We start from the raw sequence: 138447 nt of genomic DNA, 5'->3' as shown, positions 1-138447 counted from the left end.
TTTATCGATCAGGTTCTTCCTCCCCACACATGTTCCCTTTGTGCCCTCCTAAAATAAAACCCCAACCAAGAAGAGTCACCAGCTGGAGTTTAATTTCAGACTCCAAGGCGTATCTGGAGCCAATTTGCAATGCGCTTATTCCGAAAATCGCCCTCCCCTGTGACGCTTGACAGCTCCAGACCACAGTCCTGCTCTCAGCTCCGAAGGAAAAATGTTTTAATTTGTCACAAACCAATTATAGCGTCTCATCTATCCCTGAATTACTCATCTTGGCTACAGTCTAGGACAAAGGGCCCCTCTGAGAGGAGATTAGACATGGATATTAACAAGAGAAAAAGTGTCCACTGTCTCACCTTGCTGGGGACGTGGCTTCCAACGAGACAGGAAAAGGAAACCCTTCCTGACTGACAGCCGGAGGGAGGGTTCCCATCCCACAGCAAATCCCTTGTTTCACGCGGAAGAATAGTCACGACAAACTCTGTATTCAAATAGTATTCATGCATGGCAGATAACAGAGTCACGGCTGGCAGAGCTGCAACATGAATATAAATAACCTTCGCTCCCTTGGTTGCTGCCACAGACGCTTTGCCACTGTGCCGGAGCATGGGTGAGGGGGCTCTCAGCACGGTGCACGAGGTGGGGAGGGGTGTGGGTGCCCCAACGGGTGCAGCTGCCTCGTCTGAGCTCCACGGGCCACCCCTCTAACGAAGCCCCTTTCCCTCCAGCTCTGCACTAGGCTGAAATGACCTCCCATGGACTCCCAGCAAAGAGGTCCTCTCCAGCCACCTCCTCCCACCCCAGCTGCCAGGCACATTTGCTGCTCTCACAGGGCACACCAGCATCCCTCTGAGTTCTTGCTTTGGACCAAACCTAGCTCCCCAGGCCCCACGTCCCTCCATAGCAGTGCTCCATCCTTCCCTTCCCAACCCCACACCGGCCTCGGGCATTACCCTTCAGCCCAACAACCAAGGACCAGGGTGTCACCTTCATGCTGAGACAAAGCCTTGAGGATGCTCTTGATCTGTCCTATCTCCTGAGCAGCTTGGGTACAGATTCATCCAGCTGGAAACGGGAGGTGAACAGTCAAAAGTGGCACCCAATGCTCTCATAGGCAAGAGGCACTTTGCATTTACAGTCCCAACCGCAATGAGCCCTGGCCATGTGGCTCAGCAGGAGGGACAAAAAGCTGCAGGCAGTGCGGGCCTCTCAGTCAGCTGGATAAACTGGATGGGTTGCTGCTCCGCCTCAAGTCGACTCGAGGCATCCGAGGGCAGCCACGATGCTCGCTTCCTCCCTGTGCCTACTGCGGATCAGTTTCTTCCTTGGATGAAGAGCGAGACGATGAAAGCCAATTTCCCTTTGTGCTCATGGCGAATAATTTGGAGAATTCCCCTTGTTTACTCAGAACTGTTAATGATGCGTCAGAAATTACCTCCGAGATTGTAATTAAAGAAAACAGCAGAAGAGAGAGAGACATAGACACACATGGCCTAATCACAGCTTCATCTGCAAGTCTGGAAGTGCTGGAGCAGACAGCAGCCTGCCCATCACCCCAAGCCTGCAGAAGGACCCCCAAGAGCCTCCCAAATGGCAGAGGCTGAGGGGTGCAGCCCCCAGGCCCTGTACAGTCCCCCGCGCTCCTCTTCAGCTACAAAGAAAGCAGCAGCACTCTGGGTATCCAGGAGCTGGTGAGGCCACGAACCTGACCAGAGGCCATCAGGAAATGAGCAGGAAGCTCACCCCCCCTTAAAACCATTTTGGAAGCGGAGCAGCTGACCTAGAAGAGCTATTAAGCTTTCAGTCATCACCGAAATGCAGACACCCACATGCACACACCAACGTATCAGTCAACCCCCTGCAAGCCTTGACCTCGGGGCTCGGTGTCTGATGGGGCTGGAGCAGAGCACGAACAGTCCCTTCCCGCAGAGAACAGAGAGGAATTTAATTCCTGTTCGGTTACAGGAGGGTGCCTGGATTGCCTAATTACTCAGGGGGTGACTGTTATGGAGAAGCAGCCGAGAGCTGATTTCCCAACACCTCCCTCCCTGCTCAGTCCCAAGGCCAAATCCTCCTGCTTTGCTTCCTGGAGCACTTCCACGGGGCGAGCAAAGCTGCTTGTGCTGGGAGAGCAAACGGGGGTCAGGCAGGGGAATCGGCTCAGCCGAAAGCAGCCAGCTGGAAAAAAGCCGTTCCCTTTCTCCACCTTATCCAACAGCTTAGTTCGTCTAGGGCTCGTTTCAAGCCTTGGATTAGGAGAGTGGTGGAAATGCAAATCCTTTGAGTCCCAAATTCAAGGTAGAGGAAGGAGGAACAAGCTGAGTTGTCCTCATGTTCACAACCAGCGGCTGTCTGGGTGTGCAGGAGCTGTGGGCCTGGGCAGGCTGTATGGGGCTGGGTGCCGGTAGACCCCTGGCCACGACCAGACAGTGCTCCATCAGTACAGAGAAGAGTTTGGGTCTCTGGGCAGGATCTGTTTCGATCACTACTACACTACTTATCTGCTCATCTTTGGTGTACAAATAATTGAGGTCAGCTTGAAGTCAGCCTCACACCAGCCCATAACCTCCCGCTGGCACGGCGAGGAAGGCTGGGGCCCTGTGTCCACTCCTGTTCTCAGTACTTCTCTACCTAGAGACCACTTAAACCTTCTAGATTCACAAGGCATTTCCAAGTGAGCCTCATATCCCCTAGACTACTGTTACCATCTCCAACAGACTCCAGATGGCAGAAGCAGCAGAGTTTTCCCTTCAAAATCTCCTCTTGGAGGCAGGTAAGCACGTAGTGAGCAGGCATGGCAGCAGTTGGCCTTCTCATGAAGCAATCCCTACAGCAGGTCAAACCATGCACTCATTGCCAAGGCAGGGCCCCAGGGGCTGTAGTTGAAGTTGGGCGAAGGTGAAACTGCCCCGTGTCTCCCGCAGAGGGAAGGACTGGATGCATTTGGACGATGCTGCCACCCCCAAATCCCTACAGACTAAACTTCTCAAGGCTGGAGAATCTAAGCCTGAGAAAGCAAAAGCCCAGCAGCAACAACAGCCTGGGACAGCTGTAGGAGGGGGTCCCACTCATTAGGAAGGGTATTTCTCTCCTTCAGCAGAGGTGGTTTCAGCTCCCTCCCTCTCAGCTGGCAGTCCATGCAGGCAGGTTTCATTCTAGGGATTTGGTGCTCATGCCCAGGTCTGGAAGTGGGGCCCTCCTCCCTTCCCTCATCCTTACACACAGCCCCAGGAAAAGAATTGCTTCCCAACAAGGAGATTGGGGATGCAAGGCACAGCACACCAGCACCGGTGGTCAGCACCGCTCCCCGGGCTCTGCGGCTCTCCCAGGACCCGCAGCTGGTTTGCAAGCTCTGGGCAGAGGAGCCTCTCCACCACAGGTACACCAAACTCCTGCTAGCACCCACGGCTCTGGGCACTTTCATCTCCAGAGAGGAACTGTCACGGCTCACAGCAACCAGGACAGCCCACACCCGGTAACCTACATCCAAACTCCTGCTGGGACTTTGGGATTTGCTCCAGCAATTCTTTATTGGACAAAAGCATATGCAGGTACAGGGTGACCCACCACATGTACACACATGGCACACACCGTGGGCACCAGAAGCCCCTCGGGCACTGGGTACCTCCCTGAGCACACCCCTGCGGTGCCCAGGGCGGGCTGCCCGGGACAGAGAGTCCCACTGCCACCTCGTGGGTAAGGGACGCATCGCCTCTGCTTTGCCACCGGGCACAGCGGGCAGCAAACCTGCTCCCTGCAAAATCCCAGGCCCTGCGGGAGAACAGAACCCAGAGAAACCTCGAAGGACCTGGCTTGGAGGGAGCAGGGAAGTCCACACGTACCAGAGCTGGAGGCATCAGGAATTAATCTGATCTTTCCTTGCCTGTCTCCATCCCTGCTCCCCAGGCTGATGGGGAAGACAGTATGCTGCCACACAGGGCAGGTGTCTGGCTGCGGTCACAGGACTGAGGGAAAGACTCACTGCCAACAGCACCCTTGAGGGTGCTGGCTGTCCAGGGACAGAGCCTCAGGAATTGAAATGTTGGTTCCATGCAGAAGCCTCATGGGTGAAGCAAACCCATTAATTCCCTCTGCTCCCAGTTAGCACCAGGTTGTTAAAAGAAAACTGCTCATTTTCAGCAGAATGGGCCACAACGAAAACTCTGCTTCACTGTGCAGTCAGAGACATAAGGAAGGTACAAATCTCCCCCACAGAGGGAATGAAGCAGTGAGCAACCCCTCATGGCTTTGAGAAAACAGCCTACAGCAACTCCCAAAAGGAGGTCTGGAAACAGAGCACTATTGCTGAAACTGCTTTGGGTGTAGGACACCCCACCCCATAGATACAGGGGTGGTTCTGCTCGCTGGCTGTAGAGCCTACAGCTCCAGTTTGCACTGGCACAGTAAGGAGGAGGCCCTGGATTTCCCACGCCCCATAGCAACTCCCTCTCTGTGTCTCAGAGAGCCACAGCAAACACAGGGAGGGAGGGAGAGCTGCCCTTTCGCAGACCAGCACAGTGTCCGTAGCACAGCCCTGGCTGACACGAGTGGGGCACTGTGGCGTGACATGCAGTGCCATGCTCCTGCATTCAGGACTACAATGACCCAAGGAGGAGCAGGTGGGCAAACTGAGCTCTGCCCTCCTGAGCTGCCAACAAGGCTGAAGCCAGCTCTGAGCTAGATCCAAAGAAGGAAAACAGACTTAAAAGTCAATCCTCTGGGAAAGGTGTCCTTGGGTCCCATGACAAGGGCAGAGGGGATTCATACTGTCCCTCTGGTCCACAAACCTGCAGTCTCCATGTGAGGGAGCAGTAGAGTCTCATCACAGTTCTGCACAACCCCAGGAAAGCAGCAGTGAGGAAGGAATATCCCTTTGACACCCCTCTCTGGGCTGCTGGGCAGGGCAACATCACTCCTGAGCTTTACTCTTATTTTTCTGCTTCCATATTTTGGACAAACGGAACTTGTTCTTCTTCTTCTCTGGCTCCTGGCTCTCAAGAGATCCATCTGCAGGAGAGGGAGCAGACACAGAGCAGGTTGAGACCCACAGCCCCAGTGCCACCAGTGCTGCTCTGTAAGAGTAGAAGGGCCCTTACCCAACCTCTGGATCATGTCTGCCAACATCTGGTCCTCCTCTTGCTCTCTGTAATGGAACAGCATGGCATTAGAAAACTTTGCTGTGTTTCATGACAAGGTGGTAGACACCAAAACCAATGCAAATACTACTGTTATTCCCCCAGTCAGAAATGACCAGCCTCCACAGCACACCCTGAGAAGTGTGCAGAAAAGAAAAGAAAAGAAAAGAAAAGAAAAGAAAAGAAAAGAAAAGAAAAGAAAAGAAAAGAAAAGAAAAGAAAAGAAAAGAAAAGAAAAGAAAAAAGAAAAAAAAGAGTTGGAGGAGTGCTAGACATGAGCAAATTGCATCTGGTTCCCTTGAAAGCAAGGGCCTGTGTGGGGATTTCCAAATCATGGCAGCCCAGCACTGCAGGGAGGCCCTTCCCCCAGCTGGCCTATGACTCATCTGAGTTCACATAGTCGTGAGAAACCACCACACCCCAGGAGATGAATAAAGGTTGAGAGACCAGAAGCTTGGGGTGCTACAGAGGTGCTTATCGCAATCAGGGACAAACACTGCTGCTATCTCCTTGGCCCTGGGCAAGGCCAGAGCCAAAAGCCTGGGCATTACTAGAATCCTTGAGCTGGAGTCGGTGCCCTGAGATCGAGAAACGGAGGCCGCTCTCAGCAACAGGAGGCACGAATCCAGCTACTTGACACAACAGTCTTCCTTTGAACTTGGGGAGGATCCAACACTCGGCTACAGTTGTTCTTTCACTTGCTGCAGCAGATGAACACGTTCCTGGTTTCATGTTCCCAGAGTACTCCTGCACCTCCCGTGCTGCCTCCATCCTCTCCATCTCCAGCCTCTCCTTCCCTTCACCCCCCCTTCTACATTTTCACAGCCCTTGTCCTCACAGCAGCATTAGCTTGAGAGAGCCCTGAACATGGCTGCAGTCCTGATCTCAGCTTCTAACAGCTGCCAAGGAAGCAACGGCAGCAGCATTTAGGACAAGATGGCTGGTGACAGGTCACCGCTCACCTCTCATGGAGCAGAAGTCTGGATTACAGCCATTCACCCACCCCTACAGCCTGGGCAGCAGAGGAAGTACAATAGAAATCACCCCTGGTGTTGGCTCTTCTCCTGCCATCTGAGGGCCCTCACCTGAGTCTGTCCTCATCCAGGCACTCCACAATATTATTCCGATCATTGACTGTGTTCAGGTACGACTCCAGCAGCTCCTTCTCTCGCTCCTTCTCCCTGGGTGTCTTCAGCTCCTCTGCAGAAGACAAGGGAAGCCCATCTCACAGCTACAGGCGAGTACCTCGCCGCTGTGGCTCCTGCCTCCACCCTGCTCCAGCAGGTCCCTCTCACAGGCCCAGATTTTATTATCCTCACGCTCAGCGGCACATCTTACATGCCCTCAGAAAGTGCAGGTGGGTCAGATGTTACAATGGCTCCGCACAGCCAGCGGCCAGCAGGACTCAGTGCAGCTGCTCCTTACCTGGCTTGCTCATGAGGTGTCGCAGCTCTGTCTCAATGTTCCACTGCTGCTCCTCCAGCTTCTGCTGTTTCATCCTGGAAGGAACCACAGAAGCGATGAGTTACCGCCATGCCCCAGGGCTGGACCCTTTTCATATCATGCTAAAGCCTCGTCCCTGCATTGCGAACCATCTGGGTAGGGGCTGATGGATTGAGGGAAATCTTCCTCCGTTACATTTGTGAGGTTTCCCTCCCCACAAACTCATCACAGACCTTGGGTGCTCATCAGTGCTAAAAGGCCCATCAGCTAATACCTCAGGATGCTGGCAGTTCTCCCAGAGATGTCTTCAAGCCCACCCCTCATCCTACCAACTGGCACATTATTTTTTGAGTTGCCATGTTCCCTATCTTTCCCTGCTTACTGCTCACAGGTGAAGTGCACAAGCAGACGGATGAATTTCTGGTTGTACTTACTTGTACATCAGCTCCGATTCCTGTCTGAGCAGCAGCTGTTTCTCATGGATCAGTTTGAACCAATCCACCATGAGGGCATCCTCAGATTCATCTGCAAAGAAGACAAAGGGCAAGACTCCTCCAGAAGCTGCACCAGTTCAGTCTCCCTGGCTTTAAACACACAATCACCTGAGGGAGGGCCTAGGATAACTTATATGAGCCATAGGCAACCTCAAGTGAAAACAGCTCATCTTTGGTACTCCTGGGTACAAGGGAAAGGGTGCAGATTGCTCCCTGCAGACTCAATGAAGCTGCTCACAGATACTCTGCCACAGGGCACCCAGCTCATCTTCCATGCGGTCGGCCCAACTCTGCCATTCTGAACAAACTCACTAAGCCCTGTGAAATTGGAGCCAGCCATGACAGCCAGTCTGGTTTAGGATCCAAAAGCCAGATCAACAGCAGCCTTCCACTCTCAAAACTCCCTGATCTTCAGCCAAATGACCACAAGACCTTGCTCAATAAGTTACAATACAGCCAGAGATGGTTCAAAATTCCTAGGGCTTTAGGTACCTTTGACAATCTCGTGTCTCATGTGTAGCATGAGCTCCTGGAAATGGAGCCAGGAACACCCAGGGGTAGGACATGAGCCTTACACCTTCCCACCATAACAGAGCTGGCCCCTGGTTGTCTTTACCTCCCTCGCAGCCACGCAGCTGCTTCTCCAGATCCACTCCTTTCAATTCCAGCTCATCCAGCTGCTTCTCGATGTCACGCACCTTCTCCTGGATTTCCTCCTCGGGGAGGTAGTCTGGGTGTAGCTAGGAAAACAAATGTAGGAATAAATACATCTTAGTACCCTCAGACTGCCTGCTGAGGTCACAGCCCCAACAGAGATGGGAAATGACACAAGGACCCCAACTGTAAAGCCATGTCCTGGAAGGGCCAAGTCAGCAGAGATGCAGAGCTGGCTGCTCACAACAGAGTGATGGCCACTGCAATGTTACAGTGCTGTGATAGGTTCGCTGTGAGTGATAACATCTACCCACACTCATTAATCCACAGACATTCCCCCTCCTTTCTTGGGGAAGGCTACGTCTACAAGAATTTTGTTTGGCTCTGTCTTATTCCAGCCTCTATTGTCCCCCTGCATGGGAGATAACCGGCAGTCTCTCCATCTTGTCTCTGCCCCAGAGCCTTTCACCCTTTCCCTGAGAATTCAGATAAACCCTCCCAGTATGACAAACTGAGATATACCTGGGTAAGCATTCCAGCAGGACACCCAACAACCCCAGCCTGCTCCCCTTACACTTGGTTTCCAGCCATACCTTGGTTGGGGACACCACTGCAGGGCTCTGGGTACTTTCCGGAACAGAGGGTTTAACTAGAAGGGAGAAAAAAACCCACAAAAAACACTACAACAGATGTTAAATAATTTTGTAGTGTGGGACAGTGCCTACACCACCGGCGAGCACAACAGGTCCCTGCCACCCAACAGAGGGCACTGACGACGCGTGCATCGGCACGCTAGGCTAAGGTGAGAGCTGTGTCTGCAGGAAACGGCACAGCCTGATTTACTCCTCCTGGCTGGACGCTCCATACCCCGGTCACAGGGTGCCCCCCGCATCCCCAGGGCACAGACAGTCACCTAACTCAGGTGTGACTTGGGAGCTTGCACCTGAGAATACTGACTTCCATTTTCATTCATTATCTTGTTAAAACTCAAACATATTTACTGTGGCAAAAGCCATCCCTTATTAAGCTTCCAAAGGATAGAACAGAAATAATAGGTTATGACCACAGGAAACACCAAGATATACTTAAAAATGTCCCTCCAGTGCTCTTGTACAAAGAAGTATCAGTAAATACAGATGAAACAAAGATGGTCTAGGGGACCTTAGCATAGGTCTCAGGAAACTGAGGTTCAATTCCTTCCACAAAACACTTCCTAGGTGAGAAGTCCCTTAGGCCCTGCTACACAGCATTATTTAGGCCCTGGACACCTATTAAAATCAATCCTTAAGCAATGTGTATTTGTTCCACTGTGCCTCAGCTTCCTCTGCCCAACTGTGCTGCAAGGATAACTACAGAAGAGTGTGAGGTATTCGGATACCCGAGGGGCCGGGCTGGATAATTACCACAGAGAGAGAACAGAGGCGTACGTGGATGATGTGATAAGGAAGGAAAACTCTCGCATCAAAAGAACAGGGCTGTAAGAAAGGCAGCAGCAGCGCAGGCAGCAGCACACACAAGGAGGAAGACAGGACAGACAGACTAGGGGAGCCTCATGAGAGTCTCTGGCAATTGGTGCTGACTCGAGGAAGAGCTCAAGGACAGCCCTTGCTCTATTGCGTTTTCTAGGAAGAGCACAAAAGGAGAAGATGCTGGACGTGGCCATCAGCTGTGCTGTCCTGGCGTTTCAGGGTACTCTGTCCTCTGGATGCTGCTGGTTTGCTGCCCTGTACACTACCTGCGACTCACACTTCTCTTAAAGGTTCCTCCAAGAGGGACCTGGCCTGTCACGAGCAGTCTGCTGCTACTGCCTGAGCAACACCTCCCTCTCCCTGCTCAGCCTTGCATCTCCAGTATCCTTCTGGGTGACCTCTGCAGCACCTCCAACCAACGCAGAAAGCTGCACTGGTGCTCATGAGAAAACCAAGGTCACTGGAGGGGGACAGCTAGTAAAACGACACTCTCCTGACCAGCTCAGGGTCTGATATCCCCTGATATCCTCAAGTTTTGTCTTGTCAGACATAGGATGGGTTGGCTGCTTGCCTGCAAATTAGGACAGTTGGCAAGAAAACCCTGTAGCCTCCTTTCTCAACAGAAAACACTACCTATGCCAAAAAAACCAAATGATGTACAGAAATGCTCACCATCCACAGCCCCACACAACACACACAGGATTAAGGGCAGGAATGGTAGCTGACTGTTCACAGCATCTCTCCGAGTGCTGAGGTAAAGACCTGTACAGAGGAGCAACAAGTCTGTCCTTAATCCACAGGCTGCCAAGTGACAGCAGCAGGAAAACAGCCTCTCAGATGGCAGACTTGCACACAAACGGGGGGAGACTACTGGGAAAGTTGCCCGTAGCGGGCACTCCCCAACCGCAATCATTAAGCTTTAGAAAGACAGATATAAAACCAGCCTTCCTTATCTTAACAGCTCGCTTCCCGGGAAAGATGTAATGCTGAACCTTGTGGCTGAGTCTGAGAAAAAAGGAAGTGGAAAGTTTTAGGAAAATGATGGTAGTGGAGCATGCTAAACTTTTAAAATAGACAACACAACTGGAGTTTAAATGCTTTGTAGCTGTCAGAGGTGCAGGCTAAGGACAACGCTGGAACCAACTAACAAATACTAAAGCATGAGGCCACCAAGCCATGGGGAGCCATCCTCCTTGCTCCAAGACAAACATCAGAGTCAGGGCTGGGCCCTGCTGCGAGGACCTTCTAGTCCAAACAGATAAGACAGAAACAGACGGGGTAAGGAAAGGGGAGAACAAACAAGCCAAGCAAACAGGACAGTAGCAAACATCAGGTTAGTTCCAGGAAATTTTATTTGCATTGTGGTGGGATATGTAGGAGCAGGGACTACTGGGCAAAGGAGGAGCGGTACACAGTAAAGCTGCGGTTGAGCAGACAGGAGTAAGAAACTGGATTAAGGGTAGGGACAAACTGGTCAGAACTGGTCAGGACATCTTTGAAAGTCCAAGAAGCAGCAGCCTTGGCTGCTGCTACTGTGGGTCCCGCCAGCTGGAGTCTCTGGCTGACAGTTCTCTGCGTTCCTTTCATTTCCCAAAGTCACTCAACTGGAGTGGAACAGAGACATCAACTAGATCCCAGTTTCCCGAATTAGGAGATGGTCCTCTGCATATCTTTGAGACTAAAGAATGACAGGGCAGTGACCTTGGCAAATCACTATTTCACTTCTTCCCCTCCCACTGAATTCTCTGGCCTGGCTGGTTTCTGCTTAGGCCAAGCTGGCTAGTAAAAATTAACAACACAGATTTTTCCCCCATGACACCACCCACAGGCTTAGCCACAGAAAACTCGGGGACACATCTCCCATACTGACTGCTGACAGTGCAGAGGACAGAGTGCCTTTACATAGGCAGAAGAGACCTTACATGTGGTAGTGCTTTTCTTCAACTGGTTGCCCTCTTCCTCCTTCTTGGCAGAGCCCCTAGGGTCTTCCCAGCCTTGCTTTGAATTCTGACAGCTCCTGACAAGATCTGAGCTGGGGATCAACAACTTCTTCATGAATCCACCAGATGAAGCTGGATTAAGAAGCACAGACAGGTTTTGGGTAAGAAATTTCAACACGCATCTCTTAAAAATCTCTTTATTGCCCAGCATCTCTGGCACTCACCACTAGTCACCTTCATTTCTAGTCCTAGTTCTCCTCTCTTGATGATAGCGAGGGGCGCAAGCCCAAAGGAAACAGAGAGAAACCACCAATTACAAAGCCAGAGTATGAGAGAAGGGTGGAGAAGAAGAATAAAAATGGTTGTGAACCACCACCAAGATTTCTCACCATTACACATTTACACAAGAGAGAGTAAGCAAAATCTTGCCAGCTGTCTTGCACAAGGGCATCCTATGGAGACAGAGTCCCTCTCCTTGGGGAAGGATGGCTCTCCAAATAAAGGCACCACAGGGCCAAAGCAGAAGCAGAGAGCAAAAATCCCTGGCAGCAAGGCACAATCTCCATCAACGTGTTCCTTTCACGTGCCTTGCAGCGCTAATGCCTGTCCCCTGCCTGACTAGCAAAATGAAGGCAAAGCTTATATCCTTCATACCAGAGTCCTGCTTTGCTGATGGGACAACTAATGGACTTGGCTTTGTCTCCTTGTGTGCTGGGCTCCCTGTTCCCACCTGGGAGTTATCAGTAGATTTCTTAGAGCCACCTTGGTCTCTGCAAAGAAGAAAGACAAAGGTAGGAAACCATCCCTCTTGCAGAATGGTTCACAGAAGTGTTCTGGACACTTTTCTAATCAGAGTCCAGCAATTTGAAATATGCTTTCCCTCCCCAGAAATGAAAGCCTTTGCCTATTCCATCAAATTGTTGAAAACAGAAGCATTAAAACAGGAGGGCTTCCCTCCTATGTGCACACAGATTTCCAGCAACAAACACAGCTGCAGACATGGACATCCCCATTCACTTGTCACAGGGACCCATCAGCTCCAAGACACTCACTTGCTGGCTACAGGCTTCAACCGAGATCTCCACTCTGCTGGGCTCTCAGACTTGTCTTCACCAACACTCATGCTTCCTGAAGGAAGAGACATAGCAAGATAATATCAGATCCAATAAAAAGAAACAGGCCAGATTTGTGTCTCAGGAGGATCTTGGGAGATAAGCCATGCACTGGGGTAGACACTATGATGTTATTGCAGCAAACCAGCACTAGTTCAACAAGTTTAACATGGACAGATTCACATACAATAGGTAGTAAATTTGCCCCTTTCGGCTCAAATGCTTTAAATCCTACGCAGCTACAGAAACACAGTCACAGTGTAAACGAACAGGCATGTCTGACAGCAATATAACACAAACAGCTCAGATCTCAGAGACCAAAGGATGGGGGAGAAAGGGAGAGGAGACAAAATACCCAGAAGCTCACAGTGAACTGCAGACACATGCTATTTCTGGCTCAAAAAAAAGACAAGCCATCTGGAAGTGGTTGAGGCACCGGGTGCCCCCAGAACATCATCCCTCAGCCCACTGCTTGGTCACCATGGAAGCTTGGTTTAAAACAGACAAGAAGGCTGGGTGAGCCCCAACTGCAATCACAAAATCATCCTGAAGTTCTGGTAAGGTCTCCCATCTGGGAAGGTCCACCCAAGCCTCTGAAATCCACCATGATTCCAACATTTGATGACAGCTAGTACAACTTCAAATACCTGGAGATTCTCAGAGATGAAAAACTCACCATTGCACATGGACAAACGGAGGTGTGTGGAGCCCAAGAACTCAGAAAACCCTTATGTGGTGGTAGACAGAAAGTATAGGAGTAACTGACACATTCATTGTACTGGTCCAAGAGAAAGGCATAAAGCTGTCATGCTGTGTCCAGGCAGAGCTGTACGTGAATCAGTCATCCTCACCTTTGATGCCTTTCGACTCTGGCTTGTGCACGGAGTCAACAGGTTTGCTGGCAGCCTGGCTCTTGGGCAGAGGGTCTGTAATCTTTTCCTGTTTTAGTGCTGTGTACCCTGTTTTGCTGGACTGTGCTTTTGCAGCTGGACTCTGCCACTGAGAACTGGTGGGAGAAAACTTGCCACTGAAAAAAAGAACAACCTAGTGAATCTTTTTAAAAGGACGGACCTTTTCGTTGGCCTCTGTTCCAAAGACTTGGATGAGTCCTTCTACATGTCTTTAAATCTCAGCCACAAAAGCAGTCAGGGAAAAGGGAAGGGACTTCTCCAAGTTATCCCAAGGATCATCTTGGGAGTAAAGAAGGAGAAAGAAATAGTACTTACCTGCTGGACACTGAGGAGCCAGTGGAATTGAGTCCTCCTAGCCTGTTTGGAGAGGTGTTTGATCCAGCCAGAGCCTGTATAATATGGTTACGTGCCTGATCCTTCTCAGCATTCACTGGACTGACCTCAGCAGTGGTTCTGGCAGAGGCAGTCTTACCAGGGCCATGAGAAGAAGGGACTTGTTTTTTAGTGTCAGAGGTTTTATTGCTGGAGGACTCTAATGACCGAAAAAAATTTTCTCGGGCTTGCTGTGTTTTTGTTGTGGAGGTTGTCCAAAGAAGCCCTGATGGAGTACCTTCATGGTGATCTGCTTTATTTCCCAATGGGGTACCTTTGCAGTCATCTGATTTATTTACAGCTGAAGAGGACCATGGAGTATTTACACTTTTGAAGCCAGAGCTTCCAGAAGATGAAACAGATGGCTTGGTTGAACTAGCAAGGCCTTCCTGGCTGGGTTTCTTCAACACCTGTTCTGGTTTCTTGGGTTCTGCTGCTTTCTGGAACGCCCTGGAAGCAGTAGAGGCTGGGGTACTCTCAGGTTTGTTCCCGGTGCTGCGGAGACCAGAGATCTGGACGCCATCTGATTGCTGGTGGCTGGTACAGATGAATGTACCGGGCTCAGGCCCAGCTTTGTAGCTTCCAGGAAGAAGCACGTTCCAACACTGCCTGCACCTGTGGATACAAAAGTCTCAGAAAACATCCTCCAGAGCACTGGGAGGCCATGGACACACAGCTGAGAGCGCAGGCGCAATTCCACCATCAGCACAGGGAGGGTGAAGTAACCACACTGGCAGTGAGTAGACCCTGTGTGCACATTCCTCAGGCACCAAAATCAGGAGCTGCTGATAGCACAGCTTGAAGTAGGAAAGGTGCAGATGAAAACAGACCCATGCAAAGAGTTCCCCCCACGCATAGGTCAAGAGCAGGCCCAGGCTGCCTTCACTCTGACAAAAATGTCCTCCATCACCTTGAGTGCCTCACACCACTCTCCCTCCAGTCCCAAGGGAACCAGGCTCCCCTTTGTGACCCACAAGCCTGTGCCCCCACTTTGAAGAGCTGTACCTGAAGCAGTTCCTGTGATAGAGCTTCCCATCAACCAAGTACCGCTGCACCAGGTGCACATGGTTCCTGCAGATCCCACAGCTGCTGCTAGGGATATTCCCACTCTCCGCCAGGACTCCTTTCTGTGGGGAGAAGCAGTGGGTGAGCAGGCAGCGCCGTGGCCCTGCATACAGCTACGAATCTCCCAGGTGGGCGAATATTTGACACGCACAGCCAGTTGGTTAGCACAGAGAAGTGACACCAGAAAATTCTTGCTCCTGCTAAGTCCTTGCTCGTACGAAGTGGAACAGCCCTTGGGAGGATGGAGTAAGGGGAACCTGTTCCCACAAAGCCAGAGGACCATGTGTTTTTTCTGCCTGTGGGAAACTGAAGTGCAAAGGTGTATGATTTGAATTAGCTGGGAACGGTCCTCACCCTGGTGAGAGAGAAGCTTCCCTTCTTCCACCCTGTTTTAGTCCCTACGCTGCTTTGAAACTGTTTCCAAGAATTTAATCAATGTTTTCTAGCAAAAAGAATGCATTCTGTTAAAAATATCCATCCGTCCACAAGGTCTAGGAACAGCACAGCCATGTCCTAAGACACCCACGTTCTATTCAGCACTGACTGATGGCTTTCTAACGACTCCCACCTGAATCTGTTCAGTAACCGGACCTCTGGATTAAATCCCCCACAGTGAGCAGAAAATGTAGAGATTGAGTCCTTACCACTAGCAACCTTGAACTAGCATAATACTCCCCAGCTCACTGAACAGATTTAAGGGTTAAAGAACACCCCAAAACACATTTCTTACCGTGGTAACTGGGGAGGCTTCTTTTGGCTTAGCTCTGGCTGGCGGGTGGGCAGGAGGCAGTTTTGGTGGCACTGGCTTAGGAGGCTCTGAAACAGCTTTCTTCCCAAGAGGCTGCTCCTGAGGTTCAGAGGAAGGACGCTTGATTCCAGCCATGCCTCCAACTGGAAGAAAGGAAGAAGGGGAGATTTTAAGGGTATCCCATGAGCTCAGGAGTCATTTACAATATAAGAAGATCCAAAGGTGCCTGATGGATAACATGCAAAGCATACAAGGGGACACAGGCTTCCTTCGCAAGCAGTTCTGTAGTGGAGTGAGAGGCAAGAGTTCACAAGTGAATTTTACCAACATACACTAGTATCATCTGGCAGCTGAAACTGCTGACTCTTTTTTTCTTCTCGGGGAATTCCATGGAGGGGAATGAAAAAGTGGAAAAATACAAACCCCACCAGTCAATGGTGTGAACGAGACCTCGGGTTTGTACCTGGCCCACAGTTTGGCTGGAAGAGATCACCACGGAAACAGGCAGTGCAGTTAGGTATTACAGCTAAGGAACAGAAGCACGGAAGGTTTGCTTCATTCAAGTTGCTTTGCTCCAGAATTCCTATATCCCCCTGAACCTTCACTGCTGCAGGCGTCCACCCCACGTCCTGGCTGGGACTCTCATGGAGCAGACAGGCTTGTTGAATACAGAAATGACCACTAAAAATGGATAATTCTACGACAGACACTTGGAGATGCCACGGTGGTGCTGATGCAGAAACCAACAGGACTTGCCATAAGAAGCCTGCAAATGCCCAATCCTCTTTTCTTTCAGATGAAAGAGAAACCCCCTAAATTCACCAGTGGAGAAAAGAGAATCCCCAATACACTTCAAGCAAGCAAAGAATGATGCCCCATGCCCTGGGAAGTACAGGGAGACTTTCCTGGGAAATAAAGCTTCATGCACAATTTTTACAGACAAGACCCCTCATCTGTCTCACAGGGATGTCATTTTTGTGCCACTTCCTATTCTGAATGAGATGTCACGGTGTTTTTTGTGGGATATTTGAGCCACAGATTCACTTTAAGAGCGACCAATTAAATGACCACCCGTCTGAAAAGAGATTATACCCTTTTCAGTAAATACAGAGGGAGTCTGGGCAGAGTGTAGGGAGCAGAGAAGGAGCCCGGTTCCCAGCAGTCTTCTCTCAAGAAAGCTAGTTATCCAAATAAACAGCCAGAGCTCTTTTACCACAGCGACCAGTGGCCTGGTGACAGCCAACTCAGCAAACGGTTTAGGCTCAGGCTGCCCCCTCACTTCCCACTTGGGCCATTTATCGAGTTCCCAAAGGCCAGCACAAAGATGGGTGGCTTCTGCTCTGCTCTTCTGTAAACGCCTGACCTCAATAAAATATCGGCCGCTGGCCCTCTCTGGCCTCCTGCGTCCTGCTTATTTCATGGTCCTGCTGGAGCCCATTTGAAGGGCACGACGATGGTATTAGGAGTTTGCTTGGTGTCAGAGGGCACATTCCTGGCTGGGCTCATTTTCAGACACGCACATTCACCCCAGCAACAGGAATGCAACCAGAGTGTTTTGTGGGACACTAGAGAGTATAAAAATGTGCTGTGCTTGATGATGTGGGAGGCAAGATGCTGGCGGGGGGGAGGGGGTGGAGACCCCAAACTGACCCAGATTCCCACCACTTGGCACAAACACGATGGAATTTGTTTGAATTCAATCAGAATGGTTTTAAAACAAGAAATAAATAAAAAATGAAGAGAGGGGAGGGAAGAGGTTGTAGAGGGAGAGAAAAAGCATGCTTAAATGTGTAAGGAGGTGGAGAAGGGGGAAGAGACATTAAAGCTCTCAGAGTGAATTGTACTTTATTTCTAAGATGTAGGACATTTTCAGTACATATCTGTCTTCTCCATCTAGATTCACCTTAACCAGTTAAGTCATTCATGTCCCACTTTCTAAAGTTTCCTCTGGAGGAACCTGTGAAATTGGTTTATCGTATTATTTCATTTTGTATGAGCTTAAAGCCAAATATAAACCAAGTCTACAATAATGCTCCTGTGAGCCCAGATAAACTCTACAGTACGGGAATATAATGCCTTGGCAGCTCTGTGGCCTGTTTTATGTTTGAAAGAATTGCTATCACAATTATGTCAGTTAAGGGGGTCATTTTCTTCTACTTCCCTATATCAGTACTGCCGTACTGTACAAGCCCTACCACGGATGCTGTTACATTGGCACAGCCTCACAGACAAGCTCAGCCTTGTTAGACTCCATGTTCTCACCAGCCCTCCGGTGTGGCAAGGACAGGAGCAGGGATGGAGGTGCTTGAGAAAGGAAAGCTGAGGTGGGGACCACGGAGGGGGGATCTTCACTGCTCCTGTCTGGCTGAACCGTAAGAAATTTTAGATTGTATATTAAATTTTAAGGCACTCATTTTAAAGACAAGGCACAGCCTTGTGCGCTTCCAAAAGCACTCGTGCTGCTGTAGGCTGGTGTGTAAAGAATTCAGATCCCCCACTGAAATAGTTCTGGTATCAAAAGGCCTCTGTGCAGTTTGTTTTGTTTTTCGAAGCCTGTTAGGAGGCAAGGCAAAGCACAAAATTAAGCCTCAATCCTTCCCACCCCTCCAGCGAATACAGTACTTACTAGGAGACCGTCCATGGAAGTAGTTATAATACTGAGAAACATAGGTGAGGATGCTCAGCCTGTCTGGTACTCTCAGAGCAACCATATCCTCTGCATCCAGCAAGGCTGGGATCCCCAGCTCCTCCTCCGCCACTCGAAATGCCTAGAGAAGGAAGGAAAAAAAAAAAAGGTGTCTTGTCCAGCCCAGGCAGCAGAGCTGCTCCTCATCACAAGCAAGAAACTCCACTGCAAACAGCCTCACTCGAATAATAACTCTACTGGGGAACAGATGCACCAGTTTAACTCCTACATCGTGCGGCCGTTACAGGAACCAACGGAGTCATGGCTTCCAGCCACCACGTTGAGAAATTCAGGCAGGGAGCCAAAAATCTGGCCTGGCAAGCTGGCCGTAGCTCACTGCACAGGAACTCACCTGGGCTTCCCCTGCTCTTCCTCAGCCTGCCTCTATCAGGATATGCACAGCTGCAGAGAGCGAGGCCTGGCAGAAGGGGATGTGTCAGTCCAGGCTGGCAGACTCGCTTCCAGGCTTCCAGCCCAACCTGGAGCGCTCCCCAATTAACGGTGCGCTGGTAGGTGTTTGCAGGCAGCTTTCTATCTCCGAGAGCAGTGCAAATGTTAACGCTTCCTGCCTACTCTTCCCCATTTGAAAAAGGGGAAATCTCAGGCTGCAGGAGGGAGCTCTCTCTCCCAGACTAGAGAGGAGGAAGAGAGGAATAATGCAGAAGACTGCCTGACACCTAGCTCCCATCCGGCTTAACCATTCCCATGCTAACATGTATTTGGGGCAAATATTCCTCTTTTTGGTGCCCTCCACTTTGAAACTTCAGGATCAAAGGAGGTAAAAGCTATTTTATTTTGCCTCTGAACGTGAGCCCTTACTAGAGGACAAAAAAAAAAAGCAACATCCATAAAGCCTTTGCTCAATTCAGTGTGGAGCTTTTTCTAGGGACTTTCTCCAGCCCTCTTCCTTCCTGGCTTATAGGAAAAAATCCTTTCCCTCCCCCTTTGGAGCATCCCCTTTGAAATGTCACCACAGTAAAGGAAAACAGCACTTGCAGGACTGGAGGCACAAGGAAAGCTACTGCTGAAGCCCACAGTGAAAGGGTTAAAGAAATACTTGAACAAATTAAAACCCTCCGCATCTGACCTCTGGCACAGACACACAACAGTGTTGGTGTACAAGCCAACTATTCCTGCTTAGAAGAAACAAACAGCCATTATTTTTTAGCAAGATAATTACCATTTTTTTCCATTGGGTATCCCAGTAAAAATGTAACTGAGCTGACATTAAGCACGCTTTCAGTCAGTTACCTCCGGTGCGTCATCCCGGCTGCCGGCCCAGCCTGGCACTCCCTTGTCTCATAACCTGGTACTTAATATATTCTTTGGAGTGTTCCCCATTGCACTGGCTGCACAACTGGTCTGACCAGTGGGGTTTTACTGGACATTCCCAGTGTGCAGTCTAGCAGGAACGCAGGCCATGCCACCTCCTGCCAGATGGTGCCATAGGTGAGACCAGCGCAACAGGCATAAAGAAAAGCTCGAGGGGCTCCCTGGACCACAAAGAGGAGGATGCTCTATGCGCACAACTGGTTTGGCCAAAAGCAGAGCGCAGCATTAGGATGTAGTGTCCCCTGTGTCTACAGCATCCTCGTGTTCCTGGGAACTGCTCTTGCCTGGAGATCCTACAAAATCACCACCTAACATGGCTCAGTTGCCCTTCTCTACCTGCCTGCCCAGGCTGGCTTTTAAAGAAGAAACATGTTATTTCTGCATAACATTTTTCATCAGTGCAGCTCCAAGTGCTTTATGAAGGAGGTAAGTGCCGCTGCTCCCATTTTGCACAGAGGAGGCAAAGTGATATGCTTGAAGCCATCTGAGCTGGCCAGGCACAGCTCTCACACAGGCTACCGCTGTATCTGCGACACCATGCCACCGTCCCTTAGCACTGAAAGAACTGGATCCAAGGCCTCTAGAAACCTTTATCCTCTTTATCTATTTTTGAAATCTTCAGCAAAAAACCGCCACCAACTGAAATTTTCCTAGGGTTAGGGGTTGGTTTTTTTGGCACTTGAGAAGTGACACATTCTTCCTCAGTAGAAGACCTTATATGGCAAATTGCAGTCCGGACAAGATTTTTTAGTTGAATAATACAGCCCCTGAAAATAAGTTATTGAATAGTGAGGCATCAAGGAGGGTTTGAAGAATAGCTGAAGAATAGTGCTTGGAGAAATCAGACCCACTCGTATCCCAAGGGCAGCCAGAGAAAGAAGGTAGGAGCTAGGATGGAGAGCAGTCTGAGGGGGGAGGCCAGCCCAGGAGTCTAGAGGGAGATGGAGGGGTCAACCCCACTGATGGCAGAGCCAAGGCAGCAGGATACCAGCAGTGAAAGCACAACACAGACAAGTTGTCCTACAGCAGGTGGAACAAGGGAGAGAAAGCAAAATAAAGGACATAAAAGAAACTAAGAAACGGAGGGGGGGCGGAGGGAACACAGGCTGCGACAAAGGAGGGGAGCAACTCTTTTTATGAGAGGCACAAAGAAGCTTTTCATTAATAAAAGCAGCGGAGGCGGCTCATACAATTCATTTCCCAGAGAAAAACAAAGCCGCCAGCAGAGCAGACCCCATCAGCCTGGCTGGGGAAGGAGCAACACTCAGGGCTTCACAGCGCTCTGGCCGGGATGACCGTCCATGGAGAAGAAGAAGCCCTCATGCCTGCCAAATACCAAACCTGAAGGGCAAAACCACTCAGTCTGAATCTCACCTAGAGGAGAGGAACACGTAGGGCTGAACCCCAGAAAGTGAATAACTGCTCACTTACTGCAACCCCAGCTTGGGGAGAGGGGGATCCATCACAGGCACTGTGAACACGGCCAGGGCCAAAGGGGAGCGGAAGCTAAGGAGCGTGGGGAGGCAAGTTTAGCTCTCCCGGAGGCAAGGACCACCTCAGATGGCTCACTGCGTCAGAGGATGTCATTCCTTCAGTCCAGACAAGAGTAAGCTGCCGTGGTTCGTTCACATCCCGAGCTCCTGCCAAGCAGCCACGAAGCTGTGTGGAGCAATGCCAAGGGAATAGAAGCATTTTAATCCACTGCCTCTCTCTTTGCACGGGAGAGAGGGAGGGAAAAAATCCTTCCTTGGAGCACTAAGCCCAGGGTTGAATCCAGTGCAGGAGGGGATTGGCTTGCCCAACTTCTGCTTTCTTTGTGGAGAGAACAAGAGAAACTCAAATCCCATCCTGGAGCGAAGTGTTGAGGCAGGATGAGGCTTTAGGACGTCTCCACCTTCTAGCAGCCTTCATCCCCTGCACTGGGAATGAGCAGAAGTGGGGGGACACTCCCTATACTTCCCTCTTACACAAGCTACCTCCCAGCTCCTGCTCCATCCTCAGGAGCATCATGTACTCAACATGTCCACGCCCAGGTCTTGACGTCCAGCATCTCTGTTCAAGTTTCTGCTGCCACAGACCACATGGGACACAGGTGTCGCTGTGCAGCCAGTGAAGGAGCGTGAGCGGTTTGAGGGTGCTTTCAAGCAGCCAGCAAGCATGGACATTGCCACTCAAATTGGAAGGTTGGACGTATGCAGAATAAGGCAAAGGATTTTAATACAGCACACTCAGCACACTGCATCTGTGTTGTTTCTGTTGTTAAACTACAGAAGCAAAGCATAGACTAGGCCAAAAGTAAAACCTTAAAAGTCACTTACCAACTTGTTATTCTCGTACACATTTTCTTTACTGAGGGAGTTGAAGTTTCTGAAATATAGAAAGAAGAGAAAAATCTCAGGTTAATGATGTAGAGCAAGCTGCTTCACTTCCATCTTCTCAAATCTCTCTGAGCCTCGCTGGTTCAGGGGACAGAGCATCTCCTCCCACTCTGCCTTCTCAGAGACGCTCCAGAGGGAGCAGCGTGGCAGATCCTGTCCGAGACAGCCACAGAAGTGCTGTACCTCCCGGGACAGAGACATGCAGGAGACCCAGCAGGCACAGCCATCTGCCCACAGGCAGTACAACACAATTTTGGCACATCTACCCTTGCAGGGCTGACTCCTGTAGCCTCCCACGGACAGGACATGCTAATGCCAAAACATCCCATGCAGATTCATGAGTTTTGCTGAGACAGCCAGGAGCAACCTCTAACTCATGGGGTATTTTTTTTTTTTCCCCAAAAAAGCCTTGCTCCTCTCCCACCTCCAAAGGACACACCGATGCCTGCCAGCCAGATTTGTGACACTCCCTTCCTGGAAGTGCTTTCCAACAGCCACATCCATGCTTTTCTCCCATCTGGCAAGTTGTCTCCACACAGTGAGACCTCAGCTCCAAGGAGGTGTGGATACCTCAGATGCCGCACAGATTTATTGCGCACTTGCTGCATGTATCGCACGCTTCTCTGACGCGCCCGTATCCTCTGATCTCAGAAGCTGTTGGTTCCACCAGCACACAAGTTCTGGTTACAAATCCTCTTCTCTTCTCTGGCAGAGCTCCACAAAACCAGCACCAGGAATCTGCCTTGGAAACACCTCTGCCCACAACACAATACTGCGGCTGATAATACCGCAGCCGCTTGTTGTCTATAGAAATGTTATTCTCCTTTCCCTAGGGCTGTCACCTTTGATTTGTCATCATAACCAATAACTGAAAAGGAAGAGATAATTACTGTTTGCAGTTACAAGCCAAGTCAACAATCCTTCTTCCGTTCTGCTGTCCCTGGACATCACCTCCCTCTCCCCAGATTTGCTCTCCCCCTCTCTGGTCCAGCCCAGATGCCACCTCTCTTGGCACTGTGCTGGGAACTCAGAAACCAGGACCTGGCAGGACAGGCAGGACACAATTGTGCTATTGGAAGTAGAGCCGCAACACAGTGTGCCTTCTCACCCATAGCAGAGCATGTCCCTTGCTTAGGAAACATTCGCCTTCAGCTTTGTTTTAAACTCACTTTGTTTTAAACTCACTGTCACCAGCTAAACTGGGAATACAAACCCAACTGTTGGCTGGCAGCCCTGCTGCCATTGCTTCCTTCTGCCAGGCAAGCGGGCAGGGTCAATTCCTTTCTGATAACCCAGTTTCACTTTACAATCCTTGTACCTGCCGGCACAGAGCTAAGCAAAAGGCTCATATCAGAGAGCAAATTCTCGCTGCTAAACAGAAAAGGCTACAAGCCAACTTTGTATTTTTGTACGTAGCACCTTTATAACCAATGTGGACCTACCCTTGTTAGGTTAGCCAGTCCCTCCCCTCTGAAAGGAGCCACGATAACTGTGTGAAAGCCAAGGCAAAGCTGACTTGCAGCAACCTATTCATGAGACAAACACATGATCCGTATCGCAGCAGGGGAACTTTTTCCATGACTTGTAATAGCAAGGAGCAAGCCAGGTCCTTTATCTACTTAGTATAGAAAGTGGAGCATTACATTATAAATAAGAGAGGTGCCTTCAAACAGGTTTGTCCACCATGCCGCAGCCTATGCCTCCTCCTCACTTCCTGCATCTGGTGTTGCTATGTGGGATAAGGAGAGAAAGAACGAACAACAGATAAGACCCAAAGGTCAAACTCCCCCAAGAAGCATGTAAAGACAAGGCACATCCCACCTTATATATAAATCCCACATCCCACCAGTATATATAAATCATATACTTTTTCCTGTGCAAAACCAAAGGGACTTGCAGAGGTTTTTCTTCAAGCAGTGTTCCTGCCCAGAGATTTCCCTTCCCTGAGACAATAGATTAAAAAGAGCAACAAAAATAATCACAAGCAAAAATAGTTTCAGTGGAACAATAGCTACAATCATCCTGTTTTGTGTCAGGCAAGAAAATCAGCTTTTTTAAGAGCCAGCTGATAGAGATGATTGCAACTCTCTGCCTCACTCCTGGTTCTGCTCCCAAATAAAGTCTCTGTAGCAGTAACATCCTGAATGCAGGAAAACACCCGCAAAAGCAAAGGGGAGCTCCAGCTTCCTTGTCATTCTGACACATAAGACATAACATACTGGAGCTACCTATTTATTGCCGGTGAGTGCCTTTTGCTCCCATGCTGAATGCTGTTTGCTGTGGTAGTGTACAGCTTCACATCGCGTGGCATGTAACAGAGACCTAAAAATCTGAATCTCTGATGGTGAATGTCTGAAATCTCCTTCCATTCCCTGAAGGAGAGTGCAACCAACCAGGTTACTTGGTGATTTCAAGAGCCTCCTGCCCTCTCAGCATCACTCCTTCCCTGGCCAGTCAGGTGAACTGCTTACATATTATATTTCTTTTAGAAATTGATCTTACTGGTGCATCTCCTATCTTGGAATATCAAAGCTCTCTGGACCAATGTAATCCTAAGAAAGCAAAGCTAATACAAATGGAGAAGTAAGAGTTCTCCGCTGAGAAAACACAGGCAACCGAATTAATTGGAAGAGGTGAGAAATATAGATCTGACCCAAGAGAGGGCATCCAGTGTTGGAAACAAATCAGAGTTCACAAGCACAGGAAGAGGAGGCAAGTTTTTAGCTCCCCCAAAAAAATCCTTCTCTTAGCAAAAAGTGGCTGAGCATTTCTCATGCCCACAAATCACCGTGACCACCCACTGCTCCAGCTGCACAGATCCAGCACTCGCAAAGCACGCAACAGTCCTTTGCAAGCACATGTGTCTCCCTAGGAGGAATATCTGTTGCTGCTGCTGGAAGCACTAACTCGGTTGGAAACTTTACCTCAGAGCAGACTGAGCACAAAAAGTCCCAGAGCTGTGGTGGCCTCAAAAAGCTTCTGCCTCTCAGCACTGTCGCGCTATTTTTCTCTAGAGACAATAAGATATGTGCAGGCAAAAAGATCAGTGAAAAAGTGAAGCACCCTCTGCCTGCTCGCAGTCCTTGAACAAAGGGTTCAAATCCAGTGTGCTGTGCTGAAAACAGCACCTTTCGGCTGTGCTCTTTCTGGAGGTGCAAACAACCTGGGGAGAGGGGACAGGGCTGGGAATCCCAGGTGGAAGATGTCCCCCATGCGCTCGTTCTCCTCTCAGCAATGCCTGCTCCACACAGCTCTGGGCTCGCTGGCGAGCTGCAGTGTGCTGTGGGGGTGACTAACAACAAATGAGACCCCCTGACCCCAGAACCATCCTCCCCTCGCCTACGCCTGTCACACAAACCACAGTCCCGCAGCAGCCAAGCAGGCAGCAGCTCTGCTTCACCCCAGCCTTCTGCTAAGGAGACGGAGACTGCGGGAAACACGTCCTCAGCACGGCCAGGGCCCTCCCTGTCCGTACCACCAACACTCAGCCTCATCCTGCCCCGCTGAGCTGACAGCAGCCCAGGAAACAGCGCCGGAGGAACCGGTGCCTGCTGCTGCTCAGCCGCCAAGGAGTTTTCACAACCAGTCAGTTCCCAGAACACTGAGCTAAACAGCAGCTCACAGTCTGGGAAAGAACAAGATCCCGGACGAAGAGAAGGCGCTTAATCAAAACCTTTCCTCAACATCTGGCATTAATATCCAAGCAAGCGTGTGCAGCCCCCCTGCTTCTTCCAACTCACTTATCAGGCCAAGGCCACTAAAACCGTGACCAGAGCTTGCACAGCCATCGCCATCACACGCAGCAGCCACAGACCTCAGCCGCCCACCATGCCGCCGTGCGGCTTCACGTCCCTCTGATGAGAGGAGCCTCAGGGCTCCGCAATCACCCCAGAAAATGGGCTGGGACCTGCCTGACACAGCGTATGTGCCTGGCTGGGGCTGGCTGTGAAGCACTCTTCAGCTGGGATAAGAGAGAAATGAATTTCCATGGTAATTCAGTGTACTTCTCCACTCCCTCAGAGCATCCTTGGGTGAGTGGGAAGTGACTGGGAAATGCATTTCTAATTTTACACGGCCTACCCTGTTCACTGATAACATACAAACCGACATCAACTAAGATTGAGAGAAGTTATATTTTCCATATGCTTTCCCGCAAGGAAACAGGAAGGAGGGAGAGACCCGCACCAGCCTGTCCTCCGACCCACGTACCCCACAAGACAAGCCTGTGATTATGACCATGTTTTGTAATTGCTTGAAGTTTTCCCAGGAATTTTTCAGGCTCCTGCAAGGAGAAATCCCCTGCACTCCTCAGCCCAAGAATGTCATTTGTGTAAACCAAGTCGGAAAACACACAGTTGCAAAACTCTGATGCTGTGACTGAATCATGTTCTGCAAGTGATTTACATAGAAGAGCTGCTGCAAACACACTGAGTGCGCCAAATACCAATTATCCTTTTCTAGTTTTATTTTCAGTATAATGCTTTTAATCTTCAACTAGGCTCTTTGCTAGAAGAAAGGGGAGCTCAGGATAAACCATTTCAAGTCCCTGGGAAGAAGGAGTCACAGCCACACGTGCACCCAGCTGCACTTCTCTGCCGGTGGCTCCTGCACCGACAATGCTCAGAGAAGCATTTACAGATTCATGGAGAATTTGCACACGTATTCAGCCCCAGGATCTGACACATGACTCCCGTAAGCCCTGGCCACCAACCACTTGAAAGCATAACTTCCTTCCAGCAGGACTTTGCCCAGTCAAGGATACACCTGGTGCTTTCCTGCATTGCACCATTGACACTGACGAGGGAGGTCACTGATAAAAGCTTCTCTTACTTTAACCTTCAGGCAGTCGTTGCTGAGCTGGTCCAAGTCAGAAGGAGCTTCTGCAAGGTCCTGAATAAAGTCAGGCAGAATTTCCATTGTAAAAGAAAATGAATGGGAACAGACAGATACCACAAGGAACGCCCTCCCTCTTCAGCACAGGAGCATTTATTCAAGGTATGTCTATCCACGACTCTTGACGCAGAGTTCAAGGATTATAAACAACCCACTAGACTAGTCAACAGGATTATTCCAGCTCTCGAGTCGCTGAGCCCCTGTTTACACCCATGCTCCAGATAGCCAGCTGCAGAGTCGGCCAGAAAGCAGCCATGGTCCCTCTATGAGCACCTCCTCATCACATCAGCCTTTCTGCCCTGGTATTTTGTATCTTTGGGACTGTGAACCAAAGGAAGGAAAGGAAATATCTGGAGTCATGTGGACATGACAGCATGTCAGGAAACCATGCACAGCAACACCACGGTGACTGCCCAAGTGCTGGGGACTACAGAGAAAGTATGCCTGAAGCTCCTGCACTAAACCCCCGCTGCTCAAGCCTGCTCCTGCCTCTTCCAAGTTTCAAAACAACAGAGGAAAGCAAGAGGAGGTCTTCTCCTTGGGCTTCCACCAAAAGCAAGACACCTATAAGAGAGATCTCTGCACACAAACCAAAGTGGCAGGCTGTCCTGGGAGCACGAGGTAAAAGGCAGAATTCAGGAGGAAAACCACAGTACAAAAACCCCAACCTGGTCCTCCACCAGCTGGACACGTCTGACTGGGAGAGACCCAACGCTTAAATCAATACTCTTGGGCAATTTTTGCACTGCTCTCTTGCCTTGACCTCCCCCCTCAACCCCTCCACCTCAAAGTCCAAAGAGCCCAGAAATAAAAAAAAACCACAACAAACTAGGAAGCGGGATCTACATGTCCCTTCGGCAATTCACCTTTCCAGACGTTAATATTTGGGCAGGGACAAGTCAAAACCCACAGGATTCCAGCAATGGCAGCAGCAAGGGCTGGAAAACACTTTGCCTCCCACAAGCAGAGCTCTAGATGGGAAAAATGAGTGATGTGCAGGAATCCAGTGGCTGCCAGGCCCTGCCTTTCTATTGTATTCTGTTTAAATAGTCCTCGCCTCCCGACTCACGAGCAGCAGAGATGCCATCGGGCTGAGCGAGGAAAGCCCAGCCTAAGCAAACACAAACGGCAAAGAAGGAAGCGCTTCCCAAAAATCAGTGCCTGAACTTGTCTTGCAATGGAAAAGGACGCGTTTAAAATATTTATACTTCAGCTACTGAGGGAAGAAAGGTGAAAAAAGAAAAAATATCGGCAGGAGAAAAGCAGATAGGCAGTGAGAGCAGAGCTCTCGGCTTGGAGATTTTCAGCGTGGGTGCTCGCTGAGCTCCCGCCCGCCCGCAACATCTCCCGACGAGGAGCTGGGGCTTCTCTAGAGCTGTGTCCGCAGGGAAGGCGAGGGCCTGGGGTGGACAGCGGGCCCGGGGTCGGCGGCTCGACGGCGGGCTGACCGCAGCTCAGCAAGGGCTCTTGGCCGTGACTGGAGGGTCCCGGCCCCGCCGAGCTGGCAGCCCATGCACTGGCCTCGACGCCTGGCGAGGGTACTCACATGAGGTCGGGCCGGTGGCGGTGGAGGATGGCGCAGAAGGCGAGGCCGTCGCGGAAGGAGGTGGTCATGTTGGTGATGCTGACATCGCGGTAGCCCTCGCACTGCTGCTTGCACCACAGCTGCAGGTTCTGGATGGCCGCCATGGCCTCGACGGGCCGGGGGAGGCGGCGGCAGGCCCCGCGCCCCGGGGTGGCTCGGCGGGGCAGGAGGGAGCCCCTCGCCGCGCCGTGCCGAGCCCAGCCGGAGGCTGCCGGCGTGTGGCAACCGGCCGCAGCGGGGAGGAGGCGGGGAAAGGGGCGGGCGAGGGGCGGGCGGGCGGCGGCCCCTCAGGGCCTCCCTCCGCCTCGCCCCAGGGCCGAGCTTGGCGGAGACGAGGAGAAATGACACGAAACGTGTGTGTTTGGGACGTGACCGGCGGTCCTGCGTGGGCAGCTGCCGCGGGGCCTCGTGTGTGGCCGGAGGGGGGGGGGGGCGGCTGCTTCTCCACAGCGGCCGGGGCAGCAGCACCCCCGGCCCGGCCCTGTCACGACATGGGATCCCACACGTTGGGCTCCTGCCGCGGGGACAAAGGAAATTTCCTTCGCACCCACACACAAAAAAATCGAGTTTCTTTCGTGAAGGGGCAGGACACGAGAGGCGTGAGGAGGAGAAGGAGGGAGGAGGATGAAGCATGACCGCCCAGAGGCCTCACCCTGGCTAAGGAAGGAAGGAGGCCGCCATGGGCACAGGGCCTGGGGCAGCCCATCGGGCATCCACCATCGCCCGCAGCCGCCTCTGCTCCCTCTCCCGCAGAGGAGGAAGAGCAGGGCGGCTGGACGAGGGAGCCAGGAAGGCGGCTGCCCGCTGCGGTGCTGCCCCAGCGGGGATAGCCACGGCCAGGGCCGGCACCGTGCCTGCCAAGGCATACAGCCGCCCCGCAGCACGCACAGCGCATAAAATAACTCACCAGATCTCGTGCGGCTGACACAACTGCCAAAGAGACAAGGTAACACTTTAAGAGCTGCCTATAAATTAGGTAAAAATAATTAATAATACATATAATATAATATATTAATGGCATTTCTATGACATGATATGGATAATATACATTAATATATAAATACCTCACAAATAATTCAGTGTGTTTCCATTTCATCAACAATCACTGGCCAATGTATTTACTTTATGGTAAGGATTATACATTTCATTATAAATGGCTTGCTGGGCATGTCAGCAACTTTTACATCTCCATTCACTTTATTATTAATGGTTTCCTGAACAGTAACGGCATAATAATGCACACAATGCAGCATGAATATTTGATGTGGCATCTATAGTCTCCCATTTATCATTTATAACAGGCTACAAAAACATTATAAAACATTTATTACAAATTTATAGATCACTTTATACTAAAACAAAGTTGTGTTATAAATACATTATTAATCCTCTATGCCATTTATAGGAATCCCTTGTAATAAGGCCTTAGCATATGTTGCCACACAACCGTAACAAGAATGGTGTGGCAAGGAGGAAATACGGCACGGCGAGCCTGCTCCAGCGTACCGGGTGTATTCTGTGAAGGAAAGCATAAACATCTGCACTCAAAATTAATCAGACTACCAAGGGACCAATCAAAAGAAATGCTGGATTAACTCAAAGTTGGCTTTTTTTTTCACCTCTCCCTCAAAAAACATGCTTGCTTTCTTGCAAGTTGGAAACTTGCAGCCCTGAAAGCTGAGCTGTCCCACTTCATTTCCACACCACCTTTTCATTAGATTGATAAAATCTGCATAATTTCCAAAAAGCCAGCTGGCTAATGATGGGCAGACCTTCCCATCCTCTGTCATCAGGTAGCTTAGGGCTTGGTGAGAAATAAAGAGGATGCGATGGGTTTAGGAAATGCATTTGTGGGGTTTCTTTCTGTAAGTCCCAAAGACTGTTTTGTTTAGCAGCGTGCATCCCCCTGCCGTGCTCGCAATCTACATAATGCAGCACTGGGAAACGAGGGGAAGAAAACGATGTTTGAAAATGGAATTGTTGCCAATTGCTAGTAGGACAAATAGTGAAAATCAGCTTCTGAGCTCAGCTTTGACACAGCTGTAGTTACCCTGTTCATATTTAATGGCCCAGATGGGGCACGGCTCGGGAAATTATATTTAGTTTTTTAAAAATATATTTGTTCAACATGACAATCTGTCTTCTAACAAACCCAGCTTAATGAGTCGATGCGGTTAGTCCCTTCTCATTACCTCGCGCTTTGGGAAGGGGCAGCTGGGGCTGGGTGGCAGGGGACACAGACCCACGGAGCGGAAAGCCAGGCTGGACGCCGAGAGCAGCTGCGATTTTCTGTGTATCACAGGCCACTACATTTCACCTCGTCCCTCCCTGCACTGAGCCCAGTGATCTCTGTTTGACCGAGACGGTCATATCAGAAAGGCATCCAGGCTTGCAGACACCAGAAGAAGAAACTGTTAGTCGCTGGCTCCAAGCTGTGCATCCCAAGAGAGTGTTGGGTTGGAGGTACAGCCCTACGTACACCAGAAGAATTGGGTCCACATTATACACTAAGGTGATTAAAATGACATCGCTGAAGGAGTTAGCTAATGCAGTAATAGTATTACTACTGGCCCAATAATGGCTTTTCAAAATACAAGCATCAGCGACTTGTGCAGTGTTCTTAGTTGGCGATTAAGGAGAGCTCTGCAGGAGTTTATAGCTATAATGAGACTTTAATGCACCAACAGGTAAACTAACAAGCACTAGAGGGAGGAACGGGGCAGGAAGGGAGCAGGAAGGGAGCAGAGCTGCCGGTGCAGCTGCCTCACCATTACCCACAACCACTGTTCTCCCAGGACATTCCTCGTGGGATGATGCTCACAAATCCTTACTCTGGATTGTATTTTTCCCCTTTACATCTTTTCCTTGGAGGAGCCTTATATGTCCTCAGTGCGTTTGGTGGCCTTGCCCGCATTCATTGAGTTTTTCCCGGTGCTGCTGGGTGAAATTTCCCACCTTGTGATGCACTGCCAGCTCACGGAGCAGAGCACGTCCTGCGAGTGCAGTGCCTGCTCCCCTAGATCCCTTCCCCAGGCATGTTTGGAAGCTTGTTGGAGAGCAGCAGCCCACAGGCATGGATTGATTTATTCTACTCTACTTACAGACACTTCTCCTTTTCTTTCTCTTCCACAGTCCTTTTCAGTTCTCTTCCTAAATACTGAACTGCAACGGAGAAATGCTGAGTGCTTCCTGACGGTTGCTATGACTATGACTAGTGGGGATCACACTCTGCCATTACTGCTTAAATTTATCCTGGTTCCCATATGCAGCTGCCTGGACTGTACCATTAGTAGAGGAAAAAACCTTAAAGACCACTCTAAAGCCCAAGGAAAACCAACCAATGTCTGTTAGCTTGAGGACTTGAGGGAGGGGGAAAGGGTCAGTTCCTTCTGTCAGACAGTGTGGGGCCTCATGATGCTGTGAATCAAGTACTGCAGTATTTTTCATGAGTGTAACATCATAGAAAAACCACATCTTTTAAGTATTGTGGGAAATCAGCTGATCAAATTGAGCTACTTCATAATTTTGCTGCAGGCTGTACGCAGGGCTGTTCGCTCCCAACGATAGGAAGCACGTGTCGTAGCCAAGAGCTCTCGTACATTCCCGTGCCAATGGCTTGTATGAAACTGAGGGACTCAGAACGAGAAGGAAAAAGTATGCGTCTCATCAGCAACATGCCTCATCAGCTCTCTCTTCCCAGAAGGCAGCCAGGCTGACTCCACAGAGATGGAAAGGCCCAAGCCAGGGAAAAGAAAGCCCCAACAATTTCACAGCTACTCACACAGAAATGCTTCCGCATGATGCCCGCCTCTCCTCAGAGTCTGGCTGGTTTGACCTGCAAAATAGCAGAAAAAAAGTTATTACAAAATTCAAGTCTGAACACGAATTTCCACTGAAAGAAGCTGAAAGTGAAAAGTGAAGTTACAGAAAGAGGCACTTTGGTAAATCTCTCTCTGACACATGCCTCAGAGAAGCTCAGAAACAGTAAATATGTTATCCTAAAACCTCAAAGAACCACAACCAGTGAGCATCAGAGCAAAGCGTGTCCTGTCACCCAGGTACAACGCAATGTCACATCAAAAAAGAAACCAGTCTCTCTCCCATGTTGTCCCTCCTGGCCGCTGGCAAGGTGACCTGCCAACTTCCCTGTCCCCCAAAACAGCGAGGTGAGGGACAGGCTAGAGGCTAACGTCAGCGGTGTTTCCAGGTGACAAGGATGGGGGACTGCTCACATGCTGCATCCCACACACCAGGTGAGAAGGAAGAAACAAAGAGGCCATAAATAGCTGCTTGGTGGGTCACCAGAGCGTCTCAGGGAGCTAAGGGCAGCTCTCCAAGGGCGTTGGGGATAGTGTTTGTTTCAGAAGGTGACCTCCCCTCCTCTCCTGAGGAAGCTGAAACAGGCAGTGGTCATCTCCAATCTTTGCACTGCTGTGGCAGAACGCTCTGCTAGGAGCCACAAACTTCAGAGCTTTTATCAGAAAGTGAAAGTGAAGGCACATTTTGCTGATCAAAACCTGTTTGGATCACGAGATTGGGTGAAGTGACCCGTATCTATCACAGCATTGCCATGGGAGCAGGACCCACCCTGGAGCAGGAGTTGGCTTGGCTGCTTTCAAATGCTGTGTCTTAACAGCGCAGCAGAGTTTAAAGCCTGGAAAACCAATAATATTTGTTAGTGATTAACTATGTTAACGTGCTGAGGGGAAGAAGTGCTTTGCCTTTTCCAAGCTCGTTGTGGACATGAATAAGTGAAGTCTCCTTTTCCTGGCAGTGGGTTAACCGAGGTCTTGTTCTCGTTTCACAGGAACACAGAGGCACTTGCTCAGCATTTGCCTTATTGCTGACCTCCGAAATCCAGCTTGATCCTCACCAGGAAGAGAGGCTGGCTTTTACCTCAGGGTACTAACTCGATAGTAATAAAATCCTTGAGATAGCATAACTTTACAGTCCAGAACTTTCCACTTTTGCACTGAATTGAGGTGAAAAATTACAAATTGCCTTGTTTTCACCCAGACCAAACCTGAAGCACCACATGCTTTATTTGGGGGAAAATGGGGTCTCCCATAGGAAGTCTATGATTACATAAAATTCAAACTCTCTCTCCAGCTCTGGCCTAGCAGTGTGACCACTGCGTGGTCCTCCAAAGCCATCGGCACCTGCGTGTCCCTGTGCTGCTGCCTGGGTGGGTGCAGAACGGGGAGACAGCCTGGTGCGGGGGCTCTACAAGCCCTGCAAGACAACTTGTGGTAGATGTGGTTCAAGATGTCCTACTCGCCCTGTGCTGAATGCCCTTAGAGGTCTGGCTCCTCTCCAGAGATGTTCCCAATAAACCCTGGAGAGCAAAACCATAAGCATCACTTTAGATTTTAAATCTCATTATTGAATTTAAAAAAAAAAGAGAGAAAAAGGAAAGTAATTTTATTGCTCTTATGGTATGTTTTCTGTTATTTGCATAATTGCTTAATGCTAATAAAACAATTAGCAATTCTTACACCTTAATAATTACCCAGCAATAACTGGCCTAGTGTAGCTCAACGATTTTTTAAATTGTTGCTGGGGGTCTTGACAGTTTTTGCCCAATATCTTTTTGCGTTAGAGATGCTGTTCATGCAAACAGGGAAACACCAAAGGCAAGACACCACCAGCTACACAGGACAGGCAGATATATTTTTATAAAGGTCTCTTGAATTTAAAAGAAAGGGAAAATGCAAGCTCTGTATTTTGCTGCTTCAGGGCCAAATTATCTAAATACACGGAGAGGCAGTGCAAAGATTTAAAAATAAGTCCACCTTAGGCAAATGCTACCCCTGTAGAAGCCAGGCTACTTGGCTGGCGTGGGGCTGGCTTTAACATATGCAAAACTAACAAAAGTCTTACCATTTTTAGCTTTTAGTGAACAACTCCTCGAGTTAAGCGTGAATCATACCATCCTGAACTGGGGTATGGCCAGAAGGAAGTTAATTGAGGGCAAGCAGGGCCAGGATTGTGTTTGTCACTGGCCGAGGTCACAGATGAGGTTGGCTGGAGGAAGAGGATGGTGGGGCCCTGGGGAGCAGTTGCTGGAAATAGACTCTATGGCTTGCATTTACACACAGACAATCAGTAATGGAGTTTTCCTCTCCTTTTTTTGCACAAGCTTTCTTGCATGCTGCTCCTTGCAAAGCGAAGCTTCTCTTTCTCCACCCTTCCTCTTTTCTGGCTGGCAAAACATCGGTGCCTTTAACCATGAAATTCTACTTTTTGGGCTGTTACCTGCATACCTCTCCCTGCATTTCTGCTGTTGACGTAGTGGGTCAGGCAGATTTGCCTCTGAGCTCAGCGCTGGGACTCTTCCAGTTCCCCAACGCCAAGCCCCACAGGCAGCTGCCACTGAGTCAAGAGCACGCAGGCACCTCCCCGGTTAGTCATGCCCTGCTCATGGCCAAACTCATGTGGTGCTCCAGGACATCCCTCACGGTTCCTGGGATGCACAACCAACCCCAGAGCTGCGTCAAACGGGCACACCCCTGCTCAGGGCATCGGCACATGCCGGGAGCACGCTCCCAGCCACACCAGGCCTGGCAGGAACAGCATACGGTCAGGTTAGAGATGCCCACTTTTGCCCAGCCAAGGCAGCGAAGGTCCATCCTGTGCATGCTGGTCCAATGTCCATGTCCCTCCCGAGGCTGCCGCATCTGGGTCATAAAAACATTTGATCTTTGTAGTAGAGAGAAATGATTTGCAGTAGGCAATCGCCACAAGACGCGCCTGATACTTGCAGGGCACTTGTGATCCCTGATGCTTGCAGGGTATGGAGGTGGGACCTGGTCACCTCTGTGGGGAAGCAGCTGGGTGTTGAGAGGACCCACTGTGAATGCCATCGCAACAAGGGTGACGATGTGTCTGGTCCCCCCCCTCCTCCCCAGCCTTGGCTCTCCTCTTGCAGCCCACCTGCACCACACCACTCCCTCCACCTCAGCACCCTGGGGCCTGTTCCCGGCCTGGATTCAGCTGTTCCTGCATTCCTGCCCTCTCCTTGCCAGCCGGTGCTTAGCAGAGGGGCCCTGCAGCCCCCCTGGCTGCTCCAGGACTGGCCAGCTCCCCCTCGGCTCCCTCCACCGCTCAGCCCCAGCCGTGCAGGCACCGTTCAGGGCCAGCTGATGCATGGGGGCTGTGCCAGCCCTGCCCTGAGCTGGGTGCAGCCACGGGGTGCTGAACAAGCCTGTGGCCAGCCTTCCCTTCCCCATCGTGCCTCCCCTAGAGCTGGGATGGGATTCCCAGTGTGTCCAAGGAGACCAAAAGTCTCCCCACGAGCCAGCATTGAGCACATTCCCCAGCCCCACGTGGACTCTCTCAGACACCAGCCTGGGCAGCCCATGGCTCTCCTGGGAAGCTCTCGACTACAGCAGATCGCGGTAGAGAAGTGTCTAGGGAGGGATTTTGCACCACGCTGGGATGTGTGGTCTGCAACACAGACGGGAGCAGTGATTTCCACTGGGTGAGTCATGGGGATCCCACAGGCTTGGCCAGGAACAACCCTGCAAACCTCCTCCCTGCTCCTCCGCTAAGCGAGGCACCAGCTCTCCTTGAAGATGGAGGAGATGGCCCCAGCCCCCAGGAGGAGCCCGGCAGACCTGTGAAGGATAACACTGTCAGCTCAGCAGGGATGGGAGGAGAGAAGGTGCTCAGCCAGGCGGAGATGAAAGTTAGAGTGCTGACTGAAAGGTGGGCGAGTGTCAGGGCATCAGTAACGCTGTTGGTAACTGCTCAGAGCTGTCACAGCTGCCTTTGCAGACAGGGGGGACGGGCTCCTGCCCTGAGCTGTCTCTGTACAGCTGGGCGCCCCTTGACAGCCCCAATCTGGTTTCAGCGATGTGCTCCAAGCCAGGGCAACCTGCGTAGCTCCGCTGGGTCCAAACAGAGGGGGGCAGCAGACCACACATCCTGGGAACCTTCACTACAGCAAAAAGGAGAGAGACCAACAAATCATAGATGCTGCTTTTTGTATTGGGGGATCTGTGGGAAGGCCTAGCTCTGCAGCGTAACTTCCACCCATTCTCCCTCCCTTTGAATTTGTCTCCCGATCTCCCAAAAGTTGATTTCTGCTGCTGCTGAGATGCTCCTTCCACCTTCTCAGACACATCCCTTCACGCTGCTCTAAGCCTGGCCGTCGTGGTCTGAGGGCGCATGTAGTGCTGCCAAGACCTAAGCATCCCCTGCTCCTCCAAACCAGGCCTCCTGCAGCTGGCCTGCTCACAGCAGGCATCGCCACGCAGAGTAGAATTTGGGGCCAACCACGCAATTTGGTTTCGCCCATGTTTCTAGTTGCAGCCCTGGAGCGTGATTTCTGGAAAGCCCTGGCTGCAGGGAGGATCTTCACCAAAGCACCATTACTTTGAGTCGCTGTCTTTGCATGGTAGCAGTCTTGAGATGTTTTCCTTGATTCAAAGTCCTGTGAAAAGCCCTTTTCCAGCCCATCCCACACATTCCCAGCTGCTCCAGGCCCACAGCAGCACCAGAAGAACAACCTCCCTGCTCTGACAAACTGAGCAGTACCTTAATGATGTCTGATAAGGGACTAGGGTAAGAGGAGCCAGTAATCTCACTGGGAACCCTTTAGACAGGCGTTAATCCTGCTGTCACCGAGCCCCTCAGGAAAACCATTTCACTGACTTGATCTTCTTCAGCTGTTCCTCCACATAATTTATATGTAGCTAATTGCCACAGTAGTGGCTCCGGATGTGAAGCAGATGCTGCTGAGGAAAAGAACATGTTGCATCCTTAAGTGATGGCTCCAATCTCTTTATTTAAAGGCAAGGCTACTTAGAGTTGCCGGGAGGTTCAGATCTCTCCCTTTTCTCCACCTCTCTGCAAGGCCAGCCATTCATTCATATTTTGACGCACTAGCAAGAGTACTCAGCTGTGGCACTTCTCAGTTGCAAGGATGGACAATATTTCTCCACCCGGCCACCCATGAGGTCACAAGTGTCCTTGCCACCGGCCAGGAGATACAGACTTATTTACAGCTATCTATGCAATTCCTCCAGGATTTTTGTCTTTAGAATACTACAAAGATTCTCTACCAACAAGCGCAGTGCCAGAGGAATAGAGACAGACGATGTGAAAGCAAACTGGTGACTAGATTTGAGACTGGCGAATGAGCATAGGTGGCTGTTATTTCTCTGGAGCAGAGGGAAGACAGACAGCTCCTCTTCTGTCCTCTGGCAAATGCGCCACCACCCCTATCTGCAGACAAGGACCAGAGAGCAGCGGCTAGAAGAGTGACTGGGAGGAACTGGCGGACCACAAAGAGGAAACCCAGCTGCTTGTTTGAAGACTCCACTGTGACAGTGCCCAGCTGCTGGGATGTTTGCAGATGAACCAAGAAGTTTGCTTTATTTGTTTCTAAAGAAAAGTTTTCCAATAAAGCTCTTAAAAGCTGTCCAGTCAGCAGTTGGTGCTGACCAAACTCATCTATTATAGCCCACTGACCCTTCTAAACCTCCTCCATTTCCCACATATACTGTAAAAGGCCAAGATAGCTCTGTGAGCATTTGGCCACGGAGCCAGACCTTCCAGAGATGCTGGGGCTAGAATAACAAGAGGCTGAAGAACAGGGAGAGAGGATGTCAAGCTACACCCAAGGCAGCATAGAGCACAGAAAGGCACATTGGAAACAAAGAGAATTTTAATTTAAAAAGAAAAAAACAAAAAAACCCACCCCAAAACACCCACTCCCAGAAAACAAAGTGGTCTCTCGCCCTGCACAGATCTGCATGTTCCCTCCAGCACAGAAAGTGCAGAGACTTCAGTTGCAAGGGCCAGCGCTCCCTTCTGCTCTCCCAGCAGCTCTGCATTCTTGGAGAGACAAAAAAACGTAACAACAAACCAACAGCCACTGCCCTAAGACCCCATGGAGGAAGTGGTCCCTGTTTGGCACAATGTTCAGGAGATCTTTCTCCCACAATAATGGCACCTTAGCCAGGCAGACTGATCCTTGCCCCTTCCTGATCTTCAGTCAGCACACTCTCCTCTTCCAGCACAGTGTGGCCTGCCACATCACCTCTTTGATCCTCCAGCATGCGGGTTGAAATACACTGTCTCCTTCCAGGGCTTCAATGCAGCCGATGAGTCCAGTTAATTCCTCTGGAAGTGGAGCTCCCAGAACCACACGTTCATATCATGGCCTCCATGTGCAGAACCTTCAAGGCCTCTGAAATCTGAGAGCTGGTGTCGATCTGGCCGTACATCCCCACCAGGAAGGCCCTGTGCAGCAACACTGCTGCGTGCTCTGTGAAAGGGAAGGACAGCATGAGGGCTGACCCGAGAGCTCCAACATGCAAGCAAAAGCAATCCACCAGCAAAGACTGGGGTGAACACTTGCAGCTGCGCAAGAAATTCTCTCCTTCTGTAAGAGCATGGTACAATCCACCCTCTAGTAGCCCTGTGGGCATGCAATCCCGTCAGAGATCATAACTCAGAGCAAAATCCTAAGGGAGCAAATCTAATTGAAGGAAGCCTCCCTTGTCCCCATGGCAAATCTCTCCCGTGATGCTCAGACGAAAGCTGCTATTGATACAGATCACCTGCGTGTTCGATGGCCTGGTCTAGGCAACACCGACCCTCAGCAACTTCCCAGGGAGGCTGTTCCCAGCACAGGAGCCCAGCTTTGACCCTTGCGAGGCCAAGCATGCATCGAATGCAGCAGATATCAACTCACCTTGGCAAAGGAGGGTGTATTCAGGCAGGTTCCTCAGCGCTGTCTGCACCACCTCAAAGTCTCGGCTGCCAAGGCAGTACATGAAGGTGGGAAGGAAGTCTGCAGCAATGCTGGGAGTAAAACATGATAGTGTCAGTACAGCCCAGATCACTATCAACAGGCATGCAAGATGGGCAGCCAGCGGCCCTCAGTGACTCAGGATAGCCTAAGTTCTGGCAGTCCTCACCTGGGGTTGTTCTGAATGGAGCGCAAAGCCAGGCTAAAGGCCAGATTTCGGCAGGACTCCTCTGATGAACTCATCAGCTTCTGTAGGTTCGTCTGAAAGAAGATGCACAAGTTAGGAGGATCACAGGGCCATCCAGGAAGCCCAAACTCCTCAGACTTGCACTACTACCCTTCCAGCACCAATCCAGCCCAACACACATCCAGCAGGTACTAGCTGAGCCAGGAAATCCCTCTCTCTAAGAAGGATTATCTTGGTTTTGAATACTTTAAAGCACCCTCCTGTAATCTTATTCCACGTGGGACAGCTGAGTTTTCCCTGGGCTCCAGTGCTTTTGACAGAGCTCTCTCCTTGGTCCAATACTGGGAAGGGGACAGAGGGTTTAACTTCTCTATGTTAGAGAAAGAATTAAGTGAATGGTGACAGACCCAGTATGCAATGGAGAGAAGTAAATAGCGCCTGCTGTCAGAAGGCCTAACTGAAGGTAAATTTATCCTAAGATGCCGCAACAACCACCCAAACAGCAGAGGAAGGGTAGTACTTAAGTTGGCTGTGCAACACAGACTCTAGTGAAAACAGTATCTTCCAGTGGCAGCGTAAGGCACTAATACTCACAGCAAAAAAGGAGAGAATTTCTGGCCTCCGTCTGGACATCTCATCGATGTCTGTCAGCACCTCCAGGATGTCTGGTGGAAGACACAGATTTAAAGGGGTGACTGAAATTCACTGATCCAGGAAAGGATCTTTTTCCCTACAAATCCAATCTCCCAAGCAGTCAGGTTTTCCACCACCACAAAGAGCTAGAGTAATAAAGGCATTCTTCAAAAAGGATGAGAACAGGTAGGTCACGTGCTAGATCAGCACGTCCCAACCTGCCCAGGCAGAGGCCACCAGCACTATCATGTCTCAGACAGGGGAAGGAATGGAGTGGGGTGTGAGGTTTCAATGCCAGCACACCTTCTTCTGTACCTGAAAGATCTTCACACAAAGCCTCTTTTAAAAACAGTGTCCAGGCAGGATTTCTTCCCCCTATTTCTAGTGTGGAAGGAAAACTGTCACCCCAATACCAAAACTTAAGTCTGAACACTGGACATCTGTGATTTCAGAAGACCTCTGGAGAAGCAGCATGTTGTTGCCATATGCCAGGTTAACATGATCTTCTATGAAGGCCATTTGGGGATTTCTCATCAGTTTGGTATTTTTCTATCATTAAAAAAAATGGCACTCTTATCAGCATTCCAGACCCGGCTCAACACGAACTGCAATGCTTCTTGAATTACTCGTACTATCTCCCAGAGCACTTACAAGATCCTTGAAGGTCCCTGGAGCGGAGGCAGTTGCCACACTGCCCAGCTAAGTGATAACGGTGTCATAGGAAGCCTCTGTCACAGAATCACAGAAGGTTACGGACAAGTTCATCCAAAACAAAACCACATCCTAACTGCTGGAGACTTTCAAACACAAGACTGAAACAGGAAACTACCCTGTAGCTGACAGATGTGTAACAGGGTTGGTATATGTCTGCATTTGTCCTGTGTCTTTGTACAGCTCTGCAGGTCCTCGCTTACCCTCAACCGTTTGGCCTCTTGAGAGCCTCTTCATATATGGGGCCATTTCAGCTGGTGTGAGAGGAGTGAAGAGAGACACGCTGACGAGCGGGAGAGAGCCAGCTGCTGCTTCATCTGGGGGGGCGAGTTGGGGGAGAGAGAGAGAACAGGTCACTCCTGACAGTCTATGTAGTTTTAACGGGCAGACAGGTCCAGTATTCCCAACCAGTACAGTGGTGTATCATGAGCAATACTGTAATACAATTCCTGGCTCTCTCACTGTCTCGAGCCTCACTGCACCTTCTGGTACCTCTCAGTGGATGCAAAGAGAAGGAACCTTCCTGAGCTGTTTTAATACTGAATTATTTTCCCATGCAAGTTGTAAACAGTGGAGAAGTGGATGTACCCTCAGTGTCTCCTGACAGGTCAATTATTAAGTGTGGCTGAGGAAAGCAAAATCCACAACAGTGAAACTCGCCTTTCTTAAGGGCTGTCGTGCTGCTCCAGTAGTGATACCACTGGCAGGAAAACAAATTAACCCATCCCAAATACCGGTTCCAAATTGCTGAGTACACAAGTGCTATTCTCCCCTCTAAATACTCTTTTGTTGGGCTGTTACGAGAAGAACGAGCACAGCAAACAGCCCATAAAAGCATCTGTGCTACAAATATACTTCAGGTTCACCAGCTGGAATAACTCTTTCTCCCACTCAGACTCACCATCCTTCTCTTCATCTGAGCCCCTGTCCAAGACTCCACTCTTACTAGGCAGACTCAGCCCAGCCAGGAGGGACTTCAACATTGCTAGGTCACTGTTGTCTGACGATAGGTCACTGGAGGAAGAGAGATGGCACATTTAACTTTCAGTAGCAATAAGGACATGAGGACAAGGAACAGCACATATACGTACACTAAAGTGAATAGTTTCTCAGAAGCAGAAACAAGATTTTTCCTTTCATCGTAACTACAACTCAAAGGCATTTTTCTCCATATCTGAAGGTGGGACCCTGCAGCCACTGCTGAGGGAAAAGACCCTCCTGCTGGCCCTCTGGAAATGACTGCAGGGCACTACAATGCCTCAAGAGGACGTTTAGGCCGTTATGTGAGTTGAAATCACTATCTGACTTCCTTGGCCTCAGTTTTCACCTATGAAAAGGGATATGCTGCTCATCTCAATAGAGACTTGAAGGAGCTAAGGGTGAAAAAAGTGCCATATTAATAGCTATTTTGTCACATCCTCTTGCTGTCTTCTGTCTGATTAGCTCATGGCAGCCTGACTACACAAGCTCTCTATGAGCTAACCACAGGCTAAGTGGAGTAAGGAAGCTTACTGGAGTGGATCCGAGTGCTTCTGCAAGAAGGAGACAGCTGCCTGGGCATTGCATGTGATGTACTTGTGGATAAACTGGACAAACTTGCTGATGAAGGCAGCCAGGTGCCGCGAGGATTTTCTGTAGTTCTGAGAAAGGATCGAGAAGATGAGAGTTAACAAAAAAAAGCAGTGACGCACTGCCCCATCCTGCACCTCTGGGTATCAGGGAGTAGTTTTTTGATCTCCTGCCTCCTCTTTCAGCTCTCCAAGGTACTTGATACACTTTTTTTTAATCCTTGGGTGTATGAAGGTTTTCCCTTCAAATGGGAGAGAGCTAGGCTGGCCCTGTGTTACATGAGCTTCTCCATCTAGTGGCTTGCAGCCCGCACACGGAAGGGGAGCAGGGACTTTCCTACCAGCAGCAGACGGATGAAGGACAGGAGACAATCCCATAGTGCCGCCTGGTGCTCATTCTGGAAGACCTGTGGCTGGAGCAGCTCCAGGATCCCCAGGACATGGATGAAGAAGGTCAAGTGGTTCTGCTGCCTGAACTCCTGGAAGTTGAGGTGAACACGGCCGTGTAGCAGTGCTGCAATCATTGGCAAGTGCCTGAAATGCCAAACAAAAGAAAATTCAGATCTAGCCTCTTCCTGTAAACAGTTCCATGTTGTTACACCTCAGTTCCTGGAAGGAAGCATCCCTTATCCTCCCCCAGGGTTCTGGATTTGATCCCTGTATCCACAGAATCAGCAAACCCCATTTCCACCCATGTTCTGTTCTCTAGTCTCCAATTCCAAGAGGACTGTTTCCGGACAGACACGGAGCCGAAAGAGGTACCGCCTCATTATAAGAGATATGATTTTGCTGCCCTTTCTCTTGACTTCTGTACAGAAAAGCGGATTCTGTCACAATCATCATGATTGCTGGAAGTTTGTTCCGCCTCTAGGACAAGGATGGATGCTTTTCAATGAATGCCAGCCACACAGAGGGTGAAAGGGGAGAGCAGTACCTAAGAAGCAGGATGGGATGAGCCACAGCTAGCTTCCTGCAGGCCATATTGGCATCCCACACGCGGCTTTCTGATGACTTGGAGTCACTGGTGTCTGCGAGGAGGTTAATGAATCTGTGAACCAGGGCATCAAGCTAAAAGAAAAGTAATGAGTAAACAGTTAAGAAGTTTAAAGCGCAATCAAGCCCCTGGCTCTGCAGCAGTGTTTCCCAATTCCTTTCCAACTACGGAGGGGGTTAACAGAAATTATTTTCAGGTAGAATCTGCGAGCAGACACAATGTTCCAGCTGGCACAGGATCTGAAGTCCACAGTCCCTACAGACATCAAAGCAGGATCAGACGCCTGCACACTTGTGCTTTACAGAAGCTTTTGGCACACAGAAGCTTGTGGAGCTTATACTATTTTATAGAAGGATGCTGCAAAATAAACTGTGCCTGAACTCTCTGCTCCTGAGAGCGCAGGCAGGGAAGGGGCAACAGAAGAGTAAGGTAAAGAAACCAAAGTGACCCAGGAAGCTTTTGCCAGTCCTCTCCTTTTAGACTGGGCATCGAGGTAGCATCCACTCTGGGTACACAACTGGAAAGGGGCTTTCCTATGCCTCTAACTTTACCTTGCAAGTGCTGCTATCTCTGGCTCCTTCACTGGTGAGAAGCATCTCAGGCAAAGGCACAAGGAGCTCAGGCAGTTGCAGGTATATCTGAAGCAGAAGATCCTGGCAGCATTTTCCCACAGAGCTGAAGGAAAAAGGGAGAGGTCAGCCACTGGTTACTACGTTAGTTCAACTAGCAAACATCCTACATCCATCAGATTAGTAACAACCTTCCTGCCTATGGCAAACATGTAAAAGAGCAGCCACCGCTAATGTGAATCAGTGGGTTTTTTTGTCTTTCCTTCTCTTGATCATTCGCAGCCTACAGGGATCCATCCACAGCCTATAGGGATCCAGCATTAGGCCATTTGGAGTTAGAAAACTGCAGTTACAGAAGGGCCACAGGACAAGAAAGCTCTGTTTACATCTCCAGTGAAGAGTTCCTACACATGGTACTCATGGTCATCCTCATCCCGATAGGAAGAGCAGCCAGAAGCACAACTACTCACACTAGCCAGCCTGTTCTCTACACACCTGCCTCCACAGACCCCTGGCACAGTCTGCACTGGGAGGCAGTGCAATGCAATGGCAACTGAGATCACTCAGTATCTTTTTCTAACACCACCATAAGCGAGGTTTGGATTAGGTCAGTTTGTTTCACTGCCACAAATACACCATCTTCCTGTTCTTCCCTCAGTGTTAGGGCACAATCTAGTCTCCATTCAACTTTGAGAGCAATCGTAACAGTCAGAAGCAGGATGTATTGTGACCAGTGATTCAAGGGATGAGTAGACAAGAAATCCCACGTTAGGCACTGGTAATTAAAAATAACCATTGATTTAAAAAACAAAACAAAAAAACCGCATCAAAACACCCACAAAAAATATGGCAAGCATTTTTTCCTGAAGTCCTAAAAGCAAAAAAGCCTTGAAATGTAACTCTAAAAGGCACCTTCCTAGTCCAAGTACCACTTGAAATGACAAGTAATTAGAAGTAGAGTAGATAGTGCTCCCCCATTTCAACCTCACCTGCTTCCCCACTGCTGGATACAGCTGGTCAGATACTCCGTTACTTTTTTGATGCTCTCAAGGTCCCCATGAGAACAACTGAGCAACAAAGGCAGTCGGGACTGGATGAGTGTGCAGGAGGCCTCTTCTGTGTTCTGGTATCTGGTTTCTGCTTCAGCCAGGATCAGCTCCACCATGCTGATCAATTCTGATGCCTTTAGGTGGAGCACAAATTCCTCACGGCGCTTCTGTAATGCAAGAGAACACCCAAAATGAATCCCAAGATCCCTAGTTCCTTCTAGGGATCACTTTCCCCAACTGGAATAAAACATCTCTTCAGACTAGACTTAAGAACAGCCCCATATCTAGAGCTCAGAAAGCACGCATCACAGCCCAAAATGAAATCTCTTTACCCCTCTTCTACTTCTGAACTCATTTACTTCCAACTCAGCATGTGCAATGGGACAGAAACTATAATTCAGTCACCAAACCAAAGAAGTTCCTCCATGGAGAAAAGAGATGCAACTCCCTTTTCTTCGTGAAATGGGAATTAGCCCACACTGGGTTTTAGCTTGCTCACCACTGTAGCCTTGTGCCTAGATGTTTAATGGATTTTGTGGCAACCGCTGCAGGAGATGCAGAGGAAATGCCAAGTGGGCAAACTTATGTGTGTTCATATCAGCTTTTTGGACTGAGAATTGCCACTGTAATATGTAACATAGCAGAGCGGCTAAATAACCAGCTGAGGTACAGGCAGCAAACTTGGCATGCTGCACCTGTATTGCTCCAGCCACTCTTGGGCCATGGAAAAATCAGGCACTGTGAAAGCATCGCCTCTTGCTAAATCCAGAGAGGAATCCTGGAAGAACTGAACCATTACCTGAGGAGTTCTTTGGTCCCTTCCCTGCCAGATCCGAGGAATGTGAATACAGGCCCACAAGAAATCCAAGGATGCAGTTGGGTCAAACCTGCCAGAAGACAAAAGACGACAGATTTGCAATTAGAGTCAACGCAGCCCTCGGGCAGCATACAAACACATGGTGGTGTCTCTAAACATCATGAGTACTGTGAAGAAAGAAACATCTGCAAATGTAAAAATAGGATCCATTAAGTCCCAAGAAGGGGTTTGGTTCTATTCCCAGATTATGACTAAATATTTGTTGCAATAAGCACGACACAGGGTATGGAGCCAAACAAACAGCATTCAGCAAGAGTGTGGCGGCTACACGGAGTCTTGCACCACAGGCCCAGATACTGGTCACCAACACAAACAATTGGTACAATCAGACCAGTGACCCCACTGTCCCAGTGTACAGAACACCCTATCCTGGCTGTTACCCTGAATTGCAGAAATTAATTAAATTGTTAGTGAACAAGAGATGAATAAGAAAATAAACTGAAATACTGTGAGCTTTAGAAATATTGCTAGTTTAGTAATGTCCTGAATTACTACTATTAGGTGTGAGCATTTCCTGGTCCATAAGCGTAACAAGTTTAAGCAAGATACTACTACAGTGGCACTTCAGTATTTGAGAGCAATACAGAAGCTGAGAGCTAGGGCTGCTCCAGAGATCAGAACTGGGAGCCTGATGCCAGAGAGGGGGTTAGAGAAAGACTGGTAATGGAATTTAGTACAACCGAAAGATCCAGCAGAGCCTGCCCAGGTACAGAGACTGCTGTCAGTTCGCTATCCAAGCCATCTTTCAAACCCCATGTTCATAAAGATTATCAACCAGGGCAATGCTAGATGGATTACCCAGTGATTAGCACTTCCTGTTTAGAACCCAGCCAAATCTTTATGTGCTGCTTCCATCAAACAGCAGGTAATATTTATATCAAGGTACACAAATCAGCATGACTGAAATCAGCAACCTTCGCACAAAGCCTGTTTTTGGCTGGGTTACATCTCCTGGCAGATGCACCGTGGAACGTGGCAGTTCTTGTTCTCAGCTTCTGTTTGTTCTCTCTCAGACGCAATGAGACACAAACTCAAAACTCCTTTCTAGGTCCAAAAAACAAGACTCACCTTTGCTCCCGGTTTCTGCAAAGCAGAAGCCTGATGCACTGGTGCAGCGTAGTCCAGCTGGACTGGTGAGTGAGAAGAGCCAAGAGATAGGGGCGGAAGGAGGGCACCTGGGACCCTGCCTGAAAGGACCAAACAAGGAAGAGATGTAACAAACAGATCCTTCCTGCAAGGTGGATGTAGGACATACTACGTATGTTACAGAAGCATGATGATTCAGGCATGCAGACAACACAGAAGACAACACAGGGATTTCGGATTTGAACTGCAGTATTTTCTAACAGAACATGGCATCAGCCATGAAATTCAGTTCTAGTCTTAGCTTCAGCATAGCAGTTCTGGGAAAGCTATTTATCTGTCTGCAAAAATACCAATGAAAAAACAGCTGGCTGGTCTGTTACAGGACTATGTTGTGTCTCTAATGCACTTCAAAGTCCTGAAAAGAACACAGCTGAGGAAATATAATAAGATGAAACATAAACCCTTAACTGAGAAGGATGCTCCAGAATGCTCCTCCTAGGCAGCCTGTACTGCTGTGGAACTGGTAGAGCAACATGTGGCAAAATCGTAAAACTACCCCTTGCCCTGTCTCCATGTGCACGTCAGTACCCCAGAAAGGTGGTTTCAGCACAGTAGACCCTCTTCCCAACAACTCTTACTTTGTTCCAGGAGAACAACAGCTTCTGCTGGAGATCAGGGCAGCTGCTGATCACTTCTGGGTCCAACATCTCCAGCCAGTCATTCAGAAGACCAGAGGAGGGCCCTAGCCAGGCTGCTTCAGTACTGAGGGGAAAACAAAGCCAGTATCAGCAGTGATGTCATGAACCCTCCCAGTGAATTCCCATCATTGCCTAGGCTCACCTGCAACTGTCCAGCTCCTTCTTCACTGGTGTTTCTTCTTTGTCCTGGAGCAACAAGGAGCTCACCACAGCAATTGGTTTCATGGCAGGAAATCTGGCAGTGGTCTCAACAGTAGCTGAGAAGAGGACAGTCAGGAGTTCCTCCAAGTACGGAGAGTGAGTTTCAATCAGACCTTGAAGAACTAGCAGAGGGAGAAAGATGTCACTTCTTAACTTCAGGATGTGGTGAAAGCTATGGAACCTTGTAAGAGTATCATGAAGGCAATCAGTCCAGCATTCCCAAAAGCCTGGCTCAGTAAGAAAGAGGGAAGCCATTTTCAGCTGGGATAGTAGGCTTCTATTTCTCATTTTGCTAGTGGAAACCAAGAGTTTGCCGAGAGACTTATTCCCAGCCCCACATCACAGTTTATAAACCCACATACCAGTGCAGGGGAAGGAGCTGATACAAGATAGGACCAAGTTTAGATCAGTTCACATTTTCTGATCCAGGCAGAAGGCAGCTTCCCACAGCCTGCACACTAGGCACTCCCTTGCTGGGCTGGCAGTTCAACCTGCTGCTGCAACAGGGAAGGAGAGCAGGACGCCAGCCATACCTTTGCTGATAAGCTCCGGCTCCACATTACACTTCTCTCCTGATTTCAGGGTTGCAATGATGGCACGTACCGTGGAGCTGACCAAGTCAGGGTCGTGACGGAAAGTCAGAGCTTCTGTGAGGTGCAAGAAGCCACCTCGAACTGCAAAGAAATTAGTGTTGGCATCATAGGGCCAAGCCAGCCCCCACATTAGGCTTCTCTTCTACAGATGCCCCATGTTGTTCCAGGGCACAACTACTCAAGCATACAAACCCACTACTACCGTTTTACTCCCACCCAAACCCTTGACAGCTCTTTTGCATGTTACAGGAATATGTGGCTCAGAGAATACTCTGTAACTACAAACCCAATTCTATGTCTAAGCTCTTGGTTATAGACTCCTCCTCCCAACAGATGGCAGATGATAAACAACTCTACAAGTCATGATGTGACCTTGTTCCAGAGGCAGTCTTGCATGCACATCCTTCAGGACTACAGCTAGCACAGAACTCCTGGGCTGAGCAATCGAAGTTTTCCCTGAAAGATCTGCTGTGCCTGGTGAGATGCTACCAAGCGTCTATGCTAAACCCCCAGGAAGTCTGCATCCTCATCTATAGCATTGTACAAAACCTCTCTTTGCTACTCCTACGCACACCTCTCTAACAGGCAGCCCACCCCACTTTCTGCTCTGGGTGCAGTTTGGTTTCTGTCCCTTTCTTGTCCCACTCAGTCCCATAAGCTGCACAATGCCAGTACCGTCATTGATCCTGTGCCTTGAGGAGTACTGCACAGCAAAGGCCTTCAGCTGAGCACGCAGAGGACCATCTTCCACTGCAGGGTTCTCCAACCACTGCAGCATCTGCATGAGGACTTTGAAGAAGAGTGAGGAGAAGGCAGTGTCTTGTGGCATGCAGCGCTGGGGAGAACAGCAGAACAGGCTTGCTTATACACACTTCAAGAATACAACAAAGATAGCAGGAAAGATGCAGACAGTGGCACATACTGCCAGAAATACATAGAGCACACCTACTGTTACGCTGTAGCTCACTCAAATCAAGGTAGCAGCTTCTGGTGTACAATGTAAGACAAAAGACCCACTCTCACACACACACAAAATACCTCTCCCAGCATAACTAGCGGTAACATTGTGCCTTCTTTCACCATGATGAAAAGAATGAGATATTTCATTGAGTAACTTGAAGCCTACTCTGAAGATTTCTTTAAGGAATTACAGACTTCAGCTTTCAAGTTGTCTGCAAATGCCCTGACTTGCAAGACATGTCCCTGCTACAAAATAGCACAGACTAGAGATCCCAAAACTAACAGAGATCCACAGCCGCAAATCCTCAGTACTGCACAGTTCCCAGACGAGGTAGGGTACACCTAACCCTGCACATAAACCCCAATTCTCAGCAGTGCTGGGCTAATGTGGCCAGCCTGCGTCCAGACGCCTACGTCCAGGCAACTTGAGGCTCTCCCTCTGTGTCGAGCTCCCCAGGCTTCATTTCCAGCATTATACAGGTAGAGGGTCTGCACGCAGCAGAGCAGATGCACTGCAGACTTTGTTTCCTCCTCACCCCTCTTTGTTAAACGCTACAAAGATTCTCGTCCTTCACCGCTCACCTGATACTGGTACAACTGGCGCATCAGCGGGCAGGAGATGAAGTGGTTACGATGCATCGCCATCACCAACGCACCGCTGTGCGGAGAGTTCATCAGTGCAGCTACTGCCTGGAGAAGTCGTGCTGTGATCCCAGTCACCTGTGTGTTCCCTTGGCGGATGTGAGCCAGTTCCTGCCCCAGGGCCTGCTGTAACGCTAGGGCGAGTGGGCGCAGGTTTGAATTCTGCCATCGTGGGTCTGGATTTAGTGGGAAAAGCTGGTAGGACACAGAAGGGAGTAAGTTTGAGAGCAAATGAAAGGACTTGCTGTACCGTAAACATCCTGAGGCAGAAGACTGATTTACCTTGTACGATTATACTGACTGTGGGCTAACTGGAACCTTCTGATACGGCTTTTTCAATATTTTAGTGCCTGGTACAGGAACATACACAGCATCTACACAACCCCAACGGAATATTAACACTGACATTGTGGGGGAATCACCATACTACCCAAATACGGGCAACCAACTTGGCCAATTAATTCCCTGTAGGCTCCTTCTAGAGTCAATGGAGAGAGGGAGGCTCTGCAAGCAGACACGCCAGAGTACAAACGCTGTTTGCACACAGCTTTGCTGCCAAGGCCCTGAGAGCATTTCATAAATCCTCCATCCACTGCTGAGAGGAAAGGCGCTATACACAGAACAAACAAGGTGCAGAGACAGTAACATGCTAGTAGGCACTGACAGTATTAGGCATGATCAAAAGCCACCTCATGTTCAAACTACAAGAAAAAAAATTCATACTTATTGCCTACAAACACTGCGGGAGGAATGGGTCAGAAGAATGCGAGTATAAGAGAAATGGATTTTGTAAAGCTGCTGCAGGGAAGCAGCTGATCAGCTAGAGGTTATACCAGTACCTGCAGAAAGATGCCTGCCAGATCATCTTCTGGGCCCAGAACCCGGACCTGGCTTAAGGCCCGGATCCGGTTCTGGCCTTGAGAATTCTCAGGACTAGATTTTGACCTTGCAGCCTCAGTGCTGTCTGCAAGAGGAATAAAAGAAAAGAAAGAAAAATGTCATTATGGTAGCTAGCATCTGGACCCCCAACACTGGATCACCTCCAGCTTTACAGTCTCTAACTACCAAGGAATTCAGTAGCTTTTCTCTTGAGGCCGAGCATGACCTATTTTTCCATATCACTCAGAACAACTCATTGTAGTAAACTCCAAAAATATTGGAATTTCTCCCTTTGCTGAGAGTGAAAAACTCTAGCAAGGACTAGTGTCTAACTGTAGCTTACTGATATATTGCAACACAACCCCTTTTGAAGGCAGCTCTTCCTGTCCTTCTCAACAGCAAGAGAGGAAGGAAGTTTGGAAGACAACTTTGATATTCAGAAGTTTAGGCTAGCGCAGGCAGTACCTCGGCGGGCTGGTAAGGAGGCAGTGAGCAGGGAGTGGAAAGTCTGGCCTCCTGTCGCTCCTCTCTCATGCTGAACCTCCACAAGGTGAGCCATGTAGTCTGAAAAAGGAAAAAAATAGGAACACATCATCATCCTCTCCTCTTTAATAAAGCAGGACAGAATTGGCTGCTGTTTGTACAGCTCCCACAGTGAAGAAAATTTGCTGTTCCTATGGACTTTGTAAACACAAAGCTTAAAGCCTTGTTTCTTTTACAAGGTAGCCTCCAAATTACTTTTTAGACTCTGTCCAATGCAATCCACAAAACCCTTCTCTATTTCAGGAAATACAGCCAAGGGCCATCCAGACAAGCTCTCAGGAGGCGTCTACAGTGACAACAGGCTGCCAAAGCAGCCTGTGCACAGAGTTTGCTGAACTAGTTTGCATTTTTCCAAGAAAGTCAGAGGAGATACTCGTGAAAACTGTTCAAGAAAAAGTAAAAGTCAGCCTCCTATGAAGCTCTTACTCTTGTCCATGATGTTCTGCTCCAGTGTCTGCGGGTCATGAGATACTGCCTGATCCAGGTACTGCAGAAGTTTGCTCATGCTGGAAACTGGGATTCCAAAGGACTGAACAAAGAGAAGCAGCTGCTGCGGCTCCAGGTCCTGCAGGGCTGAAACACACAAACACTGGGTCCTCAGACCTCCAAATTGTCCACAGAGGGTCACCTTTATTACCTGACCTTGGTGCTTTTGGCTGGACCAACAGTGACACATTAATGACAGGGCTGCAGAGAGCCTAAAGCCAGAAGTCTGACAGCTGCCTACTATGTTTTCTTTCCTCTGCAAATCATTGTCATCTTATTGCATCTTCCAGTTAATTCACTCACTGGCTAATTTGATCTTCTGTTTAATTTGATCAAAACCTCAGGAACCCAATCATTTGTATTAAAAAATAACTTCCACCCTATCTGTTGATGGCTGCAAGCAGGAATTATAAAATAATTCAATCACTGGCTATGAGAGCTGTCATTTAATTACTAAGAAAGGGACGAAAGCTCTGAATACCAAGAAGACAAAGAGCACTGATGAGCTGTGCAAGGACAAAAGTCACTGCAGGTATAGCTTACATCCTTCAGACACTGCTTTCTACATTGCAAGCACAGCATGCCCTATGGAAGCAGCGCTGTGCCTGTTGTCTGGTGACTGCGTAACTTAGTTCAATCTGAATCGTTGTAACAAAGATGAGACTCCAATTCAGAGTACCCCATTTCCTTTAAGAGACACTGAAAGCACAATATCCACACAGACTCACTCCCCTGCTTTAAAAGTAATAGTGACTGCATATAAAAGCCAGCAAGATTCAGCACTTGGATCAGAGTAGGAGGAACTGCCTTCCACATGCAATAAGCAGCCCTACCAAAGGCACCGACCTCCTCTTCAGTCTCAGCTTTCACTGAGTTCTGCTCTTAACGCTGTGAGGATTAACCTATGGGTCTGATGGTTAGCGACCTTGTATCCTTTCTCAAACCCTTGTTACATGAACCACACATTGTGGCTGCGTAGGGAATACCCCTGGGACACCTCATAATATTCCCTGCCTGGAACCAGCTCATATTCTGTACATCTGTTTGACAGCCTAAGGGACGCAGCAAAGAATCTGTTGTATGTTTACACTGCAACTGTCACAAAATCCATGGGCACACTGTTTTCTCAATCCAAGCTCCCTGCTCAGCTGCAGCGTCTGCAGTGACCGATGGCCCCACCCAAAGGCATCCAGGTAGGACGGCTGGGCACACAGAGGACTGAGCAGGGAAACCTCTCCTTTTCCTTTCAGGAGGGTCTGAAACACATTGGTGTTTGTTGAAACATCCCACAGGCTCACCTGCATCCACAAGACGCGGGACCTCAGAGCGGATCATACGCAGCTTTAGCCAGTCGGGGAGCAGCAGAGCCTCCTCTGAGGTGTCAACCAGAAAAGCAGTAGGAAGGGGCTTTTTCTCCGGGAACCATATATCCAGTAAGGTATAAAAATCACCATCCCCTGCTTAAGAGTGGATACAAAATTATGTCCCATGTTCATAAGCACCTAGAACGCCCTACCCTTCTCCATACAAATCAATACACCAGAACCATTTCTTGTTCAAAGGTCAGAAACAACTCGGGAACAAACATCATTGAGTGGAAATGTGAACTACACATCTGAGTGCCCAGTTCTTGCACTACAGTAAGTCTCTGAGTCCTTCTTGTTTAGCAGGGAGGGACACACCACTATTTTAATATTTCCTGCTGTCTGCAGAATCAAAAAAAATAAGCCTGCAAATCCTTCACTCCGTGCAGCAATATTCTGATAGATCTTAGAGCTACAAACAAATATTGCAAGGGACAAGTCTGTGAGTAGAAGGATTAACACCAGCCTAACCTGTTTGGAGATGGCAGATAGAGGAAAGTCTCTCTGTATTGTCCATGACCCCTTGAATAAATCTGAGCACACTTCACTAACCTTGAGGTGGCCCTAGTGTCAGGAGAATAACCATGGCATGAACCACAAGGATGTGCATAGTGGCCGTTTCTCCACTAGTCCAACGAAGGAACACCTGATCCTGGGACTCTGACTGGAAAAAGGCAGAAAAAAACAGGATGAACAAAGGTGGGGAGAGAAAGGAGAATGAGATCTGCGAGAAGCAGATGAAAGGAGAACATGAGAATGGACAAATTTGGTCAGACCAAAGTTCTACCTAGTCCAATATCTCCAACAGTGACCACAAAAGATACTCAAGGAAAAGTTAAAAGAGCTTTTTATGTATGCACACACTTGGCTCTGATATTATGCCAACCTCCAATTATTTTCAGATCAGGGAATTCTTGAACCAGACATGGTTTCTACACACTCAATAACCCACAATGGGCTTCTCTTTCATTAACTTGTCCAGTTTCTTCCACCTGCTTAAGAAAGGCAGGGAGGCACTCACCCAGCTGTAGACCTCCTCGCCCTCCTTACTCTGGCGCATGCGTTTGATGTAGCGAGAAAAGATGGAGAGAAGAGCAACAAGCACTGCATCTGATTCAGCACAGTACGAGAGCTTGGAGAAAAGGTGAGACATGATGGTAGAGCGCTCCACTATGAGTCGGGCTACGTCCTGCAAGAGGAAAAGATCCATGAGGTCTTTACTGAACAACACAGCCAGGTTCTCCTGCTTCATTGTGTCACATTCTCCAGCTTCCATCATCAGCCCAGTTAACACCACTCTGGACATCAACGTGTAGAGTCAAGAGTAAAGCCATTACAACAGGGCAAACACCAGTGCTTTGCATGCATCTTGTGATACCTTACAGTGTCCCCAGTTGGAGCACAGCTGCGTTCTGATGCATCCCATTACAAAGTCAGCATTTGCCCAGTAAAAACCTGCATTTCTCTGAAGAAACAGATCTACTGACTCTTATCATTTAATATTCCCCACATACGTAAACAGATCTATGTAGGCAGAAAGAACACACGAGCCTCTAGATCTGTGCATCAATCTCCAAAAGACTGTTACGAAGGATGTAGTTCAATGGACTTAAAAGCACTAAAAAAGCACCCAGAGATAGAACAATGAAAAAAATAAAATCATTGTATAAAAGCCAAACATAAAAAAAAAATAAATCACCAAAACCTTTAAAAAAAAAAAAAGTATCAGAAATCCGATTTGGTTATAGAAAGTGCATATCCCACCACTAAGGTTCCCGACTTCCCATTCTCTCCCCAGATACATATGACTGCAGGTTTAGCACCTGCTTACTTATGAAACACTACCAGGTGATGGGATTTCCTTCAAATCACTATCCACTCTTGCATTCCCCGTATCACCTGAGATGGGCTGCTGGACTGGAGGTTATTGCTCTGATATAATTTCATGATACGAAACAGAAGACACAGGTTTCCTTCCAACACATACGCAGAAACACAAACCCGCAGTTCTCAGATTCACATGCTCTCAAGAACCTCATGGTGCTGGTACAGCAAGTCACGTATCTACCACTGTCCTGAGATGCACCAGGTCTCCCCATGCAATCCCTCTGCCCTGACAACCTGGCCTCTCACCAGAGCGAGGTCATTGTGCTGTCCCTGTTCCTCCACTGGCGCATGCTGGGAGAGGTACACCAGGTAAGCGCTGATGGTCTGGGGATCTGTCTCCATGTGGATGGCCTAGAATGAGAATTCCTCATTAGAATTCAGGATTTAATGAAAACAAACACCAGCATAAGAAAAATTCTCCTGCAAACATGTCAGTATCACACCCACATGCAGTTTGCTCAGATTCGTTGTAGCATGAGTAGGACAAAGATTAAGGTGGTCACTTATCCTTTCCTACCTGTTGCAAGGCAAGAGCTGTTGTTGCTCTAACACTGTCAAACAGCGGCAGCCTCGGGAGGTCTCTCAGCAGCCACTGATATCCCTGCAGCAGTTCAGAATCGCCAGAGTCTTCTTCCATGGGGTGATCTTTCTCCTCTCCATCACGCAGTCCCCCTTCTGACAGCACCAAGGACAGGCCCTGCAGAAGTCACACGGACACAGCTGTTGTGTTTGAAGCCACAGCTGGAACGCTAGTTTCATACTAGTGAATATAATAGAAACAAGCTTCAAACATCATGGAACAATCCAAATGCAGCACACAACAGGTTTCATATGGAATGTGTTTGCTTGACAGCTACCCTGCTTGAAGTTTCAGTCTTCTCTAAGCATAATCTTTTTGAGGTCTCTGCAATTATCCTTGCCTTGACTGTGCTCTAGAGCTCAGGCACTCACTCATTTACATTCCCCACAGACAACAGCTGCTGCCAATTACTCCATGTAGCACATGATCTGCTGAGTCTACACCTGAACTTCGCAGGAAACATAGCAAAATCCAGCTCTATCTTAAGAAAAGTACTACTTGGCTGTTGAACAAAGGAAGTTTATGGCAGCAGGGAGCAGAAGAGCATTTGATGGGATCTGGAGATTGAGACAAGTTACTGAAGAAGGATGACATGAAATAATTTCACCGCACAGGCTCTGGACTCATGAGAATCCAGGACTCTGCCCTCAGCTTCTGACAAATCCTAGTCAAGAAGATTTTCATTTTGCTCACCTTCATGGCCAGGACCCGTGAGGCCACCTGGGAGGAACTCAGGCGTCGTAGGAAATAGTCAAGCACCTCGCAGGTTGTCTGTTCATCTGCTTTGGGACCCAACAGCAAGTCTTGCAATCGTCCAAGCAACTGCCTTTGCTTCTGTTGTCTCTGTGGAGCAAGAAGTTGGCCTTTTCAGTAAAATCAAAGGTGGGATGCACAGAAAGTAGATAACAGAAACGATCCCCAAAAGACTACTCACCTGGCGTTTCTTGGCACGCTGCTCCTTACTCTCGCCTTCCTCTTCTTCTTCACCTGAGGTTGATTCATCAGCAGCATCATGAAGCAGGAACTCACAAAGGCACTGCACGGGTAGGACGTCCAAGGAGCCCTCGCTGGACTGAACCAGATCTGCCAACCATGGCATTGACTGCGATGAGGCCTAGGAAGCAGAAGAATGACAATGCAAGATCAGCAGGACATAGATGCAGCACACCGATCATTTAATTCCTGTAAACCACCTTCCCCTGCATCTTACTTAGCTTCCTTTTGCCCCTCACTCTGCTCAAGTCTCAGAGATGAGGGATCAGATCCCAACACAGCCAAGCCATCGAGGGAGCCCACCTGTCTTTGAATGATGTTGAGAAGAAAGTCAGGATGACGACTGCGACACAGCAGGTGGCCTAAGCGAAGTGACTGGTTCAGGCTTTTCACCTGTTCCAGGACATGTGGTGGGGGTCTGCGTGGGGGGCCCCTGCCAGAGAAACAAGAAGTTATCCACAGGCAGACATACGTTCACTCTGGTGTTGATGAGGATCAGTCAGTTCAGCAGCGCATGAGGGCCACACGCAGGTAGCGAAAGAAGGACAAGGACTAAATGTGACACATAGCCAACCAGATCTCAGGGCTCTGCTTGCCCACATCAACCACCCTACGAGCAGCAAGGATTCCTGACTGGCATTAACTGGGATTTTAGTATGATATCAGACTGCAGAAGGCTACTTACTGAGGGTCCAGACTTGTCAGCTGGGACAGCAAGAGGCTGCTGCTCTCTGTAATTGTTTGTTTTGTGGATGCAGCAGCCAGATGACCCTCAAATGCAAGAATCTCCTGTTTTTCTCTCTGGGAGATTTGAAGTTCACGATTAATCATCTCTGTGCGTGTCTCCTCATCCGTCAAGGTACATTGAGGATAGGAATAATTACTGAGAAAGTAAGTTAAAAAAGAAAATTGTTATCTTGGCCTATTCAAAATTTATGAACCACAGTCAGAAAGTCCCCAGGACCTCGGCTCCATCATAGAAAAAACAAGGCAGCTTCAATGGGGCCAGGGAGACCAAGACCTTTTCAGCAAGGTGCATCAGTCATTCCTCCCTTTTTCTCAGCTTTATTCTCTTGTTTATACTATTTCTGTTGGGGGGAGGCACCTCTCCCACTCAAACTGCAGTGCTGCTGCCAGCCAGCTTATTTTACATCAGTTCCGCTGGAAAGGAAGGAGCCAGCTGGCACAAACTTCATTCAGAAATATGTGTTTTCGGTGGTCTGTTTGATTTGTGTAGGGATTTAAGCATACTAACTTGGTCATGACCATTTCCATAAGCATCTTTAGAGAGGGGTACTCCTCCCATGCAGCCAGACCTGCAACAGAGAAGGGAAAACAGGGAGAAAGTGAGGGTCTTTATACATATTCTAACACACTCCAAGGTGGGGAGACACACAACAAATTCACAATGGAACAGCTCGCCATGCTTAGAGCACAGACAATGTGATTCCAGCTGGTCCAAACCCCCACACTGCGTATTTTTGCACACACAGGAAATATGTAGTTAGTTAACTGCAGTTATCTCACCAACCCAGCACATGCCTTGAACACAGGCAACCAGACTTCAGCAGACAGCACCTTGGCCAATTTTTGCAGCAGAACTAGTATCCTGAGAAGTGTCCACACTCACCAATGTTTTCAGGATTGAATGCAGCCACTACAAGCAGGAGAGGCCAGGCTTTCCAGTAGAGGGTAGAAATAGCTAGGTTTGGAGGCTGGTACCTGTAAAAGCCATCAACAGATACAAGCAGCTGGATTCGGTTATTTAAGCCTATCTCAAGAGTGCTTTTCTCCTCACACACTGTTTAGATTCAGCCACACCAGTTCAGTGGTCTTCAAAGAAAGAAAAAAAAAACAACCCAAAAACCAAAAAGCACCTCTCTCAGGAGGGACAGCAGTGTTCAGCTGGAAATTTCTAGAGTAGGAAGGTCAGAGTGCTTGCAGAGGAAAGTCCACTCCATGACTCAAGTCTTACTTGCCCTAGAGAAATTTCCACCTGAACACAGCATTGAAAAAGTTTCCTCATGATTTTATTATTAGAGATTGTAATAGGGAAAAGCATCTTAAAATCTGTGAACTAGTATTGTAAGTCACAAGGTGAAAAGATCACAACAAGATTGTCTATGTGATAAGCCTTACCCTGGGGGCAGCTGGATATTCTCTGGATGGTGGTAAGTGCACAGATTTAAGACCGCATCGATCAGCTGGATTCTTTCTACCCTCAGGACCTCGACATCTGGAAGAAGAGAAGACTAAGCAAGTTATTGACCTGTCTATCTGGCTGGAAGTCCTTCAAAAAAAGCATCATAGTATAACAAAAATTTTACTTCAAGCAACTATGTTATTGTGGGCTTGTTCTCATGATACTACTGGAACAAAAAACCAACAATACTTAAAAAGCAGCAACACTTAAAAAAGCCGCAAGTCAATATATAAGGATATCGAGCTTTTCAGCTGCAATTTGGTTTAAATTCTTAAGGGCAGCTTTTTTTCCAAATGCATCCAATATCATACATCTATCTTTTTCAGAGTTCAGACACACTCCTCCAGGTTAGCAGTGAATCTGCTCAGAACTTCCGAGGCTCAGAGGAACTAAAAATGCATTTTAACTGTGTTGCAAGTTTTCACACTCGCTCTAACTTAACTGAGTCTTCCAATATTTGAGATGGTGTGGCATATAAAATGCTATACTGAGAGGCTGGACACATTTTCACAGGATATTCAACAGCAAAGTCTAGCTCGTGCCACTTGCACCGACCAGATCTGGATTAGACTTCACTATTCACCAGGCAACGCTAAAAGCACATAAGATCCTTTAGACTCAAACTCTGACAACCCCCTCAACTCTGACAAAACCACACACAGCTCAACTGAATGGACATACTCTCCAAGGATGCAGGAATTTGGAGAAATGCTGAATGAATTCATAAAAGGGGTAAGAGTTAAGGCTGCTTTTGTAACCGCTATTCTGTAAGTGTTTGAGTAATGGAATTGGCAGGAACATACAACACACGGGTTAATTACTTTAACTTCCAACGCTTTCATTTTTGCATGGCCCAAAAATTCCTATTCATTTTACAGTATGTATAAAGGACTAAACTGAATTTAAAAATGCTAACTAACAACTTTGGGTGGTTATTCACAGCCCTTCATCCTCAACACAACCAATAATTTCCCAAACACTCCATGACAGAACATCAGTAACAGGGAGAAACAGTAGGAGAAATTAAGAAGCTTCTCTAGTGAGAAAGCAACAGCAATACGTGTCTGGCTTTGAGCCAAATGCTTAGCCATCGCAACTAAAACATGCTTTAAGTGATGCAAAGGCTCCTTGGTACGTGGTAGGAGCCACCTCAGCCCCAGGTGGCAGTAAGAGGACATGCAGACAGAAGTAACCACTTGCTGGCTGGAGCTTTGTGCGGTCTTACCATCTGCTTGCACAGCCGCAGCCCGCTTCACCAAGTGGTCTGCGAGCTCCATGGCATCCGCAGGGCCGAGAGGAAGGTCCCGCGACAAACCGATCACAAGGATCCGCATCAGTGTGTCTTCAAGAATAGGCACCTCAGAGCAGAGGCGAAGGAAGAAGCTGCATGAGACATGAGACATCAATCATGCTTCTTTTGACAGCAGCATGAGGGTTCCTGAAACCCTCCGCAGCCCCTAGAGCTCATCAGAGCAGACGATAAATCACAGCTTAGTTTACAACCCCTTCCCTGGTCTCCAGATCCAAATGCAACTACCCAAAACAATTTTTTTTGTGGAATATTGGTCATGTTGCCTTGTTCCTCTGCACTTCTGCACTGCCTGCTGGAGTCTGAGCTCCTTAAGGTTACCCCAGTACAAACCAAACAGTGCAGGGCTGCCCTTCTTACAATTACAGCATCAGGATGCAGAACAGCTTGTCACAGGGAACAGGAATGAAGGAGGAAGAGGAACAGATGGAGAATGGAGCAACATCCTTCAATTTTAAGGCAATGTAACAGATGAAGAAAACCTGAGCACAGTTCCAAGCCTTTCCAGCACAGTGCTATATAAGGAACACCAGAAAAGACCAGTTCTGCCTCCAGCTACAGCAGCTCTGTGCCTGTACCCAGCTATGAGTGGGGTGCACACTCACTTGCGGTCACTCTCAGGGGGCCAGTTGTCCCATTTGTAGTAGGTTTCTGGCTGTTCTGTGAAGAGCACCTTGTGAAGGCTGTAGGGATGAAGAGGACAGTAAACACCATCTGTGTGAGGCTCAAGAACACATTCAACAGTTCAGACTCCCCAAACTCCTGCTAATGCTTCCTATCCTACACATGAAGGAGCTTCCTCAGATAAGCTCGTCTAGAAAAAGTAACAACATGAATCATAACAGAGAAGACGACACAGTACGGGCAGTGGGCTTTTATACTTTCAGCAATATATCTCGCTTACTATTAATTCTGGCTTGAGCTGCCTCAGCAATGCCTTGTACCAGACCCCAGGACACAACCTGTCCCCCAGAGGCAGGCAGAGAAGGCAGCGCTATCTACGGAGTCCTCAACCGTACAGCATGGAAAAAGATGTCAGACAGAAGAACAACAGGGGTCCACAGGGATCATGCTTAGTCAGGTAACTGGAAATTCTCTATTGGGTGGACGTAAATAATACAAATCAGAAATATTTTCAATTATCGTATATTTCTGGTAAAAGGATGCATCTGCAGGTATTCCTGAGAGGGAGACAGTCCCAGCCTGAACCCTGCTAAAACAGTTTCTGCTCCCTGTCTGATAAGGGGAGAGAATCTAGACAAACCCTGGCATATGTGTGATTTTTCATGATGTGTCATACACTGTTGGGAAAGGGACTGGTTATGCACAGCAGATCACCAGGCTGACTCTCTTACCAGTGCACATAGTCCTTTGGAGCCAGCTTGCTGATAGATGGAACGACTGTATGAAGCCACCAGACAGCATCTCGTTGGATAGCAGCAATTTGGTTCTGGAAAGAGCGCAGCACTTCCAGGTCTGAAAAACAGTTGAGTTACAAACACATATCACGACCCCCATCAGAGGCCAAGCAGGAGAGGGTGGCTGTTTCAAGAGCAGAGAGTAAGCAGGAGCTCTGAAGCATCGACAGTAAACTGGGGAGAGGTGTATCAGATAGCCTTGAGCATCCCAGCACTGACAGCACACATACTTTGCTTTCTGACACATGCTGCAACAAAACCCAGAGATGTAGCATGGACAAATTAGCATTGAGAGATGACGACATCTGGGCAGTCACTGCAGTGCCACCCCAAAGGCCTGTCTTCTCAGGTAATCCTCTCAGCTTGAGGCCCCTCCGTAGACAGTTCCCCTTCCCCAGCCTCTCAACCCCTGCTTCCGTAGATACAGGAAGCACCCAGCCACGCAAATGTCGTATCTCCCAACTCTGTCAGTCTCGGGATGATAGCAAACCCCTCCACGATGCCTCTATTCAGAATGGAGGCTTACGCCCCTTCCTAACCCTAGCTGCAATGTTCCCCCAACCTCAGAGGGAGATATCTAACAAGCTGCCCATCTTCAGAGGGAGCCTAGGTTGTTCTGCTTACTCTTTTTCTCTCCTTTGTCCCAAGCAATTCCAGCCTCCTTCACCTGGGCTGTAATACCAAGCATCATGGAGACAGCCAGCAGATCGGTTATGTGGATGACAAACCGCTCCTTAAAAAAAAAAAAAAGTAAAAAAAAAGTTAAAAGAAAAAAAGGGAGTTGAATAAGCAATACCCGGAGCTGCCTTCTGGAAAAGTGTTCGTCATCAAAAAAGACAGTCATATATGTTTGGAAATGGGATACGGGAGTGTTGCTATGAGATGAGACACACAAACACTGACTCACTCAAAGAGCAAAAGAAAGAACAGCCAGAAAAACAGCTATAGAAGAGCCCAGCACACCACTGGCACGTCCAGCAGCACAAGGGTCAAAGTGGTACCTTGAATTCCATTTCTGCATACTGGGCCTCCTTCCGTTCCTGCATAAGACCCAGACAGAAGGCCTGGAAGTTGATCTCATGTTTCGTCTGTTTGATGATCTCTCGCAGCAGAGCCCGTGAAGCTCGCAAGTAATCGTCCTTAGTAGTCAAAAGATCCTGGAACACCATTGCTAGGTACTGAAGCCATACAGAAAGAGAAAACTTTCAGTGCATTGTAATGTATCTGCATCCACAAAACGAGAAGACGTAAGGCAACAACGCTGGTGGCATGCCTGGTCCTTCAGACCCCCGGGGACCCATAATAACATTTCTGTCATGAAACTTCATTACCACAAGGTTGGTCACCCAGAATGTGGGAGTTAGAAAATATCCATGCACATTTATTCCTAACAAGTGCAATTATAAAATTTCAAAACAATTTGATACAGGTCACACAGTTGTCTGTGAAAAGATTTTATGCAAGCCTCAATTCAACCAAATCTCTCAGGTGGGGTTCTGGGATCACTGTCAGTCCCACAAGACACCATGCCTACCTTCGGAGCTTGCTCTGAGCTATGCTGCAGAACAGTATACAGGATCTGCATGTTGTTGGGGTTTCTTGCATTCGATAGTTCGTTGAAAATCACAAACTTAATTGTAGTGCCCAGGTTATCCCTGTGCGCATTGAGCAGCTCTCTGCAAGAGAGGACCAGAGGTTTCAGAGCTGAGGTTTCACTGCAGCTAGACCCACTGTTCTGATTTCTCTTTAAAGCATTCAACACACAAAAGCAAAGAGAATGGAGCAACACGTATGTCCAGCAATATCAAAGGATTACTGAAAGACTTCCAGGCCAATGAAACTCATTTAAATGTTACACAGAACACCCCACGGTCCAAGCCGGTATTTGAAACCACTATGCAGAGAGACTGAGACTGTCAAAGCCCTGGGCACATCTTCCAGAGTGCTTTCTCCTCCTGTCACAGACCCGGCCACTCACTCACCTGACACACAGCATGTAGTGGTTGAGAAGGACTTTTGGCTTGAGACGAATTTTGATCAGGTTGGAGATAACTTCCATGTCCTCTGAGCTGTGGGTGTTGCAGTTCATACAGACTGACATCAGCAAGTCCTGAGCTGGCTTGGTCAACTGCAGAGGAAGAGCAGAAAGGCTACAGCCACTTGCTGTCACAGATCAGGAATGTAACTGGTGGCCCTCCTGGCTGGATTCCAGACCAGGTCCAGAAGAATTGTGCTTCAACAGCTTCCATCCTTACCTTTGGATTCTGCAGCCACATCTCCAGCCTCTGCACAGCCATCTGCCGCACCTCTTTGTAGCCACAGGTTGCTGTCAGTAGTCGAAGGAGGTTCCTGGAGACATTGTCCATTGGCTGGCGCCGGTTGAGTTGGTCTCGCAGCATGTCTAGGACATATTCCTCTACGCTCTCTGCAAGGTCCTCATACCTGGGCCACACAAACTGCATTTTATTCACTTCTACACAAGCCAGCATGGTCACACTTTGCTCTGCTCAGAGATCAGCAGCCTTTCTTGTTTGTGGTACGCATTACAAAGACACAAAATCTACTCTCTTCTCCTGGAATCAGTTTTATCTGATGCTCAGCATCCTCTAGCGAGTGCCATGGGACAGCTAGTGCAGAGAGTGCGAGCTCCCTGCTGCAGCACTGTAGGGATGGGCGAGCACAGACAGATCTGCCACATGGCTGCGTTAGGAGAGGAAGAGGCACTGTACCTGGGCATGAGCTGGCCCTCCTGCTCTGGGCTCATTTTCTCCTCTGCAATCAGCAGCTCACTCTGGCTGTCTTCCTCCTCTGTCATGGAAGGGTGTGGGCTACTGCCTAGGAGAGACCAGCAGGCAGCACACTTCACGAGACAAGTCCTCTTTCTAGAGATCACTCACTCATGCTCTTATGTGTTCAGCATCTTTCAAGGATCCCCTTCAGCAACACTGAAGGAGGCCACAACTAGCCGCTTCCTCACACTGTATCACATACAGCCACATTCTCCAAGCCTCTTTCATTTCTAGGGGATGTTTGAGGACAGGCAGTGAAAGAGCCCCAAGGAGAGGAAAAGCAACACCTGGAACTCCAAGTCTGCACTGAGTGACTCAATCCACCCATCAATAAGCTCACCAGGCTCCATCCTCTCCCTACCCCTTTGTTCCTGCTTCCCAAACATCTTCTTACCAGCACTAAGGTCCCCTCCGCTACGTCCAACTTCCCCATGCAAGAGCATGCTCTTAGGAGGCATCTTGGTGTTAAAAGCTGTTTGGATGTTATCCACAAATGTCTTGCAGTGAGGGCTGTCCACCCAGATGCGCTCCCCAAGGGAGTCCTCAATGTAAACCTGCAGAAGAGAACACAAATGATGCTCAAGCCTTTTTTTTCCCCTTCACTGGTTAATCAAAGGAGTATTTGTGAGCTTCCCTGGTTTTAATTTATTTTTAATAAGATGCTGCAAAGTAGGAAACCAGCATAATGATTGCATGGATGAAAACCAGACCAGATTACTGCAGGCAAGTCACATAAGAGCAAAAGACCAAACTCTCACATCCCAAGCTCTACTGGGCACCAACCCTCCCAAGCAACAAAGCTGATTAAGCTTTAGCAAAGATTTGACAACAACTTCAATCACCAGAATATAGAAGCTAGTCTTTCAAAAGCTTAGTCTTTTTAAATTAATGGGCTGGTTTAATCCCTACAGACAAACTAGAAAGTAAGAAGTCTCTGTGACATGTATCAATACAGTGTTAAAGGCAGCTCAGAAAAGCGCAGGGACAAGGCAACAAAAGGCAAAGGAGGCCACAGCATTTCAAGAAGCAGTGAAGATTTTTCTTTAAAAAACGAAACAAACAATCAATAATGATTCTGGTTTTCTCCCTTGTCAATACAGCATGAGTCCAGTCTCCAATTTCTGCCTCCTCCAGCTGCATTCCCCACACTGGGCAATCGGCCACTGGATACCCCCTTCCCCTGCGGCAGGAATCACAGACTGGTTTGGGCTGGAAGGGACCTTACAGCCCATCCGGTCCCACCCCCTGCCACGGGCAGGGACACCCTCCACTAGCCCAGGTTGCCCAAAGCCCCATCCAACCTGGCCTTGAACACTGCCAGGGATGGGGCAGCCACAGCTTCTCTGGGCAACCTGTGCCGGTGCCTCACCTCCCTCACAGGGAGAAATTTCTTCCTACGTAAAGGATTTCTTCCTAATAAATCCTCTGCTGCCATCCTACCCCCACACACGCACGTTTCCCAACCCCAGCCGGTTTTACCCAGTGTGCCCACCACCGCCTCAAGCCAGCAGAAGCACCCTTGGTTCAACAACCTTGACAAAGATCTCCGGCCAGTTCTCGTCCTCTTCGTAAGCAGCCATGAGAAGGTTGCAGGCCAAGACAGACACCAGGCTGTTCCCTTTGGCTTTGAAATTGATGGAGGCATCTCTTCGGAGTAGGCTGCACAGTGCCTGGGATATCATCCACAAAAAAATAAGTTAAAAAAATAATCAAGTCATCTCACAGGAAACCATACAGAAGAGCTTTAGAAAAAGAAATATAAATTGCAGCAGCTTGCCACAGAGCTGTGGTATTTACAAAAACATGCAGATTATGCTTTGGCTTGAGAGCAACTGCAACTATGCTCGCAAGCTGGCAGCAACAATACGTCAGTAAGCCCAAGAGCCCTGATGCGGCACAGCCCTCACCTCGATAACCCCTTCAGTGGCAAATATGTTTGGTTTGATTTTTGCCAGGTACATTAGGCTCAGGTACAGCGTTGTATCAGGTTTGGCTCTGTTCATCTTCAGCTGCTTCACGGCTCCACACAGCACCCCCTCAATACGGTCGTCATTGCCTTCTGCCTCTGCTGCCTCAATTTCATCCAGCAGCACCGTGGGGACAACTGCAATCGTCAACACACAGGCATCAGTATTTACCCTCACGCAAAATAACCTGCCCCGAGATGCCAGCAGGGCTGGTCACCAGGAAAGCAAAGTGTGGACCAGCTCACCTTTAGCCCCTGCCATGGCATTTCCCTACCCAACTGCTATTAAAAATTCTGTTTCACACCTGACAACACCCCTCGATTATTTTTCGGTTGGTCTGTGCTAGAATACTCCTCCACAAATGCACCAAACACCAGGAAATGGAATGACACTTCAAAAAGCAAGCAACATTCAGATCCAGAGCCTACTACAGAAATATATGAATAAAATACCACAATCCAGACTCAAAGATCTCCTCCGGGAGTCTCTCAGATGCTGCTATTAAACAGCTCTCAGGATGAACACAACTCAGTGCCGGAGCAGAGGAGACAAAACGGTGACTTCAGCCCCGTACCCACCAGAGGAAACCCTTAGGGACAGCACGTAAACGTTAGCGTGGGGACTGCAAGAACGGCCCTGGGCAGGAGCCCCGGGGAAAGGCAGGCCGAGGTGTGCATCCCCGCTCGCCCCTCAGGCAGGAGCGCTGTGAGGCCTCACCTTCAATCGGGATGACGGACGGCTCCTTGATGGAGGGAGAAATGGCTCGCTTCTCCGCCACGGCCGCCTCAGCCAGGCGTCCCAGGGCGCTGAGGGGAGGCGTGGAGGAGAGCTTGGGCCGCTTGGTCAGGCCGGTCAGCCCCGCCGGGCCCGCTAAGGCGGCGGCCGCGTCCCGCTTGCGCTCGGAAGGCAGCCCGGGGGGCGCCGGCTTCAGCAGGGTGACGGCGGCCTTGCCCTCGCCGCTCTGCCCCTTGGAGCCCAGCGCGATGAAATCTCCCGGCGGCGGGTGCGCTGCAAGGGGACAGGGGACAGGCGTGACAGCACCGGCCCGCGGCGAACGGAACCCCCGGCCCCCCTCCCCGGGCGAGGCGGCCGCAGCAGCTCCCCGAGACTCACCGGAGGGCTTGGGCACGGCGCTGGGCCGCCGCACGGTGGCCGCCTTCGGCCGGTTCATGGTGCCGCTGCACGGAGGCCCCCGCGGACGGGCCGCCACCGCCGCCACCCGGAAACGGAAGTCCTCGGCCGCGCCCCGCCCCCGCGGCGGAAACGAAGGGCGGGGCCTCTCCCGCCGCCGGGCTGTTGAGCCAGAGCGGCACCTCCCGGCCCGCCGCAGAGACAGCGCCGCCTGGTGGCGGGAGGGCGCGGCGAGGCAGGCAGTGCTGCCCCCTAGCGGGCCGGAGTGGGCACTGCACCCCGGGGGGCCGGGGGGGGCGGGGGGGGGCGGGGGGGGGCCGAGGCCGCAGAGGGAATGGAGGGGCTGGGCTGGGGACTGGGGGGCTCTGGGGTCACAGAGGGGAGTCAAGGGGCTGGGGGGCTGGAACTGGGGGGGCTGGGCTGGGGGGCTGCACTCGGGGCTGAAACCGAACAGCTGCGACTGGGGGATGGAACCGGCAGGGCCGAGACCTGGGACAGAAATTGGGGACCCCCACGGCAGCCGCCCCCCCACACACACACCCCCACGTCACGCTCCCAGGACAAGCTCTCTACGTGCCTTTATTGCAGCAGGGACCACGGGCACCCACAGCTCGACCCACGCCGCCCACCCGGGACCACACGGGGGGCACCCGGCGGCCAAGGCCCCCCCTCCCCGTGCCCCCCGGCCCCGGCCGTGCTGGCGGGGCGGCTGCACAGCAGCGGGTGGCGGTGCCCAGCGCCCCTCCACGGCACCACCCTGGCCCTGAGGGACGGAGCATCCAGCGGCTCCCGGACGGGTGGTCTCAGCAAGGTGGGGGTGACCCCGCGGCCCCCCCCCCCCTCACAGCCACTGCAGGGAGAAGCCCTGGCTGAGGCTGAGGCCAAGGTCGCTCACGGTGAGAACCTGCAGGAGGAGAGGAGACATTTTGGGGTACGGTCTCGACGGGGGGGTGCAGAGCATCCTTTTCCCTACCCAGCTCAGCTGAGCTCTGCACCCCTGAACCCTGACATGGCGGAAGAGCCTCCCCGGAGTCCTCACCCACCTCCTCAGCCACCAACGCTGTGACAAGGGCTGGGGGAGGAGGGATGGAGACCCCCAGGATGGGGAGATGGGCTGTACCTGGTTTTTCAGGTAGGAGAAGGGCTTCTCCTGGCCGTTCAGGAGGACCTTGCTGGGCGGCTCCCGTACCCCAAAGATGCTCAGTGTGCCGATGGTGACCTCGGTGGCCTCGGTGCTGGCATGGAGGACGGTGGAGGTGAAGATGTTCTGTGGGGGGGGACAGCATGAGCTCAAGGTGCCACAGGACCCCCCACCCCTGCCCTCCCCGCCGCATCCCACCTGCGTGACGTTGAACACCAGGTAGGAGTAGCTGCCCCGCTCGAAGGTGTCCAGGCTCTCGCCGTCATCCCAGAAGAGGTCCCCCCAGGCGGTGGCACTTGAGGACAGAGCCACGATGAGGCGCAGGGGGTTCCCTTGGGTCGCCTCGCTGGTGGTCGCCGGTTTCTGAGGTTCAAAGACATGGGTGCTGTAGGGCTGTGAGCACCTGGGACAGGGGTCTGGGAGCTGAGGTGCTGGTGGGGACACACAGGCTCTGGACAGCCCCCGGAGAGGTGATGGGTGGGTGCTCACCTGGGTGGGCAGGATGGCACCCTCCCGGACGTGCAGGTTGAGGTGCTCCAGGGGAGCTGACATCTTTAGCATCTCCCCACTGCTGTTCACCGAGGAGCCCTGGGCAGACGGTGGGAGACACGGGTGTGAGGGGGTCAGGGGCATGGCGGGGGGCTTGGGCATGGGGCCAGGGAGCAGCCATCCCCACCCCTTCCTCCAATGGGGCTTGCAGGGCTCAGCCGCAGCTTCCCACCCGCAGCCCCGAGACGGTTGAGTGAGGACCACGTGGCCCCCAGCCGAGCACCACGGTGCTCCTCACCGTGTAGAAGTCGTACCACACGCCTCGGGGGACATAGCCCGTGACCGAGTCCACCCCGGGCTCCAGCACCGGTGTCACCAGCAGGCTCCGGCCCCACAGGAACTGCCTGTCCAGCCCCAAGGTGGCCACATCCCAGGGGAACCTGCGGCGGGATGGAGACGCTGCTCGGATCGGCTGCTTCTCTGCGCTCCAGCCAAAGCATCTCCCCAGCTCCCGGCAGGGATGCTCTTACTCAAAGAACAAGGGCCGGGCAACGGTGTCCCCTTGCAGGTGGGCACGGTGGAACAGCGTGTAGAGGAAGGGCAGGAGGGAGTAGCGGGTCAGCAGCACGTCCTTCATGGCCGTCCTCGCCGCGGGGCTGAACACCGTCGGGTCCTGGGCCTGGGGGAGACGCAAGGAGTCAGCGGGTGCCCCATCCCCATCCCCACCAGGCATCCCCGCTACCCCCTGCCTGCCCATATCCTGCATCCTGCATCCCCCATCCCACATCCCCCATCCCACATCCCACATCGCCCATCCCGCATCCCATATCCCGCATCCCACCCCTAGGATGCCTCCCACCGGGCACGCTGCCCTCGACCTTCTCGTTCTGGGTGTTGTGGTTGCGAGCAAAGGGGTAGAAGGCACCGAGCTGCATCCAGCGGGTGCACAGCTCCTCCGAGGTGCTGCCGGAGAAGCCGCAGATGTCCGCCCCGACCAGCGGGATGCCGAAGAGGCTGAAACTCAGCAGCCCTGAGGGCAGGGACGGTCAGCACGGCGCAGGGAGTTTTGGAGATGTCTCCGAACAAGCAGAAAGCTTGATGGAGTTGGGGGTGCGGGTAAGGGGGGGTCTGCACGCAGCCGGTGTCACCCACCTGGGATGGAGTAATACATGTCCTTCCACTGGCTCCGGTTGTCACCCAGCCAGTGCCCTGAGTACCGGCCCTGGCTGGGGAAGGTGGAGCGGGAGATGACGAAGGGGCGCTTCCCCCGGATCTGGATCAACGCGCTGGAAGACAATGGTGAGAGCCAGGAGCAGGAGGTGAGAGCAGCCCAGCACCAGGAGTTCTCCTCATCCCTCAGAAGTGCAGGGAGAGGTCCGGCCCCACCACAGTCCTGCAGCACCCAAGCGGTACAGGGAAGGCTCAGCGCCAGGACCGGCCTCATCCACCCATCCCTCCCAGAGCAGAGCTGGCTCCCCTCCTCTGTTGGGTTATTCCCATCCTGGAGGCTGTGAGCAGCCAGAGCATCTCCCCTTTGGGTCAGGCACTCAAATCCTTGTCCTCTTCCTACACAGCCCTGAGCAGCAGGATTTTGTCCCATCCCATGCCCAGGTCAGCAGGAAGCAGGGTGCTGGGTACCTCGCCGTGGCTCTGGCTTCCATCAGCCCGTAGAGGTTGTGGAGGTTGTAGTGCACCGAGGCTTTCTGCTTCGCCGAGGCACACACCGTCTTCGCAGAGAGGGAATCGCCCAGCACGGCTGCCAGGAGGGAGAGACCCCGTTGGGACGTGGCGGTGGGGGGGTGCAGGGGACGCGGACACCACCCCCCAACGCTTGCCGCCTCTGGGTCAGCCCTCCCGCGCACAGAAGCCAGCCATCGCGGCCAACCCAGCGCCAGTGGCTCAAGTAGATGGTCCCATCCTGCACCCTGACACGGCCCTGACAAGCGTGCAAGGCTTGAGCACAGATACCAGCACACACAAGTGGGGATGGAGACATTCAGGGTGTAAAACGGAGACATGATATCTCTTAAAAATGGTTTCCTCCCACAGCACTTGGCTGCCAGCAATCTCCAAGCACGCGGTACCTGCCAGCCCAGCCTTGTATTTCATCTCCCTCCTTACCCGGGGTGTACGGTGGGCTGTCGAGCTCTCCCGGGGGGCAGCCGTCTTCAGACCCATCCATGAAGTTGGACGGCTCATTCATGTCCTAAGCAATGAAAATTGCAGAGTGTTTTCAAGGGGGAGGTTTTGGGGATTAGCAGTGAAACCTGGAAAAGCTGCATTTGAGGGACAGACGGTCCTGCCAGGACACAAACTGGGTACGAGCCAAGCTGAAGGCCGGGAGGGACCCGGGGGGCAAGGAGGGACTCACGATCCAGAGGCCGTCGAAGGGCACGTGGGCATGGAAGCGCTGCAGGTTCTCCAGCCACCACCGGTGCGTGTCCGGGTTGGAGAAGTCTGCGAAGGCAGTGAAGCCGGGCCAGACCTGCGGGGACACCACAAAACCATGGGTTCAGCAGGCAGGCAGCTTGCGGGGGGCCACCGTGGGGAACAGGGTGCCACGGGGCTGTGAGCATGCTGAAGGACCCGGGGGTGAAATGGGCAATAAACCGGAAAATATTGGGTTTTGAGTACTGGATGCTGCACACACAGCATCCCTCCTGCCTCCGTGGTACCCGGGAGCCTCAGGGTGCTGGGGACCCCTCCGCAGCCGGGCGGGCAGCAGCAGCTGATGGAGCGGCTGCTCTGCCTCTGCTTGCACCCAGGGCATGGCAGGGAAGAGCTGTGATTTCTCTGCACTTTGCCTCACTCCAGGAATTTTGGCCAATTTGTTTTTCCCTGTTTTCAGGCTGCATTAAAAGCCCTGTCCTTGTAGATGGCGAGGGAGAGCCGGTGGGAGCAAATGGCTGGGAAAGGAGGGGACAAACCAGAGGGGGGGAACCACTGCAGATCCGGAGGCGCATGTCTGTTGCGGACAACCTTCCCTCACCCCAAAAAAGGGAAGGGAGAGAAATCAGATGACCGGCCTTGGGTAGCACCGCTGCCTCAGTTAAGCTCATATGACTTCCACGGGCTCCTCTGCCGGCGCAGGGGCTGGCTCCCGGGGCCGGTGGAGACGCCGGGAGGTGACACGCGAGGCCGAGGGCTGAGCCAGGCTCTGGCAATCATCCCGGAGAAGTTCCTCAGCCGCTTGGCTTTCCCTCCAGCACGAGGGACGAAATCCCAACCCTGCTATTGCACAACCCCGCAGGGCTGGGATTTCCCCCCTCACCTGCCCGATGAGCGGCTGCCCTTGGGTGGTGTTGAGGAACAAGCCCCGTTTCAAGCCTTCGTCGAAAGGCCAGTAGGAGCCGTGAGGGTTGGTGCTGCTGATGCCGGGATCCTGGGGATGGAGCAGAGGGTTAGCGCCTTTCCCGGCAGACCGTGGCCCCTTCCCCCTGCCAGGTCGGTGTGATTCAGAGATGACAACCCGGACGGGGTCAGCCAGAGCCCACACGCGGCGGCTGTTTCCCCCCAAGGGGAACAGAAACTTGCTTCAACACTTCCAGGCATATTTTCTAAAATGCCACTTCTGCAAGTCTCCAGGACCCGTTAGGGCGTTTTGGGGAGGGGGGGACAAATATAAGAAATCTTGCACTTATGCAAGAAACGTCAGGTCACAGCCAGGCTTGCGCTACAACAGGGAGGGAACCTGACCTTTCTGTCCCCAGGACCCCCGGTCCCCCCTGCCCCCAGCAAGCAGAACCCGCACCCCCTTTCCTCGCGGAGGGAAGAAGGGACATCACAGCCGGGTCACGAGATCCCAGCACTCGTGGGGATGTGGGGGCACCCAAGCCAAGCACCCACGAGTTAAACAGCCTGACCCACAGTTCCTCCATTCTTTTGCCCATGGGGGACAGGGGCATCCTTGTGCAGACAGCAGCACAGCACGAGAACCTGGCCTGTGGCTCCGCGGTCCCTGCATTCGGGGGGATTTCCAGTGGCAGTTCACAGCTGCCTGCCCAGCACTCGGGACCGACCTCAGATAAAAATCCCCGGGGCCGGGGATGATCAGCTGGGACCATGAGCGTCCCTTACACCTCTGCCTTGCATCCCAACTCTGCAGCAAAGACAGGACAGGGGGAGAGGAAGGGGAGTACCAAGATCATAACGTAGCGCTGCCCGTGTTTGTGGAGGTCTTCCACCAGCGAGGGGAGGGAGACAAACTTCTGGGGATCAAAGGTGAAGTCCCGGTACCCATCCATGTAATCGATGTCATTCCACTGTGCATCCTGCGGGACAGAGGCTCAGGGATGGGTACAGACAGAGTCCAGACCCCCTCTCCACGGGTCTGGGGGGTTACCTGGGGGATCTGGTAGTTCCTCATGGCTCTCACGGTCTGCCAGGTCTCATTGCTGGATCCGTAGCCCCAACGGCAGAGGTGAAAGCCGAGCGCCCAGAGGGGTGGCATGGCTGGGAAACCTGCAGCGGGAGAGCGGGAGCGCAGATGGAAGTGTCCCAAGATGACAGCAGCATCTCAAAAGGACGGGAGGGGACAGGGAGAAGGGGGAAAGGAAGTGACTGCTGCCCCCTGATGTGCTGGGAGGGCTGGGGATGGGATGGCTGGGGAACGCTAACCGCTCCCCAACCAGGAGGACTGGGGACCGTGGTGAAGCTGGGGTGAGACAGGGATGGGGGTGTGGGGAAGGTGCCCGCAGATGGCCACATCAGGGGGCAGGCACTTACCTATCACCTGCTGGTACTGCTGGATAACCATGTTGGGATCGGGCCCCAGGAAGATGTAAAAATCCAGCACCCCCCCGATGGTCCTCCAGGTCAGGCCCGGAGCAGGCTGCAGGGCCACCTCTTGGGGGGGGGGGGAAGAGAAAGAGACAGTGAGAACTGCGGAGCGACCCCCAGACCCCGACCCCCACGGTAGGAACCAGGCAGTGCCACAGGCAACACTCAGGCTCTGGCAGGGGAACAGGGAAAACCTTGCCTTGCGTTCAGCGGATGCTAAATGGGTGTCTAGAGGCTTAAATCATCACAGCCCAAGGAGATCACTAATTTACGTGGGGAGAGGGCTCGCTATGTTAAAAATGTGGTCTTTAAACCCAAAGCTGTGCCATTCTCCCAGCTTTCACTTCAAGACCAAGCACAAGCAGGGCTTTCCTTCACATCCTCCCCCAAAATCCCCTCCTAAGTGAACCAAGAACTACATGTACCAGTGAGCATGGGGGAGCAAGGGCTTTCCTGGAAAGGGCTTTTCACGCAAATGAGCCCTTGAACCTCAGCTCGGGTAGCAGCATCTCCCCCGTGCTCTCCCGGGAGCTCCTCCTCGGGAGCATCGCTGCAGTAAAGCCCAGCGCAGCTGGAGCTACGAGAGCCCCGGCGTGCACGGCATCATCCCAGCTGGCTGCAAGCGGCGGCTGCTGGGAGGGACGGGTGGTCGCCGGTGCCGTCCCCACGACGGCAGGAGCCCGCGGGAGCTGCTGCGTTATCAGCTGGCACACGCGGGCGGATCCCACGGCCGCAGCTGGCAGAGCACAGCTGGGAAGAGCGCGGGCGGCAGATGGCATCCCCGGCTGCGCCCCAGCCGCGCCATGCCGCTGGGCCTGGGGGCAAGGCCATTTTGGGCGGAGGGGGAGTGGGAATGGGCATGGACCTGCACGCGAGGGACTTGCTTTTCCGACGGCAACTCGGCAGCTGGGCGTGTGGTTAAACTGCTCGGCAGTTGCTAAAGAGCCTCGCCGTAGCCAGGAAACAGATGGCTACGCTCAATAACGGAGCCATCAAACCACATCTTTCCCTTTTACGGCTTCCTCTCGCCCCAAGTTCCCAAAGCGGCCGCTCCGGCAGCTCCCATCTGTCCCCACCTGCTGGGTCATCCTCCAGGCACAAGCCAGCCGGGGTCCCCTTGGTCACCTACCCATCGCGTTGCTGTTGAGGAGGAAAACCCCGTGAGCATCTCCGCCCTCCTCCATCAGCAGGTAGAAGGGGTGAGCGCCGTAGAGGTTGAACGATTCCTGCAAAGAGGAGGTGCCGGGTGAGAGAGCAGCTCCCAGGCAAAGCGGGAGAGCCCCGCGTCACTGGGGGCGAATAAACGGCCCCGAGTTGCATCTGCTGCCACCACCTAACCGGGCATCTGTCACCCTCCGTGGAGGACAAAGCGCGGGATGAGGATGGTTTCCAGAGCTGGCGCTGAAGGCCACGGGAGGCTGCTTCTCCCTCACAGCTCAGGGGCTGCTGCTGAGCTGGGCTGGCCGAGGGGGGAACATCCTGCCTCGCTGCAACCTGTTGCACGAGTGGCAGGGTGGAGCGGAAAACACCCGGGGCCCTCGGAGTGCCAAGAGCATTTTGCAATTGCTTTGAAATCCTCCCCAGCACATATTTGCCCGTCAGCTTCGACCACCCCCTGCCTGTCCCAGTGCTGCTGCCCACCCCCTGCCATGTTTTCCCAGGGTTTGTCCAATGCATTGAGGAGCGGTACCCCCATCCTCGCCCCCTGCACCCCTGCGGGGATGGGGGAGACGGTACCGTGGGAGGGACGTCGCGCGCCCACAGCGTGAGGGTGTTCCAGTCCAGGCTGTGCAGAAGGGTGCCACGGTGCTCCCCCAGCCCGTAGAGGAACTTGGACGGGAGCGATGTGGCTATCTGGAGAAACTGGTCAGCGAAGATCAAGGGGGCCACGGTGGTGTTGAGCCTGCCGGGGTGACACCGAGGGAGAGAGAGAGTCAAGAGGGGATGCTGGGGTCCATCTGGATCCATTTGCCTACCAACAATTGACCCCCTCCCTCTCGAAGCATCCCAAGGGCCAGCACGGCAGCATACGGCCCACCCTGCATCCAGCCCCAACACCTTGGCCCAGGCGGCAAATTCGGGTCTGGCTGGACGCGAGGCACAGCCTGAGCGTGAACCAGCCCGACCAGGGCGGCACAGCCTTGCCTTTGACACCAGAAGTTTCCACCCAGGTTATTATTAACCACCGAGGCGATGCGGCGGCGAGGTTTCTCAGCCTGTCGTCACTGATAAGCAGGTCCCAAGTAAAGTACAGACCACAGGCGCCAGCAAACGGGAAGGAGGAGGAAAAGATGGGATCTCAAAACACCCTGGCCATACATCGACCAGCCGTTGGTGCTCACCAACGGCTTAGTGTGGGCAAAGCCATGGAGGTGACCGAGAGCAGCGCAGCAAAGCAACCTGCAGTCCTTTTCCACAAAAAGCCTGGAGCTGGGGGTGTCCCTGTAGCTCAGACAGCCAAGGAAACCCAAAAGCAGGGTGAAACAGGCAAAGCCACAACCCTTCGGTGGCCCTTTCCCTTCAGAGCCACCAGGTCCCTTACTGGTGACGCGCTGGGGAGCCGTGCAGTGTTTGGCTGCTGTAGGGCCTGGCGAGGAATTAGGGCATTGGGAGGTTTTTTGGAGAGGTGCTGACCCCACCCAGCCCCACCACAGCCACAGCAAGCACATGGCCAGCCCGTGGGGCTGGAAAGCCACGTGCTGCCACATCCCCACGTGAGCACCGCTGGAAAGATGAAGACGAAGAGTAATTATTGGCTGGAGATCCCGCAGCGTGGTTTTCTCTAAGGAAAATCCTCCAGGAAACGTGCTGGGGCCTGCCTAGGGTGGGATGAGCTTTCCCCCACCCGCTGCGGGATGTGGAGGAAGTGGGTTCTTACAGCACCGTCCCTGTCGCCCTGCGCCGCAGCAGCACCCCAAAGGGGTCCCGGGAGAGGTCCAGGCTGTAGATGGGGTTTTCTGCTCTCTTCATCGCCCGGGGAACCTCGAGGGGAACCTCGTACCGCGGGTTGGCCACATCTGTTATCTGTAAAAGGGAGAAAAAGTGCTTTAAAGACCAGCAAAGCAAGAGGGCAAAGGGTTGGAGATGCTCACTGAAGCCACACACAGCCATGCCTGGAGCAAAGTAGCTTCCAGACTCGGTCTGAGCAGGGGACCTATGGGATGGAGGGTGCAGGGGTGCAGGAGGAGCGCTGGAGGACAGTCAGTGGGGCGCTCACCTTGATGTGCAGTCGTGTGTCGGTCTCAAACTCCACATCCAGCCTCAGCATCTCGATGTCCCGGGGGTAATAGGCCTTCTCCCTCCGCACCAGCAGCCCCACCATGCCCAGTGCCGTCTGGTTGAGGCTCTCCAGGGTGTAGCTGGGGAAGTCAGGGGGGTAGAAGCACCAGGGCACCCCCCGCTTGCCCCCCGCCGGCAGGGGACTCTCGATGAAGCAGCACCCCCGGCTTTCACAGAGCTCCTGGGTCACCACCACGCGCCGCTCCGGGTAGCAGTCGAAGCGGTGGCTCTCGGGTACCAGGAGACATTTGGGGGGCAGCATGGGTCCGGGCCAGCCCCCCGATACTTGCCGCAGCACCCAGACGGTGATGGCACTCAGCAGCACGGCGGCCACCAGCAGCCCGCTGCCCACCCACCACGGGGCCAGCTTCCCACGGCCGGCGGGTGTCGGGGCAGCCCCTTCCTCCTCCACCCAGCATGCCGCCGGCTGTGGCACCGCTGTTGTCAGCTTCTGGTACGACTTCATCGTCCTGGTGCTGGAGAAAGGGGGAGATGGAGGCGGGTGTGAAGGAGTTGGAGGGGGAGAGTTCGCACAAGCCTCGAGGAAGGTTTCCCTGCTCCTGCTGCCCATGGTTCAGGCAGAGCCTGCCCACCTCTGCCCACCTTGGCACCCTGCACCGTGACGTCTACACCCTCGGCTTAGATGTACGCAGCGAACTTGGCAAAGGACGGTCCTGACCTTGCTGGGGTGTGGGGAGACGATGCCTCGTGACTCTCCTGCAGCCCCAAGGGACAAAGTGCCATCTGCCTGAACCCCACCTGCTCTCGCGGGGTAGCAGAGTGGCCCCTCAAGGAGTTTTTTCCAGGACTGAATTTATAGGCTGCAGCGTTTCTGGAAGCTGCAAGCAAAACCGAGCTCCCTCTGCCCGTCGGAGCAGAGCCGTGGTGCTGGGAACTGCGGTTCCAAGGTGCGGAGCATCCTCTGCTCTGAGGAGCATCCTCTGCCAGCACCCCAAGCCCTGAGTCAGAGGTTTTAGTCCCAGGGAGGGCTTGGCGAAGGATGGCGGGGAACATGCTGTCAGTTTTTGCCTCCCACTGATACAATCTGATTTTAACAACCTCTCAAGCAAACATCTCCAAGACCGTAAAGTGGAGGAGACCACCCCACTTAGGAGATCCCAGCGCCTAAAATCAGAGATACAACTTTTTTCTCACCATCTCCTGCCCAAGTCCCCACACTCAGACCCTGCTCTCCCCCGCCCTACAATCTGCAAAAGCTCAGCAAAACGGCTCTCCCCGACAAACAGATTTCATTCCCCGTCCGCCCTCCCCACAGCTCCGGCACCAAAATGGCTCAACCTGCCGGGGCCTGGCTCTAAAGCCACCCCTGGGCGGCAGCGCCTGCCCCACGCAGCACCTCACCCTTATGCAATCGCGGGTCGCTTCCCCACGCGTGGGTGGCACCGGGGGCGGCAGCACCCACCCGCCGCGGCCGGCGAAGCAGCGTCGCACCCGTCATGCGAACCCCGGGGACGTCGGCATGCCATCAGCCCATGCACCCATGCTCATGCCAGGCCGCCCCGCGATGACACCCCCCGCAGCGGTGGCACTGGGGGGGGGGGGGGTCGGGGAGGGGGGTACAGCCAGCGCCTGCAGCCGGGGGGTCCCCAGCCCAGCCTGGGGAGGCATCGCACCCCGGGACCCCCCCTGCCCGGCCTGCCTGGGCCCCGCTCCGGTCATGCCAGGCGCTTACATACACGTGTCTCCTCTTGACATTGTGGCTGCGGGCAGGCAGCAGGCAGCAGGCAGCAGGCAGCGGGCAGGCAGCAGGCAGGGCTCCCAGCCGCTGCAGCTCTGCCTGCTCCACCGTAAAAACCCTACAAGACGCCCAGCTCTTACCGCTCCTCTCTAGTAGCAGCGCCTCCAGACACGCCTCTCCGGCGACTTCTCAGCAGCTCGCTCCTCTGGTTTGTGTGCTTTGCTTTTTTTTGGTTTTGTTTTTTGTTTTTTGTTTTTTTTTAAATATGTGTGTCTACACTCGATGCTGTTCAAAAGCCCCGAGGTGGAAAATAAGGGAGACTAGCAATTTTTTAGATTTTTCCCCAGCCTGGATGCACGCAGGGTCTCAAAACCTGGAGTTTTAATGCATCGACCCTGCTTTTAGGGTGAGCGCGCTGTACCCAGAGCAGCATGCCAGAGGTGCCCGTGCTGAATCCTGCACCGTGGCTTCAGGGAATCGTGATGTCGGACGTGTTTGGAGCACACAGCGGGTGGGCTAGACCCACAAAACCCCACACTTCCCAAAACAAAGCCCCTTTCCCATCCACGTTTGCACCAGAGGTCCTTTCTCCCATGCACTCCTGTTCATCTGGTTAACGAGCGTATATAATTGCGTGCTCCCTGTCCAGGCTTTCCCATTCTCAGGGGACCGGAGAGTTGCTCGTTGTTTGCTGTCGAAGGCCACTGCAGTCTAAAGATCAGCAGCAAAGGACAACAGACCTTTGGAGCACAGTTGCTTTCCCCAGGGAATGAAAACAAAAAGTAAGAGCTGTTGTGAGCAGGGCAATTCACTCGGAAACAGAATTTCAGGCGATACAACTTCCCCCATGCCGTATGTGATCTGTCAAACCCATGTTGTTGCAAAACCAAGGGAAAATACCTTAATTCTGGTGAGCCCCATGCATGGGGCTGTCACCATGGAGGGTGAGACCCCCACCCAGGACACAGCCAGCCTGTCCCTCCTGCATTTGGGGACCACCATCTCGTGCATGTCTGCCTTGGATGACGCAGGACAACTCTGGCCACTCCTGGTTATTACCACCCAGAGAGGGCACAGGGGCAGGTGGCCGTGCTGGGGACATTGGTGGCCCCAAGGCTCCCACCACCAGCACCCCTCTCCTTGCTTGTCTTGGCTCTCTGAGCCACCAGAACCCCCCTGGGACGTAAAGGAGGTCTGGATAAAATCCTCAGAGGCACCAGCAAGGACCACAGGGATGACTGAAATCTGCCCTCCAACCCTGAGCTCGCCCCATCCCAACGCCCGGGGCAGGTTTTCAGCCAGAATCTGCAAATCTGGGAAAGGTGAAGGCCAATGCTGTTGCAGTCACACCGGGCAGCAGCTTCATGCCATCGCCTGGCAGCTTTAACCCACCTCATTAGCTCAATTCCAATAAAAAATTGGACTTTCTTAACAGCAGGGAGGTGCGTCTGCCTGAACCCCGCTTCCGTCAGGGCTCGCTCCGGCCGCACAGACCCGTGGGGCCGTGCCAGACGCGGGGCTCCCCGTGTTTTGCAGCTCGCGTTGCGCAAAGGGAGCAGCTGAAAGACGGGATCTCGCTCAGAGCCTCAACCACGGCCCTTAGATCTGCTCCAGTGAGGATATTGGGCCCCGAGGCTGGAAAGCACAAATTGCACGGAGCTGACGCGGATTTTCTAATATAGTTACGAACACAACAAAAATCAAAGGGAGACTGGTTTTCATGGAGGCAGTTGGTTTTGGTCAACCACCCGTGTTATTACTTTTTTTTTTTTTTGAGTCATTTTCATCATCGTTGGATGCTCCCAGGGTCCGAAACGCCGCCTCACGCCACTGGGGTCAGGGTGTTGTGTTAGCAGCTCTCGCAATCGCACAAGCAAAGAGCAAGGGTTGGGTGCGGGATCTGGCCCCGGGGCAGGGTCTGGCCCTGCGGCAGCGCTCGGGGGGGGGGGGGCTCCGGGACGCGGCGGTGGAGGGGCGAAGGCCGGTCCGGTGCCCGGTGGAGGAGGGCAAGCCCTGCCGGTGGCCGCCTCATGGAGCCCGGGGACCAAAACCGCCTCCGATGACCGCCGAGAGCCTCACGGTGCGCACGACGCGTTCCCCCGCTGCCACCTGCCCCGACCCGCTGCAAACCCACCCGCGGGGGTGCAAAACCCCACGGCCACGCCGCGCCCCCCTCTCCATCGAGGCCGGTCCGGGAGAGGGGCCCGCACGGAGCCGGGGACAGCCCGGCGGTGGGGAGGGGGGCCCGGGGAGCGGCGCTCGGCGCTGCCTGCCGCGGGGACCGGGGGCGCGGGGGGGGGGGGGGGCCGCGCCGGTTACGTGACGGCGGCGGTGACGCCCCGCCCCTCTCCCCGCGCCCTTCCCCATGAATGAACCGCGCGGGCGTGGCCGAAGGGGGGGGTGACGCGTCGCCGTCGGGGCGGGGCCGGGAGGGGTGACGCGCGGCGTGACGCGCCATGCCGGAAGCGGCGGGGGCGCTGGTTGGTCGGCGGCGCGGCGGGGGGGAGGGGGCCGCCCCGCGCTTGTTGTTGTCCGCGGGACTCGCTGGCAGGGAGGGAGGGAGCCGCGCAGCGCCCCCGCCGCCGCCCCCGCCGCCGCCCGCCGCCGCCCCCCCCCGCCGCCCCCGCCCCGGGCGCGCGCGCGCGCTCCCGCCGGCACGCAGGTGAGGAGCCGCCCGGGCGCGGTGGGGCGGGGGCGGGGGGATTTGGAGCTGAGGAGGGGAGGGGGGGACGGCTGCGCGGTGCCGCCGATTGAGGCGGCGGGGCGGGGGGGGGGGGAGCGCGGCTCGGTGCGGTGCGACTCGGTCCGGTCCGGTCGGGTCCGGTTGGGCGCGGGCGGGCGGGGCGGTTGAGGTAAAAGTGCTGAGTCACCACCGCGCCGGGCACGTGGTGCCGCCGCCCCTCGCACCGGGCCGGGTCGGGCCGAGCCGGGCGACGCGCACGTGGGCCCCGGCGGGGCGGCGGCGGTGAGGGGCGGCCGTTCCGCGTGAGGGGAGCGGGGGGTGCCGGTGCCGGGGGGAGCGCCGCCCTTGCCCGCAGAGCGGCCCCTTGGCTCGGCCACCCCGGGCCCCGCCGAGCCCCCGCCCCACCGCGGCTGCCCCGGGGACCGGCGGTCGTCCCTTCCCCGCCGCCTCAAGCCCGGCGTCGCTCAGTCGCTCGCGGGACGGGGCCGGCGGCTCCCCCCGCACCTCTGGGGTCGCGGGGCTCGGGGACTCCCCGGGAGGGGCCGGCGGGTCCGCGCCTGGGTGATGCTTTCCCCTCGCTTTCTGTGGTTCGCATTTCCCCCCCCCCCCCGCCCCGGGATGAGCGCGCAGCCTGCCTCTGCCTTTGAATGGTTCTTAAAATACATGTGAGGAAACCTGTTGTGACGCCGCGCGCTCCGCCGTCTAAAAATAGCTGCTTTTGTAGTACGGAGGGAACCGGGGCGCAGCCGGTGCCGGGCAGCGTGGCAGCGGCCGTGGTCGGGCGTGGTGGCGGCCCCGGTGAGCCGCGCTCTGCCCCGCGTTATCGGGCGGGAGCAGCCGCCGGTGGGAAACGCCGGGCGGGCTCCTCGGTCCCCGTCAGATTGGGGTGGGGGGGGGCGGTCAGGGCTGTGGTGCGGAGGTGGGGGGGGGGTTATCTCCCCCGAGCACGGCTTCTGGTGAGGTTGAGAGGGGGAGAGGAGCGTGGTGTGTTCGGGCCGGTCCCGGAGCCTGCGGGAGGGATGGGATGTGTGTGCAGGGGCGGGGAGATGGGGTGCTGCCCTGGAAATGGGGTGCTCTGCGGCCACCCGGGGACATGTCGGTGGGAGGAAAGGGGACGGTGACATTCTGGGAGCGGGTGCTGCCGTGTGACTGTGTGGCGGGTGTGGGACGGTTTGGGGATTTAGTCAGAAATGGGGTGGGTGGGGGGAACCCTCTTCTGAGCTCCTGGTGAAGGCGGCGGCATGAGCTGGGGAAACATCCAGGCCATGAGCGAGGGGAACTGAGATCTCCGGACTCACACAGCGTGTCAGGGTCTGTTTGAGAAAGACCTCCTTCTTCCTCCTCTTCCTCGGGCTGAGAGCCCGCTCCCTTCCCTCGCGGGCTGCTCCGTGGAGGATTTATTTTACAGATCCTGCTGAAAGCAGGCCATGAGGTCTCAAATTAGGAACGAGCCCCCTTTGGGCAAAGTTGTTACAGAAAAGGGAAAGGCCTCCATTTTCACTTTTACCTGGCCGCCCCCTCCTTCACCAGCATAGTCCTGAAGCTGAGCTGGGACTGTGGAGGTGGGGGGAGCCGGTAAGAGGAAAGCGTTCCTCCGGAAAGCTGCACGCCTTTTTCTTGCACTTTCGGTCTTTATAAGCCCTGTCTGTGGAGAAGCGCAGCCCCGCGCCCTAGCCCTGCGCGTTGCGCCGTGTTGCTGTCAGGGTTTTAGCAGCAAACGAATTTACCTTGTGATTTTTCTCACTGATGAAAGGGGTGTGCGTTCCTCCGCTTTTTCCTCGCTCCTTCCGTGTGTACGGGGTGCTGCCTGCGGAGAAGCCTTCCTCGTGCAGTCACTTCCTAGAGCTGATGGACGCCGTGGTTGCCCAATGGCAGCACGCAGGGCTGCGCGGCACCGGAGTTAACTCTCCTCGTACCCAGCGGAGGAGCCGGACAGCGATCCGGCAGCAGCGGGGCGATTGCCGCAAGGTTGGGGTACGCGGTGACTCCCACCGTCAGGACACCCTGCCTGCTTCTGCGGGCTCCGAGCTTGTCAGGGCTTTGTACCTGAGCCGTGTTAGATGTTGTGTACTACTACTGTACTACACCAGGCTCGTGCCCTGCTTCACAAGTGTTTCTGAACCCGAGGCAGAAATTTGTTAGCTTTTTTTTTTTTTTTTTTTTTCCCTTGGCTTGCCTGTCAAGGACAGTGTGCTTTGTCATGTTTTATCTCATTTCTGCGCTGTCTCCCGGCTCGGCAATCTGTTGCGGCAAGGAGTTCAGTACCGCTGTGTGCCTCCTGAAAGGGAAAAATACAGATCAGCTTGATACACTCTTATTTCCATCAACGTTGGAAGATGATTAATGGCGTGGAATGCGCTGCAGAATTTGGTATTGAAAATCTCTAGCTGTGTGAGATGTTTGGGAAGTGAAGAAAGGACAGCTGGGAGCGCTGGCCCCCGCGGCAGTCGGGGTTTGTGGGATAAGCACACTCACTGATCATTTTTGTAAACATCCAGCTGTGAAATACTTGAGCAGCGCTAGCACTTTCAATTATCAGGAAGTTTCAGGCTCAGCACCCTGTAGAGATGAACAGGCAGTTTCCTCTTCTGTCTGAGCTATTGTTTCAGGCTATCTTCAAACTCGGGCAGAGAGTCTTCCAGGCGTGAAGCAAGCACAAAGCGATGCAGCACTCTGTGTTGATGGTCACAAGAACTGGGCTTGAAAAGGCAGGAATGAGAGCGATTACCCTGCCGCTAACCTCCCCAGCGGAGGGACAGGTTGCGTAGCAAATCCTGCTGCTTTGCAATATTGCAGGACCCTGAGTAGCGATGCAGTTATGTTCCATTATTAGCGGTTGGTGAAGATGCCCAACTCGGTGGCTGGCGCGTGGGGTCAGGAGCAGGCGCGTTTAGGAATCCCAGCTCTACCCCAGGATCCGTCTGTGCATCTGAGCAAGTTATTTGTTGCTCGGTGGCTCAGCTTGGCTGTCTGAGGGAGATGCATCTCTGCGCTGGTGATGCTGAGGCGTAGTTCTGGTATAGCTCTGTCACTGCGTTTTATAAGTGTGTGATGGAAAAAGTGCTGTGTGCTTGTCAGTACCACGGCCGTCTGCCGCGTACCTTTCCCCTCCAGCCACCTCCTCCATGAAGTTTCTGAGGTGACGCACGGGCATACCTTCCTGGTAGTCCGTATCCTCTGCTCCCCAGCCATGGGCTTTCTGCAGCATCTGACTAGGTTGTTTACCAAATCACTGAAGACTGTCTGATCCGTGTCCAGGCTTCCCCAGAGAGCGCCTCAGAGAGCCGTGTCCTGGCAGCTCTCAAATGTGCTCTGAAGGTTCCTGAATCTCCTCTTTGCTGCTGGATGCTGGTTCCGATCCATACGGGAAATGGAAAGCTGGCCAGCTGGGCGAGGGCTGCATGGAGCTCCTCTAGAACAGTAAACAGTGACTCACCCCCTCCTTGTGTCTTCTCTCTCTTCACGTCAAATATATTGCCTCGCATATGCTTCTACTCTCTGATTCACACCATCAGCCCGTCCCTCCCCGCTCTCGTTACAAATGAGTGACAAGCGTCAGTCTGCCTTACAGGATGTGTGAAGATTGTCAGAGCAGGAGAATGGCTTTTTGAATGATGGGGAGAGGGATGGTGCTCTGCCTGCCATGCTGCAATGTGCTGGAAATCCGTGTCGTGCCTCCGAGCGGCAGAGGCACGGCGACGAAGATTTAAGCATCTGTAGTTCCATTCACCTGTCAGCTCTGATGTTATCCTTGGTAGGCACATCCATTTGGCCAGCGCTCTGGAGCTGGGAATAGCTTGTGGATAAACGTGAAATTTGGGTAACTTTACTGAAAAGGCCGCCTGGGAATTAAATTGCTGCGTTTGGGAATGAGTAGAGTAACCCTGCGTAACTGTCGGTGCTGAATTGAGACGCAGTGGCAGAGATCGCCATCGCTGCTTGAACCTTACGCTGTTTTTCTGCCCTCTGGAAGTCATCGCTGGCCTGGCTGAAGGTGAGGGTTGCATGTTTTCAGTTTGCTGTATGTGTCTGAGGATGGAAGCTAAACACCCGCGGGGCTGTCTGCCAGGCATTCGTGTTCTGGCCGGGGTTTGTCTTTCAGTGTAGAAAGAGTTTTAAAATTCAAGTTCATCCGCAGTTGTCGGGTGTCAGCAATGACTTTATAGTAATTCCTTAATGCGTAACGCGCTTTGAAAGCCCTGTAGCGTGGAAAGTCTGAAATCTCATTCTGGCATGTTTTCCTTCTTAATTGCAAGCCTTGTGTGGAAAGCTCTGTCCTACCTCCGCACGAGCCAGGCTTTCTGCTGTCTTCCCCTTCCAGAGCAGAGGAGCTGGGGATCTCTAGATGGTCCAAGCTGAGGTGGTCAGGCTTGGGACATCACCTGGAGACCTCCAGGTTTTTGGGAGGGTGTTGCAAGGGGCATAGGAGTTGCCTGAGAGAGGGAGAGGGCATTGGCAGGGCTGTCAATGGGTAACTTTATTGCAGGATTACAAGGGCTCTTTATGTAACCCACAGTCAAAACACTCGCTTTAAATACAAGTGTGGAGCTGCACGGGAAAAGCCTTTGCCCCTTACACTTGGTGTATCACTACTCGCGTCTTTATTTATGTAGCATTCGAAGTTGTGTCGTACAGCTTACAGAATAGAGATGTAATGCGGTCCTTGTTCCAAAAAGCTGAGCTCCTAATTTTAGACATGATGCAGCAAATGCAATTAAGAAAAGAAGGGCAGGAATAGGGTAAAGACTAAAAGGGTTCTAGTAATCAAATCGCAGGCAGGGTCCCAGAAGACCCCTGTGCGGCATGTTTAGGGGATGCTGCTGGATATGACACGTTTGCAGGATGGTTTACGATTTTATCATGGGGTTTTGCCTTCTAACTGTGGGAGATGCCTTGCCGATTGTATTTGCTTGTTGTTGGTAGCTGAATAGTCCCAAATAGTCCTGATGGGAAGGCTTTTGTAGGTGGGGAGATGGAGATGGAGCCCGAGGCCCTGGAGGACTGTTGGTCAGGGTTGCGAGTGGTGTTGTATGGGTTTCAAGCAGAGCCTGGACCACACCTGCGGGTTCACCCAGTGCGGAGATAAGACGCGCCCTGGCACTTGTGTCTGAGTGCGAGACTTGAGCCAGTTTGAGTATTTCTACTTGCCCTACCAAATCCTGCCCTTAGGGTTGGGGCAGACCCCCGTCTCCCACCCTGGTTTGAAGAGGGCCCAGCATTGCGATTCCTGACGATGCCCTCAGCCTCCTTGCTCACCTTGGTGTGAGCAGCAGCTCTGGTGCATCACCCTGGTGCAACAGGACAGATCCCAGCCCATCTCAGAGGGGTGCCGGTCCACCCAGGGTGCTTCTGCGTGCAGGGGGAGACAAGCGTGCGGCACAAGACCCCGTACCGAGCACGAGGGCGTCTGCGCCGTCTGCCGAGGAATGTGCAGGGTAAGGAGATGTTGCTTTGGCGACACGGAGCAACAGGTGACCAGAAGGGGTTTCGTCACGTGGAGCCGGAGCATTGCTCGGGGTGGCAGGCGAGCCCACGCATTGACCCCCACCAGAGGCAACCTCACCCCTCGCCTCTTGTTTTCCACGATATTTTACGTTTCTTTCCATCTCCACGCAGCCAAGCGGCCCTGTTCAGTTTTTCCATCGGCTGGCGTGGAAAGCGCTTTGAAGACGAGCTGGGTGAGGATCAAAAGGCTTTTTGTGTAATCGGTGGGTGTGACGGGTCTGTTGTCGGCCTCCCCCTCCTTTTTGACTTTCCTTTTCCGGTTTTAGCAGCGCGAAGTGTGCCAGCGGGACGGCAGCGTGCCCCTTTCCTTGTAGGGATGGGGGCGGCGAGGGAGGGGGGATGCCGAGGGAAGGAAGAGTTTCTGATGCTGTGGGAATGTGAGCTCTCAAACTCTGTAAACAGCTGGTGACTCACTGCATAACTATGGCACCAACTGCCTGCGCGGCCGCCGCGCTCTGCGTCTGCAGGGAGGGGGCTGCCGGCCGTTTCCTTTACACACTGGCAGCGTCTCTGCTCTCCTGAACTCGCCGGGACCGTTTGGCTGAGACGAGGAGCTTTTTCCTTCCTCCTCCGTGCTAGCGCCTACGTCTGCGCCTCTGGCCTGGAGGTAGGGGCGGGCGGCGAACGCCCGGTGTGGAGGGGAAGCGATGGACGGCGAAAGGGCAGCGCTGGGGTCTGAAGAGGTGCCTGTGCGCACAGATTCTGTCTGCCTGCCTGCAGTCAGCCCTCGTGCAAAACACGCAGCGTGGCAGCAGCCAGAGGTCAGGTGCATCCCCGTCCCTCGGAGGTGACTGCGAGGGACTGGGACCTGCTCCCCTGCCCCGTGCCCAGCCTGCTCCAGCAGCCCCAGTGAGGAGGCAGGAGCTGCTGGAGGTGTGCTCAGGGTGGGGTTCGGTGCTGGAGCAGAGCAGGGAAGGACTCGGTGATGCTCTAGAAAATGCAGCGCGCACCAGTTGCTGTAAGCGGTCCATTCATCACAGAGCATCTTGGCTTGTGCGCTGTGTGGCTGTCCTTGTCCCTCCTCCAGACATGGAGAGCTGTGCTGTCTCGGGCTTAAAAATAGAGGAGGCGCCTAAATACACTCCCTAATATCGAGGATAGTATCTCATGGCTTTGCACTTCCAGGATTCCGCGCCCCCCCCCCCCATGTTCTTCATCTTGATTTTTTTACGTAAGTTGTGTGATGATGAGGTGTCTCGACTGATAAAATTCGAGTGACAGCAGCGTGGGCTGAGCCAGCACCTTCACCCACACGGCTCCCGCTGGTCCCCGCACCCCACCTTTATGCCCCCCTCAATCCCACCGCCCCCTGTTTGCAGATATGAATGAGTTTGTTTACTCTCCGACGACCTCGTGATGTCTTTGCACAGACATGACCTGAAGTCATTATAGCTTTTGGGCTTCTCTGTTTCCATGGCGACTGTCTCTGGGTTGGCTACTTTCCCAAGGTCACCATGGCAACTATCAGAAGGGAATCATGCTTGGGATGCTTTGGCTGGATTTTTCATGAATGATTAGGATGTGTGACACGATGCAGACGTGGAAATGGGGAGGGTTTGGGCTGGGCTGGAGAAAGGGGGGAAAGAGAGAGAGAGGACTCCCGCCAGACAGGCTGTGTGCTCTGCGGTGCCGCCGGGTGTGCAACCCTTGAAGCCGCCTGTCGTTGTGCATCGGGGGGGGGGGGGGGGGGGGTACCGGTACCTCGCACCCTCCCCGCTGGGGGAGCGATAGGCAGAGGCTGTGATGGTGGCACGGCTGCGGTCGCCTCTCTCGCGGTAGGTACCCAATGGCTGGCCGTGCTGCCGTCACCGCGGGGTGAAGGTTTTGGGTGGAGGTGCGGGCAGGTGGATTTTCTGCAAGGCGCCGATCAAAGGGGCGTAGTCGCCGGCTAAGGTGATAGTGAAGGGCAGCGTCTCGGCAAGGGATGGTCTCTCTGTCGGTGGACGTGCCTTCACAACACTAGAAATGCCAGGCAGGTCAGCTCTCGCAGCCCGAGGCCAAGACGATGGGACAGCAATGGTCTTGGTGCATTGGGAGAGGCGAACTCCTGCCTTGCTTTGCTATTGGGGGGCTTTTGTTTCTGTTGTTTGGGTTTTCTGGTAGCGTCTCCTTTGGGTGGGGACGGCACTGAAAGCAGGTCACAAACCAGGCAGCTTCTTACTGGGTTGCTGATTCAATTTTGTGCTGGGTTAATAATAGTCAAAATAAGAATGGAGTTGTTGTCTTGTGGCTTTTCAATGCCTTTTATGAGCGGAGGTAACTCTTAATTCAGTCTCTAATAGGCCATTCCGAGCGTCTGGGATCCCTCTGGAGGGAGGTGAGCCAGTGGCTGGGCCTGGGAGGCCAAGCTCTGCGCTCCCCTTGAGAAGGGGTGGCATGGTGTAAGGTGGTTAGCTAACCGGTGTTTACAGGCGGGAGCTGGTACCCCGTCCTCATTGCTTAATCTTAGCATAGCGAATAGCAAAACATGAGGTCTTTAGTGTTAAAAGGCAATGCACTTGTCAACACAAGTTTCTCCTTCTTGTGTCTGAATGAGGTAAACTGATCTCTGAATCCATCCCAGTGCATTAAACAACTGCGTGGTTATTTCTTTTAATGGTGGTTGAGTTGGGGGTTTGGACCATGTGTTGGGTATCTTCTTCCTACCTTCATCTCTGAGATTGACCTGAAAATCTTGTTTTGTTTTTCCAGTTGCAATTTCTGAGCGGTTTTGTCCGGAAGACTGTGCTCAGGTTATGACGACTAATCCCAAACCGAACAAGGCATTAAAGGTAGGGAAGGAGGCCGCGTGGGCACTGCTGGGTCGCAGGGGAGGCTGTTGCAGGACCGTGCTCTGTGTGATGTTGGTTGTACATGACTGTTCTTTTTCATTCTGAGAGAGTCTTACAAATGGGTGCCAATACGATTTCCCACTAGCGACAGGAAAGGTTAGGGTAGAAGACGATACCTACTGGCAATACCCAGAGAGAAGTCTAAAGTCTCTGAGACGTAGGCTAGAGTATCCCAGTTGCTATCCAAGAGACTTTTGACTATAGCAGGTATCGGCAGCATCCTGAAAGCCTGAGAGGCACTGGGGAAAGGATGTGTTCAGCTGGTATCTCAGATCTGTGAGACAGTAAATGCCTCGGACATACCGGCTTGGTGGTGATCTACGCATGGGTTGTGCATGTGTTGTCGGGGTTTCTTTCCAGCATCTTAGCTCTTTGTTCCAGATGTTCTGCAGTCTCTGAAGAGACAAAAGGATGATGCCTTAAAGGTTCTGAAAATAATTGTGGCAGCAAACCTGCTTGAGAAAAAGGCACAAGGCATTGGTGTCTTTCTCGTGTAACTTCAGAGTCTGGCCTGCGCACCAGGAAAACCAAATCAGGCTGTGGTCCTTGAAGCCACGCGGGGTTGGTTTTGTTCACTACTTGGATGAGCATTCTTAAGGAAAAGCCACAAAATGCTGAATTAAACCCTGCATGCAAGTGGCTGTTCTGCTTTTGAGATGCTGCACTGATGTTCCAGCATAATGCTGGGAAAAGGTGTCATCTGTAGCATTCAGTATGAATTCTGGGTCTTGACAAAGGAACACAAAGGGCTTCACTCTGTTATATTTATCTCCTAAAAAACATCTTACTGTTTGGTTCACACTGGGTGTGTAAGGCTCGCTGCTTTCTCTGACTTAAGAGAGTGACCCAAACCCAGGCGACAGCAGTGCTCAGATCCCTGTCGTGTTTTACCCAGGTGTTTTAGTGGAGCACAGGCTCTCTACAGTGCTTCAGGGGTGTTTTCCAGGTAGGGCTGTCACATTGCTGAGGGGTGGCCTGTCTCTCTTTGCTGTCCAGAACATCTGTTCACGTAGGGTTGCTGCTACCCCTGTGCTGTTGGTATTTGCAGGTAAAGGAGGAGTCGGGAGAGAATGCCCCAGTGCTGAGTGATGATGAACTCGTGTCAATGTCCGTACGGGAGCTGAACCAGCACCTGAGGGGTCTCACCAAAGAGGAGGTCATCCGTCTGAAGCAGCGGAGGCGCACGCTGAAGAACCGGGGCTACGCTGCCAGCTGCCGCATCAAGCGTGTGACTCAGAAAGAGGAGCTCGAGAGGCAGCGGGTTGAGCTGCAGCAAGAGGTGGAGAAGCTGGCCAGAGAAAACAGCAGCATGAAGCTAGAGCTGGACGCCTTGCGTTCCAAGTACGAAGCGCTCCAGACCTTTGCTCGTACTGTGGCGCGAGGGCCCATTACCCCGACCAAAGTTGCCACCACCAGTGTCATCACCATTGTGAAATCAGCCGAAATCTCATCCAGTTCTGTGCCGTTTTCAGCAGCATCCTAGTGCCCTCGGTGCGGGGAACTAGCAGCCTTTCAGAGGGGAGGGGAAAAGGCTCTTATGCATTGTTCCGGAGTCCTTGGTCACGTCAAGAATTGGTATTTTAGCAATTCTCTTCCAAAAGTGCAAAAAGTAGAGAAAAAAAAAAAGAAAAAAAAAAAAAAACAAACCCAAACCTACAAAGGGAACTTAACTGGCTGCTTCTATCTGGACTTGGTGACTCCATCAACCTCTCGTGTCCAGGATTTGAGCTCTGTATGCAGTACAAGTTGCAAGATCTGCTTCCTCCTTCCCCCTGCTTCCCCAAACCCCTCTCAGCCGTGGGCAGCTTTCCAGCTGGGAGAAGATACCTGAGGAGCCTCCGGAGTCTTCATGAATGATGCTCAAGAGCCAGGAAACAGATGGACCGTAGAAATCATCATGTGAGATGAAAGTATGGAAAAAAAACAGTTTCCTTTAGTGGCATCCTACTCCCTGTAAGAGGGGTCTCCCTTACCTTCCCCACTTCCATCTGATATTACGAGGGCAGGGATATAGGTTTTTTGGATTAGATTTCACCCTGCTACGAGTGGATGGGAGCGGGAGGACGACGGAGACTAATGCTTGGGTCTGACCACACCCGTTAGGAATAACCTTTTGTTTTCAATCCATGCTGTTAAAATATGGAAAAATATATATTTTACATATTTTAATATGCCCCATTACCTGTGTGGCCTATAAAAACTACATTGCAGCCTCCTTTATTCCAAGCCCAAGTTTCCCGATAGCTCCTTCCCTACGGTATGCCAGTGAATTGGGTATATTTATGCAGTTTATTTCTTCCAAATGATCCGCAGTCTTGAAGTAGTGGCGCTTTTTTTTTTTCTTGGATTCCCTGAAGCTTGAGGGAAGGAGGCACAGTGAATGCTGTGAAGAGCTGTGTGATGGGGAGGAGAAGGGGAGACGAGGAGGAAAAACGCTGCAAGTATTACCGGGTGGAGGCAGAACTGGCTGAGAGAAGGTGGGACAGTTCTGCTGGGATCAGCACTATGAGAAGGAGTTTGTGCAGAGTATTTCGGAAAGATATTTTTAAAGCACTGAAGTGTAACTAGAGGGCAATAGCGTTCAGACGGGAGGAGAGAAGCTATAGAGCCTCCTCTTTGACAAAAGCATTGGTAGGTTAGCAGTGAACATCCCAGCTGGAGAGCTGGGCTCACCTGTCTTTGGTGACCGGAGAAGGGCTGTGGGGAGGTCGGACGGGAGCTGGAAGTGTCTTTTCCTCTCCATAGCGTGTCAGGCGCTGAAGTTGGGATCTAAGGAGTACGGTGAACAACCCTCAGTGTTCAGACAACCTGTGTGAATGTGACCCTGAAACTTGACGCTTTCTCTTGGGAATAGGTGAATTGTTCCAAGAGGCGCATGGAGGGCAGGACGAAAATCGGTGTGTGTAGGGGATGGAAAAATTGGGATCGAGAAGTCGTTCGTATGGCTCTGAGCAGCGGTTTGGGAGAAGGATTTCTGGCTCGGCAATGGGCAGGAGGTGGGAAGCGGAAAGGAGAGATTCTGCTGTTGCGCAGCAGCGCTGAAAAGACAAATGTTTCCAGGTCACTGTAAAAAAAAAAAAAAAAAAATAGCTATGTTGATGTTTGTGTGTTTTGTTGTTGTTATTTTTTTCTTTTTGAAGTAGGAAAGAAAAGGGATTGTGAGTTTTGCAGGGCAGGTCAGAGACTTGTGGAATGGACGATGCCTGTTGTCACGCAGGTGAGAAGAGAATGAGATTGCTGAAGTTTAAGATGAGGAGAAGAGCTTAGAGGATTTGGGCTCCAGAACAGAAAACAAAGATCACGGAGAATTCATGAGTGTTTTGGACTGAAAGAGAATAATCAAGTGCCACCGTTGTTGTAAAGGGGACAGTGAACTGGCATCCCACACCCGGTATAATTTGTTGTTTGAGGCTTTGTCTTGCCTTGAATAGCAGTAAGTTCATAGAAATTTAGTGAAGCCCTACTTGTCTTTGGAAGAAGTTGTTAGCTTGCTTTTTTTCTTTTTTTTTTTTCACCTTGTCATCGGAGTCTCTGGATTTCCCAGGAGGGTCCTTTGTGAAATAGGTTAATGAAAAGAGAAACCTCAGACTTGGTTCTCGTTCAGTCCTCAACATCGACATCCGTGACCTTACTGAGCCAGAAAGGGTGTAAGCGAAACGCTTCCTGAAGGCTCGTTACCCCTGCCAGATCCACGTGTTATGGAGGGGAGCAGGGAGTTTCCTTCAAGTGATTTTCCGACACATAGAGTTTGGATGACACTTAGCGTTACCTCATTTCTCCTCCACTCCCTCCCTATCTCCAAACAGGCAGATCGATGTCCTGTGTATCAGTACCAGTTATTGACTCCCACAGCAGAAGCTGAGGAAGAGAAAGATGTTACTGTCATTTCCTGGTCCTCTCATGTTCTCCAGCTCGCAAACATTGGAAACTTTCCCAGACCTTACAGGTGCCTCCGAAAACAGGCAAAATGGAGACTCCTGGCACTGTTGGGGCTTTAAATGAAAACTTTAATGAAAAAGGCCAGTTGACTTGAAAAATGCCCAAATGCTTCCAGTCTTTAAAACAGCTCCAGAGCTCCATAACATTCCTGGCTAGATAGGAACACCCTCTGGCTGCCCTTGACCCCCTCGCCCCGGCGGGGAAATCAGACCAGTCGCACTGAGGGGGACGGAGGTCGAACTGTGTTCTGTGGGGTCGTCTTGCTGTTGGAATGGGTTGAGAAACATATCTTTACGTGGCAGTTCCCTTGCGGCCAAGTATTTCTTTTTTTCCAGTTCTTGGAAGGGTGCCAAAGGCTTGTCCAAGTGATTGCTAGTTTAGTGCCGGTAGGCACTTAAATCTCTGGTCACTCGATAAAGAACAAGAGGCCTGGGTGTTGTTAAAGCTGTTGATACCATAGCCATGGTAGGTAATCCATATTGGATATCCATAAGGACCACGTGGAAATATTTAAAGAGAGAGAAATATATATATAAATATATAATTATATACATTTTATCGTACAGATTTTTCGTAAAAAAAAAAAAATAATTTTTTTTCCAAGTTTGATACTGTAAATCTTTATTAAAAGAAATTGCCAGTCCAGGGCTCCTTGGGTGGTGACCTGGAGGGGGATGAAATGTCCTGGCTAAACTTCCACAGAGGGATCAGAATTGCAAGGTAACGTGGAGGGAGGAATGACCCGAAAGCTGTTGACCGCGTTGGAGACCCAGCTCCTCCACCCTCCGCCCTGGAGGGCCCTCCAGCTTGGGGTTGTCGCATTGCATTCCTCTGGAGTTTGGTTTGTTTCTGTTGTGGTTTTTTTTGTTTTGGTTTGGTTTTTTTCTTTTTTCTTTTTTTTTTTTTTTTTTACCCTCTCCATCCTGCACTTGCAAGCCTGACACCCAGGGCGAGCACCGCGTGGGGAGCTGGTTGCTGCCTGCAGAGTCGCCCAGGCGGCTCCGGCAACGCTCCCCCGCAGCCGTACCTCTCGCTTGTCTCTCTGCTGCAGTAGTTTGGATGCCGGGGCTCCCTTCTCTGCCCCTCTTAATTTGTGTGTGTGTGTGTGTGTGTGCATGTCCCGCCCCACCGAAGGGGCTCTGGATTTGAGTGCTGGGATCCTGTCCCCTGAACCTGGCTTTTCTTTGGTTGCTCCCCATCCGCAGTGTGACGTGGGAACCGCGGGCTGGGCGGGAGGCAGGAGAAGACGAAAGCGTCGGGCAGGGACCGGGAGGGACATCTCTGTAGACGTGTTTGCTGTGCTCTCTACTGGGAGTGGGGAACCTTTCCCTCCAGGGCAGCTCCAGATCCCTTTGAAGCAAGTCAGCGTTCTCTGCTCTTGCTCAGCTCTACCGTCTGCCAGAGGAGACCGCGAAAAGCGCGAGTTTAGAGACGTGGGTGACACCGCAGCTCCGGGGAGGGGACGAGGCGCCGGCGGGTGAGCTGGTGCAGAGGAGAGCTGTGGCAGGGCTGGGCGCGATGCCGTGGGAGCACGGAGCGGTCAGGCCATGGGACGGCTCAGACCCAGGGAGGAGGAGAAGGTGGCATTTTTTTTTTTTTTCTCTCTCGAATCATTTAAACTTCATTGTCATGATTGTTTTTATTTAAAAAAAAAAAAGAAAACAAAAATGAAAAACTTTTGTAATGTGGATTTGTTTTCCTTCGTCTGTATTTCAGTCTGCTGGGGTGTTTCCGTAGATGGTGGATACTTGCTTTCATTTTTTTAATGATAGAAGTCTTCTGTTTTAAGTTGTTTTTTATCACCAGCTCATTCTATCCTCTGTGGTTACTCAGTAATTTCATTTCAATATTTATTTTTGTGCTGCTTTTTTATTATAAAATAAATTATTGATATACCAAGCAATGTGGATTCCTGTTTGTAAGGCGAATAGCCCTGTGTATGTGTCCATTACTTTCTCTTGACAGCCACAACGTAATTTATTGCTGTAAATTTAGCTGCAGTGACTGGTTTTTTTGTACCTTTCCAATAAAGCATTTTCTGGTTTCAGACTTGCCCTGGTCTATGGTCAGCGTTTTGGAGCTTGAATTGATCTTCAGCGGAGTGGGTTTTTTGCCTGTCCATCCCCGGTGCAGCGTACAGCTGTCGGCTGCGTCGCTGCTGGTGAGCGATGGTTATTTGGGAGCAGGCTGGGCTAAGGTGAATGTGTGACGGCTGCTCGGGCTTTTTTGCAAACGTCTGACCCAGCCCGGTGTAGCCAGCCTGCCCCTCTCCCAGCCTTGCTCTGGTGCTTCCTTGGTGTGTTTGGACCATGCTCAGGGGATAGCTCTTGTCCAAGCTGCTTGTCCGGTCGATCCCGTGCTCAGCCCACCTCTGTCTGTGCTCCCACCCCAGGCTGCGCCTCCGTCTATGAATCGGTGGGTGTTCGCGGTAGCTGAGCGGGCAGCTGCCCGCAGTCGTGATGCCGAGCGCTGGCTGCACAAGGCGGCTCTTGGCTTGGAGACGCTGTGCTGCGAGACGGGTCATGGTGCTGGAGAGACACTCCCCTCTCCTTTGGGTTGTGAAATACCCCTTCACCGCTTTCCTGTGCGACTGCTTGTGAATAAAGTGCTTTAACCTGTGGCCTCAATATTTCATCTTTCTCTTTTTCCCTGTTTGGGCTTAAGCGAGGTGGTACCGTGTGCCAGTGAGCTCCTAGGGCTGTGTTAGCTTTAATCCCCTATTCCAAGTGGTGGGTTTTCTTTTGGGGACAGCCGAAGGAGGAAAAGGCTTGGCCTGTGCTGGGTTGGAGGCAGATGGGTGCGTTGGCCAAAGTTGGAATTAGAGGTAGGGTTCTCTGTGGACAAATAGAAGCAGGGCTGAAAAGGCTTTGTGTGTCAGCAGGTAATGGCTGGTCATTAGGTGCCAGAGGTGGGGCCGGGCAGGCTTGGCTGAGCAGGGACGCCCGTGAAGCCTGGGGGGTGATTGCTGTTGCTGTGCTGAGCAAGAAAATCACCATCATCTGCTTCAGCTCCTGCCTGGGGAGATGGCAGCGAGGAGCCGGTGGTGACGCAGAGGAGAGGGAGGTGGGCCAGTTGTGTCTGTCTGAAGGGTGGAGGAGCGTTAGTTCAGGAGGAACAGGGCATTGGGAGTGGGCCACGTGAAGGTTTGAAAGGAAACAACCTTCACTATGCTTAGGGGAGGAGAAAGCCCAAGAGCTGGAGGGACAAGAGTCTCTGAACAGGGCTACAAAAGCACGAATCCTGCTCTCCGATACAGGTCTGGCAGCAGCTGGCCCTGGGACTCACTGGTAGGTGCTACCACCCTAAAAAAGAAGCGCCTCTGCCTCTGGCTGGGTGCTGCGAGCAAGGAGCTGTGCAGGAGAGCGCTGCCACGGTGCTGGTGGCACCTTCCTTCCCCTCCGCTCGCAGGGAGCCTGGTCAGCCCCAGCTCTCGCGGGTGCGATGGCAGGGCGTCCCCTGCGAGGACGTATCCCCGACACGAGCGGGTTGTAAACCTGCCTAACCCAAGCCCAAAAAGAGCCAGGAGAATCAGTAACCACAGCCCAGCCTCATCCTTGGGGAGAGCCCGAGGACGAACAACAACTGGAAAAACAAATCTGCCGACCACCGGAGCTGCTGCTGGCAGCGAGAAGAGCCTGTTCCTCCCAAGCTGCCTGCTGGCGTGGCTCCAGGCACAGCCGGGCTCCTGTGTAGGTCACCCCGGTGCGAGCTGCCAGCTTTCCCTGCGTCCTTGTTGAAGGGGCGGAGGAGACACGTTAGCAGAGGAGCACAGGACCACGTCTGCTGGGGAAGGTGTTCAGCCTACACCGCCGTTGGTATTTCTGTTCTCCGTGGATGTGTTTTGACAGCGTAATGGTTTGAGGGCCGTGACGGCACCCAGCCTGAGCTGCGAGCTCTTGTCTCTCTCCCTTCTCCAAAAGGACAACCGGGAGGCCAAGCTCGCGCCGGCTGGAGAGGGGAGCGTTGCCCGCTGTGGCACAGCGCAGCAGCCAGCTGGTGTCCAGCCCAGCACGGCTCCTTCAGGCTGGTATCGCGCTGCTGACTTGGATGACTCACAGCTGATTCCCCCCCCCACCACCTTGTTTTGCTTGCAAGAAAGACCTGTTTTACATATAATACAGTAATCAGGGCTTGACATAAATAGGCAAATGTTATTGTCTGCAGTGGGAATTGCACCTGCTGGCAAGAGCAATGAATGCAGCCCATTATGCACCGGAGTCAATCATTTGTGCAATGAAGTACAACTACGTTTCTTGCTGTGTTCTTGTGCGAGTCTTTATCTCAGTGGCCATGAGCACGCCGACAGATGTACCATCATCACCTCTGCAGTCTGTCCTCGCCCCGGGAGCCGGAGCAGCCTCTGTTCCCGCAGCTGTGGTCAGCTCTCTCTCAGAGGAGTGGAGAAGACCAAGATGTTCAGCAGAGAGATGTCCCTGGCTCGGTGCTGGCTGCGTTACAAAGCCAAGCAGCCTCGTCCCTGAGCACCAAGGCTGCGCTTTGCAGGCAGGAGGGTCCTGCTCCCAGGATGCACAGGACCCTGGATGGGTGCCTGGATGTGAGAGCGTACGGCTTTTGCTTATGGACCTCATCACAGGAAAAGTGGCAGCAGTCTGTGGCTGAGCAGGTACGAGCAGCGATGCTTCGGAGCGGAGGGACTTGCAAGACTGGCTTAGCCATCGGCTGTTTGTGTGGAGTCCAGGCTTCCAGCCCGTTAAGATTTCTCCAATAATAAGAAATAGAGGTTGTCTCACTGGTGCTGGAATCTGGGCTTAGTTTGGCTAAAGTGGATCCAGCAGCTCTGACGTGCCGCATCCGCAGCTTAGGTGAGGGTTGGAAGAGGTGCAGTGCAAGGAGAGGAAGCAAGGGACACACACACTCTTTGTGGAGGGAAAAAGATGAGTACAAATCCTGCGGGAATGCCAAAATGTGCAGGATGCTGCGTGAGCAGGTATTTCTGCTGGGCCAGCACCGAGGGGCAGGGAGGACGTTGAGCTTAAGAGCATCAGCATTAAAGCAGGAACCAGGCAGATCGTGAGCTTTGCCTGCTGAGCTAAGTGAAAACGCTTGCTCACTCTGTGGCAGAAATTGCTGTTTATTAGAAAAAAAAATTCATAAATAAAATAATTTCATGTTGTGATTTACATTTTGCAGCTTAAGAGCAGGGGGAAAAAACCCAAACACTAGGAACTGTGTGAAACAGCTCTAAGCCTTACCCATCGGTTTGTTTGCCACATGACTGCAAATCTGAGGCTGTAGGCTTGCCTTCGTCCTTTCAACCACCCAGCTCCCACTCCCAAACAACGGCCCTGGCCAGTGCCTAAGGGATCATCTGATTAACAAGGGAATAGAAATTGGACTAAAAATTAGGAAAAAACAAAACAAAACAAAACAGAGCAAGTTTAACAGAAGGATGCGCGCTCTCCATCACTGATATGGGTAAAATCCCTCCAAGCAGCATCTTCCCTCGCCAGCGGTCCTGCCCCGAGCGGTGGCAGCCCCCAGCACCTCTCCATCCCCACCACCGTCACCCAGCCGGGCTCAGCTCCCTCCTGCTTTCCCGCAGGTTGGGCAGAGCCCAGGGACGGTAAATAGCGAGGGGTTAGGAGGAACAGACCGTTCCCAATAAGCGCATTCCTACCACCACCAGTCACAGTCTGGTTCCCTAATAAAGACTCTGATAAGGAAGCTGGAATCCCTTTTAACTTCTGATCCGTTCAGCGATAAGTCGGTTTAGACATAAACAAGCACTTCTGTCACCGGCCGCTCTCAGAACGGCAGCTGCCAGACCACGCATTAGCCCCGAGTGGGACCTCACTGCCGCTCCCAGGGGAGTTACTCAGGCAGCTGCATCCCCATCTGGAGGGAGAAGAGGATGACTTGCTCTTCCTCCCTGGTAAAGGTCTTCCGCACAACTCTGTAGGCTTTTGCGGGAGAAGGAGAGGGGAAAGGATGTAAAAATAAGGAATGACGTCTTTCAACTGTTACAGGGTTTTGAGGTGAAGTGAAGTCACCTTCCTGGGCTGGTTTTCTCCACGGGGCCCTTCGAGATCATTTTTTACTCAAATTGGGAGAAACTAGAGCAGAACTGTGCTGAGAAAAGCATTTCTCTCAGGCCTTAGTGCTGCTTGGAGGCAAGAGGAGGGCGAGGGCGGCTGGTCCGTCCTGCAGCCCGGCTCCCTGCCCCGCCTGGCATCCCCCAGCACGGGCACGGGCACGGGGCTGGCGTCAAAGCACTGGCAGTGGGGCTGCCAAGCCCAGGCAGCAACGCAGGGCTGCTTAGTCGCAGGAGCAAAGTCAGCCCAGTCCCTAACACCAGTAGAGGTGGGACAGCAGAAGCTGGCACTATTCGATTTAACCTTTCCCTGGGTTATTGCATCTTCCCTTCGAGAGACTGGCTTTTTGGGTAGAGTTCCTGGCTTCTTAGTACTCCAATTAAATCAGGTAGTCTCAGTCTCAAGACACCTCCCATTTGCACGGGTTTAAAGCTCTCAAATGTCGCTGTCCCCTCTGATGTCTCCTACAGCTCCTCATCTGACAGGATCAGCACTCTCTTCTCAATGTTTTTGCTCTTTCTGCTGCTCAGTCCCTCCACCTTGGAGGCCATGTGCCCGTTCTCCCCAGGAGCTTTGTGCTCTGCCTCCTGCATCGACTGCTGGGTGTACTGCTGGTACGCGGGCGAGAAGTTATGGATGGCATCCTGCACGATGTCCTGGGGGCTTATGGTCTCCTTCAGCCCACTCGAGATGCTCTGCATTGGGGCAAGGTTTGCTGAAAAACAGGGAGAGGGGGATGGTGATGGGACATCAGACAGTCAATGAACCCCAGGGCTCCAGGACTAGAGTGGCACTTTTCTGTAGAAATTCAAGATCAGGACCTCATCGTGGGCCACGTCAGCTTGCAGTGGCGAGTGACAAGGAGAAGAAAGACAACCCCAGCTCCATTTTTCAAAGAGGATGGAACCTCTCCAGCAGCACGTGCCATAATACCATAATCCCCTAACTCTGCCCATCCACACCAAGGTCTCTTTTCCTATCCACTCACTGTGGCTCATGGGTATCGCAAGGGAAGAGGGAGAAGAAACTCATGGAGCACAGGAGAAGGAAACTCCTCTGGTGGCTTTGAGCATCCCCTTGGTAATGCTATAAGGGGAGGTCTCCTCCTTCCTTATTCACCAAGGAAGGAAGGAAGAAGAGAGGAAGAGTTACCTGTTGAGTTTTCTTTCTTTTCTCTGTACACCTGGCAGGTGAATGCGTAGCGCAAGGCAATGGAAGCAAAGAACATCTCGATGCAGATGATGAAGTTCTGGTAGCCGGCAGCCACTGTCCCAGCTCCCACCTCTTTCCCATCAATTATCTGAACTTCAGGGATCACCCCACATTTCTCCAGGATTGCAAGCAGCGTCCCTGTGTGGGGGAAGGGAGAGGGATCAGCTCTGGTCCTGCGTCCCCGGGTCAGGTGGGGCTACGGGAGGAGAAGTGCTGGGCAGCCGTGGTGGGACCCACCTTGCCAGAAGGAGAGGAAGATGACTGCCTTGATGGTGATGAACTTGAGGACTGGCTCAAACGGGCGCAGCAGGTCCATGGTGGCAAAGTAGAAGAGGAAGAGGGCATAAAGTGCCAGGCTAACGGAGAAGTTGTAGATGATGGTGATGTAGAGGTAGCCGCTTCGGACGCTGTGGGGAGAGAGAGAGAGAGAGAGAGAGAGAGTGAGAGCTGCTGCCCTGGGCTGCGGGAAGCAAAGGAAGAGCAGCCAGGGGCAAGGAAGGAAGAAATGGGGGGGAGGGAAGTGCGTATCTTTGCCATCGGGGAGAGCACGGCCCAGGAGGGGAGGGAGAGGCAGGAGAAAGGGGGGAGCAGGGGCCTACTCTCAGCTTTTCCTCTGTTGGTGGGATCTCTTACGGCTCACAGTTTTGTCCCTTTCTTATTTGGGGCGGTGAGTCTCTGTTCCCTGGCACTTTGGGCTCCCTGTGCTCTCGCTACCCATGGAGCAGCTCCCTGGGGGGTGCTGGCAGGACACCTTGTCCCTTGTGATGGAGCAGGGACACATCCTCTCCCCTTCACCCCCCCAGCCCGACCCAGCGTCCTCACTTGAAGTCTCCGTCATGGTACTTCCCGAACGCCTGCAGGATGATGGTGACGATCGCCATGAGGGGTTTCACGATGCAGAACTGCAGCGTGGCCTGCACAGGGGAGAGACATGGTGCACCCTGGGCAGCAGGGACGTCCCACCACCCTCCCTGCAGCTCCCGCACCCCCCGGCCCCTCCACACGAGCCAACCCCTCTGCTCCTGGGACAGAGAAACAGAGGAGAGAGCAGTTCTCCATCACAGGAGTGACCAGCGCTGCGGGCTGAAGTATGAACCAGCTCAAGGTCTGCAGATGGGAGGGAGCAGGGCTCCCAAAAGGCAGCTCCTGAAAGGCAGCGTAGCCACTCTGGGGGGGGACAACACTGGGTGGCTTGGGGACAAACCGGTGCCAGGATTTGGCTCGCAGAGTTAGAGAGCCGTCCTGGCTAACCTGGGACTGGCCGGAGATGGCAACCTCAGCGCTGCAGTGGGAGGAGACCCTGACTCAGCAGTGAGTCAGAGGCAAGGACAGCGAGCGCGGCACTCTGCTGCTGGCCAGGTGCCGGCGAGCTGGGTGAGCTGCCTCCCTCGGAGGGGAAAAAAAAAAACCAAAAAGAGCATCTCGGGAGAACGGCGAAGTAAAGCCCTCTCAGCAGGGCAGTGGGGAAGGGACCTGCCGCCAGGAGAGCCCTCGTCGGAGGGGAGCGGAGCCGATGCGCCCCGGTGGGTACCCACCTGCTTGCAGAAGCGCAGGAACCCGATGGAGTAGGACATGCCTTGAAGACAGCAGGTCCCGTAAAAGCAGCTGGACCTGGAAGCAGAAGCCGAGGAGATGCCATTGGGGCTGCTGGATGGGAAAAATGGGTGGAGGGCTGAGGAACTTGTGGGATGCTGGGACTTACGCAATGGGTTTCCCTCTGATCTCTGTCATGATGGTGCTCTCCCCTCCGAGGTACTCGAAGCACAGGCTCAGGAAGCTGTAAATCACGAAAGCTGGCAAGGCAAGGGCAGATGCGATCAGCAGGGCTGATGGAGATCTGGGGTGGGGGTTGTTACTGTTCACATTCCTTCCTGCTCAGGTGTTTTATCCACCCTGGCACTGGATCAGGATTTGGGACACTGGTGGGTGACAGCCCAGCAAGAGGAGCAGCAGGTCAAATCCATCTGACTTCCAAGCAGAGTCAGACACACCGCACCACGTGCACAGGGTTTGTTGCAGATGCAGCAGCTCCTCTGTGCACACACAGCCCCTGCGTGCGTGTGGTGGGGGTCGGATGTCCCAGCGGTGCTCGTGGAGCCAGCCTCCATGCACACACAGACAAGCCCAGGCAGGAGTGCAATGGCCAGAGACCATCTACATGGAAGAACCTAAAAAATGCCAAGGGGCAGCACAAGCAGCTGGTAGTCAGCAAAGACCAGGTCCTGAACAGTTGTCTTAGACATCCCCATCACTTATTTTCCTTATACTCCATTGAAGTAATACTCATGCCCACACCCCTCTGGTCCCCAGGGAAGAGCAACCTCAACCCTGCACCTCAAAACATCCCAGCTCCGCAATTTCTTCTACCTTCTGCTTTAGAGAGGTGGCATTTCTACCCCAAAGGCAGCCAGAAAACCTGCTCACCAGGAACATGACGCTGGGGTCCCTCTGAGCCCACAGGCAGGTGGTGGAAAGGCACAAGGTCTGGCCGTGGGGCATCACCTCCCTGCTGCCAATGGAGAAGGAAGGGGAAAACCTCCACGCGGAGGAAGGGAGAGTGGGAAGTGAAAGAGGTGGAGATTTGCCACTTTGTGCAATCCAGGACACTCCAGAGACACAGGTCAGCGAGATGAGAGCCCTGCTTTGCCATCAGCCTCCCTGCCAAGGACAGGCTTCGCTCACCTTCATAGCAGTCGCGCACCGAGTCGAAGTAGACATAGTACTGGTGGCTGCCGAGGAGGAGGAGGCTGAGCCAGGAGTCGAAGGCATAGATAGGCACGATGAAGAGGATGCGGATGATGTAGCGCTGCTCCTTGGGGACGGTGTAATTCCTCAGGTGTGTGTAGATCTGCAAAGAGCCCAGTGTGCAGAGCTGTGGCTACCACGGGTCAGGAGGGGAACCAGAGGTACCCCCAGCCTGCAGGGCTGCAGGAGGCGCATGCCATGTCAGCCCTCCTCCCGGGGGTGAGAGCACCACCGGCTTTCCACCACAGCCCCATCTTGGTGAACAGACATGTGACACAGGCTCCATCCCAGCCCCCGGGGCAATGCCTTCCACAAAAACACGTGGAAATTGGGTCCTTTCCCCAGCGCTGCACGAGGAGCGTGCCATCTCCATGCCAGCCCCCGTGCAGCCCCGTCCCAGTGCTCGGAGGCACCAGCTTGCCCCAGGGCTGCCTTCAGCAGCACGGCTCTGCGCAGCACCCAAAAACATGCCCACTGGCGGTACGTTTCAAGGCAGCCGGTGGTGCACACCCCAGAGGCACAGACCCCAGAGTGCCAGATGAGAAACCCGGCTGGGTGTTGCCTCTGGGCAGTGTCGATGCCCTCCAGCCTTCTCCTGGCTCTGGCAGCCACCCCGGGAGCGTGTGGGCAAAGTCCACCCTCCCAAGCTGCTAGCACCAGGTTCCCGATGGTGGAAATATCCCCTCCAGGCAGCAACAGGATGAAATATCCGTCTGGAGCTGAGTGATTTGCAGTGAACTTGGGGGAAATCAATAGTTTGCCCTTGCATCAATCCTGGCACTGAGCCCTGTCTCCGCGGCAGCCCGTACCTGGTGGAAGGTGACGATGAGCGCTGACCACACGAAGATGCCGGAGATGACCTGCGCTGCTGTTGTGGTCAGGAAAAGCTGCTGACTGTCCTGGGAGTCGTTGTGGGTGGCCGTGAGCAGGGCGACGGCCGGGGATGGTGGAGCTGAGGCCAGCCTGGGTGCTGTGCTGGGCCCCGGGGTGCCCAGTGCCATGGGAGAGGGTAAGGCACGTGTGGCATTACTCATCTGCAGGGAGGGAGAGGCAAGGGGAGTGGTGCAGGAAGGCAGGACCAAGGTAAGAAGCTGGTGAAGGTCCCAGCAGATTTCCCAGCCCACACAGCGTGGACAAACCTCCTGTGAGGTTTATCTCCTCCCCAGGGTTTTTCCAGGGCATCCCTCAATCAAACCAGCCCATTCACCATGGCTGGCTCTGCTTCTCCCAGGGGAAAAATGCAAACGTCCTTCAAGAGCAGACCCTCTTTTTTCTGAGGAGGTTTGAATATCCATTGGATAACGGTCCTTGTGTCCCCCAAAACACACGCTTCTCCTTCACAGCCTTGCTCCTCCTGTTTTCTCAGGGGTCGCTATCCTGCTTACAAAGGGCAAGACCTGCCTACATTTGTGCCACTGTGAGTTCACACTTGTGGCTCAGGGCCCTTTTCCATCAGGAACTAGAGACTTAAGGGTTAAACTCATCCCTCACCCGTGATAATAACGAGCACCTTTACCAAGGAGCCATTAGGACACTGATGTCCTCCTTGGGAGCCCAGAAAACACTGGGATCCCTGTGCTTCCCTCCAAAATTTGGCTCCTTTCCTCATGCGTGACCTGCTGGGGGCAAACCCCGGGACTGCCCGAGAATCCAGAGGTTTGGCATCACCCAGGGCGTTTGGCCAGCCTCAGCCATTTCGGGATCATGGGGGTCTCAGTGTGCCGGCAACCCCAATCCCGAGACCTGAAGGGTTGCCAGCGGTCCCTCCCGCACCCGAATTAAGCACAAGGAGCAAGCCGGCCGTGCTGCGGGCAGAGCTGCTGCCCTTCGGGGATGCTGAAGGGCTCCAGCACCTCCCCGGCAGGGCTGTTCCCCTCGAAGCTGGTTGCCCCATGGTGCTGAGCATTCCCAGCGCAGGGGGTGGCCGGGGCACGTGGGCACCGTGTACCCTGTGGCTCCAGACAGCAAGGACCAACCTAATAATACGCTCTTATTTATAGGGCAGCTTCATATCTCAAGGCCAACAGAGCATAAACTGCCATGTTTGGCCTCTCTTTCTGCTAATCTATGGAAAGCTGCTTTTTCCCAAGTATAACAATAGTGGTTTTAAAAAAAACCCAACAACAACCTGTGAGCAGAGCTCTAACAATATAGATGCTTCTCGGCGCATTGTTAATAAACAAAGATTTTAGCTGCCGGGTAACTATCGCCTGGGGGAAAAACTGTAAGCATGAACTGGTGAGAGGCAAGAAAATATCTGCCACAGATAAGAGCGGTAGGGAATGACCTCGGTCCAATTAAACACAAAAAACAAACCAAAGCAAGAGCTTGCCTGTCGGCTTCCTCTCCTGCCCTCTCCCCGAACCCCAACCTCACAGGAGGGGAAACTCGGCTGGTGTCAGATCAACAGCCCTAAAAATACCTTTCTCCCGCCTCCGCCTGGCAGGAGCCGCCTGTAAGCGGAGATGCCCGGGGGGATGGCGTGCTGGCCAGGTCCCAGGAGCTCACCCCGGAGTACCTGCACCCGCGAGCGGGGAAGCGGAGCTGGAGATGGCCGGAGGGAGAGCGGGACCGATAGTGTTACGGAGGCAGCGGGCAGCCGGGTTTTTCCTCCCTGCGACCGTCCCACGGCCCTGCCCCGGCCAGCAGGAAGCAGGATCACAGGGAGCGCTGGGAGAGATCTGGTCTTTGGACAGACCGCAACGACGCCGGACCTGCCTTGTAAACATTAACAGGAGGCCAGAGATAGCTCGTGGCACCGGGAGGGAGGCGAGATCCTGGCTGTGCACCATTCCCTGCTGCCCCTCGCTCTTTCTGGGGGCTGCCCTGCTGCAGGCTGGGGCCGTACAGCTGTATTTGGCCACACTTTCCTTCCACCCAAGCATCAGGATAGGGAAGGATGCAATCCAGCTTGCTTCCCAGGACACAGCAGAGAGCTGTGTTCCTCACTAGACCCATTTATTCCATTTTTGACCCAGCGCTGTGCCACGGATGCTTGGCCCAAGACATCCCGACTCCTGTTAGCTTTCCCAGCCCGGCCGCAGCCATCACGGTATGAGCACGGTGGCACCAGCAGCCGGTCCTGGCAGGGTCCCCTACATTGTCACACTCTGAACGCAGCGGAGCAAGTCATTAAAAACAAAAGCCTCCGTGCCACTTGGAGACAGGACTCCCAGCTCCAGAGGTAATTAGATCCCGGCTATGCAAGGTAGCCAGGCAATTCAATGCAGCTAGAGAGCCATTTGCTTCCGAAACAAAGGCGGCGAGAAGACACAGAGAATAATTTTAGCTGCAAAACTCAGCTCCTTGACAAGACCGCACCAGTGCCACATCCAGTCTGGCTGTTTTTGGACACACAGAGGTGTGTACCTGTTACACTCAGTCCCTGGGACATTAGAGATGCTAAGTGAGCACTGAGCAGAAAATAACCTGAGCAGTGACACCTGTGTTCAGGCAGGACACCTGCAAACCAGGCTGCTCACTTTGCCGGGGATTCCCATCCAGCCGCAGGCTGCCAGAAGCCCGGATTCCCAGCCCACATCCCTCCTCGTGTCCCAAAGCACCCAGCCAAATCCCCACCTTGGCAGCAGCCCCCTGGGGTGCTCAGCAAGGAAAGGTGAGCCTCTGCCCCCTCCCATAAAGGGGGAGAAATCCCTGACCCCCACCTCAGGGAGGGGAGCATCCAGGCTCAGCCCCACCGGTGCAGGAGATGTGCCTTTCCTCCTGATTGCTTTCAGATAAAGCTGAGACACGGGGGTTATTCACCTGATCAACCTCTCCGTACCACTCCCACACCACCCAGGAGGAAGGACCTATAGCACACAGCTATAAATTAAGGCAGAGCGGCACAAAGCCCATCTGGAGGAGTGGGTGACGCATGGGGCTCTTATGGCAGACTCTGCCCTTGCAGCAGCTCCTGCAGGTGCTCAGGACCAATGGCTGGGGCAACCTCAGCTCTGTGCAGGGCTGACCCCAGCTGCTCTGCCCCCCCCCCCCCCGGGCCCCACTCACCCTGCGGGGCTCCTCCGGGAGCAGGTCTGGCTGCTGTGCACCTGCCTCCGCATCCCCTGTGCCCTCCTCCGCCTGCACCCGCGGGAGACTCCTCCTCCGGACACCCTCCCTGCCCGCTGGCAGCAGGCCCTGCCAGCGCCCCGCTCGCCCTCGCTGCACCCCGGGTCCTGCGGCAGCTGGAGCAGCAGGTCGGGCTTTGCCTCCTGTGGAAAAGCTGCCAAACTTACCTTTCCAGTCCGCCGCGCTCGGCACCCACGCCCGGAAAGCAAACACGGATGGAAAGGTACGGCACAGCCCGACGTCGCTGCCCACCACCCGGCGCACGTCCTGCAGGTGAGAACTCTGCCTGGGTGGCAGAGGCAGCTTTTCTTGTAATTGGGGATTAATGCTTACCTGGAGGATGGCGGTGACTAAAAGGCAGGCAGCCAGTGGTACCGGCAGACTTGTGAATGTTTTTTGGGGCAGGCTTTCCCCTCATTTACTGCGGAGCAGAGAGGAGCAAAGTCGAAGGACCAATTGCTCGTGGTCTAATTTATCGCCTGTGGAAAGGCAACAAGATTAGTCTGTCCAGGCTCTGAGCATCAAATGGGAGAGGTCTCAATGTCCTTTCTTTACCCACCACCCTGTGCAGACCTGGTGGCACACGCAGCTAGGAAATTAAGGTGGTTAAGTTGTGGTCAGCTTTTAGGTAGTAACACTCAGGTCTTCAGGGCATAGCAGTGGTGTGCCACCATCTCTCTATGGTGGAAGAAGTGATTTACATTCGATTTGCCAATTAATGTATGGTGTCCACAAGTTGTTGGAGTTACAGATTCCAACAGCACCAGGATTTGGGAAATACATTGAATTTTGTCTTGGGGGAAAAAAATCCCTACTAGCAAACCAAGATCGACATTAACAAATTCCGCATGCTTCTCTCAGCGCTCCTAGACAAAAAAAAAAAAGAGGGAAAATTTGGAGTTCTGACAGATGCAAATCTTTGATTCTTGGAAGCACAGTTTGGAAAATTATTTTTAGATGAAATTTCTTGTCAAGGGCAGCTGCAAGCCTGCAGTGTTCAAATGTACTTTCAAAAAAGTTTCATTTCTCTTAATGCCTTACATACTGTAAATAACCCTTACTTCAGAGGAAAAAAGTCCTTTCCAAATGCATTTTCTGCTTTTCTACTTTTAGGGGATTTTTATCAGGAACAGAAATGACCCAGCAACTGGATCTACGTGGGGCAGGCACAGGCTCTGTGCCGATTCTGCCGATACCAACAGGTCTTCGCGCAGCACAGGTCTTCCCTGACCAGAATTTAAATGCAAGACCTGGCCTCTGTCTGCTCTGTCAAGTTCATAAGTGACAAAAGTGTGTTAACAGCTTACTTAAAAATTTACTACTGGGAGTTATTTGTTACAAGCAGAGGTAAAAACAAATGTGCTTTCCAAGCAAATGGCAAAAGTTTGGCCACTAAGCATTGCATCAACTCATATGACTTCATCTAAGGCTATTTTTCAACAGACTTGGGAGAAACAGCCCTGTGTGACCCCACAAAGCCTTCTGTCCCCACGTCTCCTAGGACAGGTGCTTTAGGAGAGGGACACCTTGCTGCAGGTTGTCCGAGTGTGTACGTGCTGGTGCCTCTCCGATGTGCTGGTCCCATGTGATCCATAAGCAGCTGTTGTTTTGTCTTTTTCTCACCACTAATTTGGGTTCCTGTCTTCCACCCTGATGTCAGCTTTCATGAAATCTGGAGAGCATAATTATCTGCCTCTCCTTAAAATTGGAGTGAAAGTGGAAAATGGATTCAGAAAATACATCAGGAAAGGGACTGACATAAGGACAAAAGCAGCCATATAGGACTCATTTCCTTAAAAATAGGCAAGAAAATCTTTCCTATTATGCAATTGCTGTCGATTTGTAACCGAGGTTTGTATTTCAATTGAAGTGATTTTCACAGAGCAAAAAAGAAAACAGGTAAAATTAGATTCGTCAATGTTTCTTTTATTCACTCTGCACTGGGTGTTCCCCCTTTGCGGTACAGTGTAGCTACAGAGCTTGGCATCTGTTGCGCCTCAGGACACAAACGCAGAGCTGTGCCGTTTCCCAAATACACATCCCACCCAATGCGATAAAAATAATACTTCTCTCGCATGTTGAGACAATTGTTCTTGTCTCATTGCTGGCTATATGGACTGCAAACCTGTCACAGTAACAAAACCCACAAATGTTCTACACAGTAGAGAAAAATTCATGAAATTCCTTAGTACATCCAAAACCAGCACAAAGACATTCCATCATTTTCATTTCTTGTCCTTTTAAATAAGTGGTGATGAGTCATGGACTCAAGATCATTTCCTTGAATCCAGATGGCACAACTTCACCACACTTGGCAACTTCGGATCACTTCCCGTAGAGCTTGTATTCCTTCCATGGTCTTGTCCTTTAAAGCCATGGCGAGAACAACGGGTTTGTTCCCAGCTTCCCGAGACACGAACGCCACCAGGTTTTTGGCACAAACGTGGACGAGGGGCTGAAAAGCAAAGGTATACAGATGTACGGTCTTACAGCTGGAAGGGCCCTCCAGCACGAGTTAGGAGGGAAAGAGTCCTGCAATGACATGGAGCACGTTGAGAACCTGTCGATACCGCACTCGGACTGAGCATGCAGTTTGCTGAGCAGTTCCAACATGACTGGGAACAGACTCGCAGTTTGGCTGGTCGGCAGAGCCCAGCCCCGGTACAGGGAACTTTAGAAAGCACTTTCTCAACCAGCTTAAAAGGGAAGAGTTTGGACCTGTGAGTGACAGCCACCCAAACCACCCTGAAACACCTCAGCTGGAGCTGCACTTGAATCGAATTTTGCACCTGTTTGGAAAGCTGGTATGGAGAATCTTTCCTTCTGCTAATCCTCCCACCCAAACTATGTCACCAAATATCAATTTATATGAAAAGCCATGGACCAATGCCTCTATTTCCATCATAGCCAGATTTCTGAAGAAGTCTCCAAATACTTTTTTTCCTTTAAAAACTTGTTGCTGAAGAGGGTATGTTCTGCTGACAAGCTCTGGAAAAAAACCCTGTTATTTTTGCAATTCCTGGAGACCCCAAAATGGTGTTATAGACACAGTCTTTGCATGCCATGTGTAAAAGACACGTTGGTTTTGATTTTAATAGAATAATGAAAACCAGAAATAAGTAGTGAGACTGAAGGAGAGAAGGGATATAATCTTCTTAATGAGGTTTCTTTAACAAGAACATCCAGCTTGCCTAGGTTTTATTTACAACCACAGTTATGTATTTATCAGAAGGATGAGTTTACTTGATTTTAGTTACCAGTGTGGTTTGGAAGTGTGCACCATCCCAAACGGGGACGTTAATGACGACAAGCAGGAAGGCAGCAAACTAGTGAAAGCCTTTTCCTAAAGCTTAGATCAATTAAGTTGATAAAATTATTTAAAAATACTATGTAACAAAGTTAACAAAGGCACTTCCCATTTCCAAATAAAACACAAAAACAACTTGGGGGTAGAAGTGGTCAGAATTAGCAGATATCACACCAGGGAAAGCAAAGCATCTCCCACCCAGAGAAGAAAGGCTATTGCAGAAGAACGAGAACTCCATCAGGGGAAGCTGCAGATAGAATGGGAAACTTGTGTTGCTAGAGTTTTTCTAGTTAAGGTTAGCAAGTAATATTTGATAGCTCCAACCCTGATGGAAAGCTTCATAATCTTGTAGCTCTGTAACTTTCTGTTTTAATGCTTGACTAGTTGACTCTTCGCAAAATACATTTTCTTCTGCTTTCTCTCCAGCTTTGTGAAATGGTCGATAAAAACTCATTTTGTTGAAGCAAAACAAATTAAACTTTATCAAGGGAAGGTGCTGGCAGGCACACTTGGGAGAGGGCAACTAAAGTCCATTATGGGGCTGGCATAGATTGGAGGGGGGGGGTAGGGGGTGAGAAAAGGGACTTGAAAAGGAAAACAAACTCACTGAAACAGAAACCCAAAAAAGGTTATCAAAGGCTGCATGTTTGATCTTGCAACCCTTAAATCAACAGGAGCTTTATCAAACCTTCCATAAACACGGCTAAGCAATCCATACCCTGTAGGATACAAAACAACAGATTCCTCACACCGCTCATGGTTAGTTAAACTTTTGTTATGTCAAAGGGCAGATGAGCATGCATACTTTTCTGATGAACCCCTCTTTCCTCAGAACAGACTTTTAAATTAATCTTACCACTGTGCAAACACCGCTTAACTGCTGTGATTCATCAACTCCCTGGCAACTTGCGCAGTCCCACCTACCACGTTTCCCCTCATCCTCGCTGCCTGTGCGCTGCGTATCCATTCTCACCTCATCCTTGCCCAGTAGCACCTTTGTGGTGAGCGAGGGCCTGCCCACGTTGTCGCCGATTGTGTTGGGGTCCACGTAGACGATCGTCCCCATCTTGCCGTACTGCGTGACTACCACGAGCACGGAGTTGGAGAACGCCGTGCACACCACCTCCGTCGGGACCCCGTGTACCACCTCCTCTCGCTGCTTGGACGTCACGATGGGACTTGCTTCCATCGCTGCAGAAAAAGAACAATAAAACAACAATAACAATAAAATAACATTAGATTAAAAACACGGACTACGGGCTATAAAAAGCCCGAATCCTTCCCTCCACTTCAAATACCCAGGTTAAGTAGATTTCAGCTCACAGAAGCACACGGAGGGGGGTGTGTGTCTGTGCAGGAACAACGGCCAACATCCCCCATCCCTGACTGCCAGGGGAAACGTAACTGCCCGCAGCAACGGCCTACACCCCCCGCACGAACCAGCTGCCGTTTATACCGCTTCGTTAATCGCGGTTTAACACTGACCGCACCGATGGAGCAGGCCGAGCCTGACTCGCCGTGCCGTGCCGTGCCCTCCCCTCCCTCGCAGCCTTCCGGTCGCTGGCACCGAGGGGGCGACCCCCCGAGCCCCGCTGTCCGCCCGCAGGCCCCGGCGTTCCCTGAGGGAGCCGACCGCCTCCACAGCCGAGCCGAGGCTGAGGAGAAGCCGCCGCCGCCGCTCTCAGCCCAGGCCCGCCCCGCCGCGGCGGAAGCGGTTCCTTTCTCCTCCCTCCGCCGGCCCGCGGCGCGGGGAGATGGCGCAGGGCGGCCGCTGCCCTCCCCTTCCCTCCGCGCCGCGCTGCCATTACCCGCGCCCGGGCAGGCGCCATCTCTAGCCGCCCCGCTCTCCTCAGGGATATCGCCCCTCGCCGGCCCCGGGGCTGGGCCCCTTCCCCCGGACCGGCCTCCTGCCCGTTGTCCTGGCTGTCACCGTGGCGGGGTGTGTGTGTGTGTCACGGCAGCAGGCCCACCCGTGGCCGTGAGGGAGTGGCATGTGCCCCCCCTTGGGCCTGTGAGGGGACACGCTGAACCTGGGGCTGTAGGGAGGCTGCTAATTTTGATCTTTTTGGCTTTTTCCCTGTTTCCGCATGGGACGTGACTGCTGCCACCCACTGTGTGTTACTGGGCCACACTTTAAGCCCCCCCACATGCTTTCCCATCAAAATAAGTCTGGTTTTGGGCCATCGCAGCGGCCTTGCCCTCCACCCTCCCTCCTCTACCAGAGGCAGGCCGCCCAGCCTCGCACCTCGCTGCCATGGGACGAGCAGCCGCGTGTTCGGAGCCGACATGCTCCTCCGCGCGTGGCCCGGCTGCCTCACGAGCCAAGTGTGGGGCTCGCAGGAGTGATGGCAGCTGCCCCGTGCTGCCGTAACGTGACGGGGGTATGGAGATCTGCTTGAGGAGTGTGAAAAGAAATGTTTGTGTCCCGCGAGCAATATGTGCAAATGTTCGTTTCTGTTAATTGCATACAGTTAATTCAGTGATAATTTTTTTCTTTGAAATACTAGTACTCATGAATAATAAATTTGTATACCAAGTTATACAAAGCTTTGAAAAATGAGGATTTCCCAGAGGTTTGCAACCTTCCAAACTTCTGCAATTGCTCTGTCTAAAACAGGCTCCAGACCTTTATTTCTATGTGTCAGCTCTCCTTTCCTGTCATTCCAGCACACAATATGTCCCAGCTCTGAATGCAGCAATAGCAACCTGAGTTGTGGCTTATCTGTTCAGGTAACATCTCTTAAGGACTTCACAATTTTGTTTTGTTTTGCATTAAAAACTTTAACAACAGTTGACTACAGTTACAGCAAAACCGTGCTGAGAATCCTTTAAGGCACCGTTAGAGAGCAGCAGAGGTCCACGAAAAAGCTTGTAATTCAGCAGGTTATTCTTGTCGTTAATTCAAATGGTGAGGCTTGATACCTTTTCGGCACTCCTTGCAATCTGCCAAGTAGTCTGTTTTCCAGCGCTGTGAAAAACCAACATTCCTCTTTCTTGCCTACCACAATCACTCGAGGCTTTGCCTGTTTGACGGAGATAATAGCAGCTCTTGTCAGTAAAGTCTCCTGACTCATAAAAAAGTTTATTCCTGCTCTGCCTTCTACGGAGAATAATTTTACTTCAGGAAACGCAAAGGACCGGATTCTTCCTGCTGTCCTTGCCAGCCTCCATTTTATGTTTTATATGACAGGAGGACAAAGAGAGTCCACTCTGGTTCAGATTTACGTGGAAACACTGTACTTTACTGTTTTCCGTTAGTTTGGGACAAAAGAGTTACCTTTAACACTTTCAACCAATTGGATATCTCATTTTGGCGTGGAGCTGAGGTGGGATGTAGCAAACTTGAGAAGCAGATGGCAGGAGGTAACTGAGCACTGAATCTTCATCACTGAAAGTAAACAAATTTTAAAAGAAGGAAGTAAGGAGAAGGCTCGTATCGTCTGTGTGACTGAGGCAGGGGATGGAGCTTTGAGAATACACACCGTAGCAGATAATCGGACCTTTCCCGAGGGCTCTGCCTGCCACCTGCTTCCCAACATTTCTGCCTGAGAAGGACATGTTTCCATACTTACACTCCCGTTATCTGTAGCACTTTGCCTCCAAAGATCCCTCATCACATTGCAAACATTATTACATTTAGCTTCATAAACTCTCTTTCGACATAAGATATTATTAATATACCCCATTTCACGGTCCGAGGGAAATAAAGAATTGAGACAGACAGCAGTTCAGAGCCATCAAATCCTCAGCTGGAGATTCTGCAGGATTTCAGGATCCCTTCTTCCACTCCCATGCACTCGCTGCTGAAGAAACGTAAGTCGTGCATGCCACTATCTCAATTACCAGAGAAAATCAATGACTGTGCAGCCTCATATTTGACAAGAAAAACAACCCATAATATCACAGCTTTATACCTTTATTATTATTTATTTGAGCAGTTTCTTACTACTCTCCTTTTTAAACTGCTTAAGTGCCTGTGTGTGTGTAGACTGGAAGGAGGCTACTTTTTATAATAAGCTTTGCATTTATCTGAACTGATTTTATAGAGCAAACGCATAAGATCCACAGAGCATCAGAAATGTTTCCCACTTCTTAAAAACTAGACACACAATGTTTCAGGACATCCATTAATAATCCCTGCTCTTGGGAGCGCCTAGCTATCAAAGTGCTGGGTTGGTTTATTAGTTTACAGGTTATTACTTCCCTAGTTTAGATTTCTCTCTTGTATCTTTTATGATGCAGAATATAGACTGTGAGCTGGAACCTCAGGTGCAGCTGGGCTCCGAGCTGCGCAGCCAAGGAGAGAGGAAAGGAATTAGTTTGCTCCCCGATGCGGGAGCTGCTTGGGAATTGTTCTGACCCTTGTTATAAATCAGGTACGTGAAGCAGAGCTGCCTTTAAGTACTTTCCTCTGGTCAGCCAATACCAGAGTGCTCCTCTTCCCTTACTACTGTCACAGCAAGGTCGGGGGATGTGGGGGTGCGGGGTTGGGTGAGCACTCTCTCCATGGGGCCGTGGTGTCAAAGGGGTAGGAGGGATGGCAGAAATCCACCTCCTGGTGCTCTCGAGCAGTTCCCACTGCATTTAAATCGAGTCTGGCAAGGCGGTGTTCAGAAGATACTTCTGAGTTGAGTCCCTGGGAGAAGTGGGTAGAGGAGCACATCTGGGGCTGCTCTCAAAGATGCTTTAGCCCCAGAAGTCGGGTCCCCCTGGCTGGCTCACTCTGCAGTTAGTGGCAAGAGGTTTTGTCACTGCTTGGTGCAAGGTGGAAACACCGCTTTGAACCTGGCTGTCCACAGTCAGGAGTTAAGCCTGCTGCAGCTGAAGTTGGCTGGTTTATCTCCTGGTTTCTAGATCTCAGCCTGACATAGGTATGGGCCTGCCAAACATGACCAAAACCCCACTGCTTCTGCACACGGACAGAAACGGGACATTGAGTTTGCAGGGAAGCCTGAGGTTAAAGTGTGAGCAGCTGAGGAGTTCAGACGTGTCCGGAGTTAGGTGATAGCTGAACAGCATTCTCAGAGTTAAAGCTCCAATGCTCTCATTTTAGGTGCTCACATTTTGAAGGGAGGCAAGGGGATTATGGCTCTTCTGTGCATTATTCCCTTTTCTGTGCTTCCTAGGATAACAAGCAGTATCATTTCTTATTCTGAAAGACAAGTCTAAGAGGTTTGCTTTGTTCTTTAGTTGTCCACACGGCTCTTATTATATGGGACATTGCTTATTTCATTTGTTGCATGAATAAGAGGAAGGCTAAGCCAATCAATCAGGCATTGCAGAACCACTCTAAGCTATTTAGTTGTTGATTAAACCTTCTTTTTTTTTTTTTTCCCCCCAGTGTAGAATTCAGCTGAAAAAAAAACACAGGCTTTTAAGAAAAAAGTAAACATAAAGCTTAAACCCAAATTGTTGCCTTTCTGAGTGAGCTGCACTCAACTGCACATCTGAAATGGAAATGCTGGATGTTTTTGCATGCCTGAGACTATCAGATCATGCTATTAGTTTGTTTTCTTGCATTTGCAACTTAGTAAGGAAACAATATGGGAATGTTCATTAATGTGTGTGTAAATAGTAACTGCTTACATATGAGCACTAGCATATTTTCCTGCGAAAGCTCAACGTGCAGGATAGGATTTAAAAACATGGCAGTAAGCCAGCACACTCTGGCTGGGCCTGGAAACATCTAGGTAGCAATTTGACTGGAGCTCTTTGGAAATTTTTTTTTTAGTCAGATTTAGCAACCTATAAATAGAGGAGTACTCCAGCCCTTGTAGGACATTGTTGTGCTGTGTCATTTGTGTTTTCTGAGCTGCTGTGCAGGCTGGGGAAGGAGGACTGTGGATCCATGGGGCTGGGATGAGAAAGGAGGTCCCTTGGTGCTGGGGGAGAGTTTCAGAAGCAGGCTGCTGCTGAGATTGCAGAGCCTGGCAGGAGTGAGGCAAGTCATACCTACAGAAGGACGTTGCTGAAAGCGCTTTCTTGGGTGCTTGATCTCAAACAGCAGTAGTTTTCATCTATTCAGTACCTTTAAAACCAGCAGATCCTACATTTGTTTGCAAAAAAATACCCAGAAATTATTTCAACAACCACTGAAATGAAAATTATGTTCTTGAAATGTGTGAAATAATACACCTCCAGAACAGCTCCAGAGCTAAGAGAGCTAAAACAGCTCCAGCTACCTCCATTATGTCATGCAGTCAACCTGGTGCTGTCTAATGATAATTTTATCCCTGATATTTATCATGAGATAATAGCTGGCTGTACTGGACACTGTAGCTAGGGGGTATGGAGCAGATAGAGTGATCATGAGGCAAGACTGAGTTTGAGTACTGTTTACATAATTTTCCTTTGTCAAATAACAGCCCTACGTAGATCATGACCATGACAGCGCCTGTGAATGGTATCATCCATCAACAGATCCACCCTGTGAACAGCAGAAGCTTTGCACTACTGGATGGCTGAAGAAATTATTTCCATGGATCAGTACAGACAGCAGTAATTGCCATAAAGCTCACTATAGTTTATGCAGGAGTTTTTCAGTTGCTTGTGGTGGTTTGTCAGATGAGAGACAGCATGCAAATGGAGCGGATCGTAAAAATAATTGTAGCATAGCTTCTAAGAACAAAACTCATACCACTCTGTTCCTAAGAAGTGTGAAAGTGCAGAAAATACCAACACGGTTCTTGCAGAAGCGACAAGAGAATGTCAGAGTATTAGTATGATACTAATAGTATAGTCAGTTGTATAAATCACTTAATAGTGACAGCAAATTAAGTAGTGGTGTTGTCTAGAATTCACCCATAGTTAAAATGATATAACTTGATGAGACAAATGCTTTGTGAGCTGCCAGTAATAAATTAGCTCCTCTTTCAAGTGAGAAAAACTTGGTTGAAAAGGGCATATTTTCTCTGTGGCCACTGATCCCTCAAACTCTGAAAATAATAAAGTGTTTCTAATAGTCGTTTATTATTACACAGTTGAAGGAGGAAAAATCCATTGTCTCATTATGTTCAAGACGGTTATGAAATTGCATTGGGAATATTTGAAAATGTAAGAGGCATATAACCAAGTGGTTTCAACTTTGACAATGTATCATCATTTGCAGTTCATAATGCTGCTGTTAACTTTGGGAGATATCAGCCAGTGCACGCAGTGGAAAATGAGAATAAATATTTACTTTTCGTTTATATACTGCATAAATAACAGCAAAGTATGAAGTAGACAGGTCATGATTCGATTTTGAGGGTTGTGTAATGGAAGTTTCAGAATTGCAGGAGGTATTCATTTTGCAGACTTAAATATGTGGAAATGTCGAGGCATTTCCCAACAAAGTGGGCAACTCTGTGCCTTGCCAGTGAGACAATAACAAAATGATTTCTGGGTGTCATAAACTACTCTTGAATATTAGGTGAAGATTGGCCCCATCTGATTTTTAAGTTCTTCATGGATGTCGAAGATGGAGATGGTGGAAATGCCTGGTGTCTGAATGCTTAGTCTTTCATAGTACTTTACATTTTTTTGCCATCTAGTCAAAATTAAAATCCTCTCTGGTGCTGAAGTTTAGCACATAAAACATTAGTTACGCTGTAGATCACAATAAAGAATCAAAGTGGGACCTGCATAAAGACAAACCATGACAAGGCAAAAGACTGTAGGCAGATGCCCTTCAGTGGGCTGTAGAGGCTCTCAGATCTCAGTCTTCATTTACCTACGCTAACCTGATTCCCTTGCCATCTCTGAAAAAGCGTGAGATTTTAGGAAACTGGAAGTCATATTGGAGGACTTCTCTATGACAGAAGTTTGGAAATACATTTATGAGGAATATTGTGATTTGAAAGATTTTGTGACACATGCCCATATGTTGCAGGAATTTGTATTTAGACGTGCTTCACATCCAAGTTCTCTCCATTTCAGAAAACTTGTAGTGTACTACATCCATTCCTGTCTCTAAAGAGCAACAGAATAAATATTTTCTCTTGGAAGCAGATTTGCCATTTCAGAAACCTGCAAAATGTTGACTCTGTTAAAGGTGAAGTTTAAAGTTAATTTTAACTGACCACATAAAGAATTTTATGAATCAACATAAAAAGAAATAAGTATTGAAATTGTTTGTTAGTGCCATTCTAAGTAATGAACTGAAGTTTGTGATAATTGAGTTGTGCATTTGATGGATGGTACAAATGTACTCTTAGGAGAAAAATACAATTATATACTGGGAAAAATTGCATTAAAATAAAATGTTGTCCCTTATTTCACAGATTATCTCCTATTTCTGTCCAAGAAACATGATAATCAAGAAAAGCAGATCAACTTTTTAAGTTTCATCCTGGAAATCCTGGAAATGAAGTTGGAATATTCCATAAGGATATCAACGTCATTTTCTTCCTCTCTCTTCTGTCTCTGTAAGAAATGCTCTGCCTAAGTCTTTCTCTGCTCTGTTCTTACAATTCTTCTGCTTCTCTAGGCGACTCTAGGCTGAGCTCATGTTTTTTGCTCGTAACTTCATGTGAGCCTCCTTTCCTATCTCTTCCAAGAGCGTTTTGGAACCAGTTTGCCCTGAAACCCCGAGATCAAAGAACACTGGGGGATTAGGTTTAAACTTGTTAAACTGAATTAACACTCCTGCCACATGATTCTGGCCTGTGCCGGTCCTTCTAATCTTGTTCAGAGTTTAGGATAATTTGTTTAGTAGTGCTGATCAGCTGGAGGTTAATTCAATTGGACTTTGGTTATTTATTCATGCCCGGATTTGCTAAGTGTCACAGCAGATACATGAGGTCTCTGTTACAGTTATGAGACGGCTTCATTAGTGTGACGGAGAGTCCATCTGGATGACTTCCTTTCCTCACTGCAATAACTGGCTGTCAGGGCTCTCTCCAGTGGAAAAAAAAATAAATCCTTATATAACACCTCCCTTTCATTTGTGTCATAAGTGTATTGATTATTACAACTTGAAATGCGCTTCTCTCTTCCGGTTGCTGGGATTGCCAATAATCTTTCCCAGGGATCTCAGTAGTATGGCAGCTCTACATCTCAAATTGATACCAGAATTCAAAAGAAAAGTACAAATGTGTTTTAAAAGCCATTTATTATTAATAATGTGTTTTCCCGCAGTCTTTTGGTCCTGCTCACTTCAAGGTCCACTTTCCCCATCAGTGAAATGCATCCAGCGCTGGGGTAGAACACTGTCAGTCTTTTACACTGTCCAGAATTAACTACCCAGAAATGGAAGACAAAAAGGAAGAAGAAAATTGCATCCTGCTGAAACCTCTGGAGGAATTCAGGTTGGCAGAATGTTGTTACTCAAACTGGAATGTGGCCAGGACACCAGGATTAATGTTAGCACAAAATGCCACTTGATTGCAAGTGTTCGGATAACCTTGGATGAAAGTCTTATCTGAAAAGAGGCTCTTCTAACAGAATAGGGCTCCCTGATATTGGCTGGGACTTTGGTTCAGGGTTGACTCAGAGAATTTTTGCTATTTGCTTCAGCAGTTTTTGAATGGGGCAGCTCTTGAATGGTAACAGATCTCCCCTTCACAGCCTGCCGCACAGCAGATAATTTCCCAGAGAGGATTCCATGCCATAGACTGATGTCTCTTTTTAGAGATGTTTCCTGATATATCATGCAAACATTACAAATAGGAGCCTGAAGGGATGCTTGTTGGGGAAAGGTCCTAAAGATTAGAAGGCAGGAAAAATGTTCAGCATTGAGAAGGCACTGGGCCAAGCTGAGCTTCTGCAGCCAAGTAAATCTGGAATAGCTGCTTATGTAATGGAGTTACTCCTGAGCAGGCAACACCAGCGTTTGCCTCATTTTTGTTTTATTCTCCTTTCTGAATGTTTCTACTGTCAGTCTTCTGATACCTGTTAAGGGTTGGGCTGGCAGAACCAGGTGGTGCCCAGTGAAAGCTTTGATGGTTAAGAGCAGTGTTATCAAAATTTCTTCTCTTTTTCTCAATTTTTCAATTAAATTGTAAACCTGTGCTGAGGAACAACCGTTAACTTCTAGGGAGTGAGAAATGTTCCACACGTTTGGCCTTCTTCAGAAAACCCTGTCACAGTTACATACCATAAAATATGGTTTCCAACAGAACAATGTTCCCAAAACCAGCTGGGACCCGCATTACAACTCAGCATTCTTTGCAGAAGTTTATTTGCTGTTGACTTGGAAGCCAAGTTAGAGCTTTTAAGAGTTTCTGCTTATCTACACAACAATGCAACATGGGTCCTGCAGCATCAGCTCCCACAGAGAAGCTGGAGAGAGCAGGACTAAGAGAAAAATGTGTCAGTACCCATCTTGGCCACCAGATGAGTGGCCTGCTGTGGGGTTTGATGTTTCTTGCACCGGTCCTGAGTCCTTTTTTTTCCTTTTACCCTCATGGGTAAAAGGAAAGCATCCATGGACCACGTTGTGGCAGTCTGCCATAAATTATGAAGGAGGCTGTATCTGCAAGAGGCCAGTGTGTGTTCCCAAGAGACAGAATCCCTGTCTGGAGGAGAAGGAGCAGTGTGTGACTCCATTTCCGTGGCGCTTTCCTGATACTACAGTCCCTTCTTTACAAGAAGGCAGGAGCTCCGTGCAAAGGGAACACCCTTACGGGGCTGTGTGTCAGCTGTGTGCGTGGTTAAGCTGTATGTGAGCGTGGGACTTGCTTTGCTATTTGTTTTTGAGGGCAAAACCCATCCCTGCTGTTACATGGGGTGAATGTGACCTAGACTGTTTTGCAAGCGGAGCTGTTTTCCATCCTACCTGAGCCCCACTGAGGTTTCTCCTTGTTTTCCATGGGAAGGCAAGATTGTCCCCTCTCCCCCAGTCCAGCCTTCCCATTCCTCTCCTGCAGCACCTCAGACTTGTGCATGAGCCATGATATGATTCCCCTCAGAATTCACTTCATTTAATATTCCTCTTCCCTGTCTTCATTATTTTTCATTTATAGGTTAACCAGCACCTGAGATGCTCAGTGCTTTCCCTAACTTTGCTTTGACTAGATAAACTTTTAAATTAGACATTTTCATTCCACCCTCCTTCTGTTTGAGGGCTACTGTATAATTCTGTATTTTAAAAAAATAGCAAACGGAGGAGTAATCAGAGATGCATTTTGCTGAGAAGAGATAGATGGCCTGACATAAAGGATTGAACATACTATTCCACAGATATTCCTGCATCTGACAAAATAGGCCAAGCTCCTTCTTTATGTAGCTCCACCAGGGATGAACAAGACCCAGGGGCTGTAAGGAAGACCACGTGCTGACATTTTGTTTCATCGAGTCTCTGGAACATTGAATATGCTCTTGATATGCAAGAGTAGGCTGAAATCTGCAATCAACTCCACGAGTGTAATTGAATCTGAGTCAGGAGAAGTGACACCTGCATGATGAAGAAGGGCGTTCATTATGCTCTGTTCAGGTCTGTACCATCCTGCTTGTGTGGACGGAGTTCAGCACGTACTATCTCGAGCTGAGGGATCACACAATCATGCTCAGACTATCATTTCCTATATATATTTCTACTACGTGCTGGACATCTCAATGCTATGCTGACGAGTGCATAAGCACACACCGTCCTATCTAAATATCTGCTCTATACGTGTGCATCAGCTAACAGATGCACATTGGACTTATGAATATGAATGGGGCAAAACGTGTAATGTGACCTTCACGTCAGGCTCGCTTTCCTTCATGTGCCTGCGCTTCTGATAAATCACCGCTGTTTTGGGGACATCTGTGTCAGTTCAGACCAATCCCCTGTTATTGCAGGCAAAGATGATACAGCTGTGAATTCTGCAAGGTCTGTAACGTTCTGTATCTCACACGCATGCTCCCCATGGCCAACCATAATAACAAAACCTTTGTACAAAAGACTAAAAGTCTCAAAGACAGTCGAGGAAGAGAGAAGGAGAGGCCAATGCGCATTGACACCGCCTTAGAAGGAACTATAAGAGGAGAAAATTCCTGGATGATTTCTTCGTGCTATCACCAGGAATGGTCCTTTTGGGAATGGTGCAATGAAGAGCTTTTGAGAAAAACGTTGTCAAAGCAATTTTTGTTGGAAATGTTATTTTGACACATCAGGCCATATTGTTTTGATCACTCCCTTTTCAAAAGTAACTTTTAGGTTACAGTGTTCTGCTTTGATGATTTTTCAAACGAAGTTGCAGTCATGTCAATTTTTCATCTACATTTTATCTTACATGGAAAAAGAGAGCAAAATAAAAGATTTGATTGACCCAAACTCCCCATGGGACATGCTGTTTTTGTGAAAACTTTCAAAATATTGCTTCCTTTTTCCCTGTTTGGGAGGAAATCCAAGGACCTCTCACCCTTTGGAGACAGGAGAACAGTCTCTGATGAGGGCATCTGGTACAGAGGCCCAAATCAAGGTGCTAAACTGGGGCTGGTACTGAATTGCCACGGTGTACATCTGAACACAGACTTGTGTAGTTACGTAGTGGTCCGACACCTCGGCAGTGCCACCATGTGAGCACTGTTCCTGGGGGATGCTGGGCTCAATGCTTGGCAGGCAGACCTTTGGGACCACGGGCTGAAGACTTCACGCCCTCTGAAGCACAACCCAAGGCTCCTTGGCAGGGATCACTGGCGGGAGGAGTACATCGTGGTGTTTAGCCTTCAGGGAACCTGGCACTTCTTACAATTAGCCCTCAAGGAGGGCACTCAGGTGCCCTTCACAGGTGGCTTAAATGGAGAAAGTAGTACATCTTGGAGGGGAGCCAGAAGAAAAAGCAGCTTTGGCAGGTAGCCCTTGTGCAAGGCAAGCGCTTTGCAGTTCTCCTTTAGAGGAGGGAAGCATGATGCTGTAACAGGTAGAAGGGTCAGACCCACTCCAGCCCCTTTGGCCTTGCACTCAGTGTTGAAGTTCCACGTTCCAGCCCCATGTCAAGTGGGAAACACTCACCGTTTCTCCATACTTTGAGGAATTCTTACCAAAATCCCCTCTGTATAACATATATATAATATATATAAACATACATGTATAAAATCGGTTACAGAAAGCAAGAGAACAAAAATATTGTGAATGTCAGCTGGATCCTCCAGAGAGAAGGATGCAAAATATGTATCCAATAAAGCTTTTCTGATGATACCCATAAATACAGAGCTGAAGTGCTGGCCCTGCTGTCCTCTCCAGTACCATTCCACCAAAAATGTGTATCTCACATCCTGAGTCATCCCCAAGGAGAGCAATAGATGTTACACACTTGAAATAGTTTAATTTCTAACTGGCCCAAGCACGGTTCATCCCTCCTTCATCAGGCAAGAGGAAGATGGAGAATTTTAATATCTTCTGGTGAGATCATGGGACCTCTGAGTCCCTAGCCTTATTCAACGCAGTCAGTGCATTTTGCCAGTTCCATGCAAGAAACTGCAGGTGCGAGAGAAGTTGGGATCCCAGATTGCACTGCAAGGAGAGGAGAGTGACAGTGCTTGTGTCGAAAGTTGCACCTTTCTGGATGCTCTGACTGAGCTGCAGGACCTTGAGATCTCCATTTTCAGCCACAGGAGACCCTCTTTAGGCTCATATGTTTATAGCAAGGTATTGTCATGGCTTTATTTCCAGAGACAGAGGCGATGAATTCCCACTTGAAGAAACAGTTCTGTAGGCAGATGTGTTTGGTGAGGATCTAACACTTTATTTGTCCTGGAAGACCTTAGCTTGCTACATCCATTCCTTGCTTAGGGCCAGCCTATGCGTTTTGTGTGTAAACTGAGGTAGGGGACTCACAAGTTCTACTGTCCCCTCCAAAACAGTTGTCCCAGCATACAGGGAGGGGTTGGCTCCCAGGAACCTGCCCTCACCACACTCCGATGCCTTGGACACAAGTTTCCCGGGGAATGAGATAAGTGACTGATGTGTGCTATTGCTATTACAGGAACAGGATCTTTGGAACAGATCTGGCCTTCTCTGTGGTGGAGTCGAAGGACAAGAAAAATCTTTCAGACAGCCTACTGCTGTGAGGTGGCTTTGCTTTGAACATAAACAAGAAATACATTTTCAGAGAGTGTGGAATCCATAAGAAAAAACGAAAAAAAAAAAAGTTGAAATCAGATGGCTGAATTACTAGCTCATCAGAGGCCAGTAGGGACTGCGGTAATACAAGCTATATTATATTGTCAATCTGTATTGTACATTTGGAACAACAACAATCACGTTGTTTTGAAATTAAGAATAACCTGGAGGGGGCAAATAAACTAACAGTGTACCACATAGTTGAGAGAGAGAGAGAATTTGTACTTGGCAATAATCAATACTTGTGTATGTCTCCTAATTGAGTCAGCCCAGCCTTCCTCTGGGATGTGACAGTGACAACTGAACTCCCCTTCCTGTTTGATGGATTTGACTGTGCTGCAGCTGTAAATAGAGAATGCACCAAAAATGGCTTTGGTTTGTCCTCAGCGCCTCAACTCCAACCCTGCTCGGTCCAGAGCATCAGTCAGCCAGGCAGGACGTGGGCACCAGTACTGTCTCACTGGGACAGTTGGAGGTAACCAAGGCACACCAAGGACAGGTCCTGGGGACCTTTCCTAGAGCAGGACCTAATCTCCCCAGCGTTCAGCTCCCTTGCAAACATGTAGAACAAGCATCTTCTGAAGAATCAAATGACCAATTCTGTTGACTTTCTCAACCATTTGGTCATTGTTCTGTCTCCTAAAATACTCTTTCAAAAATACCTTGCTGCCAGAGGCACTGAGTGGGTTGGTTGATTAGCGTGACCCAGTGCTCGGGGATCTGCAGCTGAAGTCTGTATTGTTCCTTTCAGTCTGAGGTCCTTGCTCACACACACAAGTTTGCAACAGTCGTTGGATTCAGGACAGGGGGAAGAATTGATTGTGGGGGCCCGGGGCTTTCATCTGGCATGTGTCCACAGCAGACCACAGGCATCCTTGGCTTGTGTTTCCACAGCCTGGCATTTCCTAGCTTGTATTTTTTCCTCTGTCCCTCTGCTATAGCTGGAGGCACATCCAGATCAAAATGAAAGTTTTTTCCTTCTTCAAATTGCTATTTGTGTTGCCGACTCAAGCTCTTCACTTGGTTCGTATTGGGGGATGAGTCAAAACCCTGGCCTATTCATATTTCACATCATGTGCACGTTAATTGGTACTTTACATCCCAGGGACTTCCTAAGGAAGCACCGATTTGGTCTCTTAACAATTTGACTACAAACCCATTTTTCCTCCCCTTCCTTTTCCCTTTTTGTCATAGATAAGATTCATATTTTTCTGGATGTGAATCCATTGCCTGAGGTTTCTCAAATCTCTGCTCTGGGACACTGAAATCTTATCTGTGAGGCAGAGCAGGAAAAGAAAAGTAGTACATGAGGGGAACTGTGACTCATGTAGAAATGGAAATGATGAAGCAGACTCTGCTATTACGAAGACCCAGAGGTGTTCAAAAACCTACTGGTGGCACGGCAAAGCCTGGGCTTTTCAGCCTTGAAAGACTTCTGCATATGGAAGCTGTGACCGCTGGATGAGGATCCGCTTGCCTGCCAAGTCCCTTCCATGTCAGCAGCAGTGCAGCGGAGCCGAGAGCTCGGCTGGAGGCAGCACACAGCGGATTTAAGCCTGATCAATAGATCTGTTAAAACTTGAAATGGTGCTGCCTTCTGCCCCACAACAGAAACTTTAATGATTTTTTTTTTTTTTTCCCCTGGAGGGGCTGAATCTGAATGAAAGAAAATAAGGAGAAAATGTGCCTGATTTTTCTATTTCAGTGAATGAGCTGAAGGAGGCACCTATGTGTCTGTCATCCTGAAAAGCTCCTTGTTTTGATGGAGCCTTAATGGATTTTTCAAAAGACTCTTTGAATGCCTTGCCCAGCTCTATTGGAAACAGTTATGTTTTGAAGCTGGCACCTTGCCACGTCTATTTATGTTCAATATTGCCTTCAAAAATAGCATCGCTTCTATCTTTTCCCAATATTCAGAGCAGTGTCAGTACACAGGACGATGAGCTGGCCTTGCCTCCTCTGTGCTAGGGAAAATGCTTCAGGGGAGCCCAGACCAGCTCCTCTCCTCAAGGATGGGTAAAATTCCCCAATTCCTCTTGCCACACAGATGGCATTTTAGACACCACAGAAGGGAGAAAAGACCTGTACACTAACAGGAGAGAAAAGTTTAGAGCTCTTGTGCTATTAAATCCCTCGACATGGAGCCTCCCCAGCACCCCAAGGTTATCTGCTCCGCAGACCCTGTAGCAGTCCCCCGTGTCTAACCTGATTTGCTCTTGCTGCAATTTAAACCCATGACATCTTGTCCTGTCCGCCGCAGCTACGGAGAACAGACCGTTCCCTTCCTCACGAAGGTTATCTTTTAAAGGCCTTAAGGACTTAGCAGTTAAGCGGGAGGAGAGACAAGGCTAACATCCCTCCTCTGTTAGTTCTTAAGCTACGTGAGGGGAGCGGCCATTCCTCTTATGGTACAGAGCTGCAGAACTTCATACCTTCTCATAACCGACCCATGCCCTGTGTCTGCCTTTATCCCAGGTTCTTCCTGGAAGAACGGCCATGCCTCCGTTAATTCCCCCCCTGGATGGGAGCAGCCTGTGCCTCCTGCTGAAATGCAATGCCTTGCTCTTGTCCCCAGTTTGCATTTCACCTCAGTGCTTGGGGCCGTTTCATCCAACTTGTCTAAATAATTTTGAATTCTAGCCTTGTCCCCAAAGTGTCCTTGCCATCCTTCCCTGATTGCTCTTGTCTGCATGCATAATAAACCTGCTCCTTCATCCCTCACCCTGTCTTCAGTGCAAGCACAGGATGGAGCGGGAGCCAGGAGAACGTGCAGCCCAGCCACCCATACAGACCGGGAACTGTTGGAAGCAGCAGCTCCCCAGGGATCTGCTGTCCTGTTGTGTGCCTGCCTGGGGCCACAGCCCTTTCACCACATGCTCCTTAACCAAGGAGCCCTGAAACAAAAGGGCAGAGGCTTGTGACCCCAAAATGACAGTTAGGATGCAGCACCGTTACAGCCCGTGGCTGAGAAGGTGGCGAGTGGAGGGTGCTTTCCCAGGAAGATCTCCCCTCCTCTGCGAGCCGTGGGCTGCAGGATGAGTAAGGTGTCCAGTCATGTCCTGACTCCTGAGAAATCCATTATCACAAGCCATTTTTCCCTTTGAAGTATCCCGAACTCAGTGAGCCTTATCTCTCCCAGTGCCAAATTCTCCTTAATGAGGTTTATCCAGCTTTTCCAGCATGGCTTAACATTGTCCATCCAGTCCGGCCAGAAAGGATCCTTTATTTTGCTAACATAATTAATAGCAATAAGCTGTCCATGGTGTGCAGCGATAATGGCATTGATGCTGTAATGCCCTGCAGACAGAGCTTGGGATTTAGAGAAAGTTTCATTCTGTGTGCAGCGTTAGCAATTTCCCCAGCTCCCTTCCTGAACAATTTCTCTTTCTATTTCACATCCTATGCTGGAATTATGCCTCCCGCTGTTTACATTAAAAATGCATTATACATGTGTTGAAAACACTGAGTTCTATGTTGCTGGCAAGGAAGGAAGCTGTTATGTTTAAGAAGCACTCTCTTATATTATTATCACTTTTGTTTAATTTAGTAGGATTATTTTCTCTAATTCCAAAGCTGGGAAAAGACTCCTGTAAATATTCTTCCCACTAGCCAATTTCTTTATCATCCAAACCCACGTATAAGCTGACTTGCTTATGAACTGCCACATCACCAAGTTAAAATGCTGATTTCCCTCTGTTAGCTTTCTGCTGTGCTTTGGATCAAAAGTACACAAGGAAAAGGTAATGTCATTTAAAAGAGCTCTAAATGGCTTGCTGCAGCACGGGGGAGCTAGGATTTACGCTAGCAACGTAGCAGTGCCAGGCTGGGGAAGTACCGAGGTTTCTAAACCCCACGGAAGAGCCACGTGGACTGGGAAGGTGTGGGATTGAGCAACTCCGCACCCGAAGGAGTTCAAACGCACCGTACCATCCTCTGTAACCAAGCCTCGGAGGGATTTTCTGTGGGACTCACTGCTGACATATCTGAGCACTTTGCTGTACAAAGAGGATGTGGCAGGGCTGGGAGTTAAACCCGTGTCTCTCAGACCCAGAGCTTTAACTACGTGGACATTTTTATGCTTGATAATATAACTTGGTCCAGGTAAATGAGAGGTCATGAGAGGTAAATTAAATGTAGTAAGAGGAGGGCAATAGGATGATAGGACAGAAATGGTGACTGCGAGTTGAAATTGGAATATGACATATGAGAGAAAAAGAAAGAGAAGAAGAATGGGAATGGAAGAGAAGGGACGGGAAGGGGAAGGAGAAAAGGAGAAGGAGAAGAAGATGGGGAAGGAGAAGGAAAAGGAAAAAAGGGGGAGGGAAGAAAGAAGGAAGGAAGGAAGGAAGGAAGGAAGGGAAAGAGTGAAAGAGAAAGAGAAAAGGCGCTGTGCCAGGTGATGTGCCACTTGGAGGTTCTGCATGTAAGACCCAGGAGCTGTTTCACGTTGTACAGCACAGGGGAGATCACAGGGAAATCCCTGGGGCTTGGGGCTCTGCAGTCAGACACCAGAGTGGGGAGTTGCAGTGAGGAGTTACAGGACAAAAGATTAAGGAAATTAAATCTGTGGAGGAAACTAGGGGAGATTTAGGCTAAGAAGCAAGGCTGTAAGGAGCACTGCCTAAAGGAAGGAAAGACATGATATTCCTTAATTAGTGACTGACAAAACTGTACCTTCTTGGCATGAGCTGGAAGAGGAAAAACTCAATTTACATAACCTAAACCCACTTTTTACCAGTGAGACTGGCTGGGGCTTGGGACCCGCAGTGGAAACGGGCAGCAGATCGCTTGGTGCACAGCACTTGGTGTGCTCAGTGCATCTCCGGAGCGGGCAGGAAGGGTTGCTGCAGGTAATCGGTGGATGCTGTCGGTACAATTTGTATTCGTTCCTGCAGCGCTTTGCAAAGTGATGGAGGATTTGATGCTGGCATTAAGAAAGGGACCTCTCGGGGGGGCGAGGTGGCAGCTGTTCGGTGGCAGCTGGCACAGCGCATTGGGAAGCCCCGTGGAGCCGCATGTCCGCGCAGGTGAGCTGGGAGAGGAATGCCAGGGAACGGGGTCCCTTCCTCCCCAGGGCAGAGGCAGGGCTTGGGGTGACTTCCCTCAGCCGAGACCTCTGGTTTGTCTGGTTCCAAACCCCGTGTGCCCAGCAGCATGGAGGCAATTAGACACGAGCACAGGTTGTTGGTGATCCCTCAGCCTTCAGGAATGCAATAACATGTCTGTTAGATCTCCTTAAGCATTCGCCAAGTCACCACTCTATCCTAGAGGGAAATAACCTTGTGCTGAACAGTTTGATTGTCTAGTGCTAATATAGCAGGAGAAAGCCTATTAAATGTTGTGCTGGAAGGGTCCTTTGGGCCTGCAATAGCTTTTCTCTTTTTTCCTCCCTTTTTCCCTTTCCTTTTTTGCTTCTTTTTTTCCCTTTTCCCTGTTCCTTTCCATTTCTTTCCCCTTCCTTCCCTTCCCCACAGACCAGAAATGGGCACCAGCAATGACCTGAAGGCAGGGAAGACAGAGTCTGCATGAAATGAGATTGCAAACCAGCTGGCAGCATTGCCTGCGGCCATGCACGTGCTTACTGCTGGTGTTGGACCTGCATCCTGCCTCCCTGCTTTCACACCGTGCTGCACGCTCACGAAGGCTGGCTCTCCCTTGCATCTCCCCTAGAAAAAATCCCTACCAAATATTTAAGGAGTTTTTCCCGTACTTGTGCAACAATCTCTTTCTTCTGCTTCTCACTGGAGAAACCTCAGCAGTAGGGCTGCTCCTGGATTGCCTCCCACTCTCTGCACATCAGCACCTGGCCAAGAAATGCTGCTGAGACCACCAGGCTCCTGGGTCCGGGCGGCATCTGGCCAAGGCTCTGCGAAGACGGAGGTGTCCCATCCCATGGATGTATTGGCCAAGGTAATGGCTGGACCAGCTGTGGCTGATCCCTCCCTCGCTTCAGCAGAGGTTTCCTTGTCACACCGGCACATGGCACTTCAAGGGGAGAGCCTCAGGGCTTCTCCTCTCCAGGCATTGCCGAAACACCGGTGGCCTGTCAGAAACAGCAGGAGAGGGACACGTTGGACTCTGCAGTGCATCTCCCGTGCAGGTGCGACTCTGAGCACTTGCTGTTAATTTTAAGGGCAGAAAAGAACAAGAAGCCTGTTCATTAATCACCTAGGTGAAACAACCAGCGGAGAAGCACCGCATTGACAGAGTCCCTCTTCTCTCCGAGCTGCAGAGAGGCAGTTTTGAGGCCCGTGCAACTGTTAAACCATGGACTTGCCCTGCTAACAGCAATGGCAGGAGGCACCTTCTCCCCACAGTCGTGCCTGGGTGCAGGGCACCTGCAGCGATCCTCTCCAAGGAGTGAGGAGTGTGAGCAAGGCCATCGCAGCAACCGGCTCACTGAAATGAAGGTGTACGAGAACTTGGAGACTGCGATAGAAACCAGTGCAATCGGTGCTGGGGAAGCGTAAGCCGCTGTGGAGAGCACAGATCATGCAATAAGGTGATGACCTGAGTGTTAAAGTGGCTTTTTAAAGAGTGATTCCTTAAATCAGCTAATCTTCTGCATCCCTGACTGTTCATGGGTCTTTGCACATCTTCCAGGGCAGCACGAGATGCCTGTTGACCCTCTGCAATTAGTACCCTTGGCTTAATTGGCTTTAGCATTCTCCCAGGGTGCTTTGAGATGAATGGCTCCATCTGCTAATCCAGGACAAAGGCAGCTCTTCCTGAGATGCAGTTACAGCTGAGATGAGAAGCAGATGAAAAGCAGACGTGGGGCAAACCTCACACTCAGCATATATGAGGTAGAGCTTCATGGCTGCTGCCAAGGGGCGAGAGGCTCCTGAGACCGTGCTGTGGCCATGGCCTGCACCCACATCGATCCCAATCGTCCAGTCTACTCCAGCAGCAGATGTGGGGTGCCAGAGCCGTCGTGGTGAGTGCAGCCCCCTTGGGATGCTCGGCCGCAGCCGGCAGTGCTGGCAGCCTGGTCTCTGCCAGCCCCTCTGCCTGCTCAGCCCATCTCACAAGCTGCCGGGGCAGAGGCACTAGTGCTGGCTGCTCCGCTTGCGTAACTGTATTCTTCACATCTCAGTGACTGGCTCAGGGTCTGGGCAGGCGCACGTGAGCTGAGCTGTGTTTGCTGCTGGAGCCTTGAGGGGATCCGGGGACATCCATGCATGTAAAGCCATCAGCTCCAAGTGAAACCTCTGCCTGACCCAGTAATCATTGGCAGGGGTGAGAGGAGAAACCACTCCTGACAGGCTTTGCCAACCTAGCTTTCTGCAAGGAATGCATTCAGAGACCTTAAAGACCCAACAGCTGGGCTCTGCTTGAAATAAATTATTCTCCTGCCTCTGCTGTCGTCAGGGGATGTGACGAAGCCGCTGTGGTGGTTGAGCCCCAGACCTCAGTCTCGTTTCATCCCACGTAAATCCTGCTGATATGCTGTGCCTCAGATCCCCAGATGGTGCTGTCCCAGCCCCTGGTTTGGGCAAAGGGGACAAGAACGCCCTGTGTCTTGCCAAAGGCCCTGAGATGCTGGTTGGGTTTTGTGGGTTGGCTTTGTGCCTCTTTGGGAACCCGACCTTGCAGGAGGAGGGCTGCCAAGAGAGTCTGCAGCCGCTGCTTCTGCAAATGCCACACACGCAGCCTGGCCAGGACTGATGGAGGGACGGCATGGCTGGGAGGAGATACTGAATCCAGACCATCCCCCTGACACCAAGGAGATGTGCTCCTCCCCACCATGCTGACAAAAGTGCTTCTCCTGTGCTGAGGTTGCTGGAGTTGAGGTGTGCCCCAGGCTTTGTGCCCTTCCCCGTGGTGTATGTGCCTGGGGACCCCGTTTGGGGCAGTTGCTGAGAAAGCTGTGGGGCACAGTGGTCAGTGTCAGCTCTTGGCATGGGCACAGCAATGCCCCACTGAGGTGACCTGTGTTGGCATCCTGTGGCCCATGTACCTTGTCACAGTGTCCTGGTGTTTCAGGGTTCCCTGGTTTCCCGGGGCGCAGAAAGGGCTCAGCCTGGCCTCAAACATCTCAGATGCCACACGACGTCACTCAATGCCACCAACTTTGTGTCAGCATGTAGTGCCCGCACTGCCTGTCTCGCTTCTGTAGGTTTGTGTCCAGCGTATGTGCACCTCCAACGAGCCCGGGGTATGCCTGGGGTGGCCAGAAGAAACAGAGCTCTTGGCTCTCATCCCGCTCCCTCCCTGAAATCAAGAGACTTTTAACATCAAAAGAAGAAGGCTTGAGGCGTGCCGGGGAGGATTCAGCGGGAGCACATCCTGGGAGCGGGTTCTCTGGCTGCTGGAGGAGCCGTAGGGCTCGTCCTAGTGCTGTTCCCTCCAGGTGCGAGAGAAGCCTGGGGTGACCTGCAAACAGCTCTGTCTGCTCCAGCCTGTCCCACTTTAACACCCTGGAACAGGGACAGGACGGGGAATGCTCATGCACGATTCCCCTTGAGGACTAAGCTAACCAGCCACTGGATGTCATTATTGCTCCAAACAAATACATCGAGGAATCTATTCCAAAAAATGTGACTTTTCAGTATGGAAAGCTTAAAACGCGCTTCATGGGGGCACAAAGCCATTCACCTCTCCGCCTGCAGCTCTTACCTTCCCCGGCACACCTCTGCATGCCTGGGGACAGGGTGCCTGGGGTTCGGCACAGGGAGGACGCCATCCCTTGTGACCTCTCTGCCCTTCCCGGGCGCTCCTGCACTACCTCCTCATCTGCGGGGATGACATCATGGCTGTTTCTGTAGCAACAGAAAGGGGCACCGCAATTACTGAGTGATGACACCGTAGCAGGATTGAGCAGGGGGGAGACGTTCCCCCAGCAGTGTCCCATGGGTGCCCCTGACATGGTCCTGGGCTGGAGAGCAGACCTGGCAAGTCAGAGGGCTTTTGGCTGGTATCTGAGCCAATAAATCGGGGGAAAATTTGGTTTGTGTCCCTTGCCTTTTCTCTCCCTTCATCTTTCAGCTGGGGCCCCCAGCTGTCTCACTGGACCTGAACTAAAATGTTTGGCTTTAGGTTATTCAACCTGTGAAAAACTTTTCCTGCCTTCTCTCTGCTTTGCTTTAAAACTGATGTCTGGTCTTAAAGAAAATTGCCCTTTGAAACCACAGTCGAAAGTTTCACTTACAAAAGGGCAACATCTTCCTTCTGCCTCCCTCCCCCGAGGATTTTCATTGCAATTTTCCCCAATTCAGCCTGATTTCACCAATGATTTTGCTTCTTGGATTGTCCATTTACGGGCTGGTTTGGTATTTACTGAAAACATTGTGCCCGGTTCGATGGGAGAGCCGATGGAAGTAGGGGATCAGGAGTTCAGCCGATGCCTGACCCTCCTCTCCCGCGCTGCTCGCAGGTCCTCTCTGTGCCGTCACAGCTTCCCGTGAGCTCTGCCTGTATCAAATGGGGACAGACTTTTCCCATCGCACTGGGAAGTCTGGGCCGTCCCATTTGCTGCGTGTATGGTCAGGACTTTATGGGGGAGCGGAGAGCAATTGCAGAGGAGGACCAGCGTTAGCACCGCAGTGCAGCGTGGAGAGAAGGAGCAGGCAAACCCCGGGGAAATCCTGGCACGATGCTTGCTGGGGAGAGCTTCCATATAGCTTGGCTGATCTGTACTCTTTCATCTTTTTCCGCTTGCTTCTAACTCACCCTGTTTCAGTTACATCCCTTTCATTGACTTTTCTTCTTCCACCACAGCCGTAAAACAAGCCGGGGAAACACCAGCTGCTGCGAGCCTGATGTAAAGAAATAATCCTGAACCAGCGGAGCAGGATGCATATGGGCTGTGCCTCATCTCTAGCACTGCCTTGGGTCCCACAAACAGCTCTGGCCGACATCAGCATCTTCTGCTCCTGCTGCAAACCATTGCAAGGAGCCACAGCCCAAGGGGAAAAAAGAAAAAAATCGTTCTGCTCAGCCTTGCTCTTAAGCTCTTGCAAAGAAGAGCTCAGGGTAGGCCTTGGGTGCGTGTCAGCAGAAGGGAAGCCGTCTCGCAGCCCTGGTAATAGCGCTCAGCATATGCCTGCGCTCCCTGCTTGTTTTGACTTGCGTGGGAATCTTTGCAATCAAAATGATACGACAATTCCAATCACTGTCGATCGCTTTAGGCAGGTGTAATTCAAGCTCTGGCTGCAGACGGTTGTCAGTTAAGTAACAAGGAAAGAGCCAAAATTCTGCATAAGACTGGGGAAGGCAAAGAGAAGAGCCTAAGGGGGACTTGTGATAATGGAGAGCGGAGGGTGCCAGCAGACTTACTCAGAGTTTAGCTGTTCACACAACCGCGTAAAGCCGACATTATTCCCTGCGTCACAGGCAGAGACATGTGCTCGGCAAGCTGTGGTAGGCAACACAATTATCCATTTATTTCAGTCCAAATCGTGGGGAATGACTTGAGGATAACACAGAGGGAAGCCCTGTGCAAATCTCTTCTTGGTATTGTTACCAGCTCTAGGAATTCACAGGCTCTTAACCCTCTTATCTCTTCTTTTGCCGTTTTACCGCTTTGATTTCTTTCCTGGCCCCAGCGGCACTTGCTCTCAGCCCTCCAGGGCCAAGCTCAGCCGGGGTACAAACGTCTGCAGCTCTCTTTGGTCGATGGAGCAGTGCTGGCCCTCCGACGGGGCAGAATTCATCCCTGTCGCGCTCCCTTTGCAGCTGCTGACTTGCCAAGGGTGGTATTTCTTTGCAGTTGGCTGTGTACCGCGTATGCCGCTGCTTTCCCCACTTCTGACCCAGATTTCAATTTTCTACACGTAAAATGAAATTAATAGGTCCTGTTACTGCAGCGGGGAAAGTGGTGGGCAGCGAAGCAAGCGCTTCAGTCCCGCTTATTGTGGCCAAATTGAGCATGTTTCATAATTTTCAGTAACTCATGTCCTGATGTTGCAATGTTTCACCTGCTGCAGCAGCTGCCGTGCCGGGCTCTCCCTCTTCTTGGTCACCAAGAGGCATCAGCACCTGGCTGTGGGGTGCGTGTCCAGAGCTCACCTTCATGGAAGGGAAACTGAGGCACGTGCCTGGCAAATGCCATGTGTGAGGTCACTGGATGGAGGTGAGCTCAGTTCTGAGCTGGTTCAGCCCTTGGACCATCCCATTATGGAATAACTAAGCCAACAGGAAAAGTCAATCTGTAAATATTTAGGTAAGCCAGGTCACCTGGAGAGATATTGGAAGAATTTTATCTCCCTGCTCCAGCAGCTGTGGATATATGTATAAGGCAATACCCCTTCGCTCACACGGCCTCTCTACCCAGGATCCTGCCGGCTGCTGCAGCAGCCCACGCTGCCATGCACAGATGCTGCCATACTTGGGTGAGGGACCAAGGGAAAGACCTCCTGTGCTGGGAGGTGTTGAGCTGATGGAGGGATTTCCAGTTGCAGAGATGGCAAGGAATGTCACTCTGCCATCCCTTGGCCCATGGCAGTGCCTGTGCGCGTTGGTACAACCTTGCACGTGCGTGACTCGGAACGTGCATCATGCAGGACCGAGTGCATCATCCAGCTCAACAAAACCGCCCTTGGTGTCCCACTTGGTGCTCTGGCTGCTGGTCTGAGGTCCCAGAGCTGCCGGGACAGCAGAGTCTTGTAGTCTTTTAATTTAGTCCTGTCTCAGCAAATGGCTGAGAAACTAAGAACCAAATTTTGGAAAGAAAGGAGATGAAAATCCAGAGGAAATTGCTGGCTTCCCGCAGTGCTGACTCTGAGCTGTTTGATATTCTCTCTTTTTTAAGGTTTGCTTGTTTTAAAGCAACATTAATTGGAAAGATGCTGGAGTGTCAAATAGAAACCACTCCCTGAATAACCTCGCTAATGAGCATGTTATTAAAGCAGGGTTAGGAGCTCCCTAGAGGGCTCTCTCTGGATAGGATTAAATTAAAAAAAAAAAATCATCTAAACTAGAGAGAAAATCTCTGTTAGTCTGCAGTGATGAATATAGAAAAGTCCAATGAAAAATGGCTTTGAAAGGTTTAAGCGTGTGTCTTCCTATCTGGGAGTAGTCTTCTCCATCCCTCAGGGCTTGCTCAGGCAGGGAAGAAGGTTTTAATGAAGCAGAGGGTGGAAGAGTTGCAGCTCAGAGCCTGGCAAGCCCACTCTCCAGGTGGCCACATCTCCGTTCCCCCAGCGCTTGCCCAAGTAGGTCAGCAAGGGCAATTCCTACATGCCACCAGGATGGACGGTGTCTCTGCCCAAGCAACATGGCTTGTAGGAGGCAAGGGCCAGCAGAGATGGGGCTGCTGAGACCTTGTGTCAGGAGATGAGAAGGTGCCTGTCCTCTCTCTAAAATATAGCTTTAATCCGAAAGGTTTGCACTGACTCCATTGCAACATTTTCCCGATGAAGCCCCGCGGTGCTCCGACCACCTACATCCTTTGAGGTGGTGTCGTCTCTGGCTCCCTGTTCATCTGCCTCTCCCGTAGGCCTGGGGGCATCGATGAGAGCGAGGAGACAGCGGTGGTTCTGGGGCCGTGGGATGGGGTCACACATCCACCCTCCCTGACAGCAGTGTGGGGATGCTGGTCCCCACCCCATCTCCGCGTTCAGCCAGCCAGGAGCACCGGTCGCTGGGGCAGCTTTGGGCAGGGGTACAGAAGGAGAGGTTTCATGGTCCCTGGTCCCTTCCCTCCTGCTGGAAAGGGTGCGGGAGGATTTAGGGCAGGAAAACTGTTCTCGTACCATCTGAAGACAGGCATGAAATGCTTTAGCAAAGCTTCCCTGCAGGCAACGACGACTTCCAGAGCAATCATGGCTTTTTTTGTGGCTCGCCCTCGCTTCCCGTGGATGGTGGGCAGGTCAGCCCTGCCCCAGCCACAGTGTGGGGCTGGCTGGGGGACTGGTTTACTGCACCTGCAGCCAAGGAGCTTAATAGCTTAAGGCCATTCTTTGCCTCCATTTCCATGGAGCATATTTTCAGGGGAAGCTTGGCTGCCTGAGCTGCTCCTGCCCAGATATTTGGGCTTTGCAGGCACGAGCATCTCTTTGGAGAGGATTTTGTCCGTGTGCAGAAGGAGGTGTATTGCCTGCCTGTGCAAAGCACCGTCTGACAGGCTGATGCAAAACATGCCAGCACCAAGCTGTGACTCTAAACAAAGAGAGGGAAAACACTGTATTTTTATTTTCTCTGCTGCTGCAGTGAGTTGGGATTTTTTTTTTTTTGCTTTCTTCTTGGTTTTTTGTTGGTTTTTCTTTGCCTGAGACAGGTATTTGGATTCTCTGTGCTCCCCAAACTCTTCCCCAGGCTGTCTCCAGCAATCAGACAGAGTGACAGCTCTGAAACTCTCCAAGTTAACAAGTTCAAGTGCTGATGATTAACTAGATTCACAAAGTTGATTGGGAAAAAATAGGGATATAAATAAATATTCCTGGAGATATTCCA

At 51.3% G+C, this 138447-nt stretch overlaps 6 protein-coding genes across 21 annotated transcripts; 1 reads left to right on the top strand and 5 right to left on the bottom strand.

Moving 5' to 3' along the window:
- Positions 1 to 3508: 3508 nt before the first annotated feature.
- On the bottom strand, positions 3509 to 28455 carry MICALL2 (MICAL like 2). The gene is made up of 17 exons (XM_075767227.1): positions 28176 to 28455; positions 21677 to 21725; positions 17967 to 18108; positions 15323 to 15483; positions 14533 to 14654; positions 13471 to 14142; positions 13096 to 13271; positions 12185 to 12260; positions 11787 to 11902; positions 11115 to 11264; positions 8317 to 8372; positions 7686 to 7809; positions 7010 to 7100; positions 6558 to 6631; positions 6218 to 6332; positions 5094 to 5140; positions 3509 to 5004 (listed from the first exon to the last, which is right to left on the bottom strand). Exons 1-17 carry the CDS (start codon positions 28316 to 28318, stop codon positions 4907 to 4909), a joined length of 2412 nt encoding a protein of 803 aa, XP_075623342.1. The 5' UTR covers positions 28319 to 28455; the 3' UTR covers positions 3509 to 4906.
- Positions 28456 to 36982: 8527 nt separating this feature from the next.
- On the bottom strand, positions 36983 to 67396 carry INTS1 (integrator complex subunit 1). 2 transcript variants are annotated; one of them, XM_075767119.1, is made up of 47 exons: positions 67273 to 67396; positions 66877 to 67167; positions 66100 to 66296; positions 65725 to 65862; positions 64587 to 64746; positions 64133 to 64238; positions 63659 to 63845; positions 63386 to 63531; positions 62938 to 63079; positions 62405 to 62581; positions 62028 to 62136; positions 61341 to 61461; positions 60591 to 60668; positions 59902 to 60059; positions 58613 to 58709; positions 58104 to 58195; positions 57729 to 57789; positions 57159 to 57356; positions 56777 to 56906; positions 56415 to 56594; positions 56174 to 56323; positions 55418 to 55597; positions 55147 to 55251; positions 54035 to 54202; positions 53566 to 53677; positions 52948 to 53109; positions 51590 to 51736; positions 51086 to 51184; positions 50581 to 50705; positions 49682 to 49936; positions 48815 to 48974; positions 48080 to 48220; positions 47488 to 47668; positions 47286 to 47409; positions 46630 to 46748; positions 45484 to 45571; positions 44625 to 44851; positions 43618 to 43741; positions 43007 to 43140; positions 42414 to 42606; positions 42017 to 42144; positions 41406 to 41518; positions 40708 to 40821; positions 39755 to 39825; positions 39143 to 39234; positions 38917 to 39026; positions 36983 to 38487 (listed from the first exon to the last, which is right to left on the bottom strand). In XM_075767119.1, the coding sequence occupies exons 1-47, from the start codon at positions 67328 to 67330 to the stop codon at positions 38372 to 38374; spliced, it is 6564 nt and encodes a 2187-aa protein (XP_075623234.1). In that variant the 5' UTR covers positions 67331 to 67396; the 3' UTR covers positions 36983 to 38371. The 2 variants fall into 2 exon arrangements, with proteins under 2 accessions (XP_075623234.1, XP_075623235.1); XM_075767120.1 differs by having other exon boundaries at positions 52948 to 53106.
- Positions 67397 to 67851: 455 nt separating this feature from the next.
- On the bottom strand, positions 67852 to 83392 carry LOC104631565 (alpha glucosidase). 6 transcript variants are annotated; one of them, XM_075768031.1, is made up of 21 exons: positions 78676 to 78717; positions 77572 to 77695; positions 76917 to 77454; positions 76578 to 76723; positions 75437 to 75602; positions 74829 to 74925; positions 73646 to 73765; positions 73263 to 73381; positions 73060 to 73191; positions 72192 to 72302; positions 71292 to 71405; positions 71042 to 71126; positions 70559 to 70676; positions 70073 to 70206; positions 69799 to 69950; positions 69451 to 69599; positions 69219 to 69360; positions 68921 to 69019; positions 68630 to 68794; positions 68411 to 68557; positions 67852 to 68194 (listed from the first exon to the last, which is right to left on the bottom strand). In XM_075768031.1, the coding sequence occupies exons 3-21, from the start codon at positions 77442 to 77444 to the stop codon at positions 68132 to 68134; spliced, it is 2787 nt and encodes a 928-aa protein (XP_075624146.1). In that variant the 5' UTR covers positions 77445 to 77454; positions 77572 to 77695; positions 78676 to 78717; the 3' UTR covers positions 67852 to 68131. The 6 variants fall into 6 exon arrangements, with proteins under 6 accessions (XP_075624146.1, XP_075624145.1, XP_075624144.1 ...); XM_075768030.1 differs by having other exon boundaries at positions 78672 to 78686; XM_075768029.1 differs by lacking the exons at positions 77572 to 77695; positions 78676 to 78717 and adding an exon at positions 83088 to 83392.
- Positions 81211 to 96262, top strand: MAFK (MAF bZIP transcription factor K). Of its 6 annotated transcripts, none has more exons than XM_075768032.1 (3): positions 81211 to 81339; positions 89557 to 89636; positions 90745 to 95682. In XM_075768032.1, the coding sequence occupies exons 2-3, from the start codon at positions 89601 to 89603 to the stop codon at positions 91177 to 91179; spliced, it is 471 nt and encodes a 156-aa protein (XP_075624147.1). In that variant the 5' UTR covers positions 81211 to 81339; positions 89557 to 89600; the 3' UTR covers positions 91180 to 95682. The 6 variants fall into 6 exon arrangements, 5 of the variants coding, with proteins under 5 accessions (XP_075624147.1, XP_075624152.1, XP_075624151.1 ...); XM_075768037.1 differs by lacking the exon at positions 81211 to 81339 and adding an exon at positions 81619 to 81642; XM_075768036.1 differs by lacking the exon at positions 81211 to 81339 and adding an exon at positions 81623 to 81645.
- A 2450-nt stretch (positions 96263 to 98712) lies between these two features.
- On the bottom strand, positions 98713 to 107849 carry TMEM184A (transmembrane protein 184A). Of its 2 annotated transcripts, none has more exons than XM_075767675.1 (9): positions 106068 to 107599; positions 104455 to 104679; positions 103583 to 103748; positions 102603 to 102693; positions 102436 to 102511; positions 101723 to 101814; positions 101138 to 101307; positions 100841 to 101038; positions 98713 to 100403 (listed from the first exon to the last, which is right to left on the bottom strand). In XM_075767675.1, exons 2-9 carry the CDS (start codon positions 104677 to 104679, stop codon positions 100153 to 100155), a joined length of 1269 nt encoding a protein of 422 aa, XP_075623790.1. In that variant the 5' UTR covers positions 106068 to 107599; the 3' UTR covers positions 98713 to 100152. The 2 variants fall into 2 exon arrangements, with proteins under 2 accessions (XP_075623790.1, XP_075623791.1); XM_075767676.1 differs by lacking the exon at positions 106068 to 107599 and adding an exon at positions 107657 to 107849 and having other exon boundaries at positions 98808 to 100403.
- Positions 107850 to 109621: 1772 nt separating this feature from the next.
- On the bottom strand, positions 109622 to 112937 carry PSMG3 (proteasome assembly chaperone 3). Of its 4 annotated transcripts, none has more exons than XM_075767528.1 (3): positions 112832 to 112937; positions 111997 to 112214; positions 109622 to 110171 (listed from the first exon to the last, which is right to left on the bottom strand). In XM_075767528.1, exons 2-3 carry the CDS (start codon positions 112210 to 112212, stop codon positions 110019 to 110021), a joined length of 369 nt encoding a protein of 122 aa, XP_075623643.1. In that variant the 5' UTR covers positions 112213 to 112214; positions 112832 to 112937; the 3' UTR covers positions 109622 to 110018. The 4 variants fall into 4 exon arrangements, with proteins under 4 accessions (XP_075623643.1, XP_075623640.1, XP_075623642.1 ...); XM_075767525.1 differs by lacking the exon at positions 112832 to 112937 and adding an exon at positions 112509 to 112742; XM_075767527.1 differs by lacking the exon at positions 112832 to 112937 and adding an exon at positions 112347 to 112490.
- Between the last annotated feature and the right edge of the window lie 25510 nt (positions 112938 to 138447).

This window comes from Balearica regulorum, chromosome 15 (assembly GCF_011004875.1).
Source record: "Balearica regulorum gibbericeps isolate bBalReg1 chromosome 15, bBalReg1.pri, whole genome shotgun sequence".
In the NCBI taxonomy this organism is placed as follows: Eukaryota; Metazoa; Chordata; class Aves; order Gruiformes; family Gruidae; genus Balearica; species Balearica regulorum.
Note: the sequence above shows the minus strand (reverse complement) of the source record. Positions and strands in the feature narration are given on the sequence as shown.

Coding starts and splice junctions, on each gene's coding strand:
- MICALL2 (XM_075767227.1), bottom strand. CDS start 28,318: ATGGCGGCCATCCAGAACCTGCAGCTGTGGTGCAAGCAGCAGTGCGAG. Junction 12,261..13,095: donor AGAGTCGAAAGGCATCAAAG/GTGAGGATGACT, acceptor CTCTTCCTTCAG/GAAGCATGAGTGTTGGTGAA. Junction 6,333..6,557: donor ACACCTCATGAGCAAGCCAG/GTAAGGAGCAGC, acceptor TGTCTTCTGCAG/AGGAGCTGAAGACACCCAGG.
- INTS1 (XM_075767119.1), bottom strand. CDS start 67,330: ATGAACCGGCCGAAGGCGGCCACCGTGCGGCGGCCCAGCGCCGTGCCC. Junction 61,462..62,027: donor GGACAAAGGAGAGAAAAAGA/GTAAGCAGAACA, acceptor ACTGTTTTTCAG/ACCTGGAAGTGCTGCGCTCT. Junction 57,357..57,728: donor ATGGAAATGGTCATGACCAA/GTTAGTATGCTT, acceptor TTACTTTCTCAG/TAATTATTCCTATCCTCAAT.
- LOC104631565 (XM_075768026.1), bottom strand. CDS start 78,694: ATGTCAAGAGGAGACACGTGTAT. Junction 75,603..76,577: donor AGGGCGACAGGGACGGTGCT/GTAAGAACCCAC, acceptor TCACCCCGGCAG/GCTCAACACCACCGTGGCCC. Junction 70,677..71,041: donor CAGCCCACCGTACACCCCGG/GTAAGGAGGGAG, acceptor CCCTCCTGGCAG/CCGTGCTGGGCGATTCCCTC.
- MAFK (XM_075768032.1), top strand. CDS start 89,601: ATGACGACTAATCCCAAACCGAACAAGGCATTAAAG. Junction 89,637..90,744: donor AACCGAACAAGGCATTAAAG/GTAGGGAAGGAG, acceptor TGGTATTTGCAG/GTAAAGGAGGAGTCGGGAGA.
- TMEM184A (XM_075767676.1), bottom strand. CDS start 104,679: ATGAGTAATGCCACACGTGCCTTACCCTCTCCCATGGCACTGGGCACC. Junction 103,749..104,454: donor TCATCGTCACCTTCCACCAG/GTACGGGCTGCC, acceptor GGCTCTTTGCAG/ATCTACACACACCTGAGGAA. Junction 100,404..100,840: donor AAAGAAAGAAAACTCAACAG/GTAACTCTTCCT, acceptor CCTGTTTTTCAG/CAAACCTTGCCCCAATGCAG.
- PSMG3 (XM_075767528.1), bottom strand. CDS start 112,212: ATGGAAGCAAGTCCCATCGTGACGTCCAAGCAGCGAGAGGAGGTGGTA. Junction 110,172..111,996: donor TGCTACTGGGCAAGGATGAG/GTGAGAATGGAT, acceptor TTTGCTTTTCAG/CCCCTCGTCCACGTTTGTGC.